At 47.3% G+C, this 129,415-nt stretch overlaps 5 protein-coding genes and 1 pseudogene across 20 annotated transcripts; 1 reads left to right on the forward strand and 5 right to left on the reverse strand.

Moving 5' to 3' along the window:
- Nucleotides 1–1,886: 1,886 nt before the first annotated feature.
- NAGPA (N-acetylglucosamine-1-phosphodiester alpha-N-acetylglucosaminidase) lies at nt 1,887–11,730 on the reverse strand. 2 transcript variants are annotated; one of them, XM_072835662.1, is made up of 11 exons: nt 11,615–11,730; nt 11,069–11,530; nt 9,224–9,363; nt 8,261–8,369; nt 6,961–7,089; nt 6,281–6,486; nt 6,129–6,176; nt 4,995–5,123; nt 4,679–4,810; nt 4,493–4,556; nt 1,887–2,735 (listed from the first exon to the last, which is right to left on the reverse strand). In XM_072835662.1, exons 1-11 carry the CDS (start codon nt 11,695–11,697, stop codon nt 2,525–2,527), a joined length of 1,713 nt encoding a protein of 570 aa, XP_072691763.1. In that variant the 5' UTR covers nt 11,698–11,730; the 3' UTR covers nt 1,887–2,524. The 2 variants fall into 2 exon arrangements, with proteins under 2 accessions (XP_072691763.1, XP_072691764.1); XM_072835663.1 differs by lacking the exon at nt 4,679–4,810.
- A 12,833-nt stretch (nt 11,731–24,563) lies between these two features.
- C8H16orf89 (chromosome 8 C16orf89 homolog) lies at nt 24,564–39,090 on the reverse strand. Of its 2 annotated transcripts, none has more exons than XM_072835666.1 (8): nt 38,837–39,090; nt 34,538–34,687; nt 33,369–33,519; nt 32,177–32,294; nt 30,225–30,357; nt 29,489–29,593; nt 27,492–27,578; nt 24,564–24,925 (listed from the first exon to the last, which is right to left on the reverse strand). In XM_072835666.1, the coding sequence occupies exons 1-8, from the start codon at nt 39,045–39,047 to the stop codon at nt 24,762–24,764; spliced, it is 1,119 nt and encodes a 372-aa protein (XP_072691767.1). In that variant the 5' UTR covers nt 39,048–39,090; the 3' UTR covers nt 24,564–24,761. The 2 variants fall into 2 exon arrangements, with proteins under 2 accessions (XP_072691767.1, XP_072691765.1); XM_072835664.1 differs by having other exon boundaries at nt 30,225–30,360; nt 38,837–39,088.
- A 3,270-nt stretch (nt 39,091–42,360) lies between these two features.
- Nucleotides 42,361–45,119, reverse strand: LOC140638409 (heterogeneous nuclear ribonucleoprotein A1-like; annotated as a pseudogene).
- A 1,199-nt stretch (nt 45,120–46,318) lies between these two features.
- Nucleotides 46,319–59,718, forward strand: ALG1 (ALG1 chitobiosyldiphosphodolichol beta-mannosyltransferase). 9 transcript variants are annotated; one of them, XM_072835669.1, is made up of 13 exons: nt 46,319–46,563; nt 47,641–47,718; nt 47,878–47,981; nt 49,097–49,245; nt 50,873–50,962; nt 51,312–51,422; nt 51,845–51,966; nt 52,158–52,196; nt 52,515–52,574; nt 54,004–54,114; nt 55,711–55,825; nt 56,685–56,785; nt 57,657–59,718. In XM_072835669.1, exons 1-13 carry the CDS (start codon nt 46,347–46,349, stop codon nt 57,677–57,679), a joined length of 1,320 nt encoding a protein of 439 aa, XP_072691770.1. In that variant the 5' UTR covers nt 46,319–46,346; the 3' UTR covers nt 57,680–59,718. The 9 variants fall into 9 exon arrangements, with proteins under 9 accessions (XP_072691770.1, XP_072691768.1, XP_072691771.1 ...); XM_072835667.1 differs by having other exon boundaries at nt 56,685–56,760; XM_072835673.1 differs by lacking the exon at nt 46,319–46,563 and adding an exon at nt 46,663–46,820 and having other exon boundaries at nt 56,685–56,760.
- EEF2KMT (eukaryotic elongation factor 2 lysine methyltransferase) lies at nt 53,490–74,250 on the reverse strand. Of its 6 annotated transcripts, XM_072835682.1 has the most exons (9): nt 74,132–74,230; nt 72,472–72,544; nt 71,644–71,706; nt 69,655–69,735; nt 68,315–68,416; nt 63,005–63,138; nt 62,627–62,922; nt 60,738–60,887; nt 58,581–58,853 (listed from the first exon to the last, which is right to left on the reverse strand). In XM_072835682.1, exons 2-9 carry the CDS (start codon nt 72,493–72,495, stop codon nt 58,753–58,755), a joined length of 951 nt encoding a protein of 316 aa, XP_072691783.1. In that variant the 5' UTR covers nt 72,496–72,544; nt 74,132–74,230; the 3' UTR covers nt 58,581–58,752. The 6 variants fall into 6 exon arrangements, with proteins under 6 accessions (XP_072691781.1, XP_072691780.1, XP_072691783.1 ...); XM_072835680.1 differs by lacking the exons at nt 58,581–58,853; nt 72,472–72,544 and adding an exon at nt 53,490–56,959 and having other exon boundaries at nt 74,132–74,249; XM_072835679.1 differs by lacking the exons at nt 58,581–58,853; nt 72,472–72,544; nt 74,132–74,230 and adding exons at nt 53,490–56,959; nt 73,151–73,659.
- A 1,906-nt stretch (nt 74,251–76,156) lies between these two features.
- Nucleotides 76,157–109,477, reverse strand: LOC140639186 (ectonucleotide pyrophosphatase/phosphodiesterase family member 7-like). Its single transcript, XM_072837684.1, has 5 exons — nt 109,228–109,477; nt 90,890–91,035; nt 82,634–83,260; nt 80,132–80,369; nt 76,157–76,200 (listed from the first exon to the last, which is right to left on the reverse strand). Exons 1-5 carry the CDS (start codon nt 109,475–109,477, stop codon nt 76,157–76,159), a joined length of 1,305 nt encoding a protein of 434 aa, XP_072693785.1.
- Nucleotides 109,478–129,415: the final 19,938 nt, after the last annotated feature.

A 129,415-nucleotide genomic window follows, 5' to 3' on the forward strand; every position in this document is an offset into this window, starting at 1 on the left:
CTGGTTATGCAGTACCAGGTAAGTACTAGTTATTCCGTGTCTTAGCCTGCTCAAGTTGCTATGACAAATACCATACACTGGGCGGCTTATAAACATCTCTTTCGGGGCAGCCCTGGTGGCTCCGCGGTTTAGGGCCGCCTTCAGCCCAGGGAGTGATCCTGGAGCCCCGGGATTGAGTCCCGCATTGGGATCCCTGCATGGAGCCTGCTTCTCCCTCTGCCTGTGTCTCTGCCTCCCTCTGTGTGTCTCTCATGAATGGATAAATAAAAAAAAAATTTTTTTTAAATCTCACAGTTCGGGAGGCTCGAAGTCCAAAATCAAGGTGCCAGCAAATTTAATTTTTGGTGAGGGCCCACTTCTTGGCTTGTAGACAGCTACCAGCTTGCTGTGCGTTCACATGACCTCTTTTGTGCGTGCGGAGAGGGTGGTCCCCTGTCTCTTCCTCTTGTGAAAGCACTAATCCTATCACGAGGGGACCACCCTCACAACCTCAGGGAAAACTAATTTTTTTTTTTAATTTTTCATTCATTTATGATAGTCACAGAGAGAGAGAGAGAGAGAGAGAGAGAGGCAGAGACACAGGCAGAGGGAGAAGCAGGCTCCATGCACCGGGAGCCCGACGTGGGATTCGATCCCAGGTCTCCAGGATTGTGCCCTGGGCCAAAGGCAGGCGCCAAACCGCTGCGCCACCCAGGGATCCCAGGGAAAACTAATTAAACCAAAGGCCTCACCTCCACACACTAGCACATGATGGGGGAAGGCAGAAAGCAGAGCGTTAGGGCTTCCACATAGGAATCTTGTGGGGACACATTCAGTTCATAATGTGCATCTCTTTGAGGACCTGCCGAGAGCTTACAGTACCTCCCTCATCACTCATCCCAAAAGATCTGCTGAGCAGTGTAATATGCAGTCATGGGGCGGGGGGAGAAGGGGCTGCCAGACATTTCCTGAAGACCCTTCCTGGCCACAGGTTGAAAACTCAGATACTCACAGGGTGGCAGGCCACAGATCGCTGGGGCTAAGATGACCTGGAGAAGGCAGGCCCAGGTGGGGACCAGGGGTTCTCATCTCTAGCATCTCGTTGCCCTAGAAGGGCATTGGCAAGGGCTGCTGGCTCACCCTCTTAAATCAGAAATCTGAAGTTGTTTATATCCTGACTTTTAAAATGCTGGTAACTAACTTAAACTCTATTAAGTAATGGTGCAGACTAAACCACTTCCGGGGCAGCCCCGGTGGCGCAGCGGTTTGGTGCTGCCTGCAGCCTGGGGTGTGATCCTGGAGACCCACGATCAAGTCCCACATTGGGCTCCCTGCATGGAGCCTGCGTCTCCCTCTCCCTCTGCCTGTGTCTCTGCCTCTCTCTCTATGAATAAATAAATAAAATCTTTAAAAAAATAAAAAAATAAACCACTTCCGTTCAAAACATGGTCCAGACACGCAGTCTTGGCTTCACCTGGGAGCTTATTAGAAAGTCAGGGTCCCGTACCCGACCCCGGGGCCAGAATCTTCATTTTAACAGGATCTCCAAGTGACTCATTTGCACCATAAAGTGAGAAGTCCTGGATTAAACAAATAGATCAGGGAGCTGGAAGTGCTTTGGGCTGCTTGTTTATGACCCCAGATCCAGGTGAAGTAACCCCACCTGTTAAGACCTAGGCACATCCCGGGATGCCTGGGTGGCACAGTGATTGAGTGTCTGCCTTTGGCTCAGGGTGTGATCCCCAGATCCCAGGACTGAGTCCCACATCGGGCTTCCTGCATGGAGCCTGCTTCTCCCTCTGCCTGTGTTGTGTCTCAGCCTCTCTCTGTGCCTATCATGAATAAATAAAATAAAATCTAAAAAAAAAAAAAAGGCCTAGGCACATCCAGAAATCCACAATCCACAATTCAGGCTTTAGGTGCCCCCCGGGGGGCTCCTTTTATTACATTGATTTATTCAAGTGATAGAAAAAAACTCTCTCTGCAGCAGGATGCCAAAATAGAAAGCTTGTAAACATGATTTCATCCTCCATCTCTTCCAAGGAGCATTCCATGATAGGAAATAAAATTCTAATTGGCAAATTCTGTGATGAAGTCTGTAGAAAAGGGTCCCGTGACGTGGCCATCGTCTCTTTAGTTCATCCCTGTCCAGTGGGGCTGGCCGTACCTTGTCCCGGTCATGGCACGGTCATGGTGAGTTCCATCGCTAGCAGCCCCAGCCTCAGGAGGCTGGAGTCTCTTTGGCAGCGGAGCAGGCCCTTGGAGGACAGGCCTCACAGGCAGCAGACACAGGCAGGCAGGGAAGGAGGCAGTCTCTCTCTGGGGAGCACTGCATTGCTGGGGTTGCATGTGTCATGGCAGGCAACCAGGTGAGGGCCCCGGGCCACGTGAGGGGTAGAGGCACAGGTGCTATCAGAAGCTTGGCTTGGTACCAGGGCTGAGATCACCCAGATAGATGGTCAGCGGCCTTGAAATTCCCCTTGCAGAAATCAGGACCGTGTCGAAATGAGCCTTCAGAGCAGGCCATGATGGGCAGCTGGCAGCTTCAGTCCTTAAAGGGGTTGTGGGCATCAGCCGGCTGTTCCTTCTCCGCAGCCAGGAGCTCCCCATTCATTTCCTGCAGTGGGTGGTAAACATAGGCTCCATCCAGGTGCCGGCTTCGCTCTGCTCTTGAGCCAAGGAGCAAGGACACGTTTGCCACCGTGCTGATCAGCAGAAGGAAAACCAGGCCCAGGGTGAGGGCCAGCCAGCTGGACCTGTGTGCAGAAAAGAAAGCCTAAACTGGGGGTTTTGGGGAAGTGCTGGAAGGATTTCCCTTTCTTCCCTCCGCCAGAACAGAGGCAGAGTCAGGGGCCTCCAGGGAAAACACAAAGACTGTCCAGGAGCAAAGTGGACCTGGCAGGGCCATGTTTGGGGAGCAGGAGTGATGGTCACCACGTGGGATGGCAGACTAGCCCTGCCACATCTCTTGACATTTCAAGAGAAACCATGAAAAAAAATTTTCACATGAATGTTACCGATTTTCAGATGTTGCTACATCTATCTTAAATTTTTTAAATTACGCAGGCCAAATAAAATACAATTGGGGATCTTATGATGACGCCACAAAAGGTGTAAGTTTGCATCCTGTGCTCCAGGGCATGTTGATCACAATTGTGGGTCTCTGTTCCAGAAACCTCAAGGCAGAAATAGCAGAGAGAACTGCACCCCCTCCTCCCTCCTGTGGAGCTGGCGGGGTCCTTCAATAATCCTGTTTTCCTTCTCCATGGGACTCTCTCTGGCTGAAGGCCTCAACGCAAAAGCAGACACAAGCACATTGTTGGGAGGCATGCTCGTCAGCCTCTCTGGGTTCCGCTTCCCTTGCCAGCAGCTGTCAATGGGTTCCAGGTCTGCCCTGGGGAGGAGGGGCTCACAGTCTCACACCCAAGGAGACTGAACTTAAGACTGGGAGCAGGGTAAATAAAAAAAAAAAAAAAAAAAAAGGGGGATCCCTGGGTGGCGCAGCGGTTTGGCGCCTGCCTTTGGCCCGGGGCGCGATCCTGGAGACCCGGGATCGAATCCCACATCGGGCTCCCGGTGCATGGAGCCTGTTTCTCCCTCTGCCTGTGTCTCTGCCTCTCTCTCTCTCTCTGTGACTATCATAAATAAAAAAAATTAAAAAAAAAAAAAAAAAAAGACTGGGAGCAGGGTGCTCCTGGGAGCCACTGTCACTGCTCTGGGTGCTTTCTCAAAGTACGTTTCCAGGGGTTTTCTTCACATGTGGTGCTGGGCCTTTGGAGCCTCACCCCAGGGTCACAAGTCAAGACCTCCAGGAGGGACCTGGGATCTGCGTTAGTAATGAGACTGTCCCCTAGGATGCCAGGAGCTTTTCATTCATACCCACATCTGATTCCCACCTCCAACGAGGGTGGGGCTGGGCTGGTACCCAGGGTTGGGCCATGACGTGAGAACCACAAGAAAAGAAGTTCTCAAAGCGAGGTCCCCATACGGGCAGCATCAGCACCACCTGGGGTAGCACTGGCAATGCAGATTCTCAGGCTCCAGCCCAGCCCTACTGAAGCAGAAACTCTAGAGCTGGAACCCGGCAGTCTCTTTTCAGTACACCCTCCCAGAGGTCAAGTTGGAGACCAACTCACCAGAAAACAGAGCTAAAGAGCACAAGGAGCACACAGAAGTGCTTGAGAAATGACGTGAGCTCCTTGGGACACTTCTGTGCCAGCTACTGAGAAAATAAGTCCTGAGTCTTATGTCCAGGGAAAGGAACCCGATGCCCTGCCCTCTGGACTCCCACTGGGGTGGAGACCAGGGTCCTTCTCACCATCTCCCAGGATGACTTTGGTGACTGTGAGCATCAGCTGTCACTCTTTATGCTCTTACATTGGAAGAAATGTCACCTGGGTGTCCCTCTGCCACCCCCTGGCCTTGCCTAGTCCCTGAGCAGAGGCCATACCTCACAGGGGGAGGGAGGGGGGATTGCTCCCATCCCCGCCCCAAGTCCCACCGAATCTCCTACCCGGTGAGAAGGGAGAGTTCTCCTGGTCTCAGGGTGGTCTGGGATGGCCGGAGACATTGCTTCACTGTAAGACACCACAGAGAAAAAAAAAATTAAAAAAAAAAAAGACACCACAGAGAGGCTGACGTGCAGGGAAGAGAAGAGTGTGCCCCCCTCCTGCCCCCGGGGGTCCAGGAGGAGCCATACCTTGGGAGAGGATGCTGTTAAGGGCTGGTGCCTGGGCCAGGCTGCAGTTACCAGTCTGGGGGTCACAGGGACACTGGTGCTCACACTCGCAAGGCCTCTGACAGCCTGGCCCGTGCCAGCCAAGAGGACACTCTGGAGGGGAGGCAGATGTGGAGGTCTCAGTGGCAGGGCCTCACTCTGCACTGACAGGATGCGCCCCAGGTGTGTGCAGAGCTGGGCTGAAGCACAAGTGCCCCCGGGGACCTCTCAGGCTAGACCCCAGAGGTGCCCCTGGGTGGTGCTTCCTCCTGGCAGACATGGGGCCCACCTAGCGTACCCTGCTCACAGGTGTCTCCAGTGAAGCCGGAAGTACAAGTGCAAGTCCCCCAGACTGGGTCACAGGCAGCTCCATTCTGACACCGGCATTTCATGGCGCAGTCCTCCCCGAAGGAGCTATTGCTGCAAGCTGGCAGGGAAAAGAGGTTTCTTCTCAACATGCAGCTTGGCCCCTCCTAGGCTAGGGCCAACAGGACTGCAAACACATTAGTCACCCCAAGTGGCCCTGCAGGTTCACACATTCTTCCAACAGAAGGTTATGGCAGGCCCTGAGGCTCTGCCCTCCTGCAGCTTCCTGTCCAGATGGGCAGGTGGCTGGTGAGCCACAGAGCAGACGTGGATGTACAAGTGCAGGAGGGATGTGAGCAAGTGGGCAGCAGCAGCAGACCCCTGGACGGGGTGGGGCAGGCAGGGCCCTGAGGACAGGGCCTTTATGATGCAGTGTGGAGGAGCAGAGCTGTCAGTGAGTCCAGGAGCGGCGGGAGCACCTGGGCAGGTCAGGCTGAGGGGCTCATTTCTCTCACTTACTAAAGAAAAAAAAAATCCTGAAGGATTTGAAACTCTGGATGGTTGCAGTGGGTTGAAATGTGTCTCTTCAAAAAGTTATGTCCTAATTCTTGGAATCTGAACATGACTATGTTTGGACACAGAGTCTTTGCAAATACAATTAACTTAAGATCTTAAGAGATAAAAACGTCCTGGGTTTAGAGTGGGCCCTAAATCCAACGACCTGGGCAACGTGTAAGGGAACGGAGAGACACGGGGGAAGGCCGTGTGAGGACGGAGACCGGAGTGACGTAGCTACAAGGCCAGGGAGCCTGGAGCCACCGGGAGTTGGAAGGGGCAGGAAGGAGCCTCCCCTAGACCTTTCAGAGGGAGTGTGGGCCCTCTCAAGTGCAGACACCTTGATTTTGCAGTTTGGTCCTCCTGAACTGTGAAAGAATAAATTTCTGTTGTTTTAAGCCATGCAGTCTGTGGAATTTGTTGTGGCTGCTGCAGAACACTGATGCAGTGATTCACAGTCAGGCGAGAGCAAGAAACAGGAGATAAAGGGAGGGAGATAAAGGCGGCTGCCCCGCTCCCCCTCTCCCCATGCGGCCTGGGGTGGGGAGGCAGCTGGCCTGGTGGCTTTTACCTTCGCTGCAGTTGGACCCCGTCCATCCAGCTTCACAGCGGCAGCCAGCTGCCAAGACAAGACCGAGACAGCCAGGTGAGGGCCCAGGCGGGGCCAGGGCCGTGAGAGCTGGGAGCCCCAGTTACAGCTGCCTCCCCAGAGACCCCACTCACTCTCTGTGCAAAGCCCATGCTGGCTGCAGTTGGAGGGGCCGCAGTCCAGCTTGTTGCAGGCAGTGCCCTGCCAGAAGTGCCCCGTGCACTGGCAGCGCCCCTCCACACAGGTCCCATGGCCGCTGCAGTCAGGCGGCTGGCAGCGGGGCTCGTGCACACACACCACAGTTGACACGCGGCGTGGACAGCGCCACATGTTGTCCTGGCTGCAGGGGGACATGGTGTGTGAAGAGAGGCCAAGGCTCTGGCCATCCCCAGCTAACGCCCCCTACCCCCCGTCCTATAGCCCCAGGGGACTGCCGCTCTCCACTGCCCCTTCTCCAGCCTTTTACAGGTTCTTCTCATCCTGACAATCTCTTCTAACCACAGGGCCTTTAAACATGCTGTTCTCACAGCCCAGAAGGTTCTCCTGGCCCAGCCTTGCCACCTCTTCCACCTTCAGGTCTCAGGTTCCATTATGCTCTGACCTATCAACCCCCTTTCATTGGTGTGGGTGGTACTGCTACACTACATAGAACTCAACACTCCTCCTTTAATTAGTGAGAGGCAGAGATCTTGGCTCTTCTTGCTCACTGCTGAATCCTCAGGGCCTGGCACACAGTAGGTGCTCAACATTTGAACGAGACAGCTGAGGACTGGCTGGGATTTCGACCTCAAGGATGGGGCTCTGGCATGCTTACCAGTGATCTGATGGGTAACTGGCCAAGGTCCCGTTGAGCACGAAGGTGGCAGAGCCCCCCCCATCCAGATTGATGGCGTTGACCACGTCCTGTTTCAGCAAGAACTCAGCCATCTCCCACAGGTTAATGCTGTAGCACAAGAGCATTAATGCTGATTATATCCAACCCCCATTTCCACTTTAACTGGTCTTACTTTCCGTGGTGGACAGTATCACGCCATCCACCCTGGCAGACAAATTTCTAAATGAGCTTCCCCCCAAAATGTTCCGTCCTCACCCTCGGAAGCTGTGAATATAATGAAAGATCACTCCCATGACTGTGTTTATATGGCTCAGCTGTTTGCAAGTGGGGGGACACTGTCCTGGGTTATTGGGGTGGGCCCAATGGAGTCACAAGAGCTCTTACAAAAAAACAAAAACAAAAACAAAAACAAAAAAACAAGAGCTCTTACAAGCAGACCTTTCCCTGGCTGCTGGCAGAATGTGAAGTGAGAGACTGGAAATGCAAAGGGAATGAAGGGACTGGACACGTTTGCTGGCTTGGCGATGGGGGCAGGTAACACGCATGGGAAGGAACGTGGGCAGCCTGAAGGAGCTGAGGATCTCCCAGCCAACGACCAGCAAGGAAACACAGACTTTAGTCCTAACAACCACAAAGAAGCGCCTTCTGCCAACAACCCGAAATTGCTGAGAAGAGGATTCTTTCTACGAAGCTCCAGAGTAGAGCCCTGCCTGGTAAACGGCTTGATTTCGTGCACAGGATACCTGGAACACGGAGGGCCCAGGAGAGCCCCCCAGATTTCCGACCTACAGAACTGTGATTAATGAATGGGTGCTGTTCGTGCTTGTCGGCAATAGCAAACTAACACACTCTTCACAGAGAAAAATCTGTGGCTCAGGGAAGTTAAGTGACTTATCTGTGGCCACAGAGCTAGCAAATGGCAGAGCTGTGACCGGAACAGAGCTCTTCTCCTGCTAACTTTGTAATTACTTCCTATCTGGGGCTCAGGAGAGCAGAGGCCAAAAGTTGGAGAGAATGAGAGGAAGCTTGTAGAGGACAAGGAGTTCTCAGAAGTGAGAGAGACCTAGGGACCCTTTTGGGTGGGAAGGCAGAGGACAGATAGACAATGAACATCCCCAGGGAACAGGTGGGAGTCCAAAGGGCTCTTAGGTAGGACCGGGACTTAGACCTGGCAAAGGGGTCTTCTTTGTCTCCTCTTACGTATTCAGCTGTCCGTGGGCTGAAGTTCTTCAAAGCAGGACTCAGCCCAGGCCTGGCATTCCCAGTTCCTGGCACTCACCCCCGCTGCTCCGTCTGCCCGTCCGCGTGGAAGAGCACCAAATGCCCTTTCCGGTCATGTCCCACAGCTGTCCTGGCTGACATCACATTCACAAATTTGCTAAAGGAACCTAAAAGAGAAGAAGCCTGGCTGATCACCTGGCTCTGTGGGAAGCTTCCTGGGCTCTGCTATTTTTGGCCAGTCCAATGCCACTCGGGTCCATGCCATCCAGCGTCTTGCTTAGACATGTCGTCCTGCCTCCTCTCTGCCCCGTCCCACTCAGCCTCCCCACAGTAGCCAGATGGCCCCCCTTAGGTGTAAATTAAGTGACATCAGCCTCCTGAGGAAAACTCTCTAATGGTTTCCACTGTTCTCAGCACAAAATCCAAGGCCCACCATGGCCACCCTCATCGGCTTCTCCTACCTCATCTCCAGGGGCTCCTCTCTCACTACCCTGTAGCAACTTTCTGCTTTAGGGCTTCTACACCTTCTGTTCCCTCGGGTTGGGACTGTGCTTCTCCTCAGCTCCTCCTGTGGTTTGCTCTTTCCAATCTAGGGTACCTCCTCAGTGAGACCTCTCTGACTGCCCAGTCTAAAGCAGCCATTTCCACATCAAGGCCATAGTATCCCTTCCCATCCCAGTATTCCACATCCCAGTGGTTCTCAAACTGAATTACCCAAAAGATTTGTTAAAACATACAGGTTTGGGCCTTACCCTCAGGGATTCGGGATTCTATTCACAGTTCCTTTCCTCTACCTATTCCCTCTCCCCCAACTTTTTCTTTCTTAGCACTTACCACTTCCAGCAAATTACATACCCGTTCTCTCTTATGTATTCCCTGAGAGCAAGGACCTTATTTGCTATAATTCCCATGGGTCTCCTGTACCTAAAATAGTACTTGCTCAAAGACTTAAGAACAGCTTTCCCCACCAGCCCATCGATCTTGGTTCTCATCGAGACTATGCCACACCCTGCCCCCAGACCTGTCTCCTGTGTCTCATCGCACTCAGCCGCCTGGCTGTCGTTGATGTACACACTTCCATTGCGGATCAACCACACGACCCCACTCAGCAGCTGCACAAATGGATTCTCAGTGTCCAGCACCTCTTCTTCAGACAAGTACCTGGACAAAGAAAAGGCATGACATTCACTTAGCAGCAGGGACATTTGCAGGTAGTAGGGCTCCCTCCTACCTCCCCCTCCTCAGGTTGGCTGCTTGATTCCTCCTGGTGTCCCAGGAACCATCCTGATCCTGAGTGTAGCCTTTGTAAACAGTCTATGCATCCCAGTTAATACCTTATCTTATTATTTTTTTAAGATTTTATTTATTCACGACAGACACACAGAGAGAGGCAGAGACATAGGCAGAAGGAGAAGCAGGCTCCATCGGGGGAGCCCGATGTGGGACTCCATCCCAGGGATCATGCTCTGAGCCAAAGGCAGATGCTCAACCGCTGAGCCACCTAGGTACTTTTACCTCATCTAATTTAAACCACGAAGGACACCTGGGTGGCTCAGGTGTGAGCCTTAGGCCCGGGGCATGATCCTGGGGTCCCAGGATGGAGTTCCGCATCGGGCTCCCTGCATGGACCTGCTTCTCCCTCAGCCTGTGTCTCTGTGTCTCTCTCTGTGTCTCTCATGAATAAATAAATAAAATCTTTTTAAAAAGTAATTTAAACCACGATTCTCAACAGATTTCAAGTTCATCACTGGCCCTCAACCTCCTAGGCCATCATTCTAGCCAAACTACCACCTGAGGCCTGCAGACAACTTTTTTTTTTTTTTAACATTTTATTTATTTACTTATGAGAGAGAGAGACAGAGACACAGGCAGAGGGAGAAGCAGGCTCCCTGCAAGGAGCCCAACACGGGACTTGATCTGGATCCTGGGTCTCCAGGATCACACCCTGGGGCGAAAGCCAGTGCTAAACCGCTGAGCCACCCAGGCTGCCCTTGCTGACAAGTCTTAATTGGTCTCCTTGCTTCTACTTTGGTCCCTCCAACCTAGTTTCCAGCCAGGAATAGAGCATGCTGTTTTGTTTGTTTTTTAAAGATTTTACCCATGTATTTCAGAAAGAGAGCACAAGTGGGAGAAGGGGCAGAGGGAGAGGGACCAGCAGACTCCCCATTGAGCAAGGAGACAGACATGTGGCTTGATCCCCGGACTCTGAGATCATGACCTGAGCCTGAAGGAAGGTAGTCACTTAACCCACCGAACCACCCAGGTGCCCTTAGGGCATGTTTTTAAATAACCAGTCAGTCCTGTCATCCTCGGATACTCTGCTCCTTCCACCCCTCACACACACACACACACACACACACAACCCCTATGCACCTCTGAGCCTTAACATTTGCTGTTCCTTCTGACCGTAGTGCTCCTTGTCCAGTTCTGACCTTGGCTAAACTTGCGACTAATGTTCAGTCTCATCCCAGAGTTCACCTTCTCAGGCCTTTCCTGTTGATCCTCCCTAAAACCCACACTGCACTTACATTGGTTCACTCTGTTCCTTGCTTCTTTACTTGTATTCAATCTAGATTTATCATTATTTTCCCTGCCTTTTATTTACTCGTCCAAGTAACGAGAGAGAGAGAGAGAGCTCCGTGAAGACAAGGGCTGTCTGCGTGTTCACCGCGCTGCATGTTCACACATTGCGAGCGCTCAGCGACACTGGGAGCTGACCGAGCGCTGGAAAAGTATTACTCCCCTCAGTCTGCAGAATGGAAACGGAGGCCCAGCTTCGTTAGGCGCCTTGAGCCCAGCACCACGGCTACAACCCCAATCTCAGGTCCTCCGCCCTCGACAGTCACGAGGCTCCCGGCCTCCTCACCCGGTGACCAGGGTCCCGTCGCGGCGAATCCCGAACTGCGCGTTCTGCAGCCCCCCGGAGCTGCTCACCCGGCGCCCGTCGCTCACCACGTTCCCCAGGCACTCGCCCGTCTCCATGCGGAAGAAGCCGCCGTTCTGGGCGACTCTGCAGCCGGCGGCCCGCGCCGTCTCCTCCACGGTGGCGCGGCGCCTGGAAGCGCAGCCCCCGGACCCACCGGGCTCCAGCACCGAGAAGGTGCGCAGGGGCTCTGCCGCCCGCGTCAGGTGGCCGGGTACCGCGCGGCTCCCGAAGTGCGAAACGAAGGTGCGCACCGCCGGACCTTGAGCGCGAGCGCCGGGGGCCGCCGGGGCGGGGGGCCAGCTCTCGTGCTCGCGGCTGCCCGCGCGCACCCTTGAGCAGTCCCGGGCGGGGCGCGCGCGCGCCCGGGAGTAGGGCAGCAGCAGGTCGTCGTCGCGGGAGGCCCTGCGGGGATAGGGCGGGCGTGAGCTCGGAGGACTGTGTCCCCCTCCCCCGAAGCCAGGCTCACCCCTGGAGACCTTTACTCACCCCGAGCCGAGGCTGCTGGCCGCCTCCTGGAGGAAGCCGAGCAGCGCAAGGAGGAAGAGCCAGCGACCCATGGAGGCCGCCATGTTGGAACCGGGCCTCGGATCACGTGGCACCGCCCCGCGTGACTCAAGCTCTTAGTAGCACTCCGGCCGAATAGCTCGGGCTCCTTTGGATATCGCGAGATCTTGTCCTATAATTTACTATGGGCTTTTTCTTTTCTTTTTTCTTTTCTTTTCTTTTCTTTTCTTTTCTTTTCTTTTCTTTTCTTTTCTTTTCTTTTCTTTTCTTTTCTTTTCTTTTCTTTCTTTTCTTTTCTTTACTTTTCTTTCTTTTCTTTTCTTTACTTTTCTTTTTTCTTTTCTTTCTCTTCTCTTCTCTTCTCTTCTCTTCTTTTCTTTCTTTTTTTTCTGAAAGTTCATGGAGCTGGGGTGGTGCTGAGAGCTTTCCTGCGTATGTAATTTCAAACCTATCGCACGTTCCGAGAATAATGGCAAAGGACTCTCAAATACCTTCTACCTGCCCTTACTAGTTGTTAATTTTTGTCCTATTTAGTTGATCATTGCAACTTCATTGGCATGGTCTCCACCCCCCCCACCCCCCCCCAATTGCAACCGAGATGCAGGCATCCGGATCCTTCCCCATAATACTGGGTGTCTCTTTTAGGAACAAGGACACCTTCCTGCATAACCACAGGCTAAGTAAAAGCAGGACGTTTTATGTTGATGGAGTTTATTAATTGATCCACAGCTCGCACTCAAATTTGCGAATTTTTTTTCTCTTTAAAGATTTTATGTATTTATTCATGAGAGACACAGGCAGAGGGAGAAGCAGGCTCCCTGCAGGGAGCCCCATGTAGGACTTGATCCTGTGACCCGGGGTCACAACCTGGGCCCAAGGGAGGCGCTCAACCACTAGGCCACCTGGGTGCCCCAAATTTGTCAGTTTTCTGTATAATGTCCTTTAGAGCTATTTTCCCCACATCCAGGAGTTGCATTTTTTTTTTTTTTTTTTTTTTTGCCCTGTCTTTTTGGTCTTGCTGATTCTGGAACAGTTTCTCAGCCTTGGTCTCTCTCTCTCTCTCTCTTTTTTTTTTTTTTTTTTAAGATTTTATTTATTCATGAGACACACAGAGAGAGAGAGAGAGAGGCAAAGGGACAAACAGGCTCCATGCAGGGAGCCAGACATGGGACTCGATCCCAGGTCTCCAGGATCAGGCCCGGGGCCCAAGGTGTGCTAAACCACTGAGCCACCGGGGCTGCCCTCAGCCTTGGTCTCTTAGGACCTTTGATGTAGTTTTGAACATAGGTGAGGTTTGGAGCCGATGGCCAAGAAAAGAGTCTTGAGATGTCTTTGGTGCAAAACGGTGGCTTTATTAAAGCATAAGGACAGGACCCCTGGGCAGAAAGAGGTGCTGCACTGGGGTTGTGAGGAATGACTGATTACATACTTAAGAGCTGGGGAGGTAAGGACAAAGGGAGGTGTCTAAAAGGACTTTCAGGGGCACCTGGGTGGCTCTGTGGTTGAGTGTCTGCCTTTGGCTCAGGTCGTGATCCTGGGATCAGGTCCCACATCGGGCTCCCTGCAGGGAGGCTGCTTCTCCCTCTGCCTGTGTCTCTGCCTCTCTCTGTGTGTCTCTCATGAATAAGTAAATAAAATCCTTAAATTAATTAATTAATTTTTTAAAAAGGACTTTCATCTGCTAAAGGAGACTTTTGGGATACTGGAGACCTGGCTGTTGTCAAGCTAAGGTTGTCTTTCCCTGTAGCAAAGCTTTAACATTGAGACAGTTGGGAGTTTCCTGAAATAAGGTCACGCTTTTCCCCCCTGGAGTCAGGTGGTTGCAGGGTGTCAATTTGTGCTTTGCCCTCAGCTTTGCCTTCTGCTTCCTCATCATATTGATGTAAAGGAATTATGTATTTTTAATCTTTACATCCAGGCTCCCAAAAGTCTTTAGCAAACAAGCCCAGACCTGCCACCACCTTCCCTGCCCCCGGGAGTCCTCTCTTCTCTATGTCAATGGGGAGACGGAGGCGCAGGCGGTCTCCTCCCAACTTTGTCACTCCCTTGCCAAACACGTAACAAGCACATAATATCTAAGCACGTAAGTGCCATGGAAATTCCCCATTTGCTGAGCAGCCTATAACCTTAATTAAACAAGGAGGCCATCTAGATCGATGTGACTTTATGGCATGGCTGCTGTTAAAAAAACAAAATGCAACTGAGTAAAGATCAAACTGACTTTATTTGATGACTCAAGGATTAGGCAGCCTCTGATCTAGCAAATATGAAGGAACTCTGAAGAACTGTACAAAATGAAACCCTTTTAATAGGCAGAAAGGGAGTGAGACAAAGAATGGGTTGTTTCAAGCAAAGTCACCTTCCTTTGAGGGAAGGGCGGGGCCCACCATGCAGATGACTTCCCTAGTGCCCACCAGGGAGCTCCAGAATGACTGGTTAAAGGTGTCATTCCTGGAAGAGGCTGAAACTGTAGTTAAATCAAGTATTAAGCCTTGGTTGGCTGACATGGGGCTTGGCATATGTTACTCCGTTTTACACCTGTTGTCTCTCTTTTTTGTTTTTTAAAAAACTAATCTCTGCACACAATATGGGACTCCAACTCATGACCCTGAGATCAAGAGTTGCATGCTCTACAACTAAGCCAGTCAGGCACCTCTCTCTCTCTTTTTTCTTTTTACAGACTTTATTTATTTATTCATTCATGAGAGACAGAGAGAGAGGCAGAGTCACAGGCAGAGGGAGAAGCAGGCTCCATGCAGGGAGCCTGATGTGGGACTCCATCCCGGGTCCCCAGGATCACACCCTGAATCGAAGGCAGACGCTCAACCACTGAGCCACCCAGGGATCCCCCCACCCTTTTTTTTTTTTAACACTGCCTACAAGGGTAGCCTGGGTTGCTCAGTGGTTTAGCACCACCTTCAGTCCAGGGTGTGATCCTGGAGACCCATGATCCAGTCTTGCGTCAGGCTTCCGGCATGGAGCCTGTTTCTCCCTCTGCCTTTGTCTCTGCCTCTCTCTCATAAATAAATGAAATCTTTGGGGGGGGCGGGGAACTGCCTACAAAAGCAAACCAAGATGGGCATTAACTTGATGTAATGAGGACTGGGTGTTATATGCAAATGATACATCACTGAATTCTACTCCTTGATGTAGTTTTGGAATATAGGTGAGGTTGGTGGGATGAGATCCGGAGCCGACAACCCAGAAAGAATTCTTTTTTTTTTTTTTTTTTCAGAAAGAATTCTTGAAACATCTCTGGTGCAAAACGGTGGTTTTATTAAAGTGTAGGGACAGGACTCTTTGGCAGTAAGAGTTGCTGGCTGCCCCGGGGTTGAGGAGTGCCTGATTGTAAACTTGGGAGTTGGGGGAGGTAAGAAAAAGTAAGGTTTCAAAGGATTTTCATATGTTAAAGAGGACCTACAAGATACTGGAGGCCATGCAATTTGTCAAGTTGAGGTTATTTTGCCTTCTAGCAAAGCATTAACATTAAGATAGTTGTGGGGACAGTGGTTGAGTGTCTGCCTTTGGCCCAGGGCATGATTCCAGAGTCCCACATCTGGGTTCCTGCATGGAGCCTGCCTCTCTCTCTCTGTGTGTCTCTTATGAATAAATAAATACAATCTTAAAAAAAAAATTAGGATAGTTGGGAGCTTCCTGAAGGAACATTATACTCTGCCCACTTCAAGTATCTGTCAATGGGCTGCAAGTTGTAAGGACATTTAATTGTATCTACTTTTCCTTCTGGAAGCTATGTTAATAAAATGTTGATAAAAATGCTTGGGGCACCCAGGAGTGCCTGAGGAATGTCACACATATCCCACCTAGGAGGTGTGGGAGGGCTACCAGTTATCACCAGCTTGTGCAGCTGGCCTTCCGTTCCCTCATCATTTCCCCCCTGAATTTTGACCCTTAAATCTTCCTGAAACTAATAATACAGTATATGTTAACTAAATTGAATTTAAATAAAGAATTAAGAAAAAAAGAAGCCTAAGCCTGTAAAAGCCTAAGCCTGTAAATGCCTCAAGGATATGAAATCAAAATGCTAACAGTTTTGCAATTGCAAACAGCTTCAACAGCAACTGCAAACAGCTTTAACTAACAGCCAACGAGGCATTAAGCTATAGGCAATCAATTTCCTTTCTTCACTTTCCTACTTTCTCAGTAGAGGTCTTTCCCTTGGCTCGTGTCCACTTCAGTTTGGTACTCTCTGATTCAAATAAATTTTTGCTCAAATAAGCTCTTAACATTTTTGATATGTCCCAGTGTATCTTTTTTTTTTTTTTTTAAGAATTTATTTATTTATTCATGAGAGATACAGAGAGAGGCTGAGACACAGGCAGAGGGAGAAGCAGGCTCCGTGCAGGGAGCCCGATGTGGGACTCGATCCTGGGTCTCCAGGATCAGGCCCTGGGCTGGAGGTGGTGCCAAACCGCTGAGCCACCTGGGCTGCCCCCTGCAGTGTATCTTCTTAAGCCCAAACCCACAGTTCTAGCCATGCCAGGTAACTAGCTCAGGGCTTTCTCCTCTGCTCACATTTACCCTTCATTAGGTATCTTTGTCTTCTATCAGCTTCCTCATCTGGGTTCCACAGTCACTTGTGGATTCAACAGATTGAGCTCCTCCTATGTGCTAGATGCTGATCAAAGAGACCAGTCCTGTCATTGTGAAGACAGACACCAAACAACTCAAATGTGGTGGGAAGAAGCAGGACCTAGAAAGAACTGGGAGTGGCAGGGAAGGCCTCTCTAAACCCATTTAGGCTGAGACATAAGGGATAGGAGGACAGCTGTGGAGGGAGGATCAGGGACCAGAGCCTCGCAGGTGGTGGGCCTGATAGATCCCTGAGCTGGTGAGGAGCAGAGCTTGGGGAGAGGCCAAGGTGGGAGACCTGGAAAATTCATTTGGATTTCAGCCGAAGTGGAAATGAAGCCACTGGAAAGTCTTGGTTTTTGTTCAATGGTTTTATTGAGGTATAATCTACATACCATAAGATTTGCCTGTCTTAAGTGTACAAATCAATGATTTTTAGTACTACAATACAGAGATATCTCAGCATACCTTCGTCCACTTCTAGGACATTTTTGTCACCCCCAAAAGTTCTGTTATTTGGCTCTGATGTAGTTGTGGAATAGAAGTGAGGTTTGGCGAGATGAGGTCTGGAGCCGACCACCAAGAAGAAAGGATTATCGAGAGGTCTTTGGTGCAAAATGGTGATTTTATTAAAGCCCAGAGACACTTGGGCAGGAAGAGCTGCTGGCTGCCCTGGGTTGCGAGGGGTGAGGGGTGGCTGATTATGTACTTGGGGTTGGGGGAGGTAAGGAAAACGAAGGTTTCAAAAGGGTTTTCATCTGTTAAAGAAGAATCACAGGATACTGGAGGCCTTGCGATTGTCAGGTTGAGGTTATTTTGCCTTCTAGCAAAGCATTAACATTAAGATAATTGGGAGATTCCTGGAGAAACTTCACACTCACTCTGCCCGTTATAAGTATCTGTCAATGGGCTGCAGGTTATAAGAACGTTTAAATCGTATCTGCATTTCCTTCTGGAAGCTTCCTTGCTTTGTTCTTGTTAATTACTAAGACATTTGTAAGCTGAGGGAGGCTCCGGTCTTGGGGGACTGCGATCTCCATCAGTTAACTATTTGTATTCCCTTTCCTTAGCTTTAGGGCAGCCAGAAGCTCCTGAGGAACGTCACACACTTTGGGGTGAGGGTGGGGGGTAGTTTGCAAGGTTTCAGCTTGTGCATTGTCCTCAGCTATACTTCTGTTCCGTCATCAGCTCCATTTATATCAAATGTCTGGAAAAGGCAAATCTGGAAGTGATGTGGGGAACAAAGGCAGAATGAACTGTAGATAAAATTAAATATCCCTAGGGGCAGCCCGGGTGGCTCAGCGGTTTAGCGCCGCCTTCAGCCCAGGGTCTGATCCTGGAGACCTGGGATGGAGTCCCAAGTCGGGCTCCCTGCATGGAGCCTGCTTCTCCCTCTGCCTGTGTCTCTGCCTCTCTCTCTCTCTATGTCTTTCATAAATAAATAAAAACTCTTTTTAAAAAATTAAATGTCCCTATAACCTGCAGCCCATTAACCAGGACCTGAGGCAGGCAGAGGATAAGTTCCTCCAGGAAGTTCCCAACTGTCTTCATGTTAATACCTTGCTACAATTAGGAGTCTCTCACGTCCCAATACCTTGCTACAATTAGGAGTCTCTCACGTCCCGTTACCCTCTCTGATATTTCCCACTCATTTTCTCTCCTTTCCTCTTTATTCCCTTTCACTATTTTTTATATTCCCCAAATGAATGAGACGATATAATGTTTGTCCTTCTCTGATTGACTTATTTCACTCAGCATAATACCCTCCAGTTCCATCCACGTCGAAGCAAATGGTGGGTATTCCTTGTTTCTAATGGCTGAGGAATATTCCATTGTATACATAGACCACATCTTCTTTATCCATTCATCTTTCGATGGACACCAACTCCCCTTCCACAGTTTGGCTATCGTGGACATTGCTGCTAGAAACATCAGGGTGCAGGTATCCTGCCATTTCACTGTATCTCTATCTTTGGGGTAAATCTCCAGTAGCGCAACTGCTGGGTCGTAGGGTAGCTCTATTTTTAACTTATTGAGGAACCTCCACACAGTTTTCCAGAGTGGCTGCACCATTTCACATTCCCACTAACAGTGCAAGAGCGTTCCCCTTTCTCCACATCCTCTCCAACATTTGTTGTTTCCTATCTTGTTAATTTTCACCATTCTCTCTGGTGTGAGGTGGCACTTGATGGGATGAGCACTGGGTGTTATGCTATATGTTGGCAAATTGAACTCCAATTTAAAAATACACACAAGGGCAGCCCTGGTGGCGCAGGGGTTTAGCGCCGCCTGCAGCCCAGGGCGTAATCCTGGAAACCCTGGATGGAGTCCCACGTCGGGCTCTCTGCATGGAGCCTGCTTCTCCCTCTGCCTGTGTCTGTCTCTCTCTCTGCATCTCTATGAATAAATAAATTAAAAATCTTAAAAAAAAATTAAAAATACACACAAAAAATATGAAAATAAAAGAATTTTCCATGGGTTTTCAATGATTTCAAATATACATATTTAATAATATATATTATTTCAAATATATATATATCTCAAACAAATGAAATTATGATTGCTGAAGACTTGTTAGTGTTTTTTGTGAAGCTAATGCACCTTATGCCTTTCTGAGGAGTAGTTCCTAATAATATTATCTGTTTTTACTAAGAAAACTGATGTTTCTTCATTTTTAATGCAGGTATCTTTCTTCCTAATAAAGTATGCTTTTAATTTAATTTTAAAAAAAGAAATACCTTGCTACATGTGGGACCCAGGAAATTTAACAAAAATCCCCTACCCCTGGACAAGCAGAGCAGGACTAACTCCATTTTGTGCTGCACTTGCCACCTCCTGTATGACCCCCACATGACCTGCTTATTGCTTATGGCGCTCCCCCACCCTAGTCAAGCCGCTGAGCACACCCTTATTGGAAATTGGCTCATAAAAATGTAACCCCGCCTTGTGCCCGCCAATTCTGACCAGAGTGATAGGCCAGTTCAAATGGTCACTATAGGGTAAATTGTGATTCAATTGGCCACCTGCGTGCAACACGACTGTGCAACTTTCTATATGTGTTACAATCCCCATTGGCCACTGGCCCCTACGTGTCTTAGCCTTGCGGTCCAAGTCCCTGCTCTGCTGTGTCGGGTACACTTAGACCCAAGCTCGAGCTTGTAAATAAACCCTCGTGTGTTTGCAATCTGTGTAGGCTCCTTGGTGGTTTCTCGGATTTGCAATCTTGGGCACAACACTGCAGAGAAAAACAACCTTAGTTTGACAATACCAGTACCTGTGCTCTGTGGGTCTACTTAGCATATAAAAATCCTCCTGGAACTTCCCTTGTCTTTACTTCCCCCAACCTAAAAGTATATAATGAGCTGCTCCTCACAATCTGGGAGCAGCAGGCCACAAGCAGCAGTAGCTCTTTCTGTCCATGGGTCCTGTCCCTGTGCTTTCATAATAAAACCACCTTTTTGCACCAAAGACATCTCAATAATTCTTTTTTTAAAAGATTTTATTTATTCATGAGAAATAATTTATTCATTCTGTCATATGAGAGAGAGAGAGAGAGGCAGAGACACAGGCAGAGGGAGAAGCAAGGCTCCATGCAGGGAGCCTGTTGTAGGACTCATCCCGGGACCCCAGAATCAGGCTCTGGGCCTGAAGGTGGCGCCAAACCGCTGAGCCACCCAGGGTGCCCTCAATTCTTTCTTGTCCGTTGGCTCAGGACTTCATCTACATTCTGAAACTACATCACTATCAGTTTATCGGTTGAGGGAAAGAATACCACGTCCAAGCAGTGCACCCAGTTCTCCATCACAAGTACAAACTGCTTGATTATAACTGTTTCTTCTTATTTTTTTAAGTATTCCAATGTGGGGCTCAAACTCACAACCCCAAGATCAAGAGTTGCATGCTCTTCTGACTGAGTCATCCAGACACCCTCTTATAATTTTCTTTTTAAAATTAATTTTTTAGGGACGCCTGGCTGGCTCAGTGGTTGGGGGCCTGCCTTTAGCCCAGGGCATGATCCTGGGGTCCCAAGATCAAGTCCCATATGGGGCTCCCTGCATGGAGCCTGCTTCTCCCTCTGCCTATGTCTCTGTCTCTCTCTGTGTGTGTCTCTCTCATGAATAAATAAATAAAAATCTTTAAAAAATAAAATTAATTTTTAAAAATATTTATTTGACAGAGGGAGAGAGAGAGAGCACAAGTAGGGGAGAGGCAGGCAGAGGGAGAAGAGAAGCAGGCTCCCCGCTGAGCAGGGAACCCGATGAGGGGCTCCATCCCAGGACCCTGGGATCATGACCTGAGCCAAAGGTGGACGCTTACTAGTCTTAGCCATCCAGGCACCCCTAAAACTGTTTCTTAATGTCTTTCCTGCTTTCACTGTCGTCTCTGAGAGACCATGTCTGATTTCCACTGCTTTCCTTTGGCACTTTGCACAGTCCTTGGTGCACAGTATGCACTTCATGGATATTTTTATTTTTTAAAAGATTATTTATTTATTCATGAGAGACACACAGAGAGGCAGAGACACAGGCAGAGGAAGAAGCAGGCTCCCTACGGAGAGCCCGATCTGGGACTCCATCCGGATCCTGGGACTCCAGGATCATGCCCTGGGCTGAAGGCAAGCCCTAAACTGCTGAGCCACCCAGGTGTATGTACCATGGATATTTTTTATTTTATTTTATTTTTTATTTTTTTTTAAGATTTTATTCATTTATTGAGACAGAGAGAGAGGCAGAGGGAGAAGCAGGCTCCATGCAGGGAGCCCGACGTGGGACTCGATCCCAGGTCCCCAGGATCACACCCCAGGCTGCAGGCGGTGCCAAACCTCTGCGCCACCGGGGCTGCCCTCCATGGATATTTTTAAAATAAATGATAGGAACAGAGTTCTTGTTTGTTCTCAGCTGCATCTCCCGTGTCCAGACACAGCTTAGCACACAGTAGGTTTTCGACCACTATTTATTGAAGGGATGGATGGAATAATTACCTGGGAATGACATCGTTTGCTAATAAATAATAAGTGGTAAAAACCCAGAGGCGGAAGTGGTGTGGATGCTGGGTTTTCTGAGAAAACCCATAGCTAACAGCTACTGAGCTCATTTAGGCCTCAAACACTGTGTGAGGGGCTCACCCTGCACCATTTTATCTCAGCAATCCTAGAAGGTGGGTGCTATTGTGTGACCCATTATACAGAAAAGGAAATAGAGGCACAGAGAAGGCAAGCTACTGACCCACGTTCACACAGCTGTCAGCAGAGGAGGCAGCTGGTTCTGAAGCTTGAGCTCACAACTTTTCCTGTATGTATTTACATCTTAAAGGGAAAAACTTTAAAAACACAATGATTTCAGGATCCCTGGGTGGCTCAGTGGTTGAGCATTTGCCTTCAGCTCAGGGCGTGATCCCAGGGTCCTGGGATGGAGTCCCACGTTGGGCTCCCCATGGGGAGCCTGCTTCTCCCTCTGCCTGTGTCTCTGCCTTTCTCTGTCTCTCATGAATAAATAAATAAAATCTTAAAAAAAATAATACTGATTTCTTTAGCAGAAATACTTTTACAGTGAACATCTTTATCTTGAGCAAGGGACCTGCAGGGAACACACTTTTTTTTTTTTTTAAGATTTATTTATTTACTTATGATAGACACACACACAGAGAGAGAGAGAGAGAGAGAGGCAGAGACACAGGCAGAGGGAGAAGCAGGCTCCATGCCAGGAGCCCGACGTGGGACTCGATCCTGGGACTCCAGGATCATGCCCTGGACCAAAGGCAGGTGCCAAACCGCTGAGCCACCCAGGGATTTCCACCCCCCCCCGCCTTTTTTTTTTTTTAAAGATTTATTTATTTATTTATTTATGATGGGGGGGAAACACTCTTTTGAGAGGAACATTGCTGGGGCACCTAAAATCACAGTGGGGTGAGTGTGAGCGCTGAAGAGGGTATAGGGGAGCAAATTTTGCCACCCCAAGATATGCCTCTTTGGCATACTGATGATCTTAAGCTATTTGTTTTTAAGAAACTACAGACACAAGGGAAGCTCTGGAAACAGAATTTACCCTTTTGTAAGTGTGTTTTCATCTCATTATCAGAAAGGGGGGGGATAGATGACTCTAAGTCTCTAGCAACTGTTATCAATAGAGACAGCATGGACTTAAATCTACTTTTGTTCACTGTGTTTTCCCCATAACCTCCCATAAATGACTGCCTACGCCCTTAAATCTTCTCTTGTCTTTAGCTGGAGTTGGTATTTAAAGTGATGGCTTAGGCTATTGTGGGGAGTTACTTAGTTTTCCCGGGTCTCTCTCATGTATACAGACAGTATACACGTTATTAAACTTTTTGTTTTGTTTTGTTTTTTTCCTACTAATCTGTCTCATGTCCACTTAATTTCTAGACCAGCAAAAAGAATCTTGCAGGGATCCCTGGGTGGCGCAGCGGTTTGGCGCCTGCCTTTGGCCCAGGGCGCGATCCTGGAGACCCGGGATTGAGTCCCACGTCGGGTTCCCAGTGCATGGAGCCTGCTTCTCCCTCTGCCTGTGTCTCTGCCTCTCTCTCTCTCTCTGTGACTATCATAAATAAATAAATAAATACCTTTAAAAAAAAAAAAAGAATCTTGCAGGGTAGAGGAGCGTGTGATGAAGGGACACCACTTATGCATCTGGATGTACCAGATCGAGGCCACTGCTCCAGTGTCAACTGTAGATGTTCCCTTTATGTACCACCTGAATGTCATACAGGTCCAAGTCCTGGGGACCCCACAGTTCTCAGTCTTGGGGAAGCATCAGCATCCCTTGGTTGCTTGCCAAAGAGGCATGTCCCCAGGCCCCCTCCTGGTGGCTGAATGAGAATCTCTAGAGGCAGGGCTAGAGAATCTGCATGTTTAACAAGGCCTCCTGGACTGGTCCTAAGGCCAGTGGCCACAGGCCACACAATGAGAAACTCCTCTAGGAAGGTAGTGAGCCAGTGCTGGGTGGAAAAATCAGGTTTAGGATACAGGAAGCAAAGGCCCACCTCCACATCATGTTAAATGCTCGTGTTATTCATTGTCAGTTGAGGAGCTGGGGTCTGGGGTGGGGGAGTGGTGAGGAGACAGATCCGTTGGGTTTTTACCTCTTCTTGGTGTCCTACAGCAACTGCAACCCAAAGAAGTGACAATTCAAGTGGGGTTCATTTTGTAAATTTTTCTTCTCATGTCCCATGTCTCATGACGTGGGACTTGATCCCGGGTCTCCAGGATCACACCCTGGGCTGAAGGCGGCGCTAAACGGTTGGGCCACCCGGGCTGCCCCCCAGTCCCCTTTTGACATGCGTCTGCACATAGCCTGCAATCTGCACCACAGACAGCATCTGGACCCATCATAATGTTCCAGAAGATCTTTCCTACAACACTAGATTGGTGTCAGAGCTCCAGCGGATTGTATGTCAACTGTACTTCAACAAAATAGGTAAATTAATTAAAAAAAAAAAGTCTCGCTGACATGTTTATAGTCTTACTGTGCAGAAGACGAGGGAGGGGGCACCTGGGTGGCTCAGTCGTTTAAGTGTCTGCCTTTGGCTCATGATCCTGGGGGCCTGGGATGGAGCCCCCTGTTCAGCTAAGTGGGAGTCTGCTTCTCCCTCTGCCCCTCCCCGCTGCTCATGCACATGTGCTCTTTCTCTCTCAAATGAATAAATAAAATCTTAAAAAAATTAAAATAAAAAAGAACACGAGAGAGGAAGTACAAGCTGGGAATAAGAAAAATTGACAAGTCCTCTCTCTGTTCCTGCTGGTTCAGGACAAGCTCCTCATGTAATGTGACATCATCCCTGCTGTGGCAGCAGGTAACACTCAACCTGGCACTTACTATATTATAGGAATGGTTCTCAGTACCCTAAAACATGATTGTCACAGCACTGCAAGTAGTACTGAGGCAGGTCCTGTAATCATCTCGATTGTACTGATGAAGAAACAGTCACAGAGACGCTAAATGACTTTGCCCAAGGACACAGAGCTGGTCAGCGAGACAACTGGGGATCTGGACTCAGGCAGCCCGGGCACAGGGCCGCATCATTAACCATTATGCCACACTGCCTTTTGTAAGATGACACGGCCGTGACAGGACATGACATGATACTCTAGAGCTCCTTGCATGGATAGAAAGATTTTATGTGCTGCCTTTTGTGACCATATCTCAAGTTCAATCATCACTTGCACTGTTTCATTCAGGGACCCTTATTTCTCCCGCTGGGAAAGATGCAACAGTTGACACCTGAACAAATTGCCTTTAAGACTCAAGTTACGGGTCTCCTTGGAATTTGTGTTGTGACTTGAAACAGAGCCTTAGAAGTTGTCCAAACAGCTGAGAAACACGACTCAATTGCACTCTAAATTTATTCATCTGCTTCCACGCCTGGATCCCACGCCTGGATCCCTCCTCACATCGCCTTCGCTGGCCCTGCTCCTCAAGGGGATGAAGCTGGGTTGCTTTGCTAGTCCTTTCTTCTGATGCCTCCTTGTGAGGGCATGGCCCCCAGGACTTCAGGGTGAAAGGACTGCCTAATGGCATCAGTTTCATCTGCCAGTGGCAGGTGTGGAAACATTTGTCGCAGTGGCCGTGGGTGGCGCCGGTGTAGACTGCCTCAGCTCTCCACTTGCTGGAGGGTATTCGGCTAGGACGTAGAGGAAGCCACCTAGAGCTGCCACAGCCATGGCTGTGTTGTGGGAGGAGCAGCTATCTGAGGAGAGAGAGAGAGAGTCCTCCCTGTGAGAGCTGCATGGTGGCCACGTTTCCATTACGAGTGCTTTTTGGCTACTTCCCCAGCCAGCCAGATCTGGGCCAGGTGCCCAGCCACCAGCTGCTAGGAGTGCTGGCCACTGGTGGCTCCCCTCTCCAGAGAGATGACCCCAGCCTATTGGGACCTCCTCGTTGGGGAGGTTATGCTTTCTCCCAATGACATACCAATACAGGACACACAAGCCCAGCCTCCCATGTCAGCAGGGTGACTCAGGTGTGATTTCCACTCCAGAGCTCCCCTCCCCTGGGACCTGACCTGAGGCCACATCCTTGTCCAGCCCTTTCCCACCTTCCCTTGCTGTCAGACCCCAAATGAGACCTTCTAGGGCAGCACCCTATTGCCATTTTGCAGGTAGGGAAACTGAGGTTTAAGTAGCAGAGCCGAGCTCCCCAGCGCTAGGAACTCCACAGCTCATTTCTTGACCTCAATACCCGCCCTCACTGCTGTCTTAGTCTTACCTGGTCCCAGGTGATCCTGAGCACCTGCCTGAGACAAGAACCCCACAGATGTTACTTAGTTCTCTAAACTCAAAGGGGGCCACCCACCTTTTGTTTCTGATCAGGTGGTGGGGGAGTCAGGACATTCCTCTCCCCTCACAGACTTGGAGAAGAGAAGGAACCCAGCTAGAGTCTTGGGAGGGAGGGAGAATGCTGGTTTCGAGGAGCCTAACTACCAGCCCTAGCAGCCCACACTATCATACACCAGATGCCAGGGGGAGCACTCTGCATGGTGATCTGATATTAGCCCCCAAGAGCTTGATGAAGGAGGCACTGCTAGGTCCCTATTTTACAGATAAAGAAACTGAGGCTCGGAGAGGTTGAGCGACTCTCACATCAAGGAAGGAGCAGAAGCAGATTTGAACCTTGACAGCATGATTTCAAATCCTGTGCTCTAAATCTCCACGCCGGCTGCCCTCGGCTCCATGGATGTGCAGGGGGTGTGCACCAGAAAGAAAGGAAGCACCACTCCCTCCTGGGCAGTTTCCTAGACTGTCCTCACTTCGCAGGGGCCCAGGAGGGACCTCGGGCCTCTCTGCAGCTCCTGCTCCAGCCCTCAGGATGGTCCTAGGGTCCAGCTGTATGCTTTTAGGGGGCAGCCAGCAATCCAAGGCATGCACAGCAGACCCCCAACCACCTGGCCATAGGTAGTGCCAGCCCCATGGGTCAGGCAGGGCTAGTCCAGGGCTTCTGGAAGTCTCCTGAGAACGTCTCTCCCTTCTCCAACCCAGCCTTTGGGTTTGTGCTTCCATTCCCTTCTCTTGGCTACCCGTAGGCAGACGATGAGGTTACAATGGCGTTCATGGGGAGACATCTAGCTACTGGGATCATTCACCAGCATACACTGGGCATCTGCTCTTCGAGCTGCTATTCCACCTCCTTTCCTGCTTCTGTCTTGCAGTTATTTATTTTTTATTAATTAAAAAAATGGGGATCCCTGGGTGGCGCAGCGGTTTGGCGCCTGCCTTTGGCCCAGGGCGTGATCCTGGAGACCCGGGATCGAATCCCACGTCGGGCTCCCTGCATGGAGCCTGCTTCTCCCTCTGCCTGTCTCTCTGCCTCATTCTCTCTCTCTCTCTCTGTGAGTATCACAAATAAATAAAAATTTAAAAAAAATTTAAAAAAATTGAAAAAATTAAAAAAATGAATCAGGTCTTCTCTTCCTTTTTTCTGCCTCCCTCCCTCTCATCCTCCCTTCCTCCCATAATAAATCTTTCTTCCCTTCTCAATATAACTGTATCTGATTCTCAGTGGAGAACAGGTGGATTGACCATGTAATTTATCATCTCAACCAGGACACTTTGGGGAGGAAAGGAGGCGCTATTCTTAATGGCTCCAGGACAACGGGTGTAAACTGGGGGCATCTGGACCTGTGGCCACAGGGATTGCACTGGTCACTTGCCCGTTGGCTTGAAGATTCCCTCCTGCTCCTTTTTGCTCCAGATTACAGTGAACTGACCCTTCCAAACTACAATTCCCAGGATGCCTTGCCCGTCAGCTTATGGTTAGGGCTGAGCAACAGCCGACACAAACTGTGAAGATCGGGTATTTCTCCCTGTCTCTTGCTCCTCCATGAGCAGCCCCTGCAGGCTCTGCTAACTCCACCTCAGTCCACAGTCCTCCAGCTCAGCCTGCAGGGAGGGTAGTGGCTTCCTGAAATGATTAATCGCTGGGTTTTCTCACTTTTCTGGGTTCACCTCTTGCAACACCTCTGAGAAGAGTTCCCTACATTAAGTTCCCTCTGCCTCAAGTTCCCAGTGTGGGTTCTGTTCTCCTAACTTGACCTTGACTGAGAAAGGGGGTATCCCTGTGATTTTCAGTAACACACTGAAACTTCTTTTATGTTCCTTCCACTGGAGACCAGATCTCTGGACTCCCACTTCCTACCCTGCCCTCCACGTCCCAGACCCTGCCTTTCAGGGATGCCAGGGCACATTTCCACTGAGGTGTGCAGCCTTCCTGGGGTGTCTTGGTTTCATGCCCAGAAGGCCCCTGGGTATTTTCATTACCTGCAAATTGTTTTTCTCGCCTCTTCATTCTTCTCAAAACATGCTGTTGGTGTTGAATGGTTTTTGATAATTCTTCATTTTCAGCAGCTGGGAGAATTGAAAGGTGACCTTCTCAAGATGGATTTTTACACATTACTCACCAAACCTTCTCCCCCTCACAACACCTCAAGCAACTCAGGTCTTCTCTGGAATCTGGAGGTTCTTCCAGAAGATTCCTTGAGCACCTGTCTGCATACCCTTACACACTGCCTAAACTTGTCATCTACTGATGTTTCTCCAGTTGTGATCCCCCAACCACCCACATCAGAACAGGAAGAGGAGCTTCTTAAAAATGCAAGTTCCACAGGCCCACTTTCTGCCTGCCGCATCTGTATGTCTGGGGGCCTGAGAATCTTCATTTGATAAACTCCACTATTTTAAAAACAGCTTATCTTATTTTTTTAAAAGGTTTTTTTTTTAAGGGCAGCCCAGGTGGCTCAGCATTTTTTTTTTTTTAATTTATGATAGCCACAGAGAGGGAAAGAGGCAGAGACTCAGGCAGAGGGAGAAGCAGGCCCCATGCACCGGGAGCCCGACGTGGGATTCAATCCCGGGTCTCCAGGATCATGCCCTGGGCCAAAGGCAGGCGCCAAACCGCTGCGCCACCCAGGGATCCTGACTCAGTGGTTTAGCACCGTCTTCAGCCTAGGGTGTGATCCTGGAGACCCGGGATCGAGTCCCACGTCGGGCTCCCTGCATGGAGTCTGCTTCTCCCTCTACCTGTGTCTCTGCCTCTCTCTCTCCCTCTCTGTGTCTCTCATGAATAAATAAATAAAATCTTTAAAAAAAAAGGTTTTTTTTTTTTAAATCTATTTATTCATGAGAGACACAGAGAAAGAGAGGCAGAGACATAGAGAGAGAAGCAGGCTCCATGTAGGGAGCCTGATGTGGGACTCGATCCACAGACTCCAGGATTACCCCTGGGCCAAGGGCAGGCACTCAACCCCTGAGCCACCCAGGCATCCCTAGACTATCTTATTTCAAAAGGTTTGCCTCCTTGAGGATCCCAAGCTTCAGCATTTATTGGGAGCCTCCTCTGTATCATGCACAGGACAGATGTATTATGTATTATGTTAACTCCTCACAGCTCAGGAAAGGGATTATTTTATTTTATTTTATTTTATTTTATTTTATTTTATTTATTCATTTATTTATTTTTTCATTTTATTTTATTAAAGATTTTATTTATTTGTTTGAGAGTGAGAGTGAGCATGAGAGGAGGAGAGAGGCAGAGGGAGAAGCAGACTCCCCACTGAGCAAGGTGCCTGACGCAGGGCTCGATTCCAGGACCCTGAGTTCATGGCCTCAGCTGAAGGAAGATGCTTAACCATCTGAGCCACCCAGGTGCTCCAGGAAGGAGATATTATACTCATTTATTTACAGATGAGGAAATCAAGGCTCAGTGAGGTGAAGTGACTTACAGCAAAGAAGACAAGCTGCCCAGGATCACCCAGGTGGAAAGGGGCTATGTCCTCTCTGCCTCTACATCTATGTCACCTGCTCCAGACATCTTGCCTGAATACTCCTACCCAAAGAACCTTCTTCCATATTCCTTTCTTTCTAAAGGAGCCTGTTGTCTCCTTTACAGCCCTTATCAGAACTTATTGAACAATTATTTCACTTATTGGTTAATTTAGGGACTTTCTGCCTCTTTTCTTCAGGGCTCTCATTTTCCCCAAAGCCTGGCACAGAGCAGGTGCTCAGGGAATACTTACTGAAGAATGGACTTGTTCACGCAGGTGCTGGGGACCAACACCTTCCAAAAAGACTGTCTCCTATTTTGCAAAGTTTTGGCTTCCAAAGGTCCAAGCCTATTTCTGTGTGTGTGTGAGTGTGTGTTCACATGTGGATTTGTGTGCATATACATGTTGCACATCTCTCTGAGCTACTAAGACCACTCTACCACTACCACCCCCCATCAGCCTCCTGCTCCCAGCCAGCGTGGAAGTGCAGCTCACCAGGCTTCCCGAAGCATCCTTCTTGTGACTTCTGCCAGTTGAGAATGGCTTCCAGCCACCGGAGCTTGTAGAAATCCAAGAAGCCGCTGATTCCGCAAAACATGACTGGAAGCAAAGACAGAGGACCTCTACAGGCCTGCCCCTCCAGGCCCACCTGCTTCCATGCCCAAGGCTGTACAGTGCCACCTGCCTCCTCCTGCCGGGGAGGTGGGTGCTCAATGCAGTGGCCGGAAGAAGGCAGCTCCCAGGCTAGGCCCTGCCTTCCATTTAGGGCCTTCACTGGAGGCACTCAAGAATTGAGGTCCATAGAGGGATCTAGATGCCCAAGCCAAAGAGCAGCCCCCCAGAGACTCCTTTTCTGCCTCATCTCTGAGGCTTCAAAGTCTGTTTGCCAGTCAGCTAGGCTGTCAGTCCAAAGCTCCATCACTGGTCAGCCTTTGGGGGCAGGAAGCAGTCACATAGTGGCAGATGAAATATAGGATGGCCAATTAAATTTGAGTGTCCAATAAACACAAATGCAAATTTTAAAGCATAAGTATATCCCATGGAATGTCCAGGATATGCTTATACTAAAAATATATTCAGTTTATCTGAAGTTCAAATTTTCTTGAGCACCCTGTATTTTTATTTGCTAAATCTGGCAGTCCTACTGGAGCTGTTCGCATGTGTGCACGCGTGCCCTCTGAATCAGGGACACTCCACTGCTTTGTCCCTAGAGAGGAATGCCAGGGCTCACTGTTTTCCATGAAGATGTCCCGCGTGGGGTAGGCATATCCGATGGCCTCAGCTCTCCAGTTCAGGTCCATCATGTTGGCACAAAAGAGGTTCATGTAGTGCTGGCTCTGGCGAAACGGCCCCTCGGTGCACCCCTTCTGAGGGGGAACAAACAGCCAGAAACAGGGGAGTTAGTGGTATGGGTGACATACCCACACTCTGTTCCAGAAGTCTTTCCCCTTTTCCTAGAATTTCTTCCCCATCTATACCTCTGGACTCCTGGGGGCTCTGTTACTCGGGGGGGAGGGTGGTCAGAAAGAGCTAGGTGTGAGTCGGCTCTGCCACTCAGGAGCTGTGTGACCGGAGCCAGCTCAGTTAACCTTTTTTTTTTTTTTAAGATTTTATTTATTTATGAAAGATATAAAGAGAGAGAGACAGAGGCAGAGGGAGAAGCAGGCTCCTTGTGAGGAGCCTGATGTGGGACTCGATCCCAGGACTCTGGGATCATGACCTGAGCCAAAGGTAGATGCTCAACCACTGAGCCACCTGGATGCCCTAAGTTAACCTTTCTGAGCCCCAAGGGTCTCAGCCACAGGGAAAGGGGGATGTCGCTGGGTGCTGCACCAGAGGTGCTCACCTGGGTGGGCGGTACCATAATTAGAAAGTGCCTGACACAAGCCTGACTCTACAGTGTCCTAGCCATTCGCGGCTGTCATGTTCAGATTCCAGGCTAACCCAACCGGCAGCTTCAGTGCTGCTCAAAGCATGGGCCATGGACGGGTCCCAGGGACAGGACAGGATATGAGATGAGGCAGTTTCTGTAGCAATGTGTCAGAGGAGCTTTCTACTGGTCCAATCTAGTAATCAAAATAATTTTCCTCATAATTTGATTTTTATTTTATTTATAGAAATACTAGACAGTGACAGCTTACAAATAAATTTAAAAAAATTTAAAACCTGCCAAATAAAACATTAAACACCTTCTCAGCTAATAATTTCTGCACATAGAATAACATCTTTCCACAGAGATAATGAGCCTTATCTTTTTTTAAAGATTTTATTTATTTGACAGAAAGAGAGGATGAACAGGGGAAGAAGCAGAGGGAGAGGGAGAAGCAGGCTCTCCACCCAGCAGAAAGCCCAATGCAGGGCTCGATCCCAGGACCCTGGGACCATGACCTGAGCTGAAGGCAGACGCTTAACCAACTGCCAACTGAGCCCCCCAGGCGCCCCTGAGCCTTACCTTTCTTTCTTTCTTTCTTTCTTTCTTTCTTTCTTTCTTTCTTTCTTTCTTTCTTTCTTTCTTTCTTTCTTTCTTTCAAGATTTTATTTATTTATTCATGAGAGACAGAGAGAGAGACAGAGAGACAGAGAGACAGAAGCAGAGGGAGAAGTAAGCTCCACTCAGGGAGCCCGACGTGGGACTTGATCCCGGGTCTCCAGGATCACGCCCCGGACTGAAGGCGGCGCTAATCACTGATCCACCCAGGGAATTCCCTGAGCCTTACTTTTCTATATGAGGAAATATGTATATTTAAAATTATTATTATTAATTAGCAATGTTTGATCTCTTGGGTTTGGAAGAGCATCGGGTACCGCAAAGGCAGGGGTTTTCTGGAAGCTGCTACAGACCAAATGTTCTAAATCCTTGTCCATTTGTATTGTTTGCTGAGTTCTTTCTGCTGCTTCTCTTTTACTCTTTCTCTCTTTTTGTTTTCCTGGTACCTACAATCCAGTTCAGCACGCAAAGCTATCTATCCAACTAGAATCCGGATCCTACCATCCCTCCTCCCTAGTCTGGTTCCGTATTATAGTGTTACAGCAGACAGATGGCAGGCTACTCTGACTTCTTCTTGGTGTCCAAAAACTCGCTTATTTTCCCTGTGTGTAGTATACAAAAGCCACATTGCCACGAGCCCCTTTTTATCTTTCTCTGTCCTGTATGTGTGTGGCTGGCCCATGTGGGGCACTTACCATTCTGGCCAAGAGGAAGAAGAGCAGCTGGTGGGACAGGCCGTAGCCTGAGTAGCCAGGCTTGGTCATCAGGGTTCTGCAGAAGTCAGAGACCCGGCAGGGCTGGCTGCTGTCTGTCCTGGGGAAGAAGTGGATCAGGCTCTAGAGAAGGGTGCCTGAAAGGAAGTTTGAGGACATGGAGCCTTCCTTGGTCCCTATTCTCCCACTGGTTCTTAGAAACCCAGTAGGTTTCAGGCGCCGAGCTCTGCCCAAGGGGTTGCTGGATAGAACACAGGTGTACTATGTCTTGCTTTTTCTAAACCAGTAACTCCAGCATAGGGGAGGTGACACTGGAGTTATCCTGGGTTGGGGGAGCTCCAGGGGGCTGCAGCTTCCTATTGCTCTGTGGGACCCCCAAGAATACTCTTTCCCAGCACTGCTCTACACAGCAGTCCTCTGAACCTAGGGCTGATTCTGGGCATGCTCCAAGGCTACTGCACAACAGGATAAAATGGTGAGCTTAATGAGGCTCTATTCCTGCTTTCAGACACCTATAGCTCAGTGAGGGAGGCAGAACCATAGACAAATATAGATTGTATCTACGGCTACTAGTGGTGCTAGGAGAGCCAGCCTACTCGGGGAGGTCAGTCTTGTGCAGTGGGGCCAGGGAAGGTTCTGGAGGAAGGATGTGGCCCTGAAGTGTAAGCAGTTACTTAGGCATGGGGATGGGTGGGGCATGGCAGGTGGAGGCCCCCAAATGCCAGCTAGGCACAGGCAAAGTAGGTACTCTTGAGAGTGTGACAAGGGCCCCAGGAGCTGGACGAGAGAGGTCCCTAGACCTGGGACGACAGCAGGAGTTGGGGCTTTGTTCTGAGAACAACAGGAAGCTTCACACCAGGGGCAGGATGTTCAGATGTGGTTTTTGAAAGGATCCCCTCAGGTCTGAGAGACCAATGGGATATGGGTGGCAGGCAAAAGGAGGGCATGCAGGAAGTGGGGTAGACGTTTGGACTTGGCTGCAAGTCTTGAGTGGGAGTGGGGCCAGCTTAGGCTCAATGGGGGTGGGAGAGGTTGGTGTCAGGGTGGTTGGGCAGGTGGCTTTGCCTGATTTTACACAGATCCTTGGGGGCTTGGAGAGTGGGTGGGACAGGAGGACAAACAGAGAATAAGTGTTTTGGGATTTTGGGAAGCGGGGCAAGTGCAGGGGGCCCACCCTGTTCCCAGCAGTTGCACCAGACAGGAGTCACTGAGTTCCTCTGAGAAGGAGTCCTGTGGCTCAAAGGTGGGGTAGACCATGGAGGCATCTGTGCTGGTCCAGGCACGCGGAAGCTTCCAAAACCCAGGCTGGATGGTTGGCTGGAACTCTGGTAAAGAGGTGAGGTGAGGAGGAAGACACTGAGAAGTGGTGGGCCAAGACTTGCCTAACTGCACCCAGGCTCCTGCAGCCCAAGCCAAGGAACTAGGTGTCCCTGTCCAGGTAGCCCTAACCACATACAAGCCTGCTCGGGGCTCTGAGCCTTGCCTGCTGGTTACACATTGTATTTGAAACTCTCAGGAAGCTGAGAGTTAAAAAACTAACTTAAAAAAAATTTTTTTTAATCAATAAGAATAGTGTTGGGACAGGGTTTTTGTTTTTTGGGACAGGTTTTGATCAAATCCACTTTATCCCATGGAAGCATGAGACATACAAAAAGGGTTAGTTGACTCCTTTGGTTTGGTTAGAAAGCGGAGTTCTTACAAAACAGATGTCAAGGGACATCATTAGGGTGACACAAGTTGGGATGGTCTTAGGATCAGGCCTGGGAGGAGGTGGGGGACCTGGAGATCAGAGGTAGGGAGGAGGGCTGGGGTGTGCAGCCAGGCTGTTGTCTGAAAAGGAAGGATGGACGGGATAATTATCTCCTCATTTGCTCCCACACACCTGACTGGGAGCTGGGAGTCTAGGAGGCTGGATAGGCAGGTGGGGCTGGTTTTATAGGTCGTCTGCCTCCACCACCCTCCGGAATGGTTCATGCCAGGCTTATAGGGTGGGTCAGAGAGATACAAATAATAGCAGGTTGCTAATGTTTGATGCACAAAGGGCTAAATTCTTTTGAGATACCCTACTCTCTGGGACAGACCAGACCCTCCACTCTGGTCTAGGATGAAGGCTACCAAGCTGGGTTAGCTGAACAAGGAGACATGTTCCCTACTCCCCATGTGGGTGGGAGAGGTCATCTCAATCTGGTCAGGGATGACCAAACATTCCCCAGGGTCAGCCTGTGGTGTGTTCGTCCCACTAGAACTCGGTTACAGACTGTCCCAGACCCTCCCTGACACCGGGAGGAGCACCCTCAGATGCTGTGTTCCTGAAGAAATGGGACTCTACTCTCCTGCTATTACCTCTTAGGTACTTGGGGTCACTCAGCTTGAGGTAGAAGATGGATCTGTGAAGGAGAGGCGCTAGCTTTTCCACCAGCTTCGCCACACGCAGGCTCAGCTGCTGCAGCTGGGGGTCCTGGGCCCACTTTTCCTGAACACCTTTTAGCTGCACTGGAAAGGAAAAGACTTCGTTCATTTCATCATTTGACAAACCACTTAGACAGGAAAAATTATCCTAACTTATAATGCTTCCTGAGCCTCCCTGCCTCCTCCAGCTTCTGAGAAGAAAGACTTGGCTGAGCTTATTAGAAATTAGGTCTTGTGGGGCTCAGCCAGGTGATGTGGGTGTGATGGGAGTGGGGCTGGAGTGCTAGAAGTTGGCAGCTAAGAGCTTGATTTTTGGAGGTGGGCCTGGGTTCAGATCCTGACTCTAACACTTTCTTGTTGGGGGACCTGAGAAAGATATTTAATTTATTTCCATTTTACTTTCTTCATCTATAAAATGGGGAATGATGTTCTTTACTTCTTGGAGTGGGTGGTTGTAAGGATTAAATGAACTGATGTATAGAGAGGACTTAGCATTGTTCATAGTACAGAGTAAACACTTAATACTCTGTTTAGTCGTAAGTATTGATTAGGGAGATTTAAGGTTTGCTCTACAGGAGAAAAAGATGAGGAAGGGACTGAGTGGAGAGCCACTGTGTACAAGTGTACAACTATACACAGTTGAGCAGGTTGTACACTGCACAAGAGCAGTATATATTCCTATCATGGATTTGTATATGTACTGAGACAATTTTCCAGCAGATGGCAGGCAAGTGACTTGAGGAAGGAGACATCTTTTTCTAATCCTCACAGAGGTGCCTTTTGGATTAGCAGTGGCTCCGCAGGGGTGGGAGAAAATAGTATAGTGAGGACAAAAGAGGTGGTCAAGAGAGGAGAGGTGAGGGAAAGCCTCAGCACAGGGCTGAGAGGGTGAGACTTGGCTTGAGTTGTTCTCTGCTTCAGGTAGAGACTTTGGTGGGGAGGGTAGATGAGGTTTAAGAGGGTGCTAAGCCCCTGGGTGGCTCAGCGGTTTAGCGCTGCCTTCAGCCCGGGGTGTGATCCTGGAGACCCAGGATTGAGTCCTGCATCAGGCTCTCTGCATGGAGCCTGCTTCTCCCTCTGCCTGTGTCTCTGCCTCTCTCTCTCTCTCTGTCTCTCATGAATAAATAAATAAAATCTTAAAAAAAAAAAAGAGGGTTCTAAGCAAGTTTTGTGGGATGACAGGCCCTGTAACATCCTTTTCCAGGCATGACTCTCTCCCTGCCCTTGAACCTAGGCCGTCTGCTTCTGAAGCCTTGCTCCAGACTGCTTGGCTCTACAGCAGATGAAACCCAGAAGCGGTAGCTGAGTTAGCAGTGAGGTGCACCCAACCTGGCCTCCTGGTGGTATTTCTCCCTGCCTGTGTGGCTGTTGCTGCCACCTTCTGGTTCACCCTCCTGGCTGGCAGAGGCAGCTGGAGGGGTGCTTTTCTCTGGTAGAGTTAATGTCCACCTGTCTAGCCCCAAGCAGAATGGATCTGGGGGATCAATGGGTATCTTATTGCTCCTGGGTCCCCCAGAATGTAAACTTCTTCTGTCTCCCAGGAGGCCAAGAATGAGGATAGGACCTTACCTGGCCAGCCAGTTTTTCACACCCTTCCAAGCCCCTCCTGCACTGTATGGGGCTGACCCCTAAAACCAGTAAGAAACTAGGGGAAACAATGGTGTGTGACCTTCAAGGCTTGGCTGTAAAAGATGTTGAGGCTTCTACCTTGCTCTCTCTGGAGTCACTTGCTCTAGGGGAAGCCAGCTGCCATGTTGCAAGGGCACTCACATAGCCATTTGGTGAGGCCATGTGGTGAGGAATTGAGGCCTCCAGGGGTTACCTGGAAGTGAATGGGGTGGCTCCTCTGGCCCTAGTCAAGCCTTCAGATGATCACACCCCCGGCTGACATCATGACTCCAACCTTATGTGAGACCCTGAGCCAGAACCACCCAGCCCAACAGTTCCTGGATCCCTGACAAACAGAAATGATAACTGTTTCATTGTTTTATGCAGCTAAGTTTGGGGATCATTTGTTATGTATCAGGTTATTGCAAAGGGATAGAGTAGAGCCGTGGAGAGGAGAGGAGGGGGTGGCCTTGGTTTAAGGTTGTTGTGTGGTGTCAGCTTGGGCTGCCTCGTCCCTCCTTCCCAGCCACATCGACCCTGTAATGATTCAGGTAACGGGTGCCAAGTCAGACAGAGCAGGGTTCTAAGCCCACCACCTGCACATGCTGGCTGTGTGACCTTGGACATTCTTTTTTTTTTTTTTAAGACCTTATTTATTTATTCATGAGAGACAGAGAGAGGAACAGACACAGGCAGAGGGAAAAGCAGACTCCACGCAGGGAGCCTGACGTGGGACTCAATCCCAGGTCTCCAGGATCATGCCCCGGGCCAAAGGTGGCGCCAAACTGCAGAGCCACCTGGGCTGCCCTGGACATTCTCTTTTAAAGCCTGTCCTCTCATTGGTAAAAAGGGGATAATCATAATGAACTTACTTTAGGGATTGTGGGGAGAAGTCAGAGAAATGTCCCACAGGAGGGCTTACATTGTTTCAGTGCTTAGCAGGTACTTAGCAAACTTCATCTTTTATTACCTCACGGACCCCAGAAAGCACACAGCCGAGGGAACCACCTGCCCTTCCTTCCCCTCTTCATGAGGAACCGACAGGTCCATGGGACAGCTGCTGACAAAAGTCTGTTACCTATTCCAGGAATGTTTATTCAACGGCTGCTTGGAGGGAGCCCAGTGCTGTGGCTGACTTCCAGGGTGGTCAGAAAAATCAGTGCAATGCCCACCCTTCCCTCAAGGGCTGTTACAGCAGGTGGATTTGAATACTAGACCCCGCCCCCCTTCCTATCAGCTGTGAGGCGTAGGGAGGTTACTGAACCTCTCTGTGCCTCAAAGTCTTCACCTGCAGAAAGCAAAACAGAGCACATTCCTGTCTGGGCTGTCTGGCAATTACACGCAGCCAGTGCCTGGGTGACATTCAAGGCACATTTGCCGGGTCACATGCTGTGGTTTTGCGGGCCCCTTCCTTTATTAAAAAAAATAGATTAAAGCGTATGTCTTAAGACTGCATTAGTATAAAGATGGATATGCTTATATTCTATATTATTCTCTTTGACCTAAAATTCATTTTTATTCTTTCTGACTTTCAGAGAAATCAAAAAAATTTGTGGGCCCCTGAAAGTATCCTGTGCCCAACGGGGAAGCCAGTCCTGTGGTCTTTTACTATTATTCATTTCTTTTTTTTTTTTAAGGATATATATTTTTTAAGATTTTACTTATTCATGAGAGACAGAGAGAGAGAGAGAGAGAGAGAGAGAGAGAGGCTCCATGCAGGGAGCCCGACGCGGGACTCGATCCTGGATCTCCAGGATCACACCTGGGCTGAAGGCAGGAGCCGAACCACTGAGCCACCCAGGGATCTCCTATTATTCATTTCTAGAGGCATTATAGGGTGGGGCTGAGATTAAATGGAGACCCTGGTCCTAGCTTCAGAGGGTCTTGGATCTTCAGACTCTCCAGGATGCCTCCTGGGGGAGGTCAGGCACAGAGGCAGACCTGTTCCAGAGCCTCTCCTCCTGCTGGGACCTGGAGTCTGGGTGGGCAGTGGGTGGTAAGCTGCACTGACTACCCAGAGGGGGTGATGTGAAAGTGGGGCTGGCCAGAGCCTCAGGCTGGTTCCAAGTCAGCTCTTTGTTACTAAGGGCAAGGGGGCCTTGGGAGAGGGGTTCCTTGCAACTTGAGGGGTGTGTGGGGGGGTGGTTCCTTGCTTGCCTTGGTCTATTGCCAGCTCCTTGTAGGTGATCTTAATCCCTGAAAGCTGAACAAACACTTGGCTCTTTTCTTGGAGCCTTGAGGTGGCTTTGGCTGGGAGTAGGGGGAGTGGAGTTGGATCCTGCTCCTCAGAGTTTCTGGTTTTGCCCATAGCCGCCCTCCTGTACACCCCCCTCTGCCCATCTTGTCCTTGACATATCAGGATTGGCACTGTCAAGTGAATCATTTCATCTCAGGAAAATAATAATTTCCAAATCTTTTCCCATGTGGCCTCTGAATCCTTTTTGCCTCTTAAATAATTGAGGACAGCAGGGCCCCCAAGACACCCAGAGGGAGCAAGGCTCCCAGCAGAGGACAGCAGGGCCCCCAAGACACCCAGAGGGAGCAAGGCTCCCAGCAGAGCAAGGAGGTGACAGGCTGAGAACCGGCTTTCCAAGGGCCAGTCCAGAGGAATGAACATGCACCCACCTTCCAGGACCCGGAACCCCACCACACCGTCCAGGTTAATTTCAGATAGCCTCTTCTTCAGGAAGGAGGTGGCTCTCTCCAGTGCCGAGAGGATAAAGCCCACGATGGTGGCCTTGCCCTCCGGGGTGTCTGGCAGTGCCAGCGAGGAGGGCCGCAGCGGGGGTGGCGCTGCCAGCAGCAAGAGCAGGAGCAGGAGCCCTGGGCTGGACATGGCTGGTCCTCTGCCTGAGGCTGGTCGCGTGCTTCAGCCCTGGGCCGCTGGCCCCCACATAGCCTCCTCCTTCCGCCTCCTCCTTGCCCCTCCCCTGCAGAGCTGCAGATAATCCCTGAGCCGGGCTGACCCAGCAGCTGGGGGTGGCCTGGCAGCAGGCTGTGGGAGGCCAGCTCTGGAGTGGAGCCAGCTGGCTGCAAGCTTCCCCCTTTCCTTCTCATTGCTGGTTCTCTAGGCCTGCGGACTACATCTTGGATCTACAATTGGAGTCATACTTTAGACATCTAAATGCACTGAAACATAAAGATTTTGGCTTTTTTTTTCCTTGTTGTTTTTTAGATTTAATTTAATTTTTAATTTTAAAAAAGATTTTATTTATTTATTAATGAGAGATACAGAAAGAGAGAGGCAGAGACACAGGCAGAGAGAGAGGCAGAGAGAGAAACAGGCTCCAAGCAGGGACCCCGACATGGGACTTGATTCCGGGTCTCCAGGATCACACTTTGGGCTGAAGGCAGGTGCCAAACCACTGAGCAGTCCAGGTGTCCCTTGTTGTTTTTTTTAAAAATAAGTTTGGAATAAGCTTGTTTGAAGGCACATCTGCCAGAACTGACAGATTTCTGAGGGCAGTGCCTGTCCAGTAAGAAACAGAATATAAGCTGCAAAGGCAAGCCACGTGGGCACTTAAAAATCTTCTGGTAGCCACATCTTAAGAAGCAAAGAAAAGCAAGTGAAATTTAAAAAAAAAAAAAAAAAAAGTTTTTTTTTAAGTAGCCTCCATGCCCAGCGTGGAGCCCAACAGGAGGCCCAGATCCACAATCCTGAGATCAAGACCTGAGCTAAAATTAAGAGTCCGACACTCCACCGACTGAGCCAACCAGGCACCCCAGGTGAACAATTTTAATGATCTATTTATTGTATTTGAACCAATGGACCCAAAATATCATTTCAACTTGTAATCAATATGACAGTGATTAACTTTGTAACATTTTTTAAAATATCAGTTTTCTCAAATGAAGTCTTTGAAATCTGGCATTTTACACTTGAGGCACACTTCAATACAGGCTAGCCTCATTTCAAGAACCCGACAATCACATGCGGCTGTTGTATTGGACAGTAAAGACTTAGAGCCCTTCTTTGGCTCATTCAGTGTAAAAGTATATCTGTTTCCCTGCAGAAAAAAATTTTTGTAATGTATTCATTTATTTTAGAGAGAGAGCTCAAGTAGGGAGACAGAGAAGCAGACTCCCTCCTGAGTGGGGAGCCCCATGAGGGGCTTGATTCCATGACATCGACATCACGACCTAAGCTGAAACCAAGGGACAACTGAGCCACCCCTGCAGAAATGTTAATGTTGGTTTACTGGGTGTTCTCCTGATCCTTGCCAGATGGTTACATGTACGTGTGCCATATTGCCTTTCTAAAATCCAAAATATTCTGAATGCAGAAACATATCTGGCCCCAAGGGCTTCAGTTAACAGATTATAGATCTGTAAAAATAATAAAAATACCACCACCCAAATGCATATCTTGACGCTCCTCATGGGTACGCTGTAGGTCAACCATTTACTTTCATTCTTGTCCCTCCCTCCCCCACACTGCCAGCCTTTTTATACAATTTTTTTCCCCTGAACATTTAAAAATGACAGCTTTATTGAGATATAATTCACATACCATAAAATTCGCCCTTTTAAAGTGTACAATTCAGCAGTGTTTTTAAAGCATATTCGCAAGGTTGTTCAACCGCCACCACTGTCTGATTCTGAAACATTTTCGTTCCCCCCCAAAAGAAACCCGTCCCCATTAGCAGTCACTTCCCATCCCCACCCCTGCCTCCTCAACTGCCCAGTCCCCCAATAACCACGAACCTACTTTCAGTTTCTATGCATTTGTCCATTCTGGACATTTCACAGAAGTGGAGAATTATTCAATATGTGACCTTTTGTGTCTGACTGCCTTCTTTCAGCATAACATTTTCCAGGTTCATCCATGTTGTAGTCTGAATCAGGACTTCATTCCTTTTTATGACTCAAGAAGATCCCATTGCATGGCTACATCATGTTATCATGTTATAGCCTATCCATTCATCAGTTGATGGACATTTGAGTTGTTCCTACCTTTCTGCTATTGTGAATAATACTATAATAAACATCTGTTCAAGGTTTTCTTTTTTAATTTTAAGATTTTATTTATTTATTCATAGAGACAGAGAGAGAGAGAGGCAGAGACACAGGCAGAGGGAGAAGCAGGCATCATACAGAGAGCCTGGTGCAGGACCGATCCCAGGACCCTGGGATCATGCCCTGAGTCGAAGGCAGATGCTCAACCACTGAGCCACCAGGTGCTCCACCCCATGATATTTCAATACTGCAGTTATACTACAAATTTGTTTGTGTCCTGTATCTGTATCTATGACCTATTCATAGAGTTAAGTTTTTCCCCTCCCCAACAACCATTTTTTATTCCCTTGAGTGTGCCATTGAGAATGAATGTTCCAGGTGAAGCTTGTCACTATCGTCACTTCAGTTAATCCACAACAGCCTCTGAAGTGGATACTATTCTCTTTTTATTTTTTATTTTTATTTTTATTTTTTATTGGAGTTCAATTTGCCAACATATAGCATAACACCCAGTGCTCATCCCATCAAGTGCCCCCCTCAGTGAATACTATTCTTATTTCCTTTTAAAACTTAAAATCTGAGGCTCTGGGGGAGAAGGAAAGTGACTTCTTGTGAAGTCGTGTCTCACAGGTAGTATGAGGTGGTGCAGGAATTCCAAAGCCTCAGTCTATATCTTAGCCATCAGGTGACCCTGCTAGGGTTCAACCTCCAGTCTCTGGAAGGGGAAACTACCCTCCTGACCTTGGGAAGGACTGAATTTATTTATTTATTTATTTATTTATTTATTTATTTATTTATTTATTTATTTAAATTTTTTTGAACATTTTTATTTATTTATGACAGTCACAGAGAGAGAGAGAGAGAGAGAGGCAGGGACATAGGCAGAGGGAGAAGCAGGCTCCATGCACCGAGAGCCCGACGTGGGATTCGATCCCGGGTCTCCAGGATCGCGCCCTGGGCCAAAGGCAGGCGCCAAACCGCTGCACCACCCAGGGATCCCTGGAAGGACTGAATTTAATATGTGATTTATGTCAAGTGGGCAAGTAGGACAAGCAGGGCTGGCTGAGCTCTGAAGCACCACTGGCTGGTGGGTGATGCATCTTGTTCCTTTCTCCCTAGGGAAACAATCCTGACTCCTTTTCCTTTTTTTTTTTCAAGAGAATATTAAATCATTTATTGATTACACATGATAATGGACGATACACAAGCTTTAATCCCATCTATAATTTTATCTGATACCATAATTCAATTTAGATATATTGCATAGGATGTGCCAACAATCATAATAACCAAATAAACTCCAGGACTTTGCTTGGGTGACCCTTTTAACGGTGAACTCCAGGTCACAACACATTAACTGTCAGTTCAACCACACCAAGGTTTATGGAGACAATGGCTTCTGTGCCCAAGCAGGTTGCAAATAAATTTCGAGTGGAACCTGGCATCACCCTGAAGGAATTCTAACTTCACACTGTTGGGGTAGTTTACCAAGAAGGCTTCAGAGTAGACTAACTTTACACAGCACATTTAAAAAAAGACACATTTATTCAGCGTCATGATCAGACTATTACATTTAGCAATCAACAGCATGGGTGCAAAAAAAAAAAAATCTACATTAAAACCCTTTGTTGGAATGCTTTACACTTTCCACAGAACAGAAACTAAAATAACCTGTTATACAATCAGTCACAAATACAGTCCTTGAGTTTTTTGCCCATACATATGAGTATTGTCTAAAACATGTCTTCTTTGTAGCATCTAGGCCCTGCCACCACTGTGCTTGGCTGAGTTCACAAATCTGTTGTAACCTGTAGCTTCCCTGTCACTTCTCTGGCTCTCCTCTCCTGCTAAGCTTTGTCTCCTGGCAGTAATTAAAACCTTCTGCCACTGCCATAGCTGCTGCTGCTGCTGGAACCGCCATAGCCACCTTGGTTTTGTGGTTTGGCAAAGTATTGGCCTCCACCACCATAGGGGCCAGAGCTTCTGCCTCCAAAATTTCCTCCTTTCATGGGTCCAAAATTTGAGGATTGATTGTTGTAATTGCCAAAATCGTTATAGCTTCCGCCACCTCCAAGTTGCTTCCGTCATTACCAAATCCATTATAGCCATCCCCACTGCCACCGTATCCACCACCACCTCGACTGCCACCGAAGCCACCTCGACCACTGAAGTTCCCTCCACGACCAAAGTTGTCATTCCCACCAAAACCACCTCCACAACCACCACCAAAGTTTCCAGAACCACTTCGGCCTCTTTGGCTGGACGGAGCACTAGCCATCTCTTGCTTCGATAGGGCTTTCCTTACTTCACAGTTGTGGCCATTCACAGTATGGGATTTTTGAATGACAATCTTGTCTACAGAGTCGTGGTGGTCGTCAAAGGTCACAAAAGCAAAACCTCTCTTTTTGCCACTGCCTCGGTCAGTCATGATCTCAATCACTTCGATTTTCCCATACTGTTCAAGATAATCTCTTAGATGATGTTCTTCAGTGTCTTCTTTAATGCCACCGACAAAAATCTTTTTCACAGTTAAGTGGGCACCGGGTCTTTGAGAATCTTCTCGGGAGACAGCCCTCTTTGGTTCCACACTCTTCCGTCCACCTTGTGCGGCCGGGCGTTCGTGGCCGCGTCCACCTCCTCCACGGTGGTGTATGTGACGAACCCAAAGCCTCCGGAGCGCTTGGTGTTGGGGTCTCTCATTTCCACACAGTCCGTAAGCGTCCCCCATTGCTCAAAATGGCTCCTCAGACTCTCATCGGTCGTTTCGAAGCTCAAACCTCCGATGAAGAGCTTCCGCAGCTGCTCGGGCTCTTTGGGAGACTCTGACTTAGACATGACGGCGGTGGGAGGGGAGACTTTAACGGTGCTTACTTGGCGGCGTCCAGGGGCAGAAAGCCTGACTCCTTCTCCAATCAGGGTTTCATCTTCCAGAGCACGGCATTTACTCTTGGTTTGTCATTACTCCAGCACTTGGTCCTTATCTTCTTAGATCACCAAAGCAGTGGGGGGCTGTCTGAGATGGGAAGTTCCCTCCTTTATTACAGGTCAGGAAAGTCAACTGATTGAGTAGTGATTTGCTCAAGATTATGAAACCCAGCAGACAGAGGTATCAAGATACCAGCCACCTTCCATCTACAAGAGGGTGGGCAGAGTGGGCAGTGTGGGTACTCCAGCCTCTCAGCCTCCACACCTCAAGGTGAGGAATTAGGAGCTACTTTCCATGTCTGTCACCTATCCCTCCCATCCATACACATTTACTCATCTTTCCTTTCCCTTTTAAGCTAAATTTTCAAGTCCTCCCTCTGTCACATACTCACTAATGGTGTGACCTTCAATATCCTTATAGGTAAAAAAGGAGCCACAAGGCTACTATGAGAAGCAAATGAGACACGTATCAACTCTTGAGCTGGGCTCTAGGGCCTCGGGAACCACACCTGCAAGGTGTTGCCCTGTCTAGGCCCTTATCAAAGGAGGAGGCGCCCTTTTATTTCTTTGTCCAATGCCTGAGTGAGTGAGGCAGCCAGAGGACAGGTGGTAGTGCCAGGCACTCTGCAGGCTCCAGGGCAGCTCCCAACCCGAGGGCAATGAGGGTGACTTCGCCAACATGCTCTCAATGTTTCCCAGCAAGAAGATCCCTTTTGAAGTTAAAAGGTTACTACATGGACACACACTGAACTCTTTAGTGTGACCACTTAAAAAAAATGATTTTATTGATTTGAGAGATAGAGAGTGCATGCACAAAGAGGGGGTGCAGGAAAGAGAATCAGGCTCCTGGAAGAACAGGGAGCCTGAACACGGGGGCTCCATCCCAGGGCCCTGAGATTATGACTCGAACCAAAGGCAGATGCTTAACCGACTGAACCACCCAGGTGCCTGGAAAATTTTCCTTCTTAACACATATACTTGAATTCATTGTGGTTTTTTTCTTTTTTTCTTCTTTCTTTCTTTCTTTCTTTCTTTCTTTCTTTCTTTCTTTCTTTCTTTCTTTCTTCTTTCTCTTTCTTTCTTTCTTTCTTTCTTTTTCTTTCCTTTCTTTCTTTTCTTTGTCCCCTTTCCTTTTCTCTTTATACTTTTTTTTATTCAAGTACAACATACATCCTGAAAAATGAACAAGTTCGCTGCTTAATGAACTTCCTCCAAAGGACCACACCCACCTCACCAGCACCCAGATCCAGAGAGACAACAGGAGGAACCCTATCCTATCAGCTCCGCATTGACCCCCTCCCTCTCATACCCAATCCTCCAAGGCAGGTCACCTTGCTGACATCTAACAGCAAAGGGTAGTTTCTGTTTTTCCAAAGATTTTTATTTATTTATTCATGAGAGACACAGAGAGGCAAAGACATAGGCAGAGGGAGAAGCAGGCTCCCTGCAGGAACCCCATACATGACTTGATCCTAGGACCCCAGGACCAAGACCTGAGCTGTGAAGGTAGCGGCTCAACCACTTTGAGCCACCTAGGTGCCCTTGTTTTTTTTTTTTTTTTTTTTAAGATTTATTTGATAGAGGGGCAGCGAGCACAGAAGAGACAGGCAGAGGGAGAGTGAGAGAATCTCAAGCAGACTGCACTGAGCACTGAGCTTCACTCCAGCCTCCAGATCCCGACCCTGACATCATGACCTGAGCCCACATCAAGGGTCCACACCTGGGCAGCCCGGGTGGCTCAGCGGTTTAGCACCTGCCTTCAGCCCAGGGCCTGATCCTGGAGACCTGGGATCGAGTCCCACGTCAGGCTCCCTACATGGAGCCTGCTTCTCCCTCTGCCTGTGTCTCTGCCTCTCTCATGAACGAATAAATAAATTAAATTTAACAACAACAACAAAAAAGAGTCCACACCTAAGGTACTGGACTGAGCCATGCAGACGCCCCTCAAAGAACAGTTCTGATCTATACAAATGGAACCAGCCAACATGCACTCCGGCATCCGGCCTCTTTTCTCAACATCATGCTTATGAGATTCATAGAAATGGTTGTTTCACTATATTCTTGAACCAACACTAATTTTTGAGCCCCCCTCCCGGGCGGGGGGGCTCCTCCCAGGTTCCACCGGAGGCCGCTTAGGGAGCCGCCTGCGCACCTGCCTTCCTTCTCCGCCCACCTGGGCGGCTGCGTCTGAGGCTGCGCAGTGCGTAGCCCGCCGGCGGGAGGGCGCTCACGTGACCGCGGCCGGCGCGCCAAGATGGCGGCCTTCTGCGTGGCGCTGCCGGCGGTGGCGGCGTCGCTGCTGCTGCTGCTGCTGCTGCTGCTGGTCTCCTGGAAGCGCTGGCGGGGGGCGCGCGCGAAGAGGCACGTGCTCATCGTGGTGCTGGGCGACGTGGGCCGCAGCCCCCGCATGCAGTACCACGCGCTGTCGTTCGTCCAGAGCGGCTTCGCCGTGACCCTTCTGGGCTTCTGCAGTGAGTGCCCGGGGGCCTCGGGAGGGAGGCCGCGCCCTCCGCGGCTTTGACCGGCGCGGGGGTCCGCCCCTTTGCTCCCTCCCGCAGCTCTCTGTGAACCGACGCCCCGGTTAGCGGCCGACGGAGACGGCCAGGTGCCCGCCCCGCCTCTGCTGGAGGGGTCTCTGGGCGCTGCCAGCGTGAGGGAGCGCCTGCCCCGTGTCGGGGCTGAGCTGAAGTCCGCTGGGCTCCTTGCACAGTCTCACTTGCTCCTCCCAGTGAGTGGAACCCGGGCGTGTGTGACCCCAGGGCCAGGCCGCGTCCTCTCCATTGCACACCCTCAGGGCGGAGGTCTGCAGGCCAGAGAGGTTCCACCTGTGCTGCACCTCCGGCTTTTACTTTCAGGGTGTCTGCTCCTTCATCTTCCTCCGGGATGACGTCTTTAGAGGGTACCCCACGCGTGTATCAGGGGAAAGGGGGGAGTAGCACCGCTCTCCTTTGGCCCGGGTTTGCAGCGTCTGTCAGAGGCTGGCGTGGGCTTCCCAGGGGTCTGCCTGTGGCAGGACATTCCCACCGTCCCGGGGGTCTAGATTATTTGGAATTTGGAGTGCCTGCTGTGTAAGTAGATGAAGGTGGGGAAGACTCAGGCCCTTGCTCTGCGGGGAGAATCTGGACACGAAGTGTCCTCGTGCTCTGTTCTGGCTATGGAGGAACAGAGAAAAAAGCCTTATTTTCCAAAACATTCTTCACTATTCAACCTGAGGTGGGGGAATCATCTGACTTTATTTATTTACTTATTTATTTATCATCATCATCATCATCTGACTTTAAATTGCCCTCATCAGGGGCAGCCCGGGTGGCTCAGCGGTTTCGCAGAGTCTTCAGCCCAGGGCCTGATCCTGGAGACCTGGATCGAATCCCACGTCAGGCTTGCTGCATGGAGCCTGCTTCTCTCTCTGCCTCTCTCTCTCTGTGTGTGTGTGTGTGTGTCTGATGAATAAACAAAATCTTTAAAAATAAAAAATAAATTGCCCTCATCATCATCATCTGACTTTAAATTGCCCTGCCCACCAAATTAAAAGGTGATATTCTTTTCAGACTCCAGACCCTATGAGGAGCTCTTGCAGAACAGCAGAATTCAGATTGTGAGTTTGACAGAACTTCAGAAACTTCCAGGTAGGATGCAGTGAACTTCCAGTATCCAGTCTGTGTGTGTGTGTGTGTGTATATGTGTGTCTTGGGCAGGTGTGGGAGGATCTGCACATTGCCAAGAATTCTTTTGGAAGTAATAGCTTTTTTTTTTTTGGAAGTAATAGCTGTTTTTTTGACTTGTAGTTGGGCCCTACATTTTCCAGTATGGACTCAAAGTTGTATTTCAGTCCGTGCACTTGCTGTGGAAGTTGATATGCAGGGAACCAGCAGCCTACATCTTTCTCCAGGTAAATATCAGCTTTGTGGTGTTCTATGAAAACCACTGTTAAGTGTCCTTTACTTCCCAGCCTTTTAAAATATGCAAATTGGATGGGATGCCTGGGTGGCTCGGCGGTTGAGCAGCGGCCTTCAGCTCAGAGCATGATCCCTGGTCCAGGGATCAGTCCAAGGATTGGGTCTCACATTGGACTCCCAGTGGGGAGCTTGCTTCTGCTCCTGCCTGTGTCTCTGAATTTCTCTGTATGTCTCTCATGAATAAGTAAAGTCTTTAAAAAATATGTAAATTGATGAATAAATTGCATATTTGTATGTGCATGTAGATTTATAAAAGAGTAGGAGCTTATGGTACGTGTTCAATGTATTTATGGTACTTATTTCTTCTATGTCATAGAGTCTTACACTGCTCATTACATATTTATTCTTTTTTTTTTTTTTTTAAGATTTTATTTATTCATGAGAGACAGAGAGAGGCAGAGACACAGGCAGAGGGAGAAACAGGCTCTGTGCAGGAAGCCTGATGCAGGACTCGATCCCAGGACCCTGGGATCACAACCTGAGCCAAAGGCAGACGCTCAATCACTGAGCCACCCAGGTGCCCCTTGTTAGCTGTTTTAGCGTTCACACTCTGATAGGTGAACTGATAGTGTGCACATTCTAATAGGTACAAAAATTACCTCTTTAGCCATCTTTTTATCTCCCTGGTTTTTGATGGTCTTGGACTTTTCAGTTTGGTCAACTTTATTTCCTTTATGAATTTTTATACCTTTTTTTGTGAGGAAGAGGATCTTTTCCCTGCTTATTAATTTCCAAGAGGTTTTTTTTTTTTAATTTTTATTTATTGATGATAGTCACACACACACAGAGAGAGAGGCAGAGACACAGGCAGAGGGAGAAGCAGGCTCCATGCACTGGGAACCCGACGTGGGACTCAATCCCGGGTCTCCAGGATCGCACCCTGGGCCAAAGGCAGGCGCCAAACCGCTGCGCCACCCAGGGATCCCATTTCCAAGAGTTTTGTAAAGATAATTAATCCTTTGTTGCTTATGTTTTAACTGTTTTCACTCAGTTTATTGTTGACCATGGTCTGGGTTTCCTTCTCTTCATTCAAGTGTCTCTTTCCCAGAACCCCCCAGGCCTGCCTGCCATTGCTGTCTGCTGGTTTGTGGGCTTCCTCTGTGGGAGCAAGCTCATCATCGACTGGCACAACTATGGGTACACCATTATGGGTCTGGTGCATGGCCCCAGCCACTGTCTTGTCCTCCTGGCCAAGTGGTGAGTGTCTGGGAAGAGGGTGCAGACACCTTCCCTGAACTGGGTAGGAAGAAGGGCAAGTGCAGAGACCTGGTAAGGCTGGTCCCCCATGTGCTCTGTGTGGGTAAGGACAAGGCTGCGGAATTAGGCTGACTCTGGTTACAAAAGTGATAGAAACAGGCCTAAGCCAAGGAAGATGTTTCTTTGTCCCGGAAACTACAGAGTTGAGAGACATGGCTGACTTTGAGCTCAAAAAGGTGTCAAGACCCACTCTCATTTCTCTCTCTGCATTCCCTACTGGAGGTGTTTCTCATGTGTTGGGGGCTCCCCTGGGCTCATCCCCACCCTGACAGGCTCAGTGGAGAAAGGAAGCCTCTCTGATTGGCTGATGCTCATCTGTCAGGCTTTGACATCTGACTGAGGTAGGGGGGCTGCAGCACCCTGATGTTTCAGGCTTAAGGGAAATGCTCCATTGTCAGGCTTGGGGTCCCAGGTGCACCCGAGCCAGATCCCCAAATAAAACTCAGGGCTGCTGTTGGGGGATGGAGACAAAGGCCACAGTCTGCTGCAGCCAGTGAGACAGGGAAAGGGAAGACGGGCCTGCTGCGAGCAGGTTGGATGTGGAACATGAAGAGTCATGTTCTGAGCCTGAGTGGGCAGCATCTGCCTCCTTTCCCTGATGGGTCATTCACTGAGGGTTGTAATAGCTATGGCAGCAGCAGCAAGCAATCGCTGAGTACTTGCTGCATGTGAGACCAAGCCTTTTATCCCATTCAGTCTACGCTGCCCTGGTGAGGATGTCCTGTGGTCACTCTCCTTTTACAAGCCAGGAGACTGAGATCAAGTGCCATTTTGCTGCTTGCCACACAGCTAACCAGCGTGAGGACCAGAATTCAGTCCCAGGCTATCCAGCTCTCAGGCCTCTCTGCATCCTGAGTGAGGAACAAGCTGTGGTACACCAGCGGCATTCAACAGCCTTGAGCGCTTCTTCCCCTTCCTGGTTCTCTTTCACTTCTGCACTGGGATCAGGGCTCAAGTCTCCTTTAGGAGCTAATCTATTGCTAACACCTCTCTAACATTTTTTAAACCATCCCTTGATAACCTAAAAGCCTTAGCCCCACGGCCTTTGCAGCAAGACCACAGTGTGACTGAGATTTAATGATGAGACCTTTATTATATTTCTTCCTTTGGTGGCAAGAGAATCTGGATTTTCCCTTCCGTAGAGAGAAGGTTTCTAACTGTATTTAAGCTGAAAGGCAGGCAGCCTGGGTGGCTCAGCGGTTTAGCGCCGCCTTCAGCCCAGGGCCTGATCCTGGGGCTCCAGGATCGAGTCCCACGTCAGGTTCCTATGTGGAGCCTGCTTCTCCCTCTGCCTGTGTCTCTGCCCCTCTCTCTCTCCCTCTCTCCCTCTCTCTCTGTCTCTCATGAATTAAAAAAAACCTGAAAGGCAACATGACTTAAAGAAAGCTATGAATGAAATAGCACAGATGGATCTCAGTGCAAACTCTGGGAAGGTGCCTCACCAGCAATCCGACTGGGGAGACCCCAGCTCTGTGCTTTCCTGTATCATAGGTGTCAAGTCGGTGGAGGTGGTGGCAGTAGTGGTGGGTCCCAAGGCTCTGGGCCAAGCGGTGATATGTCTTTTCAGGTATGAGAAACTCTGTGGGCGCCTGTCCCACCTGAACTTGTGTGTGACGAACTCGATGCGGGAAGACCTGGCAGAGAACTGGAGCATCAAGTAGAGGCCTGGGGAGGCGGCGGGTGGGCTAGGGGTGGGTGGGCAGCGTGATTGGTCCCAGCTTCAGTGCCTGCTGTGTCATGTTGGTGAGGTGTCCAGAAATGCCCAGGGGTCTGGGAGGTGGTTGCTGGTTTTGGGAAGCCGAGGGAGGAGGAGGCCAGACAGCCTATGCAGTTTTGGTCTTAGAACCTGTCTCTGTGCTTCCTCGAGTAATTCTAAAGCTTCTTACTTTCTCCTTGTCTGAGACGTGGATCCTCTGAATGCCCTTATTTTTTGGAATCCCCCTGAATCTTGTATTCCTTAGGCTTTTCTCTGGCTCTCTCTAGACCCCTTGATGATCTCATTGCAGAGCCGTGACCGTCTATGACAAGCCAGCATCTTTCTTTAAAGAAACACCCTTGGATCTGCAACACCAACTGTTTATGAAGCTGGGCTGCACCTATCCTGCATTTAAGGCCCGGTAGGTCTCCTGTCTTGTCTTTATGTGCCTACTCCTGTGTTTGCTGCCTCTCCCCCATCTCCTCACTGCTTTTCAGTCTCTCCCCTGGCTCCTTACTGGGATTGTGGCCTCTCTCATTTTCTGGCTGCAGACTTGGGAATCCCCTAATCCAGGGGTTGGCAAACTGTGACCACAGGCCTGCCACCTGTTTTGGTAAATAATGTTTTATTGCACTGCAGCACATTCATCCATTCATGCATTGTCCATGGCTGCTTTTGTACAGCAACAGCAGAACTGAGTTTTGCAAGAGATTGAATGGTGGTTCTGACATGGCCACATCCTGACCTTTGGGAGCCTGCGGGCCTCACTCTGGAAGGAGATGGGCATCCTGGGGCCTGAGGGCTTGCGCTGAGGCATCTCATGGCCTGTTTCTGTTCCTTCAGCTTAGAACCCCTGGATCTGGCAACAGAGAGGTCGGCCTTCACAGAGCGGGATGCTCAGAGTGGGGTGGTGACGCATCTTCGTGGGCGGCCGGCCCTGTTGATCAGCAGCACCAGCTGGACAGGTCTCAGGACCCTTCTGGGCACTTGGGGCTTATATGAGCACCTGGCTGAGCCGGTATTACCCTTGCCCCTGCCAGGCCTGCACCCCTGTATTTGAGGATACTGGGGCCTCGATGAAGAAGGGGAGGGTATTGTATTGGGAGAGGAGGCATCTAGAAACCAGCCCATGACACTTAGGTCTCTTTTCTTACAGAGGATGAAGACTTCTCCATCTTGCTGGCAGCATTAGAAAGTAGGTGTGTGGGTGTGATCAGGAGCTGGGCTTGTCAGGGGCTATTGAGCTGTGCAGTGCTCACCTTGCCTTGCGTGGTGTCCTCTGCAGCATGTTCTTGCCCCTAGGGCCACTGAGTGGGTCAACCTAAGGACACGGGTGGTGGAGATGGTGGCTCCGAGTCCCCATTTGGGTCACTGAGTGACCAGGTCCTAGATCTGAAATGCTACCTCTGGGAGTGATCCTGTCGTTGGGAGAGGCTCCCCCTACCATTCTGTCCCCCAACCCCCACTCACCTGATTAGATAATCCTGGTTATCATTTTATTTTTTAAACACAGAGTTTGAACAGCTGATCCTAGATGGAGAGAGCCTTCCTTCTCTGGTCTGTGTGATAACAGGTATCGCTAGGGACCTTCCAAATTCCCATATTAAATGGTAAATGGTAAAAGGCATCTGCCTTTATTGTGTGTCTTACCCATGCCAGGCATGTGATGTTAGTTGTCTTGTCAATCCTGACCACAGCTCTCTGATGTAGGGTTTTCTACACTAGCTCGACAGAGGAAACGGAAGCTCAGAGGGGCCTGACGGCAGAGTGTGGCTTCTAGTTGAATCTTGGATAGCATAGCCTCAGAGATACTGAGCTTGGGATCCCTGGGTGGCGCAGCGGTTTGGTGCCTGCCTTTGGCCCAGGGCGCAATCCTGGAGACCCGGGATCGAATCCCACGTCGGGCTTCTGGTGCATGGAGCATGCTTCTCTCTCTGCCTGTGTCTCTGCCTCTCTCTCTCTCTCTCTGTGTGACTATCATAAATAAATACAAATTAAAAAAAAAAAAGAGAGAGATACTGAGCTTTATTTCTGCATTGGTTTCCAGGCATCTGGTTGTTTTTATTTTTTATATTTATTTACTTTTTTAAAAGATTTTATTTATTTATTCATGAGAGACAGAGACAGAGAGACAGAGAGAGAGAGGGGCAGAGACAGGCAGAGGGAGAAGCAGGCTCCATGCAGGGGGCCCGATGTGGGACCTGATTCTGGGACTCTAGGATCACGCCCTGGGCTGAAGGCAGGCGCTCAATCGCTGAGCCACCCAGGGATCCTCCCCAGCCCTGCTTTTTTTTTTTTTTTAAATTTTTTTTTAATTTTTATTTATTTATGATAGTCAGAGAGAGAGAGAGAGAGAGGCAGAGACACAGGCAGAGGGAGAAGCAGGCTCCATGCACTGGGAGCCCGATGTGGGATTCGATCCCGGGTCTCCAGGATCGCGCCCTGGGCCAAAGGCAGGCGCCAAACAGCTGCGCCACCCAGGGATCCCTTTTTTTTTTTTTTTTTAATGAAAGAGTCTACTTTAAACCAAAGTGTTCAACATAACATTGCTTCCAGAGTAGCCCAGTGGGGAGAGAGAGAAGCAGAGAGCTGTGGTTAGAGCAGAGTCCAGGGCTAGCTGCCCCACCTTGCATACTTCCCCCTCCTGGCCCTGGAGCTCCCAGTGGCAGCTAAAAGCCTACTGTACACACCGTGCCACCTGGGGGCATCAGGCAAGACACAGGCCAGTCTGGGTGAGAAGTTGTATCCAGTGCCTGGCCAGAGTTTATTCTGATCACCTTCCCAGCCTGAGGTTTGCTGGATGCAGGTTGCTTGAGAGGAAGGGCCATGGCCTCAGTGGTCAGGGTGTATTACCCTGAGGGGTCTGCAAGGGGCCAGAGGGGGACCTGATCACAGCTGCAGAGCATGGGCCTTCTGCTCATACCCATGCAGGGGTTCTGAGGTCTGAGGCCTTGGGGTGGAGCCAGGGGGCCCAGTGCAGTGACTCAGATTTTCTCTGCAAGGCAAAGGGCCTCTGAAGGAGTATTACTGCAGCCTCATCAGCCAGAAGCGTTTCCAGCACATCCAGGTCTGTACTCCGTGGCTGGAGGCCGAGGACTACCCCCTGCTTCTAGGTAACGGCATCTGACAGGAGACCTACAGGGAGATGGCTGGGGTTTAAAAGGGAATATACTAGGGCAGGACAGGGAGAGTTTTTCTGAAAAAGGGTCAGATAGTAAATGTTTTATCTGCTTCTATTGCATATTCTTTGATTTTACAATCCTTGAAAAATTAAAAGCCATTCTTAGCTTAAGGACCATACACACACAGGCCTCAGGCTGGATTGGGCCCTCCTCAGGGCTACATGGGGCCAGGAGATGCCACCTGCCAGGAACTGCCCGAGGAGCTCTTGGCTGCTTCCTGGTGTGCTGGCTCCTCCTGCCTGTGGGGCCCCAGACGTCTTCCCCAGGGTTCTGTCATCTCAGCTTTGAGCCTTCCATTCAGTCCTGCTCTTCCATCCGAGCAGAAGGGCTGGACCTGGGCTTGGGTTTGGGTTCCCCGTTCCCTAGATCTGGGAGGGCAGTGGCTTGGGAGGTGTGGAAATCATGCGTTAGCCAGCATTGACTCCCCCAGGCCCCTCACTGGCTTCCTGTGTCTTCCTTTCTCCAGGAGGGGCGCGCTGGCCTAGTGCGGACATGTCTCTAAGGCCTCAGCAGCAGCAGTCAGTGAGCAGTCACGAGGGGAAAGCCTTTAGTTGGCAGGAGTTTCCAGCTAGTATCTAGTGACGCAAAGTTGTTTGGCTTTATTTTCACAGTGACAGCTGGTTTTCTGTTGGGTCTGCTATGGGTTTTTTTCCCCTAATTATTGTGGTAAAACACATGCAGTAAGATTTTGCTATTTGAACTATTTTTCCATTTTTAAGTATACATCCAACTCAGTATTACACGCACAGTGTTGTACAGTCATCACCACTATTTCCAAAACATTTTCATCACCCCAAGCAGAAACTCTGAACCCATGAAGCCATAATTGTTACAAGTTCTTTTTTTCCCTAAAGATTTTATTTATTTATTCATGAGAGAGAGAGATGCAGAGACACAGGCACAGGGAGGAGCAGGCTCCATGGAGGGAGCCTGATGTGGGACTCGATTCCAGGTCTCCAGGATTACGCCGTGGGCCGAAGGCAGGCGCCAAACTGCTGAGCCACCCAGCTGTTCCTACAAGTTTTTTTTTTTTTTTTTAATATTTTATTTATTTATGACAGATACAGAGAGAGAGAGAGAGGCAGAGACACAGGCAGAGGGAGAAGCAGGCTCCATGCACCGGGAGCCCGATGTGGGATTCGATCCCGGGTCTCCAGGATCACGCCCTGGGCCAAAGGCAGGCGCCAAACCGCTGTGCCACCCAGGGATCCCCCTACAAGTTTTTTTAAGATGCGTTATGGTTAAGTAGACAAAGGGAGGCTGTTTGAATAAAACTATCCATGATAGGCAGGTGGTTTCCAAACAAGGTGGAGTGGCTGGGAGTGGCAGTTGGGCAGCACTGCTGTGTACATCGCCTTCATCAGGTTGCTTGGCCACCTCCAGCCAGTTGTATGTGGGGTTGGGGGGCATTATTATCTGCTTTCTGTCCTCCTCCCCTGAGGTGTCGCTCCACAGTCCTTTTAGGATTTATGTTCAAGGGGTGCATGGCCTGCACTCTGACTGCGCCCTCTTGCCCCCACCGCGCAGGGTCTGCGGACCTGGGTGTGTGCCTACACAAGTCCTCTAGCGGCCTGGACCTACCCATGAAGGTGGTGGATATGTTCGGGTGCTGTCTGCCCGTGTGCGCTGTGAAATTCCGAAGGTAGGAGCAGAAACCGAATCTTCCCCGAGTTAGGTTCTCAAATCAGCTGTGGGTAGGGGTGGGAGGTGGGCAGCGAGGTCAGAACTGCTCAAGGAGCCCTCCTGGAAAATCCTACATTGCCAGGTGGGCCTTGGGAGTAGGGCTCTTGGGGTTTCTGTGGGTGAGTTTCCAGTTAGAGCTGATGCTGAAGAAAAAAAATATGTGTTAAATATTCTACTCAGGAGCCTGTGTTCACGGACAGAGTGGTGGCTGGAATTGCCACATGGTTGACATGGTTTTATTTCTCTCTCTCTCCCTTTTATCTGGGCTCATGTAGTTGAATTAGTATCAGTTAAATGAGTGTAATTCTCTGTTTCCACTCTTCCTGGCAAAGATGAGTGTTTGGAGAGGGGGGTGTTAGGATAGGTTCTAGAAACAGTAGCCCCACCACTGGCTCAGTAGCCAGCCTCTGAATGGAAAATACAGGGTGTTAGACCCTGAGCTCTGGGCATGTGGGATTCACTCCCTGGTGACCTGGAAAAGTCACTCGTAATGTGTCAGGTCTACCTCCAGTGGGGTTGCCTTCTCCCTTGTTTCTCTGCTGTGCAACTGAGCACGTTCTCCCGGAAGAGAGTGCGCAGCAGGGAAGGTCAGTGTGTGCTTACTGTGCCTCCTTCTCGGAATCAGTTTGGATCTTTAATGTGTATCTGCTCCTCCAGGCCTTTTTTCTATTCAGATGGCAAATCTCAGAACAGACTCACTGAGAGCAGATGGACTGTTCCTGACCCCAGGCTTACACTGTGGGAGGGGTGGAGTGGGAGTACAGCTGGCACCACAGGGCTTTTCAAGGCAGTTCTCAAGTCTGTGGTTCTCTCTGCAGCTTGCAGGAGCTTGTGAAACACGAGGAAAACGGCCTGGTCTTTGAGGATGCTGAGGAGCTGGCAGGGCAGCTGCAGGTAGTCACGTCTGCCCCACGCCAGGGTACTGAGCTACACCCCCTGATTCTTCGCTCCTGCGGCCAGGCAGGCCTGTGCTGGGTCTGGGTGGAAGCCGAGATGGGCAGTGGTGGTCTTGGGCTGGGTCTCTGTGGGCTTGGTGCAGGGAGGGGGCATCATCAGTCTTGGCAACTGAGACCAGGGACAGACAGCAAACTTTCTGGAAAGGACCAGATAGAAAATGTTTTAGGCTTTGCCATAGTCTCTGTCAGAAGTACTCCATTGTGCTGTAACGTGAAAGCAGCCACAGTCTGAATGAAGGGATGTGACTGTGCTCCAATAAAACTGTACTTGCAAAGACAGGTGGGGGCCAAATTTGGCCCACGGGCCTAGCTTCCAAACACCTGATGAAGTTTAGCAAAGCTGGAAAGAACACAGACTGCCTTGTTCCAGCATGTGGGCTGGACAGTGGTGGGCAGCAGCTGAGGTGGGAGTTCTTGGTAGAGGGAGCACAGCAGAGGCCGGGGGCACGGTGTGTGGATGGCCCCACTGTCAAGGAGGAGCAGAGTAGGGGATGGAGCATGGCTGGGGCGAGAGGCCTGTCCCAGCCCCGTGAGGAAGGGGCTTGCTGGGTCCAGGATATTAGGGTAGAGCCGTGTTTGATCACACTTATAATAACCACACTTGCTGTGGAAGCAGGGCCAGAGTGGGAGGCCTGCTGGGGGTCCAGGACACTGGTAGTGGTTCTGGAAGTGCAGTGACAGAGGGTTTGAGGGTTTTAGTAGGATCACTGGCCTGGCTGCCTGTGTTTGGAATGGGACAGGAGTCTAGGCTGCTGGGAAGGAGGGACAGCTCTTGACCTGGGAGGGGGTGGGAAGCAGTGATGAGGTAAGTTCTGGTCTTCGTTCTTATCCTAGATGCTTTTCTCAAAGTTTCCTGATCCTGCTGGCAAACTAAACCAATTCCGGAAGAACCTCCGGGAGTCAGAGCAGCTTCGATGGGATGAGAGCTGGAAGCAGACGGTGCTGCCTTTGGTTATGGACACATGACCCCTTGGCCCAAAAACAGAGTTGAGTGTGGCCCGGTTCCTCTTAGCCCTGGGGAAACGCTTTAGAGCAGCGCCTCCCGGTGGACAGCAGCTGGGATGATGGCTGTGGAATGACATTTTTTAATGACCTGGAGTTTGTGGCCAGGAAACTGGTTCAGCCTGGTTTCCTCCCTAGGAGGCCCTGAAATATGAGACTCTTCTCATCTGAGTATTTCTTTCTTCCTACTACATTTCCTGTTGTTTGCGTGTAGTATTTTCTTTTCTTTTTTTTTTTTTTTTAAGATTATATTTATTTATTTATGAGATACATAGAGAGAGGCAGAGACACGGGCAGAGGGAAAAGCAGGCTCCATGCAGGGAGCCCGACGTGAGACTTGATCCTAGGTCTCCAGGATCATGCCCTGGGCTGAAGGCGGGCTAAACCACTGAGCCGCGCCACCCCCCCCCTCCCCCCGCCCCTCGCCCCGCTGCTCTATGTAGTATTTTCATCTCTTTGACCTGCTTTTGTTTTATGGTGTCTGCCTTTCCCAGTGTCTGCCCCATTGTGTTCTAATGTTTTAATTCCTGCCTTGAGGACAGTCACTGCAGCCTGCTGGGTTGTAACAGCAGTAAGACATGCCACGTGTACAACGGGCTTGGCTTCAACAGGGATGTGGGTACAGGCTCAGGGGTGGGGAAACATACTTGATATGTTTTTATTGGCACAAATGAAATGCTTATTTCAGAGTCAAAATTTTCATTTTTGATTTATAGGGATTTACGTAAGAACCAGAACTAGTGACAGAAAGGGGTATCTACTTGAATAGTTTATATTTTATTAGAACACAGTTTGCAGTTCCTGATTCTGAATTTAACATTCTTCAAGCATTCAGGTCCAGTGAAAATTTTATCAGCTTTCCCACATAAAAATTCTTTACAGGATGGTGATTAAATTTTCATGTTAATCTTTAAAAACATTTGTAAACCTACAGCATTAGTTTCAAAATTGCCATGTCTGAGTGTTCTTCATAGGGAAACAGCTTCTGGTCGTGATGAGGCACTGCTTCCCAGGGGATCCCAGCCTGGCCTGGAAATAATAACATATGTGTCACAGGATGGTGGGGTTTGGGGACACACCACCACCCTATATATCGTGGGCTGCAGGACAGACGTAGGCATATATACAAACCACAGACTTCTAGGCCCCATCTGGACACCTAGAATCAGCCTTCAGGGATGGGCCCAAGAACGGAGTTTTTAAATGGCCCACAGCAGCCAGCTTTGCTGCCCCTGCCTTCGGGGCCATGCCTGTCTCCGGAAGGTCGCAGACCTGTCTGGGTTTCCTGACCACTTAGTCTAGTGCCTCTTGGCAAAGGCTGGACATACATCAGAAGAGCTTACATCCTCTTCATAAGCACAGATGTCTGAAGAGCCCTTGGCAAGGATCATTTTGTCATCCGTTATTTTGTGAATGAAAACAATTAGAAAAATCAAATATTAGACCTAAAAGTATAGAAGTGTTGGAGTGCCTGGCTGCCTCAATTGGTGGAATATGCAACTCTTGATCTTGGGCTCATGAGTTCAAGTCCTACATTGGACCTAGAGCTTACTTAAAAAAAATTACACGTGTGTATGTGTGTCTATGATCCTGCCATCAAGTATAACAACTGTTAATTGGTGTATATTTTTTCATATTCTCCCTCTATGCAAATTAACATGAAGATGATTAGTTTTAAAAATACAAATGGGCTTGGGGTGCCTGAGTGTGGCTCAGTTGGCTAAGCGTCCCTCTCTTGATTTCAGCTCAGGTCGTGTTTCCAGGTTGTGAGTGTGAGCCCCAGGTTGGGCTCCCTACTGGGCATGGAGCCTACTTAAGATTCTCTCTCTGGAAAAAGAAAAAAAGATTCTTCCTCTTTCCCTCTCTTAAAAAAAATACAAATGGACTTTATATATATGGTGTTTTGTACTTTGCTTTCCTCACTGAAACCAAATCACAGATACCTTTCACATAGTATCTGAAGGAGGAATTCATTCTTTTTCAAAGCTACGTCTGTGGGACATGGGCACATGTGGGCGTCTGCCAGCAGAGGTGGCTGTCAGTGGGGCTCTGCTTGGGTGGATGGGTTGGGGTAAACATGGTCCACTGCCCCCAGGTTGCACGTGGAAAGCCCTGGCTGGGCCTGGCACGTGGTGGAGATTGCAGGGCAGTGGCCGGTGGTTGTGGGGTAGGAGAGTGGAGGCTGGGAGTCGGCTGCCTGGCTCCACTCAGGCTTAGGAAGTCACTTAGCCCCCCTGAACCCCAAGGTTTCCATGGGTGAGACTGGAGGATGACAGCACACCCCTCCCTGGTGCTTGAGGGGCTGACATGGCTGCAGCAGTGCCTGTTCAGGGTGTAAAAGGCAGAGGCCCCCCTCCTTCAGAGTCCACCCTACTCTTCCATTTACTGGGTGCTTAATATAGTGATAGCAGCTACCATGTTCCTGAGTGCTCCCTGCATGCTGGTCCCTGTGTCACCTCCCAGTGGATGTTTCCACTATAAAGATGAAGACAGGGAGGGGAGTGGGGGCACGGCTTTACCAGAGGAGGTGGTGGGATCTGTTCCAGAGTCTGCACCTCACCACTGTAGCCAGAACTCTACCCTGACACCCAGTGGCATCCACCATCCTCCCCATTCTACAGACCAGGAAGCAGGCCTGAAGGCCTTGAAACTTGCTCTAAACACACAGTAGGACTGCTGCATGAACTGCCTCTTCACCTTCAGAGCACAGCTTCCCAGCCCTGTTTCCTCTACTGACCACCCCGGGGAGGGGGCGGCTGGGTCCATACCCAGCATGCCATGTGTTCTGGGGCTTTTTGGTTTGTTTCCAGGGCCCCATTCCTTTGCTTTGCTGATTTCTGTGTCACTGGAGTCCTGTGTGGGGCCCAGGTGGCTTCTCAGAGACAGCAGCCCCTCCCAGGGCCCAGGGCTCACCCAGCTCGCTAGTGAACAGCTGGCAGGTCTGCGGGTTGCGGACAGTGAAGGCAACGTAGGCATCCGGAGCCTGCTGGCCCTTCAGGCAAGCAGAGAGCCTCTGCAGGACTCTGACCAGGGAGAGGACGGTTTCTGGGCAATACAGCACATCTGCAATGAAAACCTCAGGTTACTGAAAGGGGCTCACTGTAGGATTCAGGATCCAAGAAAGAGGGGGCCTGGTTGTGCTGACCTCAGCAGCAGGCCTGGGGCCTAGAAACAGCAGTTTTATTAGATTCATGCTATTGGACCCAAAGAAGATGACATAGTTAAAAAGGGAAACAGGAGAGAGAGAAAAAAAAAAAAAAGCGGCCGAAAGATCCTGCAACAAATGGGAAATATCCAGGATCCACTGGTGTTCCTCCAAAAAAAAAAAAAAAAGATTAATTCTGGAGTGCCTGAGTGGCTCTGTCAGTTAAGTGTCTTCCTCGAGCTTGGGTCATGATCCTGGGGTCTGGGATCAAGTCCTAGTCAGGCTCCCTGCTCAGCAGGGGAGCCTGCTTCTCTCTCTGCCCTTGCCTCTGCCTTCTCTCTTGTTTACTCTTTCTCAAATAAAATCTTTAAGAATAAGATAAATCAATTCTTTGCCTATGGTCTATTTAGAAGATGCTTAACAAAGGGGCGTCTGGGTGGCTCAGTTGGTTAAGTATCTGCCTTTGGCTGGGGTTGTGATTGCAGCATCCTGGGATCCCAAGTCGGGCTCCCTGCTCAGCAGGGAGTCTGCTGCTTTCTCTCCCTGCTCTTGGCGCTCTCTCCTGTGCTCTCTCCTCAAATAAATAAAATCTTAAAAACAAAAGACACTTAATGAAGCAAACCCCAACCTTCTCACACTTGTTTCCAGCAGCCTGCTGCTTGGTTCGCTGCGTGGAGGTGGGGCAAACTCGCTCCCTGTGGGCATGCTGACGTGGGATGGTGCTGCTCAGGCTCTGTCCTGGCCACTGTAGGCCTGTGGGTCTTGGTTGCCGTCCAGGACCGGAGGCACAGCACAGTCAGCCAGATAGGGGACTGTGTGTGCTTCATGGGGGACAAGGGGCCTGTTGGTTGTACACCCCTTGCCTCCAGGACCCTGTCCTTATACCTGAAGTGGGTGGTCTCCTCCCTGTGGGGCTCATCTCTGAAAGATATGGGGGCAAGGACCAAGGACAGAGATGGGCAGGGAGAGCCCTTGGGTCAGATGTGCAGACCTGTGGTGACAACAGAGCTGTGTGCAGACACAGGAGCAAGTGCTCCAGGGGTTGGGGCACGCAGAGCTCATTCCGACTCGACACTACCGACTCGACACTACCGTGGTCTGACCCTAGGCCTGGCCCAGGGCTGGGTGTCTGTGACATGCATAGGAATCAGACATGGTCCTGGGAGAACCACGCTATCCCTCACAGCCCTGAGAATACAGGCCTGCCATGGCCATTTCTGCCCCACATCTGAAGTCTGGGTGGTGGTGGAGGTGGGGCTGGCGTTCAGCTCCCGTGCTTCATGGGGTTGCTCCGGGCATTTCACTCAGGTTCTAGAGAGGGACATAAAAATCCCTCTACTCAGCTGCAGCTTGGCTAATAGGTCAGACTGGTTTGGTGCCTGGGGCCTGTTCTCTCCATTTCAGGCTTTGCAGAGAAAAGTTGTGTTCATTTATCTGACGGAACCATTTTAACAAGAGTACAAGTGGCCACTGTGTCAAATGGGAGGGCTGTGGCTTTAGGGCATCTGAGAGGCATGCCCTGTGGTTTGATGTCACCCTGGAGGCCCACAATGGCCCTTCTAGAAGTCTCATCACTCCTTTGCCCTGGCAGCATGCACATTCCCAGAGCTGAGAGCTGGGTAGAGCTGTTCTAGTTGCCCCGGGTGGGGGGCAGTACCTGCTGCTATGATTACATCTGGCTGGAAGGCAGCGAGCTGAGGGGCTGTCACGACGTCCCAGTCCAGCTGGGCCACTGTCACCTTGGGGCTCTCTGAGTCGTAGGTGTTGTGTCCTGGGTGCTGTGCAGGGGCAGTGGCATCTGGCTCCAATGAGAGGCCATTGAGAAGGACGTTTCCTCGGAGTTGCTCAAGGACACAGCTGTGATAGTCGCTGAAGACGTAGGCGCTGGGACAGCATGTCTTGCAAATGGCCAGGCCCGTGAGGCCAGCTCCACTGCCGAGCTCTAAGACAGTCCTGCGTGGGAGAAGGGGGCCTGTGCTTGAGACCGTGCTGGGGAAACCCCACCTCCCTGCCCTGGAGCGCACCCTGAGGTCACCTGTGAGCAAATGCGGCTGGGTTCTGTATGGCCCATTCTGCGAGGTACAGCGCAGCGTCCCATGTGACCAGGCCGGTGGTGCCGTGGGAAATGATGGCTGTGCTCTCAGAGAGCGTGACCGAGTCTCCAGAAGGCTGAGCGGAGACACAGAGAGAGAATAAATTCAGCTACCAGGAGACAAGAAGCTGATTTTAAAAAGAAATCACAACAGGTGGAGGGATGGCTAGAAAAGACTGTGGAACATCTGGCCACAGAGTACTACACAGCCTCGAACAGGAACAGGTTATCACTGTGCGCGCCAGCCCAGGTGGGTCTCGAGGGTGTTAACGCTACATGAAGAAAGCCACACATTGTAGGATTCCATCATCTAACCTCAAAATAATGGAACTGAGGAGAGGGAGAACAGATCAGGGGCTGCCAGGTGGGGATGGTGGGGGCCGGGGCCAGGCGAGGCCTGAGGGAGGTTTTTGGGTGACAGAGTAGGTCAGAATCATGATTGTGGTGGTACCGACAAGGACCCGCTCGTGTGACAAATGAGGTACACCTACACAGGCATGGTGTCTACGCCAGTGTCCTGGTTGTGATGCTGAGCGAGTTAGGTCCCACATTTCCAGTGGGGGAATCTGGACAGAGGGCACGTTTCTATACTGTTCTTGCAATTTCTGTGAGTCTATAATTACTAACAACAAGAAAAAGGCATCATGAGCTATATGTGAAAAATCTCAGTGTGTGGGGCCTTCCTCAATTCAACCCGGCATTTGGGGCTTGGCCCTTGAACTTTCCCATCACCCTCATAGCAGGTGGTTTGCTGGCAAGTGGTTCATGGAACATGCAGTCCTGAAATGTGTTCTCCAAAGCGGGGCTTCTGAGTGTGGCACCTCCAATACACACTCAGGGGTGGTTTCCTGCTATCTCTGAGTTTACAAAACTCTTATTGGAGACTCAGGTCTCTGGAGTACTGAGCAGTCATTTGTTCATTCATTCATCCACACATTTTTCCTGAGCCATCTCCCAGGGTGCTGGGGATTCAGATGTGACAAGACCAAGTCATTCCCTGTTCTTAGGGAGCTTACATGCCAACAGGGGATAAAACCATAATAAACGAAGTAATTTCTCAGTTTTTCAGTGCTATGAAGAAAATAAAAAGGACTACATGATAATAGAGACTGGGAGTCTATTTCAGCTAGTTTGGTCAGAGACAGCCTCTTTGAGGAGGTGTCAGGTGACCTGGGATGTGAGTATAAAGAAGTGAGGCATGTGAGATTTTAGGAGAGCATTCCACGCAGAGCAGGTGCAAAGGCCCTGAGGCAGCATTTCAGTTGGTGAGTTCAAGGAAGGCAAAGAATGCCAGAGGTGTGGAGCATAGGGAAGGCAGGAGGAACGAGACGAGAGAGGGAGGCTGGGGCAGGGCATGCAGGGCCTGGCAGTCCACATGAGACAATAGTATGGGTCTGAGTATGAAGGGAAGCCACTGACAGGTTCTGGGTGGTTGAGTGACCTGCTCTGATTTATCTCTTAAATGAAGGAGAGCCCTCTGGGGGTTCTGGGAGTATAGTTTTGAATCTTCCTGAATCCCCACATACAAATAGACAGAGTAGCGAGATATGGACAACATTCAGCAAAACTAGGTGAACCCAAAATATTAACAAGTGGGGGGCAAATCACCAATAAACTCAAGACTTGTGTGTTCCACGCATCTGTGCAGTGGGGTGCACAAGTCTGAGGACAGAACCCCAGCAGCCAAGTGTTCACTAGAAATGCAGGTGCCTGCTGTGAACCACGGCCCATGGAGGAAAGAACTTACTGCTCCAGTCGTCTGGGGTGTGAGCGACCCAGGGTGAGGCCTAATGGCAACCAGAAACACTCAGAAATGTGTGACGAGAACATGAAAACATTTCAGATGTCGAGCTACATGAGGAGAACATGAGAATGAAAACAAAACATAAAAACCAGATAAGCCCATTAGAAAAATGAGGTAAAAGAGAAATTTAAAAAAATTTTTTAAAGATTTTATTTATTTATTCATGAGAGATACAGAGAGAGAGAGAGAAGCTGAGACATGGGCAGAGAGAGAAGCAGGCTCCATGCAGGGAGCCCAATGTGGGACTCGATCCTGGGATCTCAGGATCATGCCCTGAGCTGAAGGCAGACGCTCAACCACTGAGCCACACAGGCATCCTAGGAGTGAAACTTTAAACATCAAAAAGAAATTAAGGGATCCCTGGGTGGCGCAGCGGTTTGGCGCCTGCCTTTGGCCCAGGGCGCGATCCTGGAGACCCGGGATCGAATCCCACATCGGGCTCCCGGTGCATGGAGCCTGCTTCTCCCTCGGCCTGTGTCTCTGCCTCTCTCTCTCTCTCTCTGTGACTATCATAAATAAAAATTGAAAAAAAATATTAAAAAAAAAAAGAAATTAAGAAAGAGATTGTTAGGGATTGATTTTTTAAAAAATATTTAATTTATTTATTCATGAGAGACACAGAAAGAGAGAGAGGGGCAGAGACACAGGCAGAGGGAGAAGCAGGCTCTATGCGGGGAGCCCAATGTGGGACTCCATCCCAGGACTCCAGGATCACGTCCTGAGCCGAAGGCAGATGCTTTAACCGCTGAGACACCCAGGCACTGATTTTTTTTTTTTTTTAAGATTTTATTTATTCATGAAAGACACACAGAGAGAGACAGAGACATAGGCAGAGGGAGAAGCGGGCTCCCCACTGAGCAGGGAGCCTGATGTGGGGCTTGATCCCAGGACCCTATGATCATAACCTGAGCTGAAGGCAGACACTCAACTGAGTGAGCCACCTAGGTACCCCTTGAATTACAGTTTTTAGTATTTGTTTTTTGCTTTCATTTTCCGTGAAAGTACCTAAAAATGGGTGTCTTAAACAACAGTAATTTATCATCTCACGGCTTAGGAGGCCAGAAGTCCAAAATTGAGGTATTGACAGGGTTGGTTCCTTCTGAGGGCTATGAGAAAAGGATGTGCTCCCAAGCCTCTCTCCTCAGCTTGCCGATGGCTGTCTTCTTGCATCTTCACATCATCCTCCCTCTGGGCCTGTCTGTGTCCTAATCTCTTCTTACAAGGGCACCGGTCCTATTGGTTAGGGCCCACCTAATGACCTCATTTTAACTTGATTCTCTCTGTAAAGACCCTACCTTCAAATAAGGTCCCAGTCCTGAGGTTCTGGGGGTTAGGACTTCAACATGTGAGTTTAGCGGGAGGGCACAATTCAGCCCCTAATAGGGGCACCTGGGTGGCTCACTCAGTTGAGTGTCTGCCTTTAGCTCAGGTCATGATCACAGGGTCCTGGGATCGAGCCCCACATCAGGCTCCCTGCTCAGTGGGGAGTCTGCTGCTCCCTCTCCCTCTCCCCCTGCTCATGCTTTCTCTCTCTCTCTCAAATAAATAAGAAATAAATAAATCTTTAAAAAAAAAAAGGAATTCAAGAAAACGTTTCTGAAAAAAAAAAAAAAAAAAAACGATTTGAAATAAACATTGAAGGAGTACACAGTGCATCCGAGATCACTGACCAAGAACAATCAATCTCGAGATACATTCTACTAAAATTCTGGACTTTAAAAAGTCCTCTGGCCATTTAAGAGTAAAGGGCATAGGGATCCCTGGGTGGCGCAGCGGTTTGGCGCCTGCCTTTGGCCCAGGGCGCGATCCTGGAGACCCGGGATCGAATCCCACATCGGGCTCCCAGTGCATGGAGCCTGCTTCTCCCTCTGCCTGTGTCTCTGCGCCCCTCTCTCTCTCTCTGTGACTATCATAAATAAAAATAAAAATTAAAAAAAAAATTAAAAAAAAAAAGAGTAAAGGGCATAGGGCACAAATAGGAAAGGATAATAGGTTATTACCAGGCTTTCCCACAGCAACACTCCATGCTTAGGAAGATGGAGGAATATATTCAAGAAATTTAAGGGGAGAGAAAGGCGTGCATTTTGAGCTTCTATAAGGACACAATCTGCAGCAATGGATTGTATCCCTTCTGGGTATGGTGGAAAACCAACTCACCGTGTTGACAAAGAATCAAGTCTGTATCCTGCCTTTCATCTATGGGCTCTATCAGTGGGTAACCAAACAGTGGATAAAGGGGGGCATCTCATAAAATCTCTCTAGTCAATGAATGGAAACAAAGCAATAGAATTAGAATACCACCCTTTTGTGTCCTCCAATGGATAAAGAATATAAGCTTTGAGCATCTGTAACTGCTCCCATAACAGAGATGATATGCCTCCTAGAGCCTCGTGTTGTATTTTTGCCAAAGGAATCAGGCAGATGTGAGTCTGATTGGGCTCCCGAATCCAGCCCCCCAGTTAGTGGGGAACAGAGGATGGAAGACCCAGCTGAATAGCACCATGCACAGGTAACCAAGTCCAGCCTGTGGAAAGCTCTCCAGGCCTGTTCAACAAAGGCACTGCCAGGGAAGAAATAGCTGGAGGGGACCTTACACGAGACCTAAACGCTGGAGTCCCGAGGTACATGGGGCAGGAGAAAACCACAGAGTGACTACTTCAAAGGCCCTGGTGGTTACTTTTGTGAGGATGGAGGGCTTGCAGGCTGGCTGCCAAAGTTCTGCCCCTGACTGGAGAAGTGGTTACCACGGTGGCCATCTTGCAACAATTCAGTAAGCTGTGCACATTTATTTTGTGTGGTTTCCTGTATCTGTGTTTTATTTTATAATAAAAGGTAAAAAAAACAAAAACAAAAACAAAAAAAACAGGGATGCCTGGGTGGCTCAGTGGTTGAGTGTCTGCCTTCTGCTCAGGTCATGATCCTGGGGTCCTGGGATCGAGTCCTGCATCGGGCTCCCCATGGGAAGCCTGCTTCTCCCTTTGCCTGTGTCTCTGCCTCTCTCTCTCTGTGTCTCTCATGAATAAATAAATAAAATCTTAAAAAAAGAAAAAAAAAAGGTAAAAAACAAACAAAACCCAAGATCCCTCTAACTGTTGTGTGCAGAATGGGTTTCAGAAGCTAGAAGACCCAGAAGCTAGAAGATCAGTCCAAGGGCCGAGGCATTTGCCAGGCCAGTGAGGATGGTGGCCACGGGCAGCACAGAGAGACTGCTGTCCTGTAACAACCATCCATCAAGTATTTACTGAGGATTGAGTACCTGCTATGCGATTATGTGCATTACCTGACTTAACCCCCAACCACCCCATAAAATAGGCACTGTTATGTGTTGAAATGCTTGGTTTAACTGACCTCCTCTAATACCTCAGAGCTGACAGGTCAGGAGTCTGAGTTTCAGCTCTGTGTGCAGGGGTGGATGTCTGGATTATGCGGGGAGGGTGCTCGTCTCCTACCAACAGATAGCTCCGGTGGCACTGGGTTGGCTCCTTGGCCATCAGGACCTCTGCCAATGCTTCGTACAGTTCGTCCAAAGGCTCCGTGTGGACAGCCTCGTGCTGGGGGTGGGCAGAGCAAGAACTTCAGCCAAGAGGTTTAAGTTGACCCTCATGAATCAAACAAAGGTTCCATGTGTTTGCTTTTACCCTTACTTGTAAAAATGGCTGGAGGGTTTTTACCAAATTTGGATGGGAGATTTGGTATGGATTGACTTAATATAAGCCACCTTGCATATAAAAAATTCATTTGGTAGTGGAGCTGGACAGTATCTCGGGCATAGAGAGGGTGAGGGTGAGGTGTACTCTAGGGCAGCAGAAACAGGATTGCATGAGCTGCCCTGTGACGGTGACAGAGGGCTCTGCCCTTTAATCATGACATTGTGGATGGATCAGGCTACTGGTGCTTTTAAGTGAGCTCAGGAAAAAGCCACAGGGATGGGCACTCTACATGTTGTGGTTGGCTTCATCAATGGGCAAACCTCTGTCATGCATCTTAGAGGGTCAGCAGCAGGGGGGGCCATGCTTCTCCTGGTGGTTCTGGGGGGGGGTACATGCAGGCCCTGAGTAGATGCACATGTTGGTGAGAACCAGGTGGGGAGAAACCAGGATTGTTTCACGTGCTAAGCCTGAGTGAGACATGGCCCATGCATTCAGTGGCCGAACACAGCAGGTCTGATGCTGACCACTAAGGATTCACCTCTGAGGTCCAGTCTAATGTGAAATGCAGCGAGCTTGGGCTCATTCTTAAAATACAAGCTGTATTTGATGGGATGAGCTCTAGGTGTTATGCTATATGTTGGCAAATTGAATTTAAATAAAATATAAAAAAAAAATACAAGCTGTGTCAGTCAGGAAAAGAGCCCACATCAGGTAGCTCATTAAGGAGAAGACAGTAAAGGGAACTGGTTATGAAGATACTGCGAGCCCTAAAACCTCCAATAGAGGGCAGTGTGGCAATCCAGAGATTGGTAGAAGCAGGAACCAGTCAAGACCCTGCAGGCTGGCTGGCTTGGGGGGTGGGACCATGGAGGAAATGCAGCTGCCGCTGGAGACCTCTTGAAGCACAGAGAGATGCCCTGGCCTCTCTTCCTGCTGCTCCCCATCGCCTCTGACTGGTCGAACCCCGATGGGAACAGTTACACAGGGAGACCCCTGACATATGGGGCTCTGCAGAGCAGGCAAAGGGCATGGGACAAATCCAAGCTCCAACAGGCAAAGCTAGGCAGAGTCTACTTCGGGAGAGCAAGCCAAGTCCCAGATGCTCTGTGGCTGCCAGACGGACAGTGCCCATTACTGACCTTTCTGATGAGCTCCGAGAGAAAGCACCGGGCATATTTCACTGACGGCGGATGCTTCACACACAGAGGATGCTTCACGGTCTGTGGCAAAAGACACAATGTGGGTTGCTGGAGAGATGTCGCCGTAAGTCTCTCATGAGCCTCAAGTAAATACAGGGCAACCCCATTACTTGATCCCTCAGAAAAGATGTGTACAGACACAAGCATTCTGGGTTCAGGCGACCCTCAGGCATCTGAAACAGTAAGTCTTAAGATACAACTTCTTTCCTAAAGAAATTTCTCCATGACCGTGGCACAGGCCAACAGAACATTCCGGGCAGAACATGGAGCATGTGGACCCAGGCTAACACCCTGTTACAGACTCAATGTTTGTGTCTCCCCAGTTCGTATGTTGAAGCTTAACCCCCAATGTGACAGTTGGAAGGCAGGGCCTTTGGGAATGATTAGGTCGTGAAGGTGAAGCTTCCATGAACGTGATCAGTGCCTTTCTAAGAAACCCCAGAGAGCTCCCTTGGTCCTTCACAGAGGACACAGCTGTCTATGAACCAAGAAGTGGGTTTCCCACCAGACATCAAATCTTGGGGCACCCTCATCTTGGTCTTCCCAGCCTCTAGAACTGTGGAAAATAAATTGCTGTTGTTTATAAGTCACTCAGTCAATGGCATTTTGTTCTAGCTGCTGGAATGGGCCACCTCTTCCCAGGGTAGGCAATGTGAACTAGTTTTCAGTGGGGACAGTTGTGGGATTGTCCGGCTCCTTGGAAAAGGTGAGAGCCCAAACAGTGGGGGCAGACAGACTGGGCACTTGCTCTCCTGGAGCTCACATGCCAGGATGAGGTCGAGTACTATGAATGGTGGGACAGGGGGAAAGTGGGGGCTCTGCCTCGGGTATGGTGGAGGGAAAGGGGGCTCTCGGCGGGGGGGCACTTCAGCTGATGTCTAGAGAAGCAAAGAGCGTGAGGGGGGCAAGTTCTAGGCAGAGAGGATAGTTTGTGCAGGCTCTGAGGCAGGCATGGCTTGGCATTTTGGGAAGGAGGGCAGGGGAACAGAGGCAGTGAGAGTAGGGGCCAGGTCACGTGGAGGGACAGGATTTTACCCAAGGGCAACAAAATACCTGCACCACCCTTCAGGGGCTTTCTAGTTGGCTGGTGTTAGGTTTTAGCCTCAGAGTGGGCTGCCCCACAAGGACCTCAGAATCTCTGAGCTCACAGTCCTGAATGACTGGATTGCCCTGCAAGCCTCTCCTAGCCATGGTTGCATCTTCTCCACCTGGTGATCAGACCATCTTGGTTTACCCTCGATAAAGGAATTCCTAACCTAGGCTTCTTGGACAGGCTTGGTGGTTGGAGGGGTGCCTATAACCCCTTGAATTTGTACACAAAATGTATTCTTCTGGTCCTCTTTTTTCTTGGTGGGGGACAGGGGGAACCAGAGAGTCCATAACTTTGGGTTTTCAGAAGGGTTCATGATCCTTAAGATAATTCATAGCCAGGATGCAGTGTGATCTCCACTTGATCCGCATGGCCAGGGTCAGGGTGGGGCAAGGCCAGGCAGAGTGGTGGTCTCACCTCTACCCTTGCCCAGATGTACCTTAGAATTCAAACCCTACCTCAGAAAGGCAGAACGTATCTACATTTAGAAGAGAAACGAGTGGGCAAGACTTGCCTCCTTATGTTTTCCTTAAATGTAAATGTAAAGAAAGCCTTTGAGCAGCTACCAAATGCTAGAAGATGTTCCCAGAGCTGTCATCTTGGTTTTCATTGTGGATGGTTTCAAAAACATCTCCCAGATTCCCTCCTCGCATGCAGATTTTGTATATTCTAATGTCTTCATCTAAGAAAAACAACAGAGCCAGAGCTGTCTGAGGTGCTGCCACCCAAACGCAGTGTCTTTCTTTTTAAAGGCTACAAGTGCGCCCACTGCGTTTCTGTCATGTCCTCATGGGCAAGTCAGGAAGCTGGTGATGCGACCCAGTGATTCTAATTCTTACCTTCTGCAAAATAATCAACAGCAGCTCAGGACCTGATGAGTCTCTTAATTTCTCTTCTAGGCTCTATTTAGAGAGAGAGAGTGGAGGGGAGAGAGAGAGAAATCTCAAGGGCATTTTCACAGGAACATTAAACGTGCAATAGGACATGTTAGCAAAGTGCTAAGTGATCTCTCCCCAGGGACAGGGGGCCAATTTGAAGTGGAAGCCACAGGCAGGCTGAAAGCCTGAACTTGAGAAGTCCTGGGTTACACCTGAATGAGCCAAAGAAAGAATGTCATAAGACAGACTCTTGGTTTGCATTAGCTCTGACTGCTTGGGCTTGCCTGGGTCACAGACCAGCTCCGTGGCTGAAATGGTCAACCAGGAATTGCAGGAGAAGCCACGACATTGACATCTGATGGGCTCACCTTAGATTTGACATCTGAGTTATAATGGACAGACAGGCCAGGCCAGGTTATGCTGTCCTGACAGGGAACTCCAGCCCAGCAGCGAGGTCAGTCTGTAGAAGTAGGCAGTCTGGTCCTGGCTGGTGTGTGACATCAGGCAAATCACTTCATTTCTCCAGAGTGACTTATGCTCTAAAAGGCCTGTAAGCCCTGGCCTTTGCCCCTGTCTCTGACCTTATCTGCCACCACCCCTGGCCTCTCTGCCATTCCTCAACTGTAGCAGTTTATTCTCACTGTCAGGGCCTTCCTGTCCAGGTTCTACTTCAAATGTCACCTCTTGGGGAAGGCCTTCCTGACTCCCCTACTTTGATGATACATTTCCCTGTTTTATTGGCTTTACAGCTACTGTCATCTCCTGGTGTTTTCTTGCTTATTCATTTACCTGTTTATTCTCTGGCCCTTCCATCCAAGCAGGACCTCATCTGTAATGTGTGCTGCTGATTCTTGGTGCCCAGCTCATGGAAGGCATTGAGAAAATATTTGGTGATGGAATAAAAATATTAGCTAACACTTACATTCACTTGTGACAAGCTAGGCACTGCCTCAGGTGCTTCATACTCCTGTAATCCTGACACCAGCCCTATCATTATATCCCCACTTAATAAGAAATCTGAGGTATAGGAGAGATGCAGTCACTTGCCCAAGGTCACACAGCTTGTGTGGGGTTTGGCTAGGACCCCAAACAGGCAGGCTGGTTCCCAGGCCTGAGCTCCCCATTGCTGCAATCTTTCCTGTCAAATGTGAATAGTAGTAACAGTATCCACTGGCATGGCTGTTGTGGACCAGTCTAAGTAAGCATTTATCATGGGCCTGGTACAGAGTAAGCAGTCATTTTCATGTGAATAATTATAGTCGATATCGAATTGGGACCCACAGATGCTGTTACGAAGGTTTACATTTTGGGTTAAAAAATGAACATATTCCTTTCTGACTGGAAAGACCTCTCAGAATGCTAAATGGGTTAGGTCAATGAGACACAAATGACTAACCACCACCCCTTAAGATGGGGCAGACTTAGGGGAGGAATATGTGCCCAATCTGAGTCATCCCAGTGAGCTCACCGTACATGAATTATGAAAGAGGCAGCATCGTGAGAGCCCCTGCATTGGCAGAAGGAAGCGGCTGCCACAGTTATTTGCCTGTGCAAGAAGGGCAGGTCCCCGGGGCAGGGGAAGTGAGACTTCTTCCATCTCTTTTCTGGCCTGTTTTGTACCTCCCTGTCTCTTCCATCACAGGCATAAGAGCCTCAAAGTGCCCCTGCAAGGATTCTGTCCAATGCTTGATGGTACAGATGAGAACGGGAGGCCTGGCGAGGGAGGAGGGCTGTGGTGTCTGTGACTTGGTCATTGCCCTCCTTGCAACGCGGTCCCCCTGGTGTCCTGAGGATGTTGACTGGTTAAATCGGCAGCAGCAGCCAGGGGCACCTGGGTGGCTCAGGGATTGAGCAGCTTCCTTGGGCTCAGGTCATGATCCTGGGGGTCCTGGGATGCTGGGGTCCTGAGATCGAGTCCCACTTCGGGGTCCCTGCACGGAGCCTGCTTCTCCCTCTGCCTGTGTCTCTGCCCCTCTCTGTGTTTCTCTCATGAATAAATAAATAAAATCTTTAAAAAAAAAAAAAAAAGGGCAGCAGCAACTGTTACCCAATGGCCAGAACGACAATAGGCTAAACAACAACAAAAAAGTAACGAAACTGATCACGATTTGTCCCGGGCTCTAACCCCCGAGTGACACAGAGAGGTGGGAGGTCACCCCTGCATTCCTGGAATTCGTGGACTCAGTCTGCAAAGGCAGCCAAGGGCGGTTAGGGCCCGGGGAGCAGGGAGCGCAAGGCCGAGTGCTGGCTGGACACCGCCCCCGCCCCCCAGCGCCCACAGATGTGCCTCCGCCGCTCACCGCCAGCCCGCGACCCCCTCCCCCTCCGGACGCGCGGCCCCGAGCACGCGAGGGAGCCGAGAACACCACGCGGCGGGGGGAAGGGGGCGGGCGCCCGGACCCCCCTCCCCGATCGCCCCTCCGCCCCCGTCGCCTGTCCCACCTCCCACCTGCCAGGGGAAAGAGCGCAGCGTGCGCGCCGCCAAGTAGCGGCTCTCGAAACTCTGCAGCAAGCCCGCGGCCTCGGCACTCTCCTCCGGCGCCATGGCGGGGCGGGGCGGGGCGGGGCGGGGCCGCGGCGTTGCCCGGGAGACGGGGCGGCAGGGGGCGGGGCCAGGTGCCGCGGGCGGCGTGGGAGGCGGGGCCAGGGTTGGATGGGGCGGGGCCGCGGCGTTGCCCGGGAGACGGGGCGGCAGGGGGCGGGGCCAGGTGCCGCGGGCGGTGTGGGAGGCGGGGCCAGGGTTGGATGGGGCGGGGCCGCGGCGTTGCCCGGGAGACGGGGCGGCAGGGGGCGGGGCCAGGTGCCGCGGGCGGCGTGGGAGGCGGGGCCAGGGTTGGATGGGGCGGGGCCGCGGCGTTGCCCGGGAGACGGGGCGGCCGGGGGGCGGGGCCAGGCGCCGCGGGCGGCGTGGGAGGCGGGGCCAGGGTTGGATGGGGCGGGGCCGCGGCGTTGCCCAGGAGACGGGGCGGCCGGGGGGCGGGGCCAGGCGCCGCGGGCGGTGTGGGGGGCGGGGCCAGGGTTGGATGGGGCGGGGCCTGGAGGTTGAGGGGCGGGGTCAGGGCTTTGGCGCCAAGAGCGTGCAGGCGAGAGGCGACGGCTCTCTGGCAGCTTCCAGTCAGGCGAAGGGCAAGGTAATCATTCCCGCTGTTCCCGCTACTTCACGAGGGTCCTTTTGGCGGCAACCGAGTGGACGGACGCATGGCCCCTCCCCGTTGCGCTCCTGGGAGCGAGGGAGCCTCGCGTTGCAAGGCTGTGCCTCGGACCCGGGGTGGGCTTCGCCGCCCCGCCTTCAGCTCAAGGTGCGGGTTCGCCGCTCAGGGCGGGCAGGACCCAGGGGGCGCCGCAGGAGGAGCGGGCCCCCCAGCCCCGCCAGAACCTGACGCGTTCCCCCTGGAGGCTGTGGCGCAGTTTAGTCCCCTCTGCACGGTGCCCCATCGGGGCGGGGGGAGGGGCCCCTGACCTTGGCAGGGTCAGGTCGAGGTCACATCCTCGCCGCGACCTCCTCTACAGCAGGCAGGACCACCCCCAGCCTCCGGGCCTGCCCCTAACCCAGTCAGTCTTACCCTCACCAGACACTTAGGAAGCGCCTACTGTGTGCTCCGTGCTGTCAGGCGCTGGGGGGAGGGGATGCAACCGTGAGGGAACCCGCGAGGGAACCCGGGAGCCGTCCCTGCCCGTGGGGGGGCGTGAGCTGCCCGTGGGGGGGCTCCGGGGCTCACGCGGACGACGTAGGCCCTGAGCTGAGGGCCAGACAAGTGTGGGGAGAGGTGCCTGCGGCAATACCTGCCGTGCAGGTGAGCTCCCGGAACTAGGAGGACTGGCTGGAGAAGTCGGACTTTGTCGGGCAAGGAGGGTGAAAGAAGAGTAAGAGGGCTTCTGGGGTGGTGGGGGTGGGGAAGGAAAGGAAAAAATAATTGTTTTCCTTACACGATTTACGTCTGGAGTGAAAGGCAAGAGACTCGGCAGCCCACCGTGCTGCCCCTGGAAGTTGAGCTGGGCTCGCAGTCTAACGCGCTTCCTTTTAGCACATCTCTCATAAAACTCCATTTGGAAGATTCGAGAGCTAATTTGCTAAATATACTTGCAGAAGGTAGATGAAGGGACAGATTAAATCTTATTACCCCTTTCAGATGAGAAACACCGAGCCCTGCTCAGCTCCGAGAACGAGAGAGGAGAATGAATTCTAATTGAATTCATTTATTCTCCTATCTGTTGTTCTCCCACCAGCACCAGGTGAGCTCAGGATCCAACACAAGAATGGTTTTTCTTTTATTCCATTGACCCCGTTGATTTAAATAAAGATGGTGGACTGTGATTATTGCTGTGTTTTTACACAGAATTAATGGTTTCTGGGTCGCACGTTGCAGAAACCCCCTTAGTCATAATATCCTGAGGTAGAATCACTTGAGATATGGCGATGAGTCTCGGCCAGGGCTGAGTCTTGGTCCTAAGGGAATGATGCTTCAGAACTGGGTCAGGCGGATTGGTCCACTTTTGCTGTTTTGATCAGCTCTCTGCCTGCAGTAGACAATGAAAACCAGTGGGAAAGGGTCAAACTCATAAATATTAGGCTCATTCTGTTAACTCACATAATAGCTATTAATTGCCTTTCTTCTAAGGAGCAAAAGGGCATGTACAGTCAATGCCATAATAAGTAATACTGTATGATGTTATACTAAGATATTAATAAATCTAGGCTGGTTCAGCCTTCCCTGATGCCATAGAAGGAATGTAGGTTGGGAAAGGCCCCCCAAGTGGGGCATAGCACCGACTTGCACTTGGAAGAAACCTTTACTTTGGGGTGTGAGCTCTTAGGAGAGACAAAGGTCACAAGGTCATATATCTCAGATCTGAATCTGGAAGAATCAAGGCACTGAAGGGATTTTTTTTATGTCTCTGTGACCTCCTAGATGTACGTTCAGGTGTAAGAGATGATTAGGACTGTCATTTAACACAAAAACTAAAAATTCCAGGGGGTGTCTATATGAAGAGAAGCATTACGACACATCCCACAGTCCTGCCAGCAGCAAGAGGGAATACGTATGTGCACATGCTATATTAAAGATTTGGTTTCTGGATTTGATGCTTCTAATAATAGTAATAGTAATAGTAATAATAATAATAATAACCACCACAACCACCACCACCTAATACATTTTAACTGTATGGAATGGTTGCCTTTTAGAAATTATGCTGTGGGCATGGCAATTTAATCAGTACCTTGAAGTTTTTTCCTTTATCTCTCCTATAGCTAATGGTTTCTGTAGAAAAGGACCAATTGATTTCTTTTTAAAATGTTGCTTCAGGGTAGAGACCTTTATAGGTCATGTTTCAACTTATAGGAAATTTTTATAGTTCAAATATAAATTACATTAAATGTGGGTTTTGTAATGGAGTTAAGGTTAAGTAAAGTTCTCACTTTCCTTAGGCTGTTTATGGTGTTCAGGTGCCTTCCGTTCTATAGAGATAGGAGCTGTGTTAAAGCAGAATAATGGCCAGGGTTGGGTATAATAAGGAATATAATTATTGAGATATAGAAAGAGGTGCACCAGGCTCTATAATCCTATGGTTGGTGGCAGAACCAGTGTTACGAATTAGATTGTGTCTCTCCCAGAAAAAATGTTGGAAGTCCTAACCCCTGGTACTTAGGACCTTATGATACTAGTGACCTTATTTGGAAATAGAGTCTGCAGATATAATTAAGATGAGGTCATCCTGGCTACAGAGGGCCCTAAATACCATGACTGGTGTCCATATAAGAGAAGAGAACACGGTAAAGATAGAGACACAGGAAGAAGATGGCCATGTGATGATGGAGGCAGAGACTGGAATGAATGTATCTATAAACTGAAGAATACCAAGGATTGCCAGCGACCACCAGAAGCTAGAAGAGGCAAGGAAGGATTCTCCCCTACATGTTTCAGAGGTGGCCTGGCCCTGCCGACAACTTGATTCTGGATATTTACCCTCCAGGTCTGCAAGACAATAAATACCTGTTGTTTTAAGCTAGCTAGTTTGTGGTACTTTGTTACTGCAGCTGTGGAAAACTAATACATGTAATTTGGGGGGTCCAGTACAAGATGAACATAAAGGGTCCTTGTTTTTTTTTTAGGTTTTATTTATTCATGAGAGAGAGAGACAGAGACATAGGCAGAGGGAAAAGCAGGCTCCCCACAGGGAGCTGGACGAGGGACTTGATCCTGGACCCCGGGATCATGCCCTGAGCCGAAGGCAGACACTCAACCACTGGGCCATCCAGGCGTCCCTGCAGGGTCCTTGTTAAAAAAATCAAGAATTCTGAAATGGCAACAGCAGATTATTAAACCAAGTTGGGGACTCTCCTGAGCCTTGGGCCTTGAGTGGTTACTCAGGTCACAAGTCATGAATCTGGCCCCTGGTTGCTGGGTTCTCAAAGTGCAGGACCCCTTTTGGTGTGCAGGAAGTGCTTGAAGTGGATTATTACAATGTGCACTGATTAACCATGGGAAGCCCGAAGAATACTCACTTCTTTTTCCGATGAATGGCTGTGTATATCACGCTACCAACAAACAGAACTGCAAGAAATCCTGTGACACTCGCGAGACCCAACGCTGTCTTTTGGAGAGCCAATGTCCTCTGTGTCTCTGCTCCTGATAAAATATCAGGTGGTTTTTATTTTTTTAAATTTTTATTTATTTATGATAGTCACACACACACACACACAGAGAGAGAGAGAGAGAGGCAGAGACATAGGCAGAGGGAGAAGCAGGCTCCATGCACCGGGAGCCCGATGTGGGATTCGATCCCGGGTCTCCAGGATCGAGCCCTGGGCCAAAGGCAGGCGCTAAACCTCTGCGCCACCCAGGGTTCCCTATCAGGTGGTTTTTAATTGTCAGATTATTAAGAGGCTGTTCTGGATGCTCCTGGGTCCCTGGGAAGTTTTCAATCCAGGCTCTGGTGAATATTAATTAAGGAAATGAAATGTACATTTAACCCAAGAAAGTGCTCACTGTAGAGAAACCTTGTAGGGCAAGTCATTGAAAGCCGATTTACTAAACGACCTATTCGCCAAATGACCCATTTTCCTAATGACCACTTTGCCAAGTGACCAATTTGCTAAAAGCCAATTTGCTGAAAATCAGTTGGTGGGACATCCTGCTTATTGGTAACTGGAGACAGTCAAAAACCTTACACCAGGCTCCCAATGGGCTATGGGACAGGGGCAGGGGCCAAACAGTTGTAGCAAAACTCTAAAACTTAAAAAAGATAGTTTGGTGAATTGGTCATTCATTTAATTAATTTCCTATAAAATGGCCTGCTTCCTGTAAGTTCACAAGAATATCGTGGGCAAGGGCACCTGGGTGGCTCAATGAGTTAAACATCTGCCCTCTTCTTAGGTCACGATCCCAGGGTCCTGGGATTGAGCCCCATGTTAGGCTCCCTGCTCAGCACCTGCTTCTCCCTCTCCCTCTGCTCTTCCCCCTGCTTGTGCTCTCTCTCTCTGTCAAGTAAATAATAAAATCTTTTAAAAAATATTATTTATTCATTCATTCATTCATTCATTCATTCATTCATTCATCAGAGAGAGAGAGAGAGAGAGAGGCAGAGACAGGCAGAGGGAGAAGCAGGCTCCATGCAGGGAGCCTAACTGGGACTTGATCCTGGGTCTCCAGGATCACACCCTGGGCTGAAGGTGGCGCTAAACCGCTGAGCCACCCAGGCTGCCCAAATAAGAATAAAATCTTAAAAAAAAAAAAAAAAAAAAAAAAAAGGAGGACCGTGGGCAAGGCTTAGAAGAAGGGAAAAGGTTGTCCTTTGTACTCTGTTTTAATTGAGCATAGTTGTTTTAAGTATAATAAATCACCGGGGACTTTCTAAGTCTCTCACTGCAGAAAAATAGCTGGCCAGTGTTTGCAAACAACTGAATTCTCAGAGATGATTCCATTCTTCCTTTATATCACCCAGGTTTAAGATTTTGAATTCTTAAGAATTAGCAACCTTATTTACAGGAACCACCTCCTTCTCCCTTTTTTCAGCAGTGAGTGGAATGGTAAAGCTTCATTCCTCCCTCCTCTGTGAGCAGCTTTCTTCCAGGCACCAGCAAGGACTGAACTGCTGAAGGAAGTCTGCATTTCTGTATTTAGAAGGGGCATCAGGAGGCGACTGCATGTGATTTCTGAGGCTCAGAAGGATTATTGCTTGACTTTTTCTATGGAGAGCCTTCCTTTTGCCCCAGAGGCATTATATATAATGCCACCAACATGTGGAGGGATTCCCTACTTCCTCTGCTATCTGTTTAGAGCTGCTGCTGTCTTGCACTGGGGGTGCCAAAGCTGCCAGGGAAACAGGATTTTTCTGCTTGATTCTGTCACCAACCTCCCCCTCCTCCACTCCAACCTATTTTTGATTCTTTTCTCAGGACAGAACAGACCACACTATCAATTTTCCAGTGGTTGTTTTTGTATCTCACCTGGCTGCTGGTCATATGAGTCCACAAGCATTTCCTGAGTGACTGCCAGGGAGCCATTGTGGGGCTCTGGGGTAACCCCCAGGAGCTTACACATGAGTGGGTAGATGTGGATGCTGTCAAAAGGCTCAGCTAGGTGATTCTTCTTGAAATCTGGCCCAAAAGCTCTGAATATGGTCTTCATGTCCATGAGGACATTATCAAAGCCATGATCTCCTTTGTTGAAATACATTATAAATTGCTGAAAAATAACAAAAAAGCCATTTTAGATTCCAATCCCCTGAAAGAAAACTGTCCCTTAGTTATTGTCATGCTTGTCAGATCCATGAAATCTTTGAAAATCTAAATAAGGAAGGAAGGACTCTGCTCTGTAGTGCCAAAGAGAAGAACAGGAATGAAAGATCTTTAAGAAAGAGAATAAAGAAAGCATACCCATTCTAAGCATACACAGCAAGAATACTGACAATAGGCTCAAACATAGTGCCTCTGGTGATGGCCTCATGTGCTTTGCAAGATCCTCAATCATGAAGAGAGAAAAGTAACACCTGTAACCCCTACTTCACTGTGCCCACCAAAGCAAGCAGGTGGATGGGGATCCGAGAAGTAGACTCAGTGAGAGGAATTAAGACTCGAAGGATTTTCTGCCTAATGATCAGTTCAGAAGGTTCCCTACTCCCTCAAACCTGGTTAGTTATGTTGGGAATGTGACTATTCATTAAATTCCTTCACATCACTCTCAACTTGTTATATCATGAAGATTTACAAAGAGGCCAGTGACTGTGGGATCTCTCGGCAAGACCTGAGCTTTGGGCATACATCCTCAATAACCTGGGCCGTGTGAGGGATTGCAAACTATCAATAAATTGTTGCATTTTGCTGTGACTATTTCCATCAATGTTAAACAATAACCTTATGAGTTTTCCCATACCTATTATACTCTGAACTTGTAGCAATACAAGAGTATGCAGATTGCAAACATCATTATAATGTTCAGCTCCTGTCCATAGTCTAGGATGAGCGTTCTTCAAGCTATACCTGGGATGGTCTTCTGTCATGTGATGTTTAGATACCACCTAAACTTTGTTCTGCCATGAATTATTGGTTGGTAGTTTACAAAAAACAGACCACCTCATTTATGTCTCACAATTAACTTTGATTTTGGTATTTTCTTCTTTAGATTTGCTTATTATTATTTTTTTTAGATTTGCTTATTTTTTCATAGCAGCTTTGTTGAGATATAATATGTATACCATACAATATACTCATTTAAAATGTACTACTCTGATTTTTAAAATTTTGAGAGCTGTGCAGCTATCACTACAATCAATTTTATTTTACTTTTTTACAATCAATTTTAGAACATTTCATCACCCCCCAAAGAAACTCTGTACCTTCATCAGTCACTCCCCATTTTCCCCTGACATCTCTCACCTGCTCTAGACAACCACCAATCTGTGTTCTGTCTCTATAGATTTGCCTATTCTAAACATTTCATTTAAATAGAATCATACAATATGTAGTTCTTTGTATCTAACTTCTTTCAGTGATCATAGTGTTCTCAAGGTTCATTCAAGTTGTAGCATGTATCAGTACTTTGTTCCTTTCAATGGCAACATAATATTCCATTATATGGATATACTATATTGCGCTTATCCATTTATCAATTGATGGGCAGTTGGATTGTTTTAATTTTTTGGTTATTATGAATAATGCTTCTGTGAGCATTTGTGTATAATTTTGTTTGTGAACAAGTTTGCTTAGTATTATTATTATCATTATTATTTTTGATATGTGCAAAGGGCAACCAGCAGGTGTTTTTTGTGTGTGTGTGTGTTTTTTTTTTTTTTTTGGTTGTTTTGTGTGTGTGTGTGTGTGTGTGTGTGAATATACTGGTGAACTGTGCATAATGATCAAGCACACAGGCTTGGGTTCAAACCTCAGGCTTATACTTTTTTTTTTTAATTTTTCTTTATTTATGATAGTCACTCACACACACAGAGAGAGAGAGAGAGAGGCAGAGACATAGGCAGAGGGAGAAGCAGGCTCCATGCACCGGGAGCCCGACGTGGGACTCGATCCCGGGTCTCCAGGATCGCGCCCTGAGCCAAAGGCAGGCGCTAAAACGCTGCGCCACCCAGGGATCCCTCAGGCTTATACTTCTAATCCCAAGTCACTTCTCTCTAGCTTTGGTTTATTCCTCATTAAAATGGGGGAGATAAGAGTATATATCTTTAGGGTTGTTGGGAAAACAAAAATGAAATAACTCATGTTAAAATTTTAGTACAGGGCTGGACAGAGCCTTGGTCAGGGAGGGATGTTTGTCATTATTATTGCATAGTGGTGACATGGGAAGGGTTGGTTGGGTGGGATATGGGGTTGGGGGTGGGAAACACTTAGGAAACAGTGGGTTACCGCTTATATTTTAGTTTTTTTTTCAGAACTCTTTCTCTCTAGAGGCTGTCTCCCAGACCCAAGATGACTTTATTCATTTTAGAATCAACTCACCCCATTGATGTTATAACCAGAGTCGGCATACATCAAGATTGGCAGGACCCGCTTGTGTTTGGCAAAATGGAAGCGTTCTGGGAATTCCTCCTTCTTGTATACATTGAGGTGAGGGTGTGCATTCTTCAGCGCTTGGTAAAGAGCTTCCTCTTGCCCTGGTTTGGGCAGGAGCATCCCAAAGCCACCATAGTCCACGATATCAAACTTGACCGAGTCGTTGAACTTGATGTAGTCAATCAAGAGGATCTCAGTGACATTGGGTTTCTTTTTTACAGTAGTCATGCCATGGTCTGATGTGATGATGACATTGAGGTGGTTGGTCAAGCTGTGCCTCTCAATGGCTTCCACCAGGTACCCAATAGTTCTGTCGATTTGCTGAATAATCACTCGTCTGTTCTCTGTCTCAGGCCCAAATTTGTGTCCCACGTTATCTGGCTCTCCATAGTACAGAGTAACAAAGTCAAAGTCTTCCTTGGTGAACCAGTTCATGACAATATCAATGTTCTCCCTCCACTCTGTCTCGTTGCTATCTGGGTGAGTATAAGACTCCACCAGGGACCGCTGAACAGCCTCCCCTTTGTACTTTGCACCTCCCCCAGGATAGTGGAATGATGCTGTCTTCCTCCCCTGTAAACACAGGAAGAGAATTCTATTAGGGCTGTTTCTTATATCTTTGTAATAATAGGCAAAGCTTAAGTTGTTGATGTCCCTGCCCTAGTCCAAAGGCATAGAGAACACGTGAGCTTTGGAGTCAGATGGGATTGGACTTCATTCCTGGCTTCACCAGGATCTCATCAAATCTACAACACTGTTTGTTGCAAGACATGCTATTATTTTACGTGCTCCTAGAAGAAAACTGCTGCCTGTTTTTTTTAATATTTTATTTATTTATGATAGACATAGAGAGAGAGAGAGAGGCAGAGACACAGGCAGAGGGAGAGACAGGCTCCATGCCGGGAGCCCGACGTGGGACTCAATCCCGGGGCTCCAGGATCCCGCCCTGGGCCAAAGACAGGCACTAAGCTGCTGAACCCCCCAGGGATCCCCAAAATGCTGCCTGTTAATCCACAACACTCCACTGATTGTAAGATGCACTCCAACTTTAGAGATGGTAAAATGAAAAAAAAGTGCCTTGGAGTGGAGGAAAAATGATACTTTCTATGTTGGTGATGGTGAGTGAGTTCTTTAATATCTTATGGTTCAGTGTTTCTACATATAAAATGCCAAAAAGTTGATTGTATTTTTGTGAGGATTAAGCCAGATAACTTCAAGATGAAGTGTTGGGATTATGTTTTGCATGTGGTAGGCACTCTTTTCTTTGCCTCCAGGTCTAGCAAACCACCACAAAGCCTTCCCCAAATTGTGTAGAGGATAGTTAATAGGTTTGCCCAGCACCCATTCCACTTCTGCTGGTTTAGAGAACCCTCACTTCCCTTAGAGACTCTGCCCTTGCTTCTGGCTGGTTTGGGATGTGTGGATTTCACATCAGGCTCCAGAGGTGGGATGTGATTGTGGCAGAGGATATTGCATCCACTGGCCACAGCAGTTGGTTCAGTCTTGGGCCCATGTCTCAGTCAGAGCCAATGAAATTTGATCTTGGGACTTCTGAGTAGGAGGAGAAAGGGCCAGAGGAAGGCTTTGGACCAAAAGTGGGGTTGTTTTTAACAACATACATGATTGCAAAGTCATGAAAATATTCTTCAGTGATCCACTTCAGCAGAAAGGTGGCTTTTGACAAAGCTTGGTAAAATTGTTAGGAAAAAGAATTATATATGCTCACCGATGAGCTAACAATGAGATGGACACATCTCACTAAATAAGTCCTGTTGTAAAGGAGCTCCTCCACCAGGACATGTACATAGTGGGGGCTCAATGGATTTTTGGTTTAGTGAATGAATGACCTCATTTGGGGAGCAAGTACTTTGTTTTGTCTTAGCAAAGCTATTAACTTGAAGAATGTACTGTGACACTTCCTGTATCAGCCAAGATTTTGATGTTCTGAAAAACTCAAAAGTTCATTGGTTTTAGGAGAACCAAGGATGATGGTGGCATCAGTGTGTTGATTTGGAATGGAGAATAAATGACCAGGAATAATTTTGGGATAATGGCACCTGGGTTGTGGCTAATTGGTCAACAAACGAGCAGAAAAGTATGACCAAGAGTAATGACAGAACTTCCAATGTACTGTTTGAGAGAGAGAGAGAGAGAGAGAGAGAAGCAGGAAAGCAATTTGGAAGTTGTAGGGGATACTGTTGGCTTTCTACCCAGATCCTCTTACAGGACCATTGTGCTCGCATTCACTTCAGCTGCTCCACATTCTAGAAAATTACCTTCAGACTTTCAGCCAAGTGACCAAATCTTGCCTCACCTGGGAAGGTGTTCTATAATGCTCCTTCACTCCTAGCTGCCCATGGCCAGTGATTGACTGTTGGGAGGACAAAAGACCAGCTTCCTTGCCTCAGGTTGGGATACCATGGAGGTGCAATTTATGCTCCAAGGTCTTTGTGGGATTAGGCTGAAGCTGGTCTCTAACTGTGATCACATCTCACTTACCTTCTGCCCTTTCAGTTTCCCTCACTCCTATCTCCTGAGAACTCTCCCTCAATGCCTTACATGTACCAAATCCCTGAAACTTGAAATAAGACAGAAGTCTTTTATTTTAAAAAGATTTTATTTATTAATTGATGAGACACACACACACAGAGGCAGAGGCATAGGCAGGGGGAGAAGCAGGCTATCTGCAGGGAGCCTGGGGCGGGACTCCATCCCAGGACCTTGGGATCATGACCTCAGCCAAAAGTAAATGCTCAACCACCGAGCCACCCAGGCATCCCAAGACAGAAGTCTTAATACTAAATACTGTGCAAGGCCCAGAAGCTCTGCTATTTATAGCTATAGGTGAAATATTGTATCCTCTGCCCTCCAGCATTCATTTTCTATCATGTGGTTTAGTTTTATTTTCTCTAAAGCACTTTACCCAATCTGAAATTATCTTAATATGTTTCTTGTTTACTGTCTTTTTCCCTCTCTCAGAATGTGAGTTCCATGAGATCAGGGACCATGTTGATTTTATTGACTGCTCTTTTCCTGGGACCCAGAAGAAGCCTGGCTTACAGTAGGTGGTAATTGTTGGTTAAATACATGTTGAATGAATGCATGAATTGCATCTGCTTTTATGGGTGCAAAACCCATCCTATTCTCACTTCTGATTAACTTATGGAAATAGTTACAGAAGCTCTTTCTTTTTTGGGTTCTAGCATCTTATTTGTAATCTCTTCAGGCAACACATTTTCATTTCTGATAATAGAATTTCTATGGTTGCTTTAACTTGCAAATCCTCTAATATTTATTTATTGCATTTCTGATTGGCATTACTCATAATTCTCAGTTTTTAGCGATGGTACTTTGTTTAACTTACATATAAATTGACTTTGCTCTGAAGTATGGAATTGGCTGGAAGGATAAAACTTTCAACATTTTGTAGAACATAGTTTGACTGGCTATTTTATTATCTAGAATAAACTGACATTAACATTATGAGGGACTTAGGCAGCTCTACATATCCGGTTGACTTCTTGATGTTTCCATGTTAAATCTCAGGTGTTCCCAACTTGAAATTGGTTTCTTGTGCTGTATTCTCAATGCACACCTTCTTTTTTTTTAATATTTTATTTATTTATTCATGAGACAGGCAGAGACAGGTAGAAGCAGGCTCCATGCAGGGAGCCTGATGTGAGACTCGATCTCAGGACCATGGGATCACACCCTGAGCTGAAGGCAGATGCTCAACCGCTGAGCCACCCAGGCGTCCTACAACGCACACCTTCTTTAAAGATATCTCAAGCTGTAGCCTTAGGAAACTATGATTTTTTTTTTCATTTTGTCCTATAGGGATTTTAAGAGTTATACTTCTCCATGGAAGAAGCTACAGAGAGAAATGCATGTTTGAGTGTGTGTACACACACACACACTCACACAATTCTGCTTATTTGGGACCTGTGATAATCAAAAGTGCTATTTTCAACAAATACTTCTGAGAAATAATCTGAGCACTTAATAGGATGCAAAAGAGTGGGTATTTACTATTCTACCCTTTAATTAGCATAATCAGTGTTTCCAGTAGCAATAGCAATTGGAAAATCGCTGGTTTTATTAGGTTCATTATTCTTCCTTAGTGTAGTGTTGCATCAATGTGGCTATTACTCTTAAGTTGCTTTTTTAAAACGAGAGTTGGTACTTCCTATGGGCAAAATCCTTGGGTTTTGAACAGAGTCCACCAAACTTCTCAGAACTAATCATTAGAACAGAAGTTTCAGTTTGATTTTGCATTTTGTCTTGTCTTCCTTTAGGATAGAGTGAAAGTCACAAGGTGAACTTGTTTTAGGAAGGCCCTTGTAAAGACTGCTAACTCTGGGAAACGAACTAGGGGTGGTGGAATGGGAGAAGGGCGGGGGGTGGGAGTGAATGGGTGACGGGCACTGGGTGTTATTCTGTATGTTAGTAAATTGAACACCAATAAAAAAAAATAATAATAATAAAAAAAAAAAGGAAGGCCCTTGAACATATTTCTTTCTTTCTTTTTTTTTTTTTTCCTTGAACATATTTCATCATGGTTGTGCTTTGGTGGGAAGTATGTGTGGTTTAGGGAAAGGAGTTAGTTTCTCCTTTTAGGAAGTGATTGAGTGGAAAGAGATGGACTCCATGTATGTGATATTCAGAAGTCAAGGTTGATTCTGAGTGTTTTCATTGCTTTTCTGTGCTCCAGAGGAGTCACTGAACGGAAGGAGACAGGTGGCCAAGATTCTATTTTTCTCCCCTTCCACACCCTTTTGGAGGTCAGATTATTATTCTTAGAGCCTTTTGATGCATAATAAAGACATGCTTTGGGTCAATATTGGGATGAATTATCTTGTTATTAATGCTCTAGGCAAAAGCAGCTGGCATCATCTTGCTCACAGCTCTTCCAAGTCTAGGAGACCTGGCTTACAGTGATAGCTGTAGCTGCCCTCCCCACCCTCTCTCCAAATCCCCTTTTAGTTGTAGCCTACAATGGTCCTGATAGAGACTCTTGGCAGCCATGGGGATGTCACTCAGAACATTCCCTTCCATTTCACTCCTTACTATGCTCTATAGGTCCTCCATAGAGAGGTAAAACATGCTCCTAGGTTTTTATGGTTTTCCTGGGCCTTTTTTTTTTAAAGATTTTATTTATTTATTCATGACAGATACAGAGAGAGAGAGAGAGAGGCAGAGACACAGGAAGAGGGAGAAGCAGGCTCCATGCAGGGAGCTTGACGTGAGACTCTGTCCTGGGTCTCCAGGATCACACCCTGGGCTGAAGGTGGCGCTAAACCGCTGAGCCACTGGGGCTGCCCTGGTTTTCCTGGGTCTTTAAGTCATGGGTGCCTGCCTTTCTCTGAGGATTAGGACTTCTGAACTTGGTGAACCACTTCAGTCATTAGTCATGTTCAGTTACCAGGCATGCTCATTTAAAATCCAAGCTTGCTCTAAATGGAGCATCTTTTTTCATACCCTGACCATTAGCGAAGTCTTTCTGGAGTCTGGATATGTTCCTGGGCTGTGAATTATGGAAACAAATGTGGCCAGGAATCCTATTTTTTAGGCATCATCCACAAGGCATGTCAATTCTTATGTATCTTGATGGACTCTGGAAGCATTAGTGTCATGGAAGGAAAACATTTTAGTCCTATTAAAGGTGAATGCCTCAATCTCCACCAAGCCTGCCTGGAAGAGACTCAGGAGAAGGATGGATTTTCCCAGTGATGCATACAAGTCAGGCCACTCCCCTAATAGATGGGCTCCTGAATAACCTTTAAGGCAGTTGGTATACTGTTACTGGGAGGCTGACCTGGGGCCATAGGTTTGCTCTGATTGAGGCAGCTTTCCTGGCAACTCCTCAAGGAGCTGGCCAATGGTCCTGTCCCATGGCAGGATGTCAATGGTAGAATGAGATATACCAGCTTGACTTTCACTTGCCAAACACATGGCATGTTGTCAGTCACCTGGCCCTGCACCAGATCCTGTTTTTGCACAACCACTTATGAATTCAGCAAAGAGGAAGAACACTCTGAGTATGAATTGAGCAGAAGGAAACAAAGTCCTAAAAACAAGTGGCAATGAGACAAGAACCATGAATAAGAAAAACTACAGGAAAGAATGCTACCAGAAGCCTCATATCAATGAATAAATACCATACCAAGAGACTAGGGAGGTCCTGGGTTTTGAACAGTGAATTAATGAAGACTGCCCACACCTCCCTAGCAGCAAGACAAATACGTGATTCACTATGAAATCCACGGCTAAATGTATTAGCCAAAGAAGTAATATGTTATGGTTAAGAGTTAAGAGTTGCTGAACCCAGAATGAATTCAAATCTCAGCTTTGCCTTTTGATAGCTTTGTGACTTTGAGAAGTTATGGCAGTGCTCTCGGCTTCAGTTTACTTCCCTGTTAAATGGGCATAGTCAAAGCACCTACCAAAGAACTATTATAAATTAATAAATGTAAAGCACTTAAGTCAGTACTAGGCACATATAGTAAAGTTATGAATGCTATTTTTTTTTTGGCGGGGGGGACAGGATTAATTTGCATGATCTCTGCCTCAAAGTTAAAAAAATGTGACAGAGGGGCACCTGCATGGCTCAGTGGTTGACCTACGCCTTCGGCTCAGGTCGTCATTCTGGGGTCCTGAGATTGAGTCCCGCTTTGGACTCCCTGCATGGAGCCTGCTTCTCCCTCTGCCTGTGTCTCTGCCTCTCTTTCTGTGTCTCTCATGAATAAATAAATAAAATCTTTTAAAAAAAAGTGACAGAAGAGGAAAGAGTCTAGAGCCTGACAGGGGAAAGATGGAGCTGAAGTAGACTCATTGACAATCCCCTATGATTCCCTGAGAGCTAATTTGCCCAATATTGTAGCCTTTAACCACACGTGGTATTTAGATTTAAATTGAAATTAATAAAAATTAAATGCAATTAAAATTTTGGTTCTTCAGTCTCATTAGTCACATTTCAAAGGCTCAATAATCCTATGTGGCTGGTGGCTTCCATGTTGGACAGTGTGCAGTAGAACATGTCCATCATCAAGGAAAGTTCTATCGGATGGCTCTAGCTTAGAGCTGTAGTGACCAGCTGAAGCACTATAATGATTCAGCCTCCTTTAATGACTAAGAATTTTTGAACATTTTGTTTTCAGCATGTTATATGCATTATCTCAGTTAACCTTCCCAATGAGCTTAAGAAGCAGGGACTCTGATAATCTTTATTTTATGGGTGGGGCAAATCAAGCACAGAAAAGAGGTTTTTGCCCAAGGTCACACAGGCGGACAAGGGTGGAGCTGGCCAGATTCTGCTCCGGGAGTCTAAGTCCACAACCTGCATTCTGAGCTGCAACAGCACTACCTTGCTGCATGACACGCCTGTGTATGTTGGAGCACAGAGATGAAGTGCCAGTGAAAAGGGGACCTTTGGAGCAAAGGTTAGTATCTTGGGGAAGACGAGGAGGTTCTACTCTGAAGTGATGATTGTGGAAGCTGATTAAGAAAACACGAAGCTGACAGAAGATTTGGGACGGGGACTTAAACATGCAGCTCTGATGTCTGCCTTTTTGAAGCAATAATAAATGGCCACTGGAATCCTTTCAAGTGAATGTTCTCAGAGTTTTTCATGGTCTGAAGATTCATTAAATGGTCAACTTCATTATTAAGGGCTTTTATGCTTAAGTCTGAGGCCAGTGTATAAACAGTTATTTCTGAAAGAGCTGCTGAATTCAGACCCTAGGGTGAGCCCTGGAGGTACAATCATGTTTAAGCTAGACTCTGCCCTCAAAAGACTCATCCGTCGATAATGGCTAAATGCATATTTCATTTAATACTTACATCAAATCTATTAAATAAGTACATCATTGTTATTCCCATTAAACATTTAGGGTAACATGTTTAGAGAAGTTAAGTCACTTTCTCAAGATCACAGCTTTTTTTTTTTTTAAAGATTTTATTCATTTATTCATAGAGACAGAGAGAGAGAGGCAGAGACACAGGCAGAGGGAGAAGCAGGCTCCATGCAGAGAGCCCGACGTGGGACTCGATCCAGGGTCTCCAGGATCACGCCCTGGGCTGCAGGCGGCGCTAAACCGCTGCGCCACCGGGGCTGTCCAAGATCACAGCTTCTAACCCCCGTCCCACATGCATAGGAATGAGAAGCAGTGTCCCTGGAAGTCAAACCAGGGTTTCTGATAGTACCTGTCTCTGGGCTGTGATCCAGAGGGGGAGAACACCATTGTCCCACCACTCAGTCTTCTTTTGTGTAGTCTTGAAGGAGTACTTCCAGCGTGTCTCTGTGTTAAACATCATGTTGTGAATCACACCATGATCTTCAATCCAGCGACCTTGGGAATGAAAGAGGGAAGGTGCTGGTAAGTTCTATGAATGGATACTGCCGGGGGTATCAAAGTGATCTTAAGATCTCCCCCAACATCCTTCTGGTTGGCCTACTTCTTCTGGGGGATTGCTGCTCTGGGTGGCTGCCCTGGAGCTTCAGACTTGGTTTTCTGGAGGTGCAAATGTTGGTGGCCATAAAGGAAGGGCTAATTGTATCTCACAACTGCCAGATTGGATCTACTCCCTGGAACAGACCTCACAGTCTTGGAGGAAGCTGGTATTGACTGTGGAGCCTGATGTGGGAGGGAAGGCAGGGCATGGGGAGGCCAGGTTACTTGGGTTATTCTGTGTCCAGAAGGTAAGAGCCTGGAATTTGGATATTTCCTATGGAATGATTTTCCTTGTCTTCTGCTGGCAATGATCTGATTCAATATTGAATATCCAGTGGGCCCAATTCTTGGGAAACATCACAGGGATTTTCCTAGGACTCCCATGCTGTTTGAGGAAAACAATGGAATTAGGAAGGATTTCTGACATAGTTAGGTATAGACCTTTTTCTCTCTCCTTAGAGAGGGAAGGCAGATATTGAGGAATGTGATTAAGCTAGATTATTCTTGAAAACATAAGAATGAACCAGATACAGAAAAAACCTGTAACCTTACATTGTGCCAAGGAAAAGGGGAGTACATGTTGGGGGTCAGTCTAAAGAGTGAACCAAAAGATCCATGGGGATAGCAGAGTCCACTTCCTTACCTGCTGGGACAGAATCCTCTGGGTGACCCTAGTGATTGTAATAAGATAGTGATGATTTCTCCTATTTCCCAGTTAAATCAAGGCAGGACATTTTGTGACTAGAACTTGATAGTCATGGAAACTGAGAAGGGAAAGCTCTTCACTGGCTCAGTCATTGCCAGGCTGCTGGTGGGTAAAGTCCCCTTAGGATGGCCAAAACCCTCAGCTGGGAAGAAGCAAAAACCATTGTTGCTTTATGGTTTCTGCCTTGTAGGTAGACCACACTTAGGGGCACTGAAAGAAGTTGTGCTTCTGTCAGGGATTAGGGCTTTGGGGTCAAGATCCCTGATCAGGAATAAAATTGGATGGTCAACAGTGGAAAAGCATGGACCTAGAGTCCAAGAGAGCTGAATGCCAACCCTGACTTGGCTTTTGAACTTGATGTGTGAACTTAAACAAGCCCCTAACCTGCCTGGCCTCGGTTGCCTGAATACTAGCATATAGGGTTTGTGTGATGAAATCATGGCACATATTTACCACCATGTCATAAGCTAAGATGTAGGGACATTAACTCATCTAATGCTCCCAACAACCCTGCAAGGTGGCTACTATCATAGCCCCTCCTTTAGAGAGTTCTCTCTTTAAGGAAACAGGCGCAGAGTTTGCTCAAAATCATGTAGCAGAACTGGGCTTTGAATCCAGGAGGCTTGGCCACAGCCCATACTTTTTTTAATAGGTAAAATTCACATAAGATAAAATTAACCATTAACATTTTGTTTTTTAAAGAATTTATTTATTTATTTGACAGAAAGAAAAAGAGAGAGAGAGAGCACAAGCAGGGGGAGCAGCAGAGGGAGAGAGAGAAAAGCAGGCTCCCCACTGAGCAGGGAGACCAATGCAGGGCTCTATATTAGGACCCTGGGATCATGACCTGAGCTGAAGGCAGATACTTAACTAACTGAGCCACCCAGGCATCCCAGCTATTAACATTTTCAGTGCACAATTCAGTATCATTTAGTATAGTCACAATGTCGTGCAATAATAATCTCATTCTTTTTTTTTTTTTTAAGATTTTACTTATTTATTCATGAGAGACACACACAGAGAGAAGCAGAGACATAGGCAGGGGGAGAAGCGGGATGCGGGACTCAATCCCAGGACTCCAGGATAATGCCCTGAGCCAAAGGCAGATGCTCAACCTCTGAGCCACCCAGGCATCCCTAATCATCTCTTTCTAGTTCCAAGGCATGTTCATCACCCTACGCAGAAACTACGCATTAGCAGTCACTCTCCAGTCCTCCATTCCCCCAACCGCTATTGACCACTAATCTGCTTCTGTCTCTATTGATTTACCTGCTCTGGACATTTCATAGACATGAAAGCTCACAATATATGACCTTTTGTGTCTAGTTTCTTTTACTTAGCTTCATATTTTCTAGGTTCATCTATGTTGTAGCGTATATCTGTACTTCATTCCTTTTTTTTTTAAAGATTTTATTTATTTATTCATGAGAGATACATAGAGAGAGAGACAGAGACAGAGACACAGGCAGAGGAAGAAGCAGGCTCCATGCAGGTAGCCTGACATGGGACTCAATCCCTGGTCTCCAGGATCACGCCCTGGGCTGAAGGCGGTGCTAAACCGCTGAGCCACCCAGGCTGCCCTGTACTGCATTCCTTCTTATGGCTGAATAATATTCCATTGTATGAATAGACCAGAATTTGTTTATGCATCCATCATTGATGCACATTTAGGTTGTTTCTGGGTTGTCTGGCTATTGTGACTAATGCTGTTATGAGCATTCATATATAAGTATCTGGTTTCAATTCTTTTGGGTATATATCTCAGAATAGAATTGCTGGGGTTACATGGTGACTCTATGTTTTGAAGAGCTACCAGACTATTTTCCGTAGTGGTTGTGCCATTTTACATTCCCACCAACAGTGTCTAGCAGTTCCAGTTTCTCTACATCCTCATCAACACTTGTTATCTTCCTGTTTTTGGTTATGGCCAACCTAGTGGATGTGCAATGGTATCTTGTTGGGTTTGATGTGCATTTCCTGAATGACTGGTGGTGTTGAGCATTGCAGTCTGGGCTCTTAATCCCTCTGCTATACCGTATGTCAGGAGTGGGGTGAAACACCACAGGTGAGAGTACTTTGTTATGGATAGGTGGGGCCCAAGTAGGCAAGAACTTTTAGAGCCTCGGGAATGAGTAATGGAAGCCTTTTGAAATCTACAATGAATTGTCTCCTTGTTATAGTGTCCAAACTTTCTCATGGCTGAGCTGTGCCATATCACAGCAGATGAAACGGAAGTACAGGGTCAAATCATCCAGGGAATAGCTTGCTTTTGCCTTTTTTTTTTTTTTAACTTGTAAATCCTGGATTCTGTTCTAGGTGACTCTTCCTGCCCAGTAAAGAGCAAATCACCCTAAAGTGACAAACATCTGTCAATTCACCTAGTCTAGTATTTATCCATGGTATTTTATACTGCCAACATTAGAATCAATTGAACTACTTGTTAAAAATCACAAATTCCCTGGTCTCCTTCTAGGCCTTGCTGAATTCACACCTCTTGGGTGGGGTCTGGGAACTTGCATTTTGACAAGCTCTCCAGGTGGTTCTAGTGCCCACTGACATGTCAGACTACTGGTTCAGGGGCTATTAGCCATTCACATATGGATGTGGATTAGTTCTAGCAGACTGCTCATTACTCCAAAATCTGGGTTGATAGCAGCTCCTCTGAGTGACCAAAGGGAGAGCAGGTAGCCATCAAAACCTGGAGTACTTCAGTATCTGGGGAAGCTTGGGTGCCCAAAGACACTGGGGGGATTTGGAGGAGGGATTGAAAGAAGCAGAGGATGCTGCAGGCACAGAAACTTCTCCCTCCAGTAATTCTGTCTTCCAGGCTCTGGGACCCAGAGGTCAATTATGATATCAGTTAAGTAGACTACTCTGGGAACCAATAATAGAATCCATTTTTCCCTCAAAGAGATGTCACCCAAGTTTCAAACACCTAACCTAAAATGAGTTCAGGGAGTATGACCCTTCTATTCTGTGGCATGGCTAGTCCCAGTAATTGCACAAAGGGAACTGTCTCCATGGTGTTTGGGTTATTTCCACTCTGACACTTAAAAGGCATGTTCTAAATCCAGCCAGCAGCTGGGACCAGCAATGACCCAGAAGACATTTCACTGCCCCTTGGTTCCTCCTTCCTACTGCTCAAGGCTCTTTATCCTGGTTAAGGGCCAGTTCTGGAATGTGGGCAGAACAAGACAAAGGATGGGAAATGCTAAGAAATGAACAGCTGCAGAGAGCAGCAGTTTTACTAAAATTGCATTTTCAACTCTGGAGAGAGTCAGGGACCGGACTGGAAAAGCTGTGTGAAGGCAACACTGTTGATCGTGCCTGGAGTTCCAGTAGCAGCAAAGGAACTGGTTTCACTTGGGTCAGATGACGCTGTCCTCCCTGCAGTGCAATGGCACAGAGGGGGCTGCTTTCAGAGGTGGGACACCTTAGTTTGGCTCTTGTAAGCACCTGCTCTCTCCCTGGGAATCAGTCTTCCCCTCCATAAAAGGAGAGGGTTGAGGGACGCCTGGGGTGGCTCAGCGATTGAGCATCTGCCTTCCGCTGAGGGCGTGATCCTCGGATCTGGGACCGCGTCCCACATGGGCTCCCTGTGGGGAGCCTGCTTCTCCCTCTGCCTATGTCTCTGCCCCCCACCTCTGTATCTCTCATGAATAAATAAATCTTTTTTAAAAATGAAAGGGTTGATGATTTCCAAGGGCCTTTCTGGCTTTATCCATTCTGACAGTCTGTCATCCATGTCATTTACATGTCTGCGATGTGGGCAATTACGCAGGTTAAATAGGAAGTAGGATGAGCTCTCCTAGAGAACATGATTCCTGGTGCTTGCTACTTATGCTTTAATCAAGGTATAGGGCAGCCCAGGTGGCTCAGTGGTTTAGCCCTGCCTACAGCCCAGGGTGTGATCCTGGAGACCTGGGTTTGGGTCCCACGTTGGGCTTCCTGCATGGAGCCTGCTTCTCCCTCTGCCTGTGTCTCTGCCTCTCTCTCCCTGTCTCTCATGAATAAATAAATAAAATTAAAAAAAATCTGGGTATAATGCCTACTTCCACACCATACCAGTTATGGCAAGGCGCATTCACTCAACTGAGCGTTTCAGGTGTGGGAACCAAGCCAGCTAGATTTGATTCCTTTCTCTTGATTTTCAGAGACCTTTGTTTATATCTCAAACACTTGCAGGGTGAATTTGGGAAACCATCAAGTCCAGTGTTTGATCCAAATCCTCTCTTTCTCAAACATTTTGAGCCAAGTATTGTCCTTGATTGTGCCATAGCATTTACAGTCTAAGGGATGGGGGGAGAGAGTTAAAAAGAGATAAAGGATGTTCTGGGGTGCCTGTAATGCTCACAGGTACCTTCTCTTAGAATTCCCCTAGGAGGGATGCCTGGGTGGCTCAGTGGTTGAGCATCTGCCTTCGGCTCAGGTCGTGATCCTGGAGTCCCGGGATCGAGTCCCACATGAGGCTCCCTGCATAGAGCCTGCTTCTCCCTCTGCCTTGTCTCTGCCTCTCTTTCTTGGTGTCTCTCATAAATAAATAAAATCTTAAAAAAAAAAAAAAAAGACCTCCCCTAGGAATGGGCCTTGCTGAGAGGCAGGGCTAGGCACCATATTTTTACCACATGACATCTCTTTCCCACATTCAATTGGTTGGTGAGAAACCCAATTCTCTCTTTCAAGACTTAAACCAAGAGATGCAGTAGCTAATCAGCTCATGGTGGGCTCGGAGCAAAAAGAGAAAACTGGTTGTGAGTGAGTAGAGCAGAGACAAGAGAGTTCTTGGGGCTGATTAGAAGACACTAGGCTTTTGAGAACCAGAAACATAAGGTCTGCTTTCTTTCACTCTGTTTTCTATTTTCTCTGTCTCTCATTTGGTTCCCTTGCTTGAGTTTGCCTGTTAGAGCCTTGCAGGGCAGTTGTTTCTCTTGAGCTAGCATGAAAGGATTTCTGTGTTTTAACAGCTGTTGTTTCCTGACATAGCTGGTGATCAACACTTCAATAGACGCCGAACAAAGTGCATTGGGAACACAGAAAAGGGGTTCAGGGAAGGCTGCACAGAAGAGGTGATGCTGGAGCCTGGTGGAAGGCAAGAGCAAATGCAGTTCAACCTTGAACAATATAGGCTTGAATTGTGTGGGTTCATTTATACGCCAGGTTGTTTTCGATAAATACACTGCAGTACTGTTGATGTATCTTATCTTCCTTATGATTTTCTTAATAACATTTTCTTTTCTTGGGAGCCTGGGTGGCTCAGTTGGTTAGGTGTCTGTCTTTGGCTCAGGTCATGATCTCAGGGCCCTGGGACTGAGTCCCACCTTGGGCTCCCTGCTCTTCGGGGAGTCTGCTTCTCCCTCTGCCTTTCTCTTTCTGTCTCTCATGAATAGATAAAATCTTTAAAAATTTTTTTCTTTTCTCTAGCTTAGTTTATTGTAAGAATATAGACTATTATGCATATATAAGACATATTAATCATCCCTGTTATTAGTAAGGCTTCTGGTCAATGGTAGGCTATCTGTAGTTAAGTTTTTGGGGAGTCAAAAGTTATCCATGGATTTTTCAACTGTGTGGGGCTTCACCTTCAGTAACCCCCATATTGTTCAAATGTCAACTGTATTTGCTGTGATTTTTAACTATTAAAACTAAGCAGTTCACTGCTTGGGCAGAAGTAGATAGAGATGGTTTTATAATATCCTGCCCCAGTTGTACCCATTGTCAGTTACCTTGCTGAAAGGATTATGTAGCCTGGGTTTGCTTAGTGCTTTTTTTTGTTAATGATCTAAACTTCTCACATGATATGCACTTGGAAACAAGCGAACAGTGTTGTTCAGTTATATTGTTGTGGGCAAACCACTCTCTTGGCCATTGTTAGAAGACTTGAGAGGTTAGTTCCAAAGTTTGAACTAAAATAGGGTCTGGTATCTACCCAGTAAGACTGCTGATGGGCTTTTCTTTTTTTGATTATGATGAAAAAAATGGCTGAGTTGGTTCATAACTTGTTTTTTCTCATCATCTCAGTCCTGGATTCTTGGCCCAGAAGCTCTGCTCTAGAACCTGCAGATTTTTCCGTTTTTGCTGATGTTCTAGGCTATTCCTGGCTTGTGATAGATGAAAGCGATTCCTTTTTTTTTTCCTGATCCTAAGGTCACGACTAGACCTGACTTACACCTATCTAAATACAAACCTTCATGGGCCTTCAGATCATACAAGAAATGGGTGCCTCTGCTGCATTGCAGAGGAGTCAGGGAGTACCATTGGAACTGGGCACACATGGCACTCATGCCATTCTATCCTGCTTATACTTTCCATTTTTTTTAAAGATTTTATTTATTTATTCATGATAGTCACACAGAGAGAGACAGAGAGGCAGAGACACAGGCAGAGGGAGAAGCAGGCTCCATGCAGGGAGCCCGACGTGGGATTTGATCCCGGGTCTCCAGGATCGCGCCCCGGGCCAAAGGCAGGCACCAAACCGCTGCGCCACCCAGGGATCCCGTATACTTTCCATTTAGCATCCATCTCATTTCCTCTTGAATTTCAGATGATTGCCTACAAATATGTTTATTCCATTAGTTTATAAACTTCCTAAGAGTAGGGCTGTGCCTTGTTTATTCTGATATATCCCTGGCACAAAGCATAGGATTATATCCTTACTAGACATTCAACAATATTTGTTGAATTTAATTGAACAAACTCCCTCTTACTTCTGCCCCATTTGCAGATGGCTGGGTATGATCTGAACAAGTAGTAAACAGAAACTAACTTAGTTCAAAGTCAATTTGGGAAAAAATATACTTTAATGGATTAAAAGAATCCATACCATAACTTAATAACTGAATAAGGGCATGCCTCCTCCTCTGCTCTAAACATTTGCTCTGTTCCTACCTACTAATTTTCAGGTGTGAGAGTGTATATTTACAGATAGTCCATTTGGGCATAGATACACTTTAATGCATTTCTTTCTTTAACAAAAATTTGAGGAACTGCTATATGTTAGTCACTAATTCCTTTAATCTATCATATAGACTATAAGCATGTCTTCATTTTCCTCCTGATTTGTGATTCATTTAAGTTCACATTCCCAAAACCAAAGAAGAAAATGTTGTGTTAGCCAGCTAGTATGAAATCAGTGAGGAAAAAACAGTTGCCAAATCACATCAACCAACCACCATAAATCAATCCAGTGTTCCATTCCTGAGCTGACAAGCTTATTGAGAAGAACAGCCAAGACACTGATGGGAAGACAGCCCCCACTGGAGCTCAAAACCACACTCACCCAAGTTTACACACCAGAGTGCCACCCATTGATAATCTACTGGACCCATAGCAAAAGTACTTGAAATGAGGACAGGTGAACCAATCAAAATTTAAAACCTTATCAACTACTGTTACAGAATTGAGGCTTGTCTCCAACACGAGGACTCATGATGGCAGCCATTTTTTGGACAGAGAATATAAAATCTTAGAAGCCCATTTTACTAAACTGCTCTTGCTCATGGGTAAGTGCAAATGAAAAATGCTGCTGCTGCTTTTTGACATTGCTTTTTAATTATGCTCATCTATAAGTCATTTTATCCTTGAATAAGACTTGAGAATGGCCCTAAGGCAGAGGCATGATTCCTTAGGAACTAGGCCAACAGAGAATGGGCTTTCACATACTCCACCTTTTCCTTTAATCTGCTGTCAAAAACAGAAACTTTCTCTCTGAATAGCTGGAAGCAGACAGCTGCACTTGAGTTCCATCTGGGAACTCTATTAACACACAGTTCTACCCTTGTCCTGCCTTACTCCACTGTTACAGAAATGAGATCTGTCCTCTACATTTTTTTCTCACTTCATTTTCTCCTCTTACCACTATAGTGGGCTGAATGGAGCCCCCCACCGAATTATATGTTCATATTCTTATTCCCAGAACCTGTGAATGTTGCCTTATTTGGAAACTAGGTCTTCACAGATGTAATTGGTTCATGATTTTGACATGAAGAGATCATCCTGAAAATCATTACATGAAGAGATTTACCCATGTTGGCTCTAAAACCAAAGGCAAATTTCCTTATAAGAGACAGAAGAGGAGGGGACACAGACAGAAAAGGAGGAGGCAACATGACCGTGCAGGCAGATATTGGAAGGCTGTGACCACAAACCAAGGAATGCTGGCAGGTACCAGAAGCTGAAGAGGCAAGGAAAGATTCTCCCCTAGAACCTGTAAAGGGAGCATGGCCCACTGATATTTTGATTTTGGGCTTCTGGCCTCTAGACTTTGTATTGCTTTAGGCCACTCAGCTTTTTTTTTTTTTTTTTTTTTTTTAGGCCACTCAGCTTATGGCACTTTTTAAAAATTTTTTTTAATTTTTTATTTATTTATGATAGTTACAGAGAGAGAGAGAGGGAGGCAGAGACACAGGCAGAGGGAGAAGCAGGCTCCATGCACCGGGAGCCCGATGTGGGATTCGATCCCGGGTCTCCGGGATCACGCCCTGGGCCAAAGGCAGGTGCCAAACTGCTGTGCCACCCAGGGATCCCTCTACTGTGTAATCCATAGACCTGAAGCATCAGCATCTGATTTTTCTACATGTTGGAAATTAGCGTAATGAAAAGTTAGGAAATATCCTGGTTTTCCAGCCTTCTTTATTTTCGTGGCTTCCTTTTTTCTCTCCTTGTGGAAATGACTGGTGCTGGAAGCACATCTTTTCTGTCTCCATCTGTTTTTCTTTGCTTTGTTCATCTATGTTTTGGGGAGTTTGTTGACTTCCAGGACTTTTTCAGTGGAGAGTTGTTTCTGGGGAAGCAGGATGGGAGCCGATTAAGGTTTATGGCATCTTCTATCCAGGTTTCCAACAACATCTGCATGGTTTGTATTATTATCAGCAGCAGGGATTTAATTTCCTTTCCCTTTCCCTACCTCTCTTACCTCTTTCAGACTCTGTTTTTCACTGGTTAGAGTGTCACATGGGTTGCCTTTGGCTTTCTGATTTACATGTAATTTGTGTATTATATGTCTAGTCCAAAGATTCTCAACTAGGGGGTGATTTTGTACCCCAAGGAACATTTGTCTGGAGACATTTTTGTTATCACAACTAGGGGAGGAATGGTGCTGGCATCTTAGAGGCTAGGGATGCTGCTAAATGCTCTACAACACACAGGATAGCCCCCCTAAGACAAAGAATGATTTGGCCCAAAATGTAAGTGGTGAGATATTGAGATTCCCTCCCTAGTCTTAAAGATCATCCAAGTACATTTGTCCGTGCTTCCTTTACTCCTATGTCAGGTAGAAGGAGGGGTGGATTCATGAGTGGTTATGACATCTATGAAGAATTTTTACCTCTTATAGATTGATTTTGGGATAGAATGTAAGCAATCGATCATTTGTGCAAATTGTGCCCTGTGCACCTCCAGGGGATACCACCAACATAGTGTTAATGAAAATAACCTTCCTAGAATTGTGCTGTACACAATCTACACAGTTATAAGTGGTGGCTCTAGTTTTGGGGTTGTCCTGGTGGGGTTCTGGAATTGGGAAAGACTTAATTTCTGGCTGGTAGGGAGCTGGAACCTACCATTGAGTACCCTTTCAGGAAAGGAGAAAATGTTGAGCAGAGAGGACCTCACTTTTATTATTCTCAACCATCCTGTAGTTACGTGAGTTCCCTTTTCACCTCTGATCCATATCTATTTGACTAGATGTAAAATTGCCGAATTATAATATCATAGCTTACGTTTTCTGTAGCCTTTGTCTGAAACGTGGTGATAGCTTCTTATTTTCAGTAGGTTCCTTGGGGGAGAAAAATATATGCTGCTGCATAAGACTTCCTATCCACCCACCACTTGCTTGGCGGGATTTCCTTAGTTTCAGCAGCATAAGTTATTCTCACTGGTCCTCAATCACTTTGCAATAAAAACTGAGATTGCAAAAATGTTCACTGTCATTACCAGTGATGGAGCAGTAAGTACAGGCTTCTGGAGAGGGAGAAGGAATCAGGTGATTTAAACTAGGAGAATGAGCTGCTAACCGTCAGAGAATGGCTTTTCATTTTGGTGAGATCTGAGGGGAATTGGGACAGTTCAGAGAGACTGGGGGGGCCATCCTGGAAGATGGCTGTTTGCACGTGTGCTTACTGAATCTACAGGGAGCCCATGCCCACTGAGCAGTCCCAGAGGTGAAGGTGTGATTTTTTGGGACTGAGTATTGGGGCACTGGATCGCATACTTCCATCTCTACATCAAAAGCACCATCAGGCTAGTGAGGTGGACCTTGGCACCTCCTGCCAGTCCTTCCTCCATTGCTCTTTTCTCTTATAACGGTGCTTGACTTTCCACTGAGAACTCACCAGGCCTCCACTTGCAGTCCACCTGATTTGTGTGGTGCTTGCCAGTTGCCTTAACCCTGACCTGGGGGTGGACATGTAGTCTTAGCTTGGGTGTTCAGCATTGTTCTACCCCCCACCCCAGGCCACAGAGGTTGGTTCTGAGAAGTAAATTGGTCCAATGAAAGCCAATATTGGGAATTTTGTGGTCACTCTTAGAAATAGAGAAAGAAAGGGAGGGGGAAAGGAGAGAGATTGATCATTCTGAGGACTTGGATTATTAATGCCTATAGATATTGATTACGTCTCATAGTACTGTTGTGGGTTGAACTATGTTCCTCAAAAAGGATACTTGAAGTCCTAAGCCCCAAGACATCAGAATGAGACCTTATTTGGGAATAGGGCCACTATAGAGTTGAGGTCATGCAGCAGCCCCTAATCCAAATGACTCGTGTCCTTATAAGAAGATGGCCATGTGAAAATAGAGACACAGGGACAATTCTGTGGATTGGGTGGAGGATGGAATCTATAAGCCAAGGAATGCCAAATATTGCCAACGAACCACAAGAAGTGAGGAAGACAGAAGGATTCCTTATAGATTTGAGAGGGAATGCAGCTCTATTAACAGCTTGATTTTAGGCTTTTGGACTCCAGAACTGTGAAACAATGCATTTCTGTTTTTTTTTTTTAAGATATTTTCTTTTCTTTTATTTTTTTAAAATTTTTATTTATTTATGATAGTCACAGAGAGAGAGAGAGAGAGAGAGAGAGAGAGAGGCAGAGACACAGGCAGAGGGAGAAGCAGGCTCCATGGACCGGGAGGCTGACGTGGGATTCGATCCCGGGTCTCCAGGATCGCGCCCTGGGCCAAAGGCAGGCGCCAAACCGCTGCGCCACCCAGGGAACCCTTAAAGATATTTTCATCTTCAAATCATCTTCACACCCAGTGTAGGGCTTGAACTCACAATCCTGAGATCAAGACTCACATATTCCACTGACTGAGCCAGCCAGGCACTCCATACATTTCTGTTGTTTTAAGCTGCTCAGCTTGTGGTACTTTGTTATGGCAGCCCTAGGAAATGACTATAATTACTTTCAAATTAATACTCTTCCTCCCCGTCCTCCCTTCCTTAGCCCCCTCCCCCCCATCATTTTTGCCTAAGCAACAGAAAGAGTTAATGCTGACGTGGTGACACACTATGATTGGAAAGCCCGGCCTCTGTGGACATCCATTATCTCCTATGGTTCAGGGATTAGCCATAATTCTGCAGGCTTTCTGGAGCTTCACTATGGGGGCGTGTCCTGTATTACCTTTTGCCTTTCTACAAAGACGGATGCTCACCCCCTGTTTATCTGAGCCCCATCAAGGACCTTGTCCATGGTAGACAGAATTCCAAAATGGCCCTCAAGGCTCTTGTTTTCTGATATATATGCCTGGTATAACTCTTTTCCCTTGAGCTTGGGTGGGACCTGTGGCCTTGTTTCTAACCAACAGAACATGGAAAAGTTGAAGAGATTCTGCAGATCTCTTGAACCCTAATCAGTTCATTTTGAGTTAATCAAAAGAGAGTTTATCCAGGGTGAGCCTGACTTAATCAGGTGAGCTCTTAAGAGAGGATCTAGAGCAGAGAGGCCCTCTCTTGCAGCCTCAAAGGAGAAAGCTGCCATGAGTCCTATAGCTGCAGGGAAATGAATTCTTCAAACAACCACATGAGCTTGGGAGAGAACCCCATCCCAGTCAACGCCATGATTGTAGCTTTGTGACACACTGAACAGGGGCCCCAGCTCAGTGGTGCTGACTCCTGTCCCATGGAAATGGAGAGATAATACAAAGGTGTTGTTCTAAGCTGTTAAGTCTGTGATAATTAGTTCTGCAGCCATAGAAAACTAATACATCATTCTATTTTAAGAAATTTCCAAGTGCTGTGGCAAAGCTCCTGTGTGTGTGTGTGTGTGTGTGTGTGTGTGTGTGTGTCATGAAGATTGGGGGTGGGGATGATGAAACCAGGTGGGAAGAAGAAAACGATCTTTTTTTTTAGAAGAAAAGTATCTTGGAGGAAGTAATGGTTCATTCAACCAGGGAGGGGATGAACTTAATTTTAATTAGTATGCAGGTCTGTGCCCAGCTTTGGGGAGCTGGAGAGAAAATGTCTCCTCTAGAACCAGGGCTTGCTTTGCACCTGGGAGCTTTTTTTTTTTTTTTAAGATTTTATTTATTTATTCATAGAGACACACACACACAGAGAGGGGCAGAGGCACAGGCAGAGGGAGAAGCAGGCACCATGCAGAGCCTGACATGGGACTTGATCCCGGGTCCCCAGGATCACGCCCTGGGCTGCAGGCTGTGCTAAACCACTGCACCACCAGGGCTGCCCTGCACCTTGGAGCTTTGATTCTAGATAGGGGCCCCACTTCCCCCTCTTGCAGGTGGTACTGGGAGGGCCGATACTTGGAGGAAAAATATACATTCTTTGTGAGGATGTAAAGATTGTCTCATGTGGAGAGGTGATGAGGTAGGATATTTTTAATAAATAGCCAGTTTTTAAGAAATCCTCCCTCCCTGAGTTTTTTGTTCAGGACGTCTGTCCTCTCTGCTTCAAGGAGAGGGAGAAAGCATGGGAAGTGGGTATTCCTCCTAAGCTCTGCCCCTTATGGGAGCTAGAGGAGCAGGTGGTGCAGAAAAAGGTTTGGTGGGGACACAGCCAAGTGAGAATACATTTTCTCTGTCTGATTCCTTGAGCTGTCAGAGAAAGGAGACAAAAAGGCACAAGAAAGGGGCTCTTCATCTCTCTCCCTGGCAGAGCTACAGAGGAAAGGAAACAAACCCCCCAAAACATCTGTGGAATCTGGGAACAGAGGGGACATGAGACTGTGTCATGAGGTAAGCCCTAGTAAGTGGCAAGACCTTGGAGACACTTAAATGTAGTTGGCCACTGTTGCCGCTCCCAGGCCCAACAGAGATGCTAAAACAATAATTGTTGAATGAAGAAATGAATATGTTGGAAACTCTTTAAAACTCTCCAGGAAGACTTTCTTTACCAGCAGCAGGGGAAACTGATGAGGGTCATGTGACCCTGGCTCTGGGGTGAGGGCTGAGATATCCACACACCTGACAGCCCCCTGGCATGAGGAGGCCCTGCCGTGGAGATAAGGGCAGCAGATGGCGGCGGGGGGGGGGGGGGGCGGGGAGGGGGGCAGCATACTGGCCCCAGGCAGCTTTGTCAGCTATCTAAGGGAGGCTTGCTCATGGATCCTTGTGCCTGGGGCATGGCTTCTCCCGACCTTGGTCCTTGCCTGAGATCGCCTGGCCTCTGCCCCTTGAACTCTGTCTAGGAAGCTCAGAGAGATGGCCACATGGCTTCCTGGACTTGAGCCTGTGTTGGAGCTGTGCGTAGTATTGCAGCTGAGATGTGAAGCAGTGTGTCAGGTTCCTCCTCCTCCTCTCTCTTCTGTGTTAAATCGCCCAGAGGTGTTTGTAAGAAGACCAATTAATTAGTCATTGAGCTAAGAGAGCCCCCTTTCCCATAGTTTGTGTCAGGCTTACACCCTGGAATCTGATGAGGTCTTTGGGTGCTGACAGTACGAATTTTATCCATTATTTTTTCTATTATGGATGATTCTTTCTCACATTAGAGTCAGACAGAGGTCTGCTTGAGCCCAGCTCACGAAGACAAATGCTGGGGATTTTGTTAGGCCTGGGATAGCCTCTGTTTTATTAATACAACATATTCAGGATATATACTTATTGCCTGGAATCTCTGAGGATGGGCAACATCTTTCAGAGGGGTTTGGAATGATTACTTAATTAGAATCAAAGACGGTGGCGGGCTGTAGTCATGCTGGAGGGAAGGGATTGAAGAGCCAGTGACTGTAACCATCCAGGACTGAGTTTGAATCCTACCTCTGCCCCAGAAAAGATTTGTGCATCTTTGAACCCCTGACGTCTAGCCTGTAAAGAGGGAGGGCAACCTGAGCAACCTAGGCTCCGTGAAAAACCTGTTTTAAAGTCAAAGTCGAGTGAATGTTTACCTGCTCAATAAATGGCAGGTCTGGTTAAAAATAAAAGAGTTCAAAGGAACATTTTTTTTTTCACAGTGAGCTAATTAAAAAGATTATTTGATGTATAACATTTTGTTATTTATAGGCAGTACATTTCATTTGGTCTAAGATCTAAAAAGTACACAGGAGGTACAGTTCAAAGTCTCCCACCCACTGCCCTCCCTGGAGGAACTAGTATCATCAATTTCTTGTTTATTTATCCAGAGGTCTTCTATACACCTATAAATAATTGCATATAGGGGCGCCTAGGTGGCTCAGCGGTTAAGCGTCTGCCTTCAGCTCAGGGTAAGATCCTGGAGTCCTGGGATCTAGTCCCACATCGGGCTCCCTGTATGGAGCCTGCTTCTACCTCTGCCTATGTTTCAACCTCTCTTTCTCTGTGTCTCTCATGAATAAAATCTTAAAAAAATAATTGCACATATATATATATATATACACACACACACATATTATATGAACCCATATATGCATGCTACTCACATTCTTTGCATCTTGGTTTTGTCACTTAATCCATTTTGGAGATAGCTTCCTATCACGGCACAAAGAACTTCTTCATTTTTCCTTTTAAAGGTAATAGATTATGACATTCTATGGATGTCTGGTATTTTATTTAGCCATTCCCCTTTGGGTGGATAGTTAGGTTGTTTCTATTTTTCCTGTGGTTATAAATGCCAATGCAATGAATAACTTTGTATGTACACTGTACATCGTTTTCTACCCAGCAGATATATATCTGTGGGATAAAGTCCTGCAAGTTGAATTTGCCAAATAAGAAAATTTGTAAGTTCCTGATTGTACTTGATGTTGCCTAATTAATTAATTAATTATAAAGATTTTATTTATTTATTCATGAGAGACACACAGAGAGAGAGAGAGAGAGAGAGAGAGAGGCAGAGACACAGGCAGAGGGAGAAGCAGGCTCCATGCAGGGAGCCCAACATGGGACTTGATCCTGGGTCTCCAGGATCAGGATCTGGACTGAAGGTGGCGCTAAACCGCTGGGCCACGGGGGCTGCCCCGATTTTGCCAAATTACCCTGCATTAAAACTGTACCCATTTCCATTTCCCACTGGCAATGAATGTAGGAGAGGAATTGCAGTGATTTTATAATTTTAAAAATTTTCTCTTAACTGTTTATATCTTCTCATTGAAGACCTTCTGGGAATAAATAAAAGGTGGGCATGCCTTATAATATTTTGTGCCCATCATATTCTCAGTGTTCAGGGACCCAGAGTCTGCCCATGGGAGATCTTTTAAGTGTTATGAAGTTAATGCCACTGGGAAGTAGCATTCGGTTTCTCCAGAAAAGGGCTATTTAGTTCCTGCTTCCTGGCACTAATAGTTCCCGAATGACTTGCTTCTCAAAGAGTTTACATATAGGAAAATCTCTCTCAGCAGATCTCCCTCTGAGTGGTTATTCAGCTTTATTTTTTAAGTTTCTGATTCAAGTGTCCCTTTGAGAGTCTGATGGAAGTGATAAAACCCTCTCCCCAAAAAAGGTACCAGCAGTGTGTGTATCATTTTGGAGGCTCCGGGAGCTGCCCTGGACTCGAAGGAATGGTTCTCTGGGTAGGGGTGAGGCTCATGCTGCCAGGCACCACTCTTTACCCCATGAGAGGGGTCTGTGGATCCCAGACTCATAGTTGGGCAGAACTAGTTTCATGTGGCCAGGGACATATTCATTCTAGGCCTGGCTTCCCCCTGGCCCAATTCTTGGCCAAGTCACTGATGAATTAGTTATTCAGCCTCTCTGAGCTTTGTTTTTCTCATCTGTGGAATGGGGACAACACTTGCTTTGCAGTATTGTTGTGTTGGAGATATTGAAGCCAAAGCACCTAGCACATGCCTGGCTTCAGGCCCATGTTAGAGAAATGGAAGCTGTTCTTATTCTTACTATAATGAAATCCTTTGCATTTTGGCAACTGGAATTTTGAAATGACCACATTCCTTCCTATCACAGAAGCCTTGAATATGGGAACACTTTTCCTTTCTCTTTGTCTCCTGAGGTCTCTTTCAGTTTTCAGTTCAATTGTCCCATCTCAGCCTTTCCCTGCCTCCAACTGCAAGTCAATTTGCCCTTGCTGTTTTCTCTTGAAGAAACTCTCTTCTTCCTTCTCAGTGCCTCTCCTCATTGATGAGATCTAGTAGTGTCTTTGCTTGTCTCCCCCATTCGGACTACGTGCTCCAGGTGAGCTAGGGAGACTGGCAAGGGCAAAGGCCCTGAGGCAGGTGGGGGCTGGGTGGAGATACAGACAGGTGGCCTTTGTGATCTGGAGAGAAACATGTGAGGGGAAGAGAGATGAGAGAGGCCAGGAAACAGTGGGTCAGGGGCCAGGTCATGAGACTTTCTGGGGCACAGAAAGACAAAATTTGAATTCTCTTCAAAGAGCACATTGGTGGGGCACCTGGGTGGCTCAGCTGGTTAAGCATTTACCTTCAGCTCAGGTCATGATCCTGGGGTCCTGGGATCAAGCCCCCTGCTTAGCAGGGAGTCTGTTTCCTCCCTCTCCCTCTGTCTCTCCACCCCACTCATGCTCTCTTTCCTCAAATAAATACATAAATAAATATAATCTTTGAAAACAAAACAAAATAACAACCACCAAAAAAAAAAAAAAAAATCAGAGAGTGTTGGTGTCCCTCCAGCTTTTCAATAATAAGCCAGGGAGTCATCTAATATAATTGAGTTCTTTAAAGTTTAATATTTTATTATTTTTATGAAGTTCTTTTAATGATTTAGTTTTGGAAAAGATCACAAGCCATTGTGTATAAGGCAAGGTAAAGGGGCAGGGGGGCCCAGGGAGCAGGGAGCGGGGGCTGGAGAGGTCCTAATTCTGTCTGCAGGCTGGTGCCCTGTAGCCAGTAGGGTTCTAAAAACCGGAATATTCTAAGCTAGTGCTTCTTCCAGTTGCATGAACTGCCTCAGTCTCCTGAGAGCTGACTGAGAATGGGCTCTGTCTCAGGGAATAACAAGTACTGAGGCTTCCACTAGCACTGGCAGACTGGCTGCAGAGCAGAACTTACCTGAGATGGTGGTGAAGTGGGATGGAGAGGTCATTGTCACGAAGGGTGGTGTGAGGTACTTGGCCTTCACGCCCTCCTGGGCAAGGCGGTCCATGTTGGGGGTGTCCACATCCTGGTCGTAGTTCCAGCGGAAGCCATCGAAGGATATCAGCAGGAGCTTGTTGAAGTTCTTCCTTCCGGGGATGGGGTGGCAGCTGGCCAAGCCCACCAGGATGGGCAGCAGCAGTGAGAAGACCCCAAGCCCCATCATGCTGCGAGCACTACACATCACAGAGTTTGTGGGCCTGCTCCTATTTTTCTCCCTTTTTTATCTGTGGTTGAACAAAGTCCAAATTGATAATTGTGCCTGAGCTCTGTTGTGGATTGAAACACCTGGAGTATAACAAGATGTCATGGTTTACGTGATGAAAGGTTCTGGAAATGGATGGTTGTGATGGTTGCACAGCATTGTGAATGCACGTAATGTCACTGAACTGTACCCTGTAAAATGGTAAAAATGGTAAATTTTATGTTATGTATATTTTACCATGATAAAAAAGTCAAGCTATGTGAAATATTTTGGATTTTTCTTTCTTTTTAAAAAGATTTTATTTATTTATTCCTGAGAGACACACACAGAAAGAGAGGCAGAGACACAGGCAGAAGGAGAAGCAGGCTTCATGCAGGGAGCCCAACGTGGTACTCTATGCTGGGGTCTCCAGGATCATGCCCTGGGCTGAAGGTGGTGCTAAACCGCAGAGCCACCTGGGCTGCCCTGGACTTTTATTTCAATTCCACTATTGTGAAGGTTTGAAGAACAAATTAGACTGGTGCTTTCCTTTGCTCAGTATATTCTGTTTTATAGGGAGAACAAATTATTGTTCATTATGACTATGAAAGCAGCTACCATGGATTGAGGGCCTGAGAGGGCCAGGAACTACATACACATTATCTATTCCACTTAAAAAAAAATCCTAGGTAGGTTATTAGTTGGAAATTTCCCATAAGAATTTTAAGAAGTTATTGTGGTTAAATACACATAGGATAAGATTTATCATTTTAACCACTGGGAAGTGTATAAATTCAGTGACATTTAGTGCATTCACAGTGTTGTGCAACTATTGCCTCTATCTAGTTCCAGAACTTTTTTATCCCATCAAAAGGAAGCCCTGTACCCATTAATAGCCACTCATTCTTCCCTCACCCGGTCTCTGGCGACCACTAATCTGCTTGGTTTTACCTCCTCTGGACATTTCATATACACAAAATCATGTGGCCTTTTGTGTTAGGCTTCTTTCACTGAGCATGTTTTCAAAGTTCATCCACATTGTAGTATCCATCAACATTCCATCCTTTTCATGGCTTATTAATATTCTACTGTTTGGATATGCCACGTCTTATACTAAATATACTAAATATCCATTCACCAGCTGATTGACATTTGGGTTTTTTCCACCTTTTGGCTATTGTGATTAGTGCTGCTATGAATATTTGCTCGAATACCCTCTGCTTTCCACTTAATTTTTCCAACATATCTATGAGGTAGTTTTTACTTAGTAGCGAGGTAAACTGCTCAGAGAGGCTAAGGAACCATTTCAAGGTCACACAGTAGTTATGAGGCTGAGACTGTAATTTTTATGCTTGGCCACATGCTTACTGGGCATTGGAAGAGTATGTTAAATTCCCCAAGGGCACAAATTGCTTTGAATACTCTTAATCATCTTCCCATCTGCCCCACATTTTTTGAGCACATACTATGTCCTAGGTGTAAGAAATACAGAAATATAAATGCAGAGGTTGCCTGTGGGTGGCTCAGAGTCTAGGGGACAGGCAGACAAGTAAAGTGATACACCAGGCTCTGCTAGAAGTGTTCACAGGAAGTGATGTGGGAGCAGAGGTAGAGGGTCCCAGCCTCGAGAAGCCGGGTAGGGGAGGGGTCTTTGGAGGAGGTGGTGCTAGACTTGAGTTTTGCAGGCCGGGAGGAATTAACCTGTTGGAAGCACTGCCACTCCACCACTCATCTGGATATGATAACATCTGCCTCTGGCCTGTTCCTGCAGGCAGTGTTTGCACTTTTAGAAAGATCTATGCATTGTATAAAGATGTCACCAATGGACAAGAGTTGAAGGTCTACTCTGGTGTTCAGGTGAAGGTTTTGGAAAATTTTTGTCTTGATGTGGGTAGACTAAAAGCTGGGTATCAGACCCAGATGGATAACCTATTTCCCCCTTGCTGAAATTGCCCAGAACTCTGTTTCAGGTTTTTGCTGAGGTTGAATCTTTGGGGTGAAGAGGTGTTGTGTCAGGGGAGTTCTATTTTATATATATATATATATATATATAACTTGGCTTCTATTAATTAGCGTGTGTTTTGCTATTTGAGGGATTTTCATAGAATTTTGTGATGAGTATGCAGCATTGTGGTTGAGTGTGTTTTGAAGCTTGGGTTCACATCTTGACTCTGCCACTTATTACCTATGACACCTTGGCGCAAGTCCCTTAACTTCTCTGTCTCTATTTTCTCCTCTGTACAAAGGAGTAATGGGGATCCCTGGGTGGTGCAGTGGTTTGGTGCCTGCCTTTGGCCCAGAGCGCGATCCTGGAGACCTGGGATCGAGTCCCACATCGGGCTCCCGGTGCATGGAGCCTGCTTCTCCCTCTGCCTGTGTGTCTCTGCCTCTCTCTCTCTCTCTCTCTCTGTGACTATCATAAATAAATAAATAAATTAGTTAAAAAAATTTAAAAAGGAGTAATGGTATATTTTCTAAGGTGGTAAGACTTTAATGAGATATTGCACATTGGTAGGAACGCTTACTGCTCATGGGATATCCATGTTCTCCTCCTCATTTCCCAGCACCTTTGTATTTACAGCGGATGTGCTGTGAGTGGAAGCTGCATGCATCACTTTTAGCCTACAGCTGTCTAAGGCTGGTAACTAACCATCTCACTCTCTCATCTTCTGCCACTCTATTAACTAGAGTCTTTTAAAAAAATATTTTGTTTATTTATTCATGAGAGACACACAGAGAGAGGCAGAGAGTCACAGGCAGAGGGAGAAGCAGGCTCCCTGTGGGGAGCCTGATGTGGGACTTGATCCTGGGACCCTGGGATCACACCCTGAGCCAAAGGCAGACGCTCAACCACTGAGCCACTTGGGCATCCCCATTACTTAAAGTCTTGTGTTGAGATGGTAGGCTTTCCATCATTCTGGGTCTCTGAATGACCATATGGAGCATAGTCTCCATCTAATCCATGGTGGAAGGGAGCATGGGAAGTCAACCTTTGTTGCCAAGCCATTGAGATTTTGGGGTTCATTTGTTGCTCTGGCATAACCCAGTATATCCTGGCTAATGCAGCAGGTAAAGCACTTACATTGGTCCCTAGCAGTGTGAGTGCTCGATGTTAGTTACTTGTAGGATGATAATAAATTGCCACTGGAAGTTGGGTTATGTGATCTGATGATGCCAATGATGCTATTTTATGCTTGGACAAATTGGACTTGGCATTCTTTCTAGCATGTGGGAGGGACAGATATTTGAGGGACAATAAAACATTATTACCTTTAGTTTGTGTCCCTGGATACCCTTGGTGGCAATGAACAACATACAGTACTCTTAAGAAAGCCAGACCCAGAGGAGAGTTGCTGTTGATCCCAGAACTGGGATTGTTCAAGGAGAGAATCTTGAGTCCCTGGTGTGTAGCTTCTCCAAGGGAACTGGAATACTTGTGGTTTGGCCCTTTGGGAATTATATACAATTATATAATTATAATCAGTTAGCCCCTTTTTGGGACAATCAATACACATTTCAATATTCTGGAAACATGGAAAAATTAGCTAGCAGTTATGCCACAGACATTCTCTCATGTCCACTGAAGCATCCTTGAAATCTCATATTTGCTGTAATCAGCAGAATTTGGTGGAGGTGGTTGGTTAGAGAAAATTCTCATTACAGTCACTGTGATACTTATGGTCATAGCACTGTACTGTGCCTTGGTTTCTGTTTGGGGCACTTGGGTGGCTCAGTCAGTTAAGTGTCTGACTCTTGATTTTGGCTCAGGTTATGATCTCAGGGTTAGGAGATGGAGCCCTGCATTGGCCTCTGTGCTGAGTGTGGAGCCTTCTTAATTCTCTTTCTCTCCCTTTGTCCCTCCCTACTCTCTCTAAAAAAAAAGGATGCCGTTAAACTTTTTAGAGAAATCTGTATATTTATGACAGTCACTAGAGTGGAGATGGGGAATTCCAAACAGATTTTGGGAATCATCCCAGAGAGAGATAATACATAGAACTCTTGGTTGCAAGTGACAAAAACCCACATCTTATTAGTCTAGGTAAGAAGAGGGACTATGTTTTAGTCTAATTTTGCTCTGGAGCAGACTCTGAAAAAAGGATGGGGGTGCAAATGGTTTACTGGGAGGTGATCCCAGGGAGCGCCAACAGGGGAGTGGGGGAGTGATTTAAGGAAGGGAAGGAGGCCAACATGAGGTGTTTTAGTCTTGAGTGTATGCAGTGCTAGAATGATGAGTACTATGTGCTATGGACATGGCATCTGCTACAGGTTTTTTAGGACATGATTTCCCATGTTACTGAAATCATTCTGCAGAAAGGCAGGGATACCTCTGGGTTCCACAAGCAGAGACTTACTACCCGATATTCTGTCTCTGTGTCTGCCTCTGTCTGCATATCCACCTTAATTTTCTTTCACTCAGGACTGGTTTTCTCCATAAGGTGAGGAATATGACCACAAAAGCTCCTGCTTTTCCTCATTCCAGAATTCTTGTCATCACAGAGAATGACTGTATTTTTCAGTTCCAGTTAGGAAAATTAATCCAAGGGAAGAACTCTGATTGGCCTATTTAGATCCCTGGACCAATCAACTGTGACCAGAGGGTAGAGTCATATAAACTCATGGCAGTCCACTAGAGTAGAAGAAAGAGTACAAGTCTTCTTGTACTAGAGTAGGAAGAGGTACAAGTCTTAGTAGAAGAAAGGGGTAGAAGGCTGAAAAAAGCAATAGATGTCTGTGGTGTAAGGATCAGGAATGCATCCTGTTAAACCTAGTAATTACTGGAACTTAAAGAAGCTTTTTGAATATAAAGTTTCATTGTTCTCTCAGGATGATTCAGCAGAAAGGAAAATACCTATGTGAACTGAACATTTTCTATGCACAGTCTGTTGCTATGGATTCAAATCCTTATTGACGGATCCAAGGATCAATTAAAATGTTTCTCAAGAGATGTAAACTCTGGTAGGGAGTGCTTATGATGAGGCCGAAGTTAAACAAGAAGAGAATTGGCATGTAGGACATTCTAACTTCTTTCTTCCATTGAATACTGTCAGGTTTAAGTTATGCTGGCAGTTATGTACCTCAAGGGAGGATTGCATATAAAGGTGTGTGCGTGCGTGTGTGTGTGTGTGTGTGTGTGTGTGTATGTGGGTGTGGTATAGGTAGTTTCCAAAGATGACTGTAACATCCCACAGATGCTCTTTTGCAGTGTGATTGGGAATTCTTCTGTGAGAAACTGGAGTCATTTCCTTCTCTTGAACCTGGGCTGGCTTATGACTTGCTTTGACCAATAGAATGTGGCTGAGGTGATGGTCTCTGACTTTTGATCCTAGGCCCTAAAAGCCCTTGTAGTTTCCCTTATTTTTCCTCTCTTAGAGGCTCTGCCTCTCCTGCTGAAGGTGCTGTGTAGAGAGGGGCTCTGGAGGATAAAAGACCACGTAGAGAAAAACCAAGTTCCCTAACCAATAGCTGGCATCATCTGCCAGGCCATTGTCAACCTTCTGGTGCAGCTGGGTCTCCAGCTGCATGCAGCCACACAAGTGAGCCCAGGTGAAACCAGCAGAGGAAGTGACCAGCCCACTCATAGAATCATGAGAAATAATAAACTGATGTGGCTTGAAGCTACTTAGTTTTGGGTGTAGCAGGAATAGCCCATGAGGGTGTAAGCACATGGGGTCTGCATTCCCCATAGGATTCAACCCAAAGCTGACTTATTTCCTTAATGTCCTCTTGTTTGAAACTTCTATGAAAATTTTTTTAAAGACTTAAATTTTTAGAGCAGTTTCAAGTTCACAGCAAAATTGAGAGGAAGGTACAGAGATTTCCCACACATTCCCTGGCCTCACGCATGCACAGCCTCCCCCACTATCAACATCCCCCACCAGAGTGGGACATTTGTTACAACTGATGAACACATCCTAGTCACCTGAAGTTCATGGTCTATATTATAGTTCACTCCTGGTGTTGTATGTTCTGTGGGTTTAGAAAACTTCCATGAAATTTTTACAGATTTGGACCATCTCAGGGAAATCTCAAAGCTCAGAAATTATTTTGCCTCCTGGAATCTTTTGCATATGGTTGAACCTTACGAATTCCTAAGAAGGATCTGACATAAAAGAAAAATTTTAAAAAATGTATTCTTGTGGCTTCAATTCAGCAAGATTCACGTCAACTGTTGAAGTAAGTGCTGGTGTTATTCTAGATCATGTTTTCGAAGACTCAGATGGCCTCAGGGTTAGCAGGATCAGAACAGCCTCCCAGCATCTGTGACATACCCAGAAGGGTTGGTTCAACCCTGGTTGAACCTGGGTTCAACCCAGGTCTCTGGGGGGTTATGTACTATTTCTTTAAGACAATGCCACTACCCTCCTATAAATCTCCAGATACAACCCCAGAAGCATTTACAAAATACTGCTTTAACTGAAGATTGTACTGAAGAACTGAACTTTTGTAAAGTTGCCCGTTGTATGGTCACATCGCTTTTTCTTTCCTCCCCATAATTAATCCTCTCTGCTCTTTCTGGCCACAGTCCTTTCTCCAACATCACCTTGCCTTTTTCTTTTCTTTTCTTTTCTTTTCTTTTCTTTTCTTTTCTTTTCTTTTCTTTTCTTTTCTTTTCTTTCTTCTCTTCTCTTTCTTTTCTTTTTTTCTTTTCCTTTCTTTCTTTCTTTCTTTCTTTCTTTCTTTCTTTCTTTCTTTCTTTCTTTCTTTCTTTTACAGGAAAACAAGCTTTTAATAAAATTCAACACCCATTCATGACAAAATGGTCTTGCCTTTCAAAACCCCTTCAGCTTGCATGCTTCCTTTAACAAAATCTCCATCTAAACCTGCATACTCCTCGCCCCCCAGGGCATGGGAGCACAGTCCACTTGCCACCTATGGACATCCACTAGCATCATCTTCACTACTCTGGGCATTCTGGTGTGAATTCTATGCCTGTTGGAGAATTTGTTTTCATACTTAGCTGATCCATCATCCTGTACCTTCAATTTCCTGTCCCTTGTTTGACACCTTGGGCCACACTGAGCAGCGTGAATTCCTTTCTTACAGCAGGTGTTCGAATGCAGGCATATTTCTCCTCTCTTCCTCTCTCTCTCTTGTTCTGTTCCTTTTCAGACCTGGGTTGGCACACTTTTTCTGTAATGAGCCAGATAATAGTTTAGACGTTGCAGGCCTTACAATCTCTGTCACAGTGACTTAACTCTGACACTAGCATAAAAAATGTGAAAAGCAGCCAGACAAAACATAAATAAATGGATGTGGCTGAGTTCCAATAAAACTTTATTTACAAAAACACACATTAGGTTGTAAACACACATGAGCCATAGTTCCCTGACCCCTGCACCAGAATATTCTCTTTGGCCTGAATATATCTAAATCTTTTGACCATTTCTTCCTTGATATGACTTTGATTTTCTTCTCCATTGTGGTAACTGTTTTCTGAATGCCTATTAGCTTGTCCATGTCTCTTCAAATGTGGCCCCTAGAACAAGATGGATCATTCTGCAAATGTGACAATGTAATACTCTCTCATGCCCCATTCTGAGCAGGAGAAAGAGAACAGGAGTACCATCATCCTTGGGAACTCCAACCTTCTGAACATTTGATGACTTCAGTGAAGGTTGTAAACCTATTAATCCACAGGCTGGAAGGAAAGAAACTAGAAGCATGATCTGTCCAGCTTGAGTTTAACATTTGATGCACAGAGATCTCTGACTTTTCTGATAAAGATTTTGAAGGGGAAACAACCTCTGAAACTGAAACAACCTCTATGCCCAGATGAAGATCCAGTAGATAATCTTGTGAGCAGAACTCCCTGAGAACTGAGAGGAGGGAAAGAGGTGGTGTTAGGACAGTGAAAAGGTCAATAATTAAGGCTATGACCATGCTGGGAGAGGTGAAAGAAGAAAATTAGACTGCCAGGCATGAATAATGAGAAATCTTTGATGGAATTAGCAGTGCAGAACAGATACTAAAGCCTTCTTTATTCCTCTCATAGTCAAAAGTTTTTGCTTAGGCTGGATGGGGGAAGGAAAAGCAAGTATGTTGAGAATTTTCTTTCACTAAATATGGAAGGAGGATTTTGGAAAAGATCTCAGAAGAAAGAGAGACATGTAGTTATTCCTTGGAAGAACCCAGAGGCTGAGCCCCCTCTTAGCATAATGCAGGGATTGGGAAGTGGGAGATGGCATTCAATCAGGTCTTCGTTTGTCCAGCTATATCACCTTTTAAATATCAGCTGTTCTCATAGCCTAGTCCTGACACACTTCTCTGCTCTCTCTAGACTTGCTTGCTAGGTGAGCCCATCCATTCCCATAGCTTTAGCTGACATTTCTGGGCTGATGACTCCAAATGTCTATCTCTGGATTAGACTTCTCCTTTGAACACCAGACTTACACATTTAGCATTTTTCTTGGTTTTTCCACTTGTCAACAAATTTGGCATGTCATTTTTAACACATCCAAAGCCACCAAAGCCAAATTCTTGCTTTTCATCCTCTTCCTTCCTTGTACCCCAAGCCTCTCCCATTCCTTAAATGGCACCACCATCTACCCAGCTGTTTAAGACAGTAAGCTGTTTAAGGCAGTCCTCTTTTGCCCTTTACCCCCATCATCAAGGCCTGTGACTCTAAACTTTACCTCAAGTTGTCTATTCTCTCCATCTTTACAGTTCTTCTTAGTCCAGGATACCACAATATATACACTGGGCTATGGCAGCTTCTGACTGGTCTTCCTGCTCTTGCCATCAGCCTTCAGCAATCCATTTCCAAGCTGGCAGGAGCTAAAGTGATCTGAGGGTCCCTGCTCTGGCTTCCCATTGCATGGAGAATAAAATCAAGACCTTGAGTCTTTTGTAGGCTCCTGCCCACCTCTGCACCTCCTTCCTACCTTCCTCCCCTTTGCCTCCTCTGCTTCTGTCACCCTAGTCTCCTTTTAATCTTTGAACCCAACAAGCCCCTTCCCATCTTAGGACCTGTTCTTCTCTGGGAAAGATTTTCCTCAGCTTCTCCCCAAACTAGCCTGTCAGCCTTTGTGTCTTAGATTAAATGTTGTCTCTACAGAAAGGTCTTTTCTGACCCCTTTTATGGGGTGGACTTCCTGTCATTCTCCATCTCAACCTCTTGCTTCTCCCTTCATGGATTTTCTTATTTTTTTTTCATTTTATATATTTGTTTTTAAAAAACTTTTATCTCCCCAGTAGCCCATGAATTCCTCCAGGGCAGGGCCATGCCTAGTTTGTTCATCATTGAATTGCCAGCACCCAGCACAGTGCCCGACACCTAAGAGTTGCTCAATAAATAAATCCATTTTGAATGGATAAATAAATGGAGAGTTACTTCTTTGAACTACAGACAATGAGCTTGAATACTTTGTACTTTTCTTAGTCAGACATTATGTGCAATTAGGCATACAATAAATGATAATGGGACAACATCTGTGTCTTGCCTGATGTTCATCACCAATCACTAAATTAGTCAGTTGTGTCTCTTTTGACAGTTCTGTTTTCAACCTAATGATTTGTTCCTTTTAACTTATGGCTGTTGGCTTAGTTTGGGTCTGTTTGCCTGACAAAGTGCAGATTATGTTGGTATTTGCTCATTTATTTATGATGTCATTAACTTGAAAAATACTTTTGCTTTTGGTAAAAAGCCTTAGTTAGGGCAATGTATTAGTCAGGATTGTTTGGGTTAGCTGTTGTAACAACAATCCCTAAATCTCAGTTGTGTCATGCAGCAAGGTTTACTCTTGGTCACTTACATGTCCAGTGTATGTCTGGGCACTGTGGGAGTGGTCTTTCCATTCTTATCACTTAGAGATCCAGGCTGATGAAAGTCTATCTGTATATGTCTGCTTGATCACCATTGCTGGGGAAAGGGAATGTGGTGAATCACAGTCTCATAATTCTCCTACTTGGCAGTGACATAAGTTACTTCTGCTTATATTTCACTAGATGAAACAGATCACATGGTCATGCCCAACTTCCATGTGCCTGAAAGGTGAACCAAATAATTGTGAGCAGCCTTGTTGACTACCCCCATCAGTTACACAGAAGACCTCATTTAAGTGTACTTATTTGTGATTCCCCTGAAATTGAAATCCATTAGCCTTCAGAAGATATGTGCATTTCCAAGCTATTATTGGGTACTGTTTGGTTTCAGAATGTCAGACTTAAGTTGTTACAGGATGGTGTGCTGTGATAGCTAAATGCAGAGCTCTGATGTTAGTTTGCTTGCGTTCAGGTGCTGTTTCTACTGCTTCGTGGCTGTGTGATCTCTGGCAACTTTCTTTACTTTTTCACGCTTCTGTTTCCTCAATAATAAAATGGAGGATATATTTAAAATAATAATAATAGTATGTACTATAATTTTATAATAAAAATATAATAATATAATAATATCATCTACTCATACTAAAAAAAATAATATCATCTACTCTATGATAGGGATAACTCTGTATTTGAAACATATGGGTTCAAAAGTAGTATTTATTATTAATTTTGGTATGTAGTTACTAAATTTTCTCAAAATCAGGAGTCCAATAACTTTGAATAGTTGATTGAGATCCATCGTTGAAGGAAATGGTTTCTGAAGAGCAAGGCTGGGGGAGAGGGGCAACATTTTGTAGGTGTTTAAAGGATTGCAGACTTCAGCTGTAGGGACGTGGGGCTGAGTCCTAGCTTGCATGCCAGATAAGGTAGACTTTGCTAAGTTCTGTCACTTCCCTGGGCCCCAACCTCATCTGTAACAAAATGGAGTTAATACCATTTTTCAGGGCTGAGATAAAGATTATTTTGTAAGAGAGAATGAAAACTTACCTCAATGATCAAAAATGGTAGGTTACTTCTGTATGAATTTTCTATTGCCATATAACAAAATATTAGTGGCTTAAAACAACACCAGTTTATTATCCCTTGTTTTTCATGGGTCATGAGTCTGATCAGGGCTTACCTGGATTTCACAAGGCTTCAATCAAGGTGTCAGCTGAGGCTGGGGTCTCATCTGAAACTTGGGGGTCTTCATTCAAGCTTATTCAATTTGTTAGCTAAATTCAGTTTCTTGTGGGTGTTGGGCTGAGGACCTCAGCTGCTAGAGGGTGCCCCTCTCCACAGGCAGCTCATAGCATGGTTGTCTGCTTCTTGAAGGCCAAGAAGCGAATCTCCCTGAAACTTCACCTTCTTTAAAAGGGATCACCTGATTAGGTCAGGCCCACCCAGGATGATGTCCCTTTTCATTAACTCCAAGTCAACTGATTAAGGACCTTAATCACATTTGAAAACCTCTTTCCCCTTTCTATTTAACTTAATCACAGATTTTGCCCACACTCAAGGACAGGGGGTTATCGAGGGCATTGGACACCAGGGAGTGGGGATCTTGGAGCCATCTTAGAATTTTGCCTACTGTGCTTTCCATATGAAGAACAGATGTTAGAGGAGGAGTTATCACAGATGAGCACATCCCAGAGGTCGAGAGAGCCTGATGTTGGGCTCAGATAGAGGAGGCTGGGAGGTAAGTGTATAAAACTTTGTTCATTTTGTGTTTCTGTCGGGGGCTGTGCCTTCCCAAGCCAAGATGAAGATTAAGGTGGTTTAGATTCTTTTCTTCCTCCCTCCCCAGGCACTGCCTGTACTCTCCCAGACCTCCCCCTCCCAACCTGAGAGCCTTCAGCTGTGAGTTAGAATCACCAGGTGCCGTGATCAGAGATGCAGGTGAGCAATAGGTGGAATCACAGGGACAGAGAAATACCCACAATACTTCTTCCCAATGGCTTTGCAGATTGAAGGCAAAGGAAAATAAGCCTCAAGTGAAAAAAAAAAACCCAGAGAGAAAACGCATTTTAAGTGGTGATGTTTTTTCGGAATCTGCCAGATGTCAGAGGCTCTTTGAAACAAAACAAATGCTGTCTCAGTTCTGCAGAAGGAGGCCTGCAGAAGCTGGTGTGATGTGCCGAGAACCAAACTGCCAACCACCTGTGCAGGAAAATAGTCTCTTCTTGCTCATGGGGCCACAGGGCACACTTGACAACAAGCAAGACAAAAATCAAGGTCAGCTAGAAACAAAAAGCCACTAGCCCTGAGGTCTCTAAGTTCCCCTCAGCAAAGCCTTGAGTATGACAGGATCACTCCCAGGGAGTGAGCTGAAAGAGTCACTGAGACCTCTTTGAGAGGCCCTATGACAGATGCCCACAGCTTTCCTAAGGTGACTGCAGTGGAGCAAATAAATGCCGAGGGAGGTCTTGAGCTGGCCCAAGAGCCCCCTTCACTCCCTCTGCAAATCCAGCTCCGTTCTGCACTCTGAAATCGCTCTTAGTACTTGTCAACATCTGCCCTACGGAACGGACGAAAATTGCTTGCTTGTACATCACTGCCAGGCAAGATGGAAAAGGACCCTCCTCTGTCAACAAAAAAGGTGGCATGATAGAGTAAGATGGAGCGTCAGTTTGGATTATGAAGGATTCTTAGAATTGATATAATTCCAAAGGGGGAGGGAGAGCCTCAGCCAGCCGGGGTTTGGAATGACATTGATAAAGCTGGTGGTGTTCAATGGGATACAGATTAGAAGAAGCCTTTGTCCTTGCCCGATGCTAAATGGGCTGCCTGTAAGATGAACTAAAATTCAGAGTTGGAAAACAATTGCAAAAGACCACATATCATTGAGCGTTGTTGATAAATGTTAATGAGACAGGAGCAAGCACTGAGATTGGGCAGTATTGATTAAGAGAGGAAATAAAATGTGCCGAGCGGTTCTTGACAATCTCAGGCAATGACTGCATTTTGTTTAAAGTATCTCTTGCCACAGTATACATCCTTGTATATCTGGGGTGTGATATATGCTCTTGTCTCCTCCATTTCTTCCCCAGTCCCTCCATTTCATTCATTGTTGCTCATTCATTCATTCAACAAATATTTGAGCTCCTACCACCTATCCACACAGCACCAGGTACTAGACTTACAAAGGTGGGCAAATAGACACAGTAGTTTCCCTTGGAGTTTACCTACAGTGGTAGTAGAGATGCATTAAAAAGCAGTTTCGAGGGATCCCTGGGTGGTGCAGCGGTTTAGCGCCTGCCTTTGGCCCAGAGTGCCATCCTGGAGACCCGGGATCGAATCCCACATCAGGCTCCCGGTGCATGGAGCCTGCTTCTCCCTCTGCCTATGTCTTTGCCTCTCTTTCTCTCTCTCTGTGTGACTATCATAAATTAAAAAAAAAAAGCAATTTCGAGGGGCACCTGCGTGGCTTAGTGGCTGAGCGTCTGCCTTTGGCTCGGGTTGTGATCCCAGGCTCCCTGCATGGTGCCTACTTCTCCCTCTGCCCGTGTCTCTGCCTCTCTATCTCTCATGAATAAATAAATAAGTCTTTTTTTTTTTTTAAGGCAGTTTCAAGGGAGGTTGGTGCCTGGGTGGCTCAGTCTGTTAAGCTGATTTTGGCTTAGATTATGATTTTCAGGGCAGCCCCGGTGGCGCAGCGGTTTGGTGCCGCCTGCAGCCTAGGGCGCGATCCTGGAGACCCTAGACCGAGTCCCACGTCAGGCTCCCGCATGGTGCCTGCTTCTGCCTCTGCCTGTGTCTCTGCCTCTCTCTCTCTCTCTGTGCTCTATGAATAAATAAATAAATAATCTTAAAAAAAATTATGATTTTCAGGGTCAGGATGCGGAGCCCTGTGTTGGGCTCTATGCTTAGTGAGAAGTGTGTTTGAGGATTCTCTCTCTGTCTCTCTCCCCTTCTCCCTCTACCCCGCCCCCCGTTTCTATCTCTATCTAAAATAAATAATAAGTCTTTAAAAAATATGATTTCTAACTTATACTAGAAACTCAGAATATGTGGCACAGTCAGCCAAAGCTGAGAGGTGACTGTCCTCTAGATGGGGACTCTGCACTTGACCCCATCCAGCCGCCGCGACTGACTCAGCAACCCCAGTTAGCACCATAATTTTTGTGTTTATGCAGCTTTCTTCCTTGGGGAAAACTGAAGGAGCAGGTGTGCCCCTCTCACATTTTCCACCCTCTGTGCTACCTTTTCCCTATGGCTGCTGTAATGAAGTACCACAAACCAGGTGGCTTAAGACCACAGAAATTTATTCTCTCATAGTTCTGGAGTTGGAAGTCCAAAATCAAGGTACCTTGCTTCTGAAGGCACTAGAGAAGCTTGTGGCTGCGTCCATCACACGCAGCCTTCCCCTCTGCCTCTTCCGTGTCTCTGTGTCTGACTCTCTCTCTTCTTTTTCTTGTGAAGACATTGGATTAGCCCTCTCCCCCACCCAATCCAGTATGACCTCATCTAAATTTAAGGCATCTGCAAAGACCTGATCAAAATAATGTCACATTCACAGCTACCAGGGGTTAGGCTGGGGGGTATCTTTTTAAAGGGACACTGCACTGTTAACTCCACTCACTTCTAGCTTCCTTTCCTATCCCTGCCTATCCCAACTGCCATACCCTACCCCCGGAAATTCTGCTCTGTCCCCTCACCCCTTTGCCTTCACTGGATGCTTTTTTTAGCACTCTTCCTGACTCTGCCCCATTCCTACTCCTTCAGTCTCAACCCAAGCCTTATCCTACCCCCTGACCACCCATAAAGGGCCTTTGTTTCCTCCCAAATTATACCCCATTCCTTAAAACTGCCTTTTAAAGATTTATTTTATTTATTTTTAAAAGAGATTCTATTTATTTATTCATGAGAGACACACAGAGGCAGAGACACAGGCAGAGGGAGAAGCAGGCTCCCTGTGGGGATCTTGATGCGGGACTTGATCCCAGAACCCCGGGATCACAACCTGAGCCCAAGGCAGATGCTCAACCACTGAGCCACCCAGGTGCCCCGAAGGATTTACTTTATTTATTTGAGACAGAGAATGAGAGATAGTAAGAGAGAGATGAGGGGGTGGGGAGGGCCAGAGGCAGAGGGAGAGAATCTCCAGCAGACTCCACCCTGATCACAGAACCTGATGCAGGGCTCAATCTCACAACCCTGGGATCACAACCTGAGCCAAACCCAAAAGTGGATGCTTTTTTTTTTTTTTTTTTTTAGATTTTATTTATTTATTACAGACATAGAGAGAGAGGCAGAGACACAGGCAGAGGGAGGAGCAGGCTCCATGCAGGGAGCCCAACGTGGGACTAGATCTGGGGACTCGAGGATCACACCCCGGGCCAAAGGCAGGTGCTAAACCCCTGGGCCACTGGGGCTGCCCCCAAAAGTGGATGCTTAACCAACTGTGCCACCCAGGCCCCCATAGAAATCATACTAAACATGCAGAAAATCCTCACCTTTGAATATTGACAATTAATTAACAAAATTTTAAAACCACTGTGCAGGCAAACCCAAACAAGTCTGCATCCCTGATTTGGATGGTGGCCTAACCGTCTGAGACCTCATGAGAGAAGTTTAAAAGTATGTGAAATCATCTACATAGCAAAAAAAAATTTTTTTTTTTTTTAGGGACAGTATAAAAATGACCAATTTCCCATTAATACTGAAAAAAAAAAAAAACAAAAAAAAACAAAACACCAAAGAAAGACTCTGCTGTCTAGGGAGACCTAGAATAATTGTCTCAGAGATAGCCGAGGTCTATAATTGTCTCACTCCCAAATTTTCTAAGATAGGTAACCTTATACGATAGAGGACTTAAGGTCCTATTCCAAGGACACTTGGGACCTCAGGCTTTAATGTGTACATACAAATCACATAGGGATTTTTTAAAAAGATTTATTTATTTATTAGAGGTGGGGAGGGCAGAGGGAGAGAATCTTCAAGGAGACTCCCCACTGAGTGGGGAGCCTGACACAGGGCTAGATCCCACAGCCTGTGAGATCATGACCTGAGTTGAAATCAAGAGTTGGACGCCTAACCAGCTATGCCACCCAGGCACCTGTAGGGATCTTAATAAAATGCAGAAGCTGATACAGCAGGTCTGGAGTGGGGCCTGCATCTCTGATGAGCTACTGAGTGGGTGCCAATACCAAAGCTGGCTAGTTCAAGAACCTCACTTTGAGGGATGCCTGGGTGGCTCAGTGGTTGAGCATCTGCCTCTGGCTCAGGGTGTGATCTCATGGTCCCAGGATCGAGTCCCCCATTAGGCTCCCTGCAGGGAGCCTGCTTCTCCCTCTGCCTCAGTCTCTGCCTCTCTCTCTGTGTCTCTCATGAATAAATAAATAAAATCTTAAAAAAAAAAAAAAACCTCACTTGGAGTAATTAAGTTTTCAAGGATTTGTGCTACCACTGGGCACATAAGAAGAGAAATTCCACAGCTGTGACACTCACTGAAACTAGCCTGTCTGCCCACCGTCTGACGATGGATGGGGAGCTAAGCAGGAGACGTGGGAACCACAGGTACTTCACCTTTAGAAGCAGGGAATAAGGTACATTGCTCAGGGTGACAGAAAGGTTTTGGGGAGGTTCTTCTTGCTACCTTTGGGTCGGTGGACGGAGTGGGAAAAGAGCAAGTCTGAAAGTGGGGAAACAAAGGTATTTGGAGAGCCAGCTGCCCTCCCTGGACCAAATTCCAAGTTTGGCCTCATGGAACCCTGTCATCTCTATCTCACCCAAGCCTGTGGCATCTGGCCTCTCTTCCCATGCAAACATTTTTCTTTGTACTCTTGGAAAAACTGGACCCATAAATTGAATCCACCTTCAGGCAGTTTAACTTGCATGGCCAGCACTTACTCAGCAGATAACCACCAGCCTCATTAACCTTGGCTCGTTCTCAAGAGGTTTTTTTGGGGTGGGGGGAGGTGGTGGTGGTGATGGTTGTAGAGCTTATGAATTATTCTTTGATAATTTCTGCAGTATGGTGGGGAGCAGAGTCGTATATTTTGTTGAATAAACATAGTTGGTATTCCAATCCCTATTTGTTGGTATTGTTGATGTATGCCTACATGTGTATTGTGAGTGTTGGTGTGCGTGCACTCATTTTAAATGCTGAATAGTGACCTCTCCCTGGAGGTGTCTCTTACCCAGCTGGTATTGACAGGAGATCTGAAAAACTAACGCTCTGGGTTTTCTGAACACCATGTTTCTCAAAACGTGGTCCTTAGCCTATCTGAGTCAAATCACCTGGAGAGCTCACTAACATGCAGATTCCTGGGCCCTTCCAGGGGCCTACTGTATTAGAATCCCTGGCACTGGAGCCTAGGAATCAACCTTTTTATCAGCCCACCCTGGTGATCATGATGCACAAGAATATGAAGAATCACTGCCATAGAGGAGGCTCAGAAGGTTCTTTCTGCGTGTCAGCTGGGTCATTCTACTTATCTTTGGATGGTTGTCTTGCTTTTGTGATACACTTATATTTTATATTACAAAGAACTTGTTTCACACGGATCACTGGGCTGACTTTTTAAATGATCACTGTGGCCCAGCGAGTGACATTTGCTGCTCACCTTCATTTCCTCATGTTCTGTCAACAGCCCTGGTTATCATCTGGGGACTCTTGCCTCCTCTCCTCTCCCAAAGTCCTACAGCTGCTAGGTGGAAGAGTGTGAATGCAAGCCCAGGCAGCCTGGCTTCAAGTCTGCTCTCTTATTCACTGTGGCATGTAGCTATAGCAGACACTGGTGGGGGCTCTGCTTCATTGTTCAACGTGCACACTCCTTTGTATACAGAACTTCTTTCGGCACCCATGTTCTGCTTGCTCAGCCAGTGCATGGGGTAGAGCAGATGTACCAGGAAGTTACTGTGCCAGGAGCAGTCCTCAACCAACCACAGGCAGGGGTTTGTTGTCAACCCTCAAGCTTCCTTCCCCTTCAGGAGACAGGGTTCAGAGACATGCTGTATATAGTCTCCTTGAGTTGCCACAGCAGGACCTGCTCATCATACTTCTCATATTGGTTTCTTCCTTACTGTCTCATGTCCCCACTCCCTTATCAGTGCTTCTCTTAGGATCATCTCCCAAATCAACTACGTATTCCCAAACCCTTATCTCAAGGGGTCTGCTTCAGGGATATCATGTGCTTAAACTGCCTTAAGCCTATCATCTTATTTAATCTTTGCATCATCTTTGCCCAATAGGAACCATGATCAGCCCCATTTGAAGGTGAAGAAAATGAGGCTTAGAGAATAGAAGCCACTCAGCCAAGCTTAGGAGCTGAACCAGGACTAGAGCCTGGGTCTTTTGACACCAATGTTCAGTTCTGAGTCTGCACTTGTACTGTGGAGTTTATGGGTAATTGGTAGGTAGCTTGTGGCATGCGTTGGATTGAGCTTCTGATTTGTTTTTACCATGCTTCCCACACCTAGCTGAGAGGGGGGGCATCATGGTGCCTATCAGTATGGGTTGAGAAGATGAGAACCTGACCTTAGGTGTGGCTGACATATTCCCTGTTGAGCCAGTGTGCCCACCTCAGTTCTGGCGAACTTATGTACCAGCTTTTTGATAGTGACTTGAACTGGACTCTGCAGAGTGAACTCCAGAGAAGACAGATCCTTTCGTGTGGAGTGGCCCCCAATCGTCACTGCCCCTGGCCTAAGCAGACCCCCTCTTCCCTCTGTGAGCCAACCTCTGGGTCCCAGTGAAATGCTTCTTTCAAAATCGACTTTTCTTGGTGGGAAGCCCTTCCAGGGTTTTTGTGTTGATCAATTTCAAGCCTATGATCTTGTTTGCAGCTGCCTGGGTTGTTCCCAAGGTCCGCCTTAGTGTTATAATTTTGCACTTGAAGCCCACAGGCTATTCTGTCAAGAGTAGAATTTCTATTTTTAAGAGAATAAATAATAAACTGCTCTGGAATGGTAATAATTTCCAGAGCCTCCTTAGGTCCAGCCTCTCACTTGGTGAATCCAGTGAATTATCAGACTCCACAGATGTGAGGAAGTAAAGTCAAACACCCACCCAACAAATATCCATGGAGTGATTAATACATGCAGGCCTGTGACTGTGTAATCACAAACACAAGATGACATATTATGGAAAAGAAATAGTGATTTGAGAGAGAATAACAGTGGACCAAATTTTAATACCATTATTGCATTTGTTGCGTTGATTATTATGGAATTTATGGATTTTATAATTAAATCATTATAGATCTTATAATTATTATTGATAGTAATAATTCTAGATTATTCTCCATACTTACATTCATATAAAGTGTGCACATGCACATGTGTACATGCACACACAGACACATAAGTGGGATTATTCACCACCTAGCTTGTTTTTTTACTTTAAATATATCACAGACCCCTTTCCAAGAGTGTACATAGGACTGCTTCATTTAAAAAAAATTTCTTATTGGGGCACCAGGGTGGCTCAGTGGTTGAGCATCTGCCTTTGACTCAGGTCATGATTCCAGGGTACTGGGATCGAGTGCTGCATCAGGCTCCCTGCAGGGAGCCTGCTTCTCCCTCTGCCTGTGTCTCTGCCTCTCTCTCTATGTCTCTCATGAATAAATAAATAAATAAAACCTTTACAAAATAATTTAAAAATTTTTATTGAGGTATAATTGACATACAATGTTAGATTAGAATTGTTGAAGACTGACTCATTTAAAAAATTCTTTATGAAAAAAAATAAAAAAAATTCTTTATGATAGAAACTTTTAAACATTTACAGAAGTTGTGAGAATAATAAACTGAATCCCCCTCACCTAACCTTAACAGTTACCAACTCCTAGCCAACATATTTATTACTTACCCCACCCAATTCCCCACTTCCCACATTATTTTGAAGAAAATCCCAAACATCGTATCATTGCATTTATAAATTTCTCAGTAGACCTCAGTCTTTTTAATTACTGTATAATATTTCACAACTTATTTATCCTGCCTCCTATTGATGGGCATTCAGCTCTGTTTAATCTAGGTAAAGACATGTTTTCTAGTTGTAAATGTGAAATTAAAAGAAAGTTTTTTCCACTCTTCTTCTGAGGGGGCCCCTTATACTGAGAGTATAGATTTTTTAGACTTGAGTAAAACGAAAATGTGCTTCATGGATGCCTC

This window comes from Canis lupus, chromosome 8 (assembly GCF_048164855.1).
Source record: "Canis lupus baileyi chromosome 8, mCanLup2.hap1, whole genome shotgun sequence".
NCBI lineage: Eukaryota > Metazoa > Chordata > Mammalia > Carnivora > Canidae > Canis > Canis lupus.

Excerpts from the sequence above, each read along its gene's own strand:
- NAGPA (XM_072835662.1), bottom strand. The coding sequence starts at position 11,697 with ATGGCGGCCTCCATGGGTCGCTGGCTCTTCCTCCTTGCGCTGCTCGGC. Across the intron at positions 6,487-6,960 it reads AGTTACCCATCAGATCACTG|CCAGGACAACATGTGGCGCT; the intron begins GTAAGCATGCCA and ends GTCCCCCTGCAG. Across the intron at positions 2,736-4,492 it reads GAACTCTCCCTTCTCACCGG|GTCCAGCTGGCTGGCCCTCA; the intron begins GTAGGAGATTCG and ends TTCTGCACACAG.
- C8H16orf89 (XM_072835664.1), bottom strand. The coding sequence starts at position 39,047 with ATGTCCAGCCCAGGGCTCCTGCTCCTGCTCTTGCTGCTGGCAGCGCCA. Across the intron at positions 33,520-34,537 it reads TGACCCCAAGTACCTAAGAG|AGTTCCAGCCAACCATCCAG; the intron begins GTAATAGCAGGA and ends CCTCTTTACCAG. Across the intron at positions 29,594-30,224 it reads GGACATCTTCATGGAAAACA|TCATGTTTTGCGGAATCAGC; the intron begins GTGAGCCCTGGC and ends CTTTGCTTCCAG.
- ALG1 (XM_072835667.1), top strand. The coding sequence starts at position 46,347 with ATGGCGGCCTTCTGCGTGGCGCTGCCGGCGGTGGCGGCGTCGCTGCTG. Across the intron at positions 46,564-47,640 it reads GACCCTTCTGGGCTTCTGCA|ACTCCAGACCCTATGAGGAG; the intron begins GTGAGTGCCCGG and ends TATTCTTTTCAG. Across the intron at positions 52,197-52,514 it reads CTTGCTGGCAGCATTAGAAA|AGTTTGAACAGCTGATCCTA; the intron begins GTAGGTGTGTGG and ends TTTTAAACACAG.
- EEF2KMT (XM_072835677.1), bottom strand. The coding sequence starts at position 73,279 with ATGGAAGAAGTCTCACTTCCCCTGCCCCGGGGACCTGCCCTTCTTGCA. Across the intron at positions 71,707-73,150 it reads TCTTTCATAATTCATGTACG|AGCCTAGAAGAGAAATTAAG; the intron begins GTGAGCTCACTG and ends CTCTCTAAATAG. Across the intron at positions 62,923-63,004 it reads CCAGCCGCATTTGCTCACAG|GACTGTCTTAGAGCTCGGCA; the intron begins GTGACCTCAGGG and ends TCTCCCACGCAG.
- LOC140639186 (XM_072837684.1), bottom strand. The coding sequence starts at position 109,477 with ATGATGGGGCTTGGGGTCTTCTCACTGCTGCTGCCCATCCTGGTGGGC. Across the intron at positions 91,036-109,227 it reads CCACTTCACCACCATCTCAG|GTCGCTGGATTGAAGATCAT; the intron begins GTAAGTTCTGCT and ends TTCATTCCCAAG. Across the intron at positions 80,370-82,633 it reads CTGGTTATAACATCAATGGG|CAATTTATAATGTATTTCAA; the intron begins GTGAGTTGATTC and ends GTTATTTTTCAG.